This window comes from Somniosus microcephalus, chromosome 4, assembly GCF_052327205.1.
Source record: "Somniosus microcephalus isolate GS21.2 chromosome 4, FLI_Smic_1.0, whole genome shotgun sequence".
NCBI lineage: Eukaryota > Metazoa > Chordata > Chondrichthyes > Squaliformes > Somniosidae > Somniosus > Somniosus microcephalus.
In genome coordinates, this window is record NC_140990.1 from 180,650,622 (window position 1) to 180,794,800 (window position 144,179).

Here is a 144,179-nt window from a genome sequence, read left to right on the forward strand (position 1 = left end):
GGCCTCGTGCCCGAGCCTGTTGCCGCAACTGCCGTAGCGGAAACGCCATTACCTGTGGCCGGGCTCGGGCCCGAGGAACCCGACAAACCTGCTCTGCCGGAGGGAGCGGACGAGGAGGCCCCTGCAGACATGGTGGTCTCCCTCGCTCCCTCCGCGCTAAAAAGAAGGCGCGACCCCCTGGAAGAGGAGGAGGACCGGGAGGAGGAAGGTCCCTCCGGGCAGGGGGAGTTGTCGCCCGCCGCGGTTACTGCGCCGCCCCCCCCCCTGCTGTCACCATCACCAGCGATCGGCAGGGGTCGCCTGTCCCTCGCCCAATGCGATCCGGACATCTCCCAGGGGCTGCTCGACCTGGTAGAGGTTTTAATTCAAAACACCCCATACGCTGGGTCAGAGTTTGGTGGCGGGGAGGAGGATGGCCCCCTGGCTGCGTCTCTGGTGCCGGACGTACTGGAGGAGCTGGGAATTGTTCTCTCCCCGGTTTCTCCGGTCGTTCCGGCGTCTGTGGCGGAGGGGAGCACTGAACCGCCGCCGTCTTCTGGCCCAGCACTCCTAGAGGAGCCCAGGGAGGAATCCTCTGCCGCCGATCCTGGGGGTGGGATCCGGGCGGAGGCGGGGCTGGCTGGTGCGGCTGAGCCGTTCGCTGCGCACTGCTCGGCGGACGGGTCGGCTGCTGGTGACGACCCCCTGGAGGAGGATGGGGACTCGGTGATGGGCACGGAGGACGATTCGGACTCCAGCGCCGACGAGGCGATGGATGACCTCGTGCCCCTTGCCGAGTCTCCCCTCATTCCCGTAAGGGAACTCCGGGATTTTATGGCCACGTGCCTGGGTCGGTGCAATAAGGTCCGGCTGACCCTCGACAGGTGGTCGGAGCTGGCGCTGCTCATCGTATCCGTCCGCGCCGCCGTTAAGATCATGGGCGCGGATGAGGGTGTGAACCCACTCGAGCTGCATCGGCTCAGAACGTTTCTCACTGGGCTGCTGAGGAAGTGGCGGCTGACCAGCGGCTGCGCTTCCTCCCCCTGTTAGGTGTAGGTAGAGGTTGCACTATGCTTCTGACATGAAGATAACCATAGCCAGCCTCAACATCAACGGCAGCAGGGAGGCGCGCCGCAGATTCAATAACTTCTCGGTCCTTCGGGATGGGAAGTATGCGGTGTGCTTCCTGCAAGAAACGCACACTGTTCCGGGAGACGAAGCCACGTGGCTCCTGGAGTGGCAAGGAGGGGTCAGCATGAGTCACCTCTCCAACAATTCCAGCGGGGTGGCTATCTTGCTGGCCCCGCATTTTCAGCCGGAGATCTTGGGGGTCAAGGAGCACGTGCCGGGCCGCTTGCTCCAGGTCACTGTTCGCCTGGGGGGCGTGCCGCTCCATCTAGTGAACGTGTATGCCCCTCAGACCGGTGCGCAGCAAGTGCGCTTCTTCGAAGAAGTGTCCGCTCTTTTGGGCTCCGTCGACGTGGGCGAGTGCGTCATCCTCGGGGGGGATTTTAACTGCACCCTCGAGGCGAGGGACCGTTCGGGTCCCCCGCGAAGCCCGGCGGCGATGGAGAAGTTGAGGGACCTGGTCGGGTTCTTCGACTTGGTGGACGTCTGGCGAAATCTCCACCCCGACTCCAGCGCCTTCACTAGCGTGAGGTCTGGGGGAGGGAGGTCCAGAATCGACCGCCTCTACATTGCCCGGGCGTACGTCTCCTGCGTTCCGGTGGCTTCCATGCGGCCGGTGCCGTGCACGGACCACCAACTGGTGTGGGCGGAGCTCGCTCCGCTGCGCGCGCGGGCGGCGGGGGGGCCGCGTACTGGCATTTTAACAACCTGCTGCTGGAGGACGCATGGTTCCGGGATTCGTTTCGTCGGTTCTGGGCCGACTGGAGAAGGAAGCGGGGGGGCTTCCCCTCCTTGAGACTATGGTGGGATGTGGGCAAGGCTCACATCCGTCTCTTCTGTCAGGAGTACGCGAAGGGGTCGACCAAGAGGCGGGAGGCCCGGGTCGGGCGGTTGGAGAAGGAGGTGCTCGACCTGGAGTCCCGTCTCAGTCAGGTCGTCGAGGACCCGGCCCTGCGGAAGGTGTACGAAGAGAAGAAGGGCGCGCTGAAGGACCTGCAGCTCGTCGGGTCCCGAGGCGCGTACGTGAGTTCGCGGATCCAGCTCCTGCGGGACCTGGACCGCGGCTCCCCCTTCTTCTACTCACTGGAAAAAAGACGGGGGGTCCGGAAGCAGCTCTTGGGGCTACTGGCCGACGACGGATCTCTGGTCTCAGATCCGGAGGGAATCAGCGCGGAGACCCGCGCCTACTACGGGGCTCTGTTCTCTCTGGATCCGTCCAGCGAGGATGCGCGCAGAGTTTTGTGGGAGGACCTGCCGAAGGTCAGCCCGGAGGGCGCCGAAAAATTGGACGATCCGCTAAGCCTGGCAGAGCTGACCGGCGCCCTCCGCCAGCTCTCTAGGGGAAAGTCCCTGGGGCTGGACGGGCTGACCGTGGAGTTCCACAGGGCGTTCTGGGACGTTTTGGGGGGCGACTACGTGCGGGTCCTGGGGGAAAGTTTGGCGACCGGGGAGATGCCCCTCTCTTGGCGCAGGGCGGTCATTGTCCTGCTGCCTAAGAAGGGCGATCTCCGCCTCCTTAAGAACTGGCGCCCAGTCTCCCTCCTCAGCACGGATTATAAAATCTTTGCCAGGGCCATGTTTGCTCGCCTTGGCACCGTGCTGGCCCACATGATACACCCCGACCAGTCCTACACGGTCCCGGGCCGGACCATCCACGATAACATCCATCTGGTCCGGGACCTGGTCCACCACTCCCAGAGGGCTGGTCTGTCGGTCACCTTCCTTTCCCTGGATCAGGAGAAGGCGTTCGACAGGGTGGATCACGAGTATCTCTTCGGGACTCTGCGCGCATTCGGGTTCGGGACGCATTTCGTCGCCCGGATCCGACTTCTGTACGCCGCCGCGGAGTGTCTGATTAAAGTTAACGGGTCTTTGATGGCGCCCCTTCGCTTCGGGAGGGGGGTGCGTCAGGGATGCCCCATGTCCGGTCAGTTATACGCCGTTTGCGTAGAGCCATTCCTGCGCCTCTTGCGGAAGAGGTTGACGGGACTGGCTCTGCAAGGGCCGGGCGTGGAGGTGGTCCTCTCGGCTTACGCCGATGACGTGCTCCTCACAGTCACGGATCCCGCTGACTTGCGGAGGATGCGAGAATGCCAGCAGATTTACTCGGACGCATCCTCCGCCAAGATCAACTGGGAGAAATGTTCCGGACTCCTGGTGGGTCAGTGGCGGGTGGACTCCCTGCCGGAGGAGTTCAGGCCTTTCGCCTGGAGCACCACGCACCTCCTCTATTTGGGATTCTACCTTAGCCCTGCCGAGGACGCCTGGCCGGCGAACTGGCAAGAGCTGGAGGCCAAAGTCACCGCTCGCCTAGGACGCTGGACAGGACTGCTCCGAGTGTTGTCCTACAGGGGTCGAGCGCTGGTCATAAACCAGCTGGTGGCCGCCATGTTGTGGTACCGGTTGGTCACTTTGATCCCTCCCCCTGCGTTTGTCGCCAAGATGCAGAAGAAGCTCAACGACTTCTTCTGGGACAAAAGGAAGCACTGGGTCTCTGCCGCGGTTCTGTGTCTCCCGCTTAGGGAGGGCGGTCAGGCGCTGGTGTGCCTTCGCACCCAAGCTGCGACTTTCCGTCTTCAGACGCTGCAGATATACCTGTACGTCGAGAATCCTCAGAGATGGTGTGCGCTGGCGACGTTTTTCTTCCGCCAGCTGCACGGCCTCAATTACGACACGCAGCTCCTGTTTGCGAAAGTGGGCGGCAGGCATGCCGGCCTGCGGGAGCTGCCTGTCTTCTACCAGGAACTACTATGGGTTTGGAACTACGTCGCTTCCAGGCGGAGCTCTCCCCCGTCAGGAGCGGCGGCTCTCCTTCGGGAGCCGCTGCTCAGGAATCCGCACCTCCACGAACGCGGGTTCGGGCGGCTGGCGGAGGGCAGGGCTGTGCCTGGCAAGGTGACCAGAGTCGGGGATCTGCTCGATGGCGGAGGAGCGGGCTGGATGGCGCCGGAGGAGCTGGCACGGCGCCTGTCCTGGGCCAACGTCCGGCTCGCGGTTGAAGCCATCGAATCGGTGAAAGCGGCACTGGGCCCCGACTCCACTAGGTGTATCGAGGCGGCTCAAGCACGTGGGGCGATCCCGTCCGAGCTTACCCCCGTTCGGACGGAATTCCACATCGGCGCCCAGCCCCGAAACTCCCCTCGGGAACCGGCGCCTCAAAAATTGAGCCGTCTCGAGGAAATACCCTCCGTGCCTTTTCATTCCGCGCGGAGGGGTTTCCTGTATGGGCTGCTCCTGCACACTCTCCACTTTGCCATCTTCGTCTACCGTCCGGACACGCCTTGGCGTGGCGTCTTGCTGACTGGCAGTGGCGGAGGTCCCCAATGGAGGGCTCTCTACGCGGGAGTCCTCCCTTGTTCCATCGGGGACTTGGCCTGGAGGGTGTTGCACGGAGCGGTCCCGTGCAATAAGGTTTTAAGTAGGTTCACGGACTCCCAGGCCGCCTGCATTTTTTGCGGCCTGGTGGAGTCCGTGTTTCACGTTTATATGGAATGTGAGAGGTTGCAGCCCTTCTTTCACTACTTGAAGGGGCTGCTCCTCGATTTTTGGTTGCACTTCAGTCCCACGCTCTTGATCTACGGTCACCCGGTGCGGAGGGGAGCGGATAGGTTGGAGGACCTCCTTGTAGGGCCTGCTCCTGGGCCTGGCTAAAAGAGCCATCAATTGGTCCAGGCAGTGGGCGGTCGAGGGGGTCGTCCAGCCAGATTGCCTGCCTCTCTTCCGCGGCCATGTTCGCGCCCGGGTGGCCCTGGAGGTGGAGCACGCGGTGTCCGCCGGTGCGCTTGAGTATTTCCGCGAACGGTGGGCGCCGCGGGGACTGGAGTGCATCATCAACCCGGAAAACCAAATTTTAATTTGATTTGTTAAGTTTTAGTTGAACTTTTGTTTACAGTCCAATTTGTTTTTTTTTGGGTACAAACAAAAGAGTTACTCTCTGTTCAAGTAAATACCTGTTTTATTGTTCTCCTGCAGTTTGAGTATTATTGATACCTGGACACTACCCTGGCGATGGGCAGGTTCGAACTCACCTGCAGTACTGCATCACCTCACGGGGATCTTTTCCCTGAAGAGAAGCTTCTTGGAGGTCGAAGTCAGAACGGCGGGCGTCGACCGCGGGCAACCGCCCAGGGATCCATCGGAGAGTTGCAGGGGAGGCTGTGGAGAGCTGGGCCTGGCTCCCCAGTCGAGGTGTTCCAGCAAGTCGTGCTGGTAGCAGGTAGTGCGCTGACCCTTCCGGACTGCGGCGGGCTCAGGCTCGATCGAGCGGCTCTGCAAAGGGGCCGTGCAGCGTCGTCGGGAGGAAGAGAGAGAGGGTGGAGCACACAGGGCGCGGTCGGTGCTCAAGAACCGGACAGCGTGGAGAGGATAGAACGAGGGGAAGGAAAAGTGATACGCGCCGAAGCCGCGGATCGCCGCCATTACCCTGTAGAACGCTAGGAGCAGCGTGGCAGCAAGGGGAAGAAGGAAAAGCGCGGGAGGCGCCATTTTATTCCATTGGGGAAGAAGGAAAAGCGCGGGAGGCGCCATTTTAAATCACTCAAGATGCCGAAGAGTGGCAGTATCACTGCTTTCGACAACGAGGTAGAAGACTGGACCACGTATGTGGAAAGAATTGAAGTGTACTGCGAGGCAAATGAGGTGGCCGATGGAAAGAAGGCGTCGGTATTTTTAAATTTGATGGGCGCGAGAACGTACGGCCTATTCCGGAATTTAATTACCCCAGCTAAACCAATGGAGAAAAGTTTTGAAGAGATTGTTAATACCTTACAGGAACACCTAAACCCTACACCGCTGCTGATAGCAGAAAGATTCAAGTTCCATAAAAGAAACCAGCACAAAGATGAGAGAAATGCTGACTATCTTACGGAACTACGCAAGTTATCGAAGCACTGCCAGTTCGGAGCAGGACTGGCAGACACCTTGCGGGATAAGTTTGTCTGCGGGCTCCAGAGTGAAGGAACCCAGAAACGACTACTTTCGGAAAAGGACCTGACGCTAGAACAGGCTTTCAGCATGGCAGTATCCTACGAAGCAGCAGCACGGGGAGCTGCGGAAATACAACAGAAACCACAGGAATACAGCGCTAACGAAATGGCATATGGAGCAGAAAAGTGCTATCGCTGTGGCAGAACAACCCATGATCAGATGGACTGCTGGTTTAAGGACAAAGTATGCAGGCAATGTGGGAAAATGGGACATATAGCAAGAGTCTGCAGGTCGGGAAAGAAAACCAACACTACAAGAACTACTAAGGAAAAGTACAAGAAAGTAAAAAAAATGACAGACAGTAGTTTGGAAGATCAGGAGAATGATAATGACTCCGGGAGCAGGAGACTAAGTTGTCTAAAGTTACACAACGTGATCGCAAAGGGGGATCACCGAACCATTTGGGTCACCCTCATGATAGCAGGGTCCCCAGTAAAGATGGAATTGGACACAGGATCAGCCCTAACTGTCATGAATCGACGAGACTATGAGCGGCTATTCTCACACATACCCTTGAAGGACACGTCCATTGTATTGAAGACATACACGGGGCAAAAAGTCTACCCCAGAGGAAAAATAAGGGTGCCAGTTGAATACAACGGCAAGGAAACACAGAAACTGTATCTATATACTACCAGATGGAGGACCACCATTATTGGGACGTGAATGGATCCGAAAAATACAATTGGATTGGCATTCCATTCAGGCGCTAACTGTGACTGATAAAAAGGATGATGACGTCACACCTGGACGACTGTCAAAAATTCTAACTGACGCGAAAGAGGTGTTCCAACAAGGACTTGTGACTCTAAAAGGAGTAACGGCAACGATAAAAATCGAAGATAACGCAAACCCAAAATTTTTTAAGGCCATACCGGTACCTTACGCGATCCGCCCAGCCGTTGAAACAGAGCTGGAGAGTCTGGAGCGTTCGGGTGTGCTGTCCAAGGTGGACTGGAGCGAGTGGGCCACACCCATCGTTCCTGTAATGAAGAAATCATTGAGCAGCACCCCTGGGGAACCGAAGAAGGTTCGCATCTGTGGGGACTTCAAGGTAACTGTGAACCCAGTCCTGCACACAGTACAATATCCACTTCCACGGATAGAAGATATTTTCGCCTCACTATCTGGAGGGAAACGCTTTACAAAGATTGATCTGGCCCAAGCGTATCTACAAATGGAGGTGGAAGAAGCATCTAGGAAATACCTCACGATAAACACTCACAAAGGCCTTTACCAGTACAATCGACTGGTATTCGGGGTAGCATCAGCCCCGGCTATTTGGCAGAGGGCGATGGAACAAGTCCTGCAAGGGATCCCGGGGACCCAGTGTTATTTGGACGACATCCTGGTTACGGGCGAAAATGACAGTGAACACCTTGCCAACCTGGAGCAGGTGCTCACGAGATTACAGGAATATGGGCTATGAGCCAACCGCCCCAAATGCGAGTTCTTCAGGAGACAAATCTCATATTGTGGCCACATGATTGATGAGGAAGGGTTGCATAAGTTGCCGGACAAGATTGAGGCTGTAGTCAAGGCTCCAGCACCGGAAAAATGTGTTGCAACTGAGGTTGTTCCTCGGGTTGGTGAACTACTACCATAAGCTCTTGCCGAATTTATCTACAATTCTGCACCCACTGAACGCCCTACTGCAAACTGGAGTAACATGGAAATGGAGTGATGAGTGTAAGCGTGCCTTTCAGAAATGTAAATGCCTAACCACTTCAAAAGAAGTATTGGCCCACTACAATCCAACACTACCGATTCGGTTAGCATGTGATGCGTCTCCCTACGGCATCGGAGCGGTGCTGTCACACAAATTCCCTGACAGTTCAGAGAGGCCAATAGCCTTTGCGTCGCGCTCGTTAACCTCAGCCGAGCGTAACTACGCCCAGATTGACAGGGAGGCCCTCAGCCTGGTGTAGGGGGTGAAGATTTTCAATCACTATCTGCACGGGCAGAAATTCACCCTACTGACTGATCATCAGCCCCTGGTCTCCATTTTTAACCCAAAGAAGGGCGTTCCGGTGATGACGGCGCAACGGCTGCAAAGATGGTCACTTTTTCTAGGGGCACATTAGTACGACATAGAGTACAAGGGTACGAAACAGCATGGAAACGCTGATGGGCTGTCGCGCCTACCGTTGCCTACGGTAGAGGAAGCACCTGCAGTGGACCCTGTTGAGATATTCCATGCGACCATAGTCGAATGTCTACCTGTTACAAACTCAAGTATAGAGAAGGAAACCCGAAATGACCCGACACTCTCTCGGGTCTATGATTTGACGGTGAAGGGATGGCCAGCACATGGCGACTCACTGTTGCCAGCATTCTCGCCAAGGAGAGAACAACTGTCAGTGTGCCGGGGGACCTTGATGTGTGGATCCCGAGTGGTAATTCCACCCAAGTGAGAGATAGAGTGCTCAATGAGCTTCATGAGGGTCATCTGGGAGGGGTAAAAATGAAGAGCCTAGCCAGGGCGTTTGTGTGGTGGCCGGGAATCGATAAAGAAATCGAGGATATGACCAAGAGATGCACAGGATGCCAGAAGGTCCAAAACGCTCCACCACAGGCCCCGCTACATCCATGGGAGTAGCCCTCATCTCCATGGCAACGGGTACACATTGATTTTGCTGGTCCATTTATGGACTCAATGTTCCTAATCGCTGTGGACGCCCATTCGAAATGGCCAGAGGTCATCAAAATGTCCTCCACCACCACGGAGAAAACTATTGCAGTCCTACGGACCATCTTCGCCAGGAATGGCTTGCCAGAACAGATTTGCTCCGACAATGGACCACAGTTTGTGTCAGAGGATTTCCAGAGGTTTCTGAGGAATAATGGGGTGAAGCATTACACATCTGCCCCATATCATCCAGCCACAAATGGATTGGCTGAGAGGTTTGTTCAGACCTTTAAAAAGGCCATAAAGGCAATGCATAATGACGACATACCACTACAACACAAGGTGGATAATTTCTTGTTTGCTTACCGGAATGCGACACATGCAGTCACCAACCAAGCTCCAGCCATAATGTTCTTCAACCGAAGGCTAAGATGTCGCCTGGATTTGCTCAAACCAAACATAAGACGAGATGTTGAGGATAAGCAATTCCAGCACATAAATGAGAAGCCAACCAGGAGCTTCAAGATAGGGCAACCAGTCTTGGCCCGCGACTACCGAACAGAAAAATGGCAGCCAGGAACGATATGCACACAGCAGGGACCACTAATGTACACAGTGGACATTGGAGAGAGCATCGTGAGACGCCATGCTGACCAGATTCTAGAGTCACAGGAACAAGCCAAACCCATACCACGAGCAGGTGCACCTGGTAATCAACCCGAAGTACAGATTGCGTCTACCTCAGAAGCAGTGGTATTGGAAGCTGACGAACCAACCAATGACAATGAGCCAGAATCAACTCCGCCGCAAGAACAGGATACTCGAGAAAGGCGCTATCCAGTCAGGATCAGGAAGCCTCCTCAAAGACTGAACTTATAAATGATTATTTCAGTTGATGTTTATAGTACAGAGAAAATTGTAATTGTAATTAGTTATTATTTAGTTGTTAAATGAATGTTATGTACTGTTTATCTAAAAGGGGAGGAATTGTGTATGTGCCTTTAAGAGAAGAACTGATTCTATACTGCAGTACCGGCAGTGACCACCCCTGTATATAAAGCCATAGCAGGCTTCTGTATTTCAGTCTTAAGTTACCCTCTGTTCAAGTAAATACCTGTTTTATTGTTCTCCTGCAGTCCGTGTATTATTGATACCCGGACACTACAGATAGGGGCTTTGATGAAAAGGCTTGCAATCTGCAGAAAGCAAAATCTGTGCTGACAATGAACTCAGCAACAGCATCTGCCTTAGTAAAGTGACCAGGTGTCAGGTGGGAGTTTTTATTGTGCTTTCCATACTGTGCACTAATGAGCTGGATCAATGGTCACTGGACTTGCGCCTCAGGTTCACAGATGTGGTTCCCAAGCTGCGTGATTCCCGTGCTCATCCAGGGAAATTTGAAAAGCCGGGTTAAAAAGATGTTTAAGGGTCTGACAAGTACCTAATAATCATCTAAATTAGCTCGGCCGCCTCTGCCGTTTGGGTCGCTGCCGCGCTGGCAAACACACCCGAGGGAAAGGCGCGTGGGGGGCGGGATGACTGCGGGTTCCCGACCCGCTCCAAGGTTTTCAAATTTCCCTCCCGACCCGCCTCCAATCCCGCCCGCACAGACACCAGAAAATTCCAGCCAATATGTCTATTTTGGAGAAAACCAGGTTGATTCTTACTAATGGTTTATTACAAAAGTGTTTAAACTGTTTTCATATATTAAGGCAAGAATCTTATAATCAGTATTTAATTATCCTTGACATTCAAATATTTATTTGACGTTGATTTTTAAGCAATATTGATGAGAACATTCCAAGACTTGACTAAAAGATCAGAAACTCCAAACTCAAGATATTTATAAAGTACAATTCGTATTCTGGGCTGTAGTGTCAGCTGTGGCTCAGTTGATAGCACACTCGCCTCTGAGTCTAGAAGGTTGTGGGTTCAAGTTCCACTCCAGGGACTTGTACACATCAAGCTTGGCTGACACTCCAGTGCAGTGCTGAGGGAGTGCTGCACTGTCAGAGGTGCCGCCTTTTGGATGAGGTGTTAAACCAAGGCCCCATCTGCCCTCTCAGGTGGACGTAAAAGATCCCATGGCACTATTTCGAAGAAGTTCTCCCCGGTCTCCTGGCCACTATTTATCCCTCAACCAACATCACTAAACAGATTATCTGGTCATTATCACATTGCTGTTTGTGGGAGCTTGCTGTGCGCAAATTGGCAGTCGCGTTTCCCACATTACAACAGTGACGACACTTCAAAAGTACTTCATTGGCTGTAAAGCGCTTTGAAATGTCTGGTGGTCGTGAAAGGTGCCATATAAATGCAAGTCTTTCTTAATGTTGATCCATTAGCTGTGTGTGAATATCGTCTTGTTCTAATCCCCCATCATATAGAAGGCATTTCCCCTAAGAAGTGGGAGGTGTATCAGTACGAGGTCTGACTGCAAAACAGGGCTCATTATCACTGAGAAAGACATCGCTGCACAGAAATTTTGTTTTTCTAGCTTAAAATAATGAGCCCAGTGTTTTATTCCTTCCATTGCAACCCATTTGGTTTGTGATTTGACAAATGTACCTCGTCACCTCCAGGCATGAGGAGAGTTAAATTGATTTTGCCAGTCCACTTAAAAAAAAATTCTCCGCATTGGACATTGTATACATTTTAAAATCAAGATGTTAGATCATTCTGATTCCTCCTTTTGTGCTGATTTTAACCCTTACTTTAAATTTCAAATCTTAATTCCCAAAAGGGAAAGGCAATAAACTCAGCTAATTTGAAAATAAAACGTAGAAAGAGAAAAGCTGTGAAGAATGGAGACAGATACACAAGCAGGTTTGTCAGCATCCTGAAACGCCGGGGGTGAAATTTGCCTCCTTTGTGCCCGCCATTAGCTTCTCCGGGGGGGCGCGAAGGACTTATTGCCCGGCGGGGGCGCTAATAGCGCCTGCCGTGATATTCGGCAGGGTGCTACTGAGGCTGCCGCGTGTGATGTCAGCGACGGCCTTGCGGGTCGCAAGCTGGGCCACACACCGCTGGCGGGGCACAAATTAAAGGGGCAGTCCGGCTGCGCCCCGCGCTGACTTCTTTTATTTTGCCCAACCTCCAAATCGGCCTCTCTTGGTGGCTCTTGGCATGGTCCATGGCCACCACGCACCGTCCAACACCGTGTCTCGGTGCCGGGCTGTGGCCACGGCACCACGCTGCCCTGGTGGGCTAGTGGAGGTCATCAAACGGCCTGCAGAGTGTGCAGCGGCCCTCCCCTTTAACGGAAGGGGAGGGGCGCTGAAACGTGTCAGCGCTACGCGGACTGACCGCGTAGTGCTCTGGCACTACCACACTTTGCACCCCACGCACTGCCCCGAGAGGAAGTGGAGCGCCCGAGATAGCGCTCTGTTTCCTTACTGGGGCGGTAAGCCCAATTTAGCGGCCGGGGCTAAATGTGAGGCGCTAAGTCGGTTACAGCCTCCAAACAGGGCGTAACCGAATTTCGCCCCCAAAGTCTTTTGTCTGTTCCCCTTTCTCTTTCAGATGCTGATAGATCTGCTGGCCTAGAAATTCAGTTGTGCCACTTTTGGGGCGCTAAAGTCGGGCGGTCGCTAAAGTTAGCGCCCGCCGGAAAGTGTAGGCCACTTCGCCGAAATTCAGTAGATTTGGCCAAGGAGTTTGGGCGAGCACTGAAACTGGCGTTGCACTCCTATCTTTAGGCGCTAAGCCGGCGGTGCGGACTGATAACGCCGAGGCCGGGCGCAGCGCAGGTGCGGTCATGTTTTGATTGACAGCAGACACCCTGACGCCGGCCAGCTCTTAAAGGGGGAAGGGTCGACTTTGTCTGCTGCCACGCCCTGGATAGTGGAGCCCTGCAGCTAGGCCTCAACACTGCTGGTGGACCCAAATAGCGCCTGAAGCCATGCAGAAGGCCCGTGAACGAGCGCAGCGCTTCTCAGAGCCTGCTTTGTGGGTGCTGCTTAAGGGTTTGGAAAAGAGAAGAGAGATCTTGTGCCCGGACAGTGGCAAGAAGGCTCCCAGGAGGCAGTTCAGGAGAGCCTGGAGGGAAATCGCCCACAGGGTGTCAGCCACCAGCGATGTCCCCAGGACTGGTGACCAATGCCACAAGAAGTACAACGACCTCACTCGGTTGGTCAAGGTGAGTAGCCTTTCCAGTGTCCTCCTCATCCTTGCATGTGCACCTCACATTATGGGCAAAGGGACCTCAAAGGCCTAATGGCCATCCCTCCTCCCGCAGCTATGGCACTGGCATGATCATCAATAGCACTTTCTGCACTTTACACACTGGCCAAGCTATTCCACCATGGGAGGCAGTGCACACAACAACAGGGCACCACACTGTACTTAGAGGCCGTCCTTTCTCTTGCAGGCCAAGCTGGCCCAGAATATGAAGAGCTGGAATGTCACCGGGGGAGGCCGTGCCCAGTTCCAGGAGCTCAGTGAGCTGGAGCAGCGCGTGGCTCGACTCATGCGTGGCCGGGTGGTTGGCCCCGTTGCTATTGGTGATGCGGACCCTGTGCTGGGCCCCAATGGTAAGGACATGACCGTTTGGACCTCTCTCGTTCCCCTTGCGCTTCAGATCTACATCTTTTGCCACTGTCCGACCAATGCGCATAATGCCACCACTCATGCCTCCCTCGCTGACGCCCTGTCCTCACTCTAAAGCTACTCTTGTGCCTTCCTGCTTTCAGCTGGTGAGGAGGAGGTCCATGAAGCTGAGAGTGCCAGTCCCTCGGAAGAGGAGGACGACGAGGACCAAGAGGAAGGCGGCACATCGGGGGAACCCTCATCCGCGCCAGGGGATGGCAATGGAGGGGAGACGTCTTGCCTGGAGGAGAGCCAGGGGGAAGTGTTGCAGGGGGGTGTAGCTCCTGGGCCCAGTGGCGTCCAGGCACGCGGGAAGGGTCGGGCAGCACGGCTGCCTTCTCCCCAGAGGGGGGAAGTGTTGCAGGGGAGGGCAGTTGCTGGGCCCAGTGGCGTCCAGGCACGCGGGAAGGGTCGGGCAGCTCGGCGGCCTTCTCCCCAGAGGGAGAGTCCGCCCTCCAGTCCGGAGACGGTCCTCGCCCAGGAGGTGCGCCTCCTTGATGAAATGTCCGCGGCCTCGGAGCGGCGCCACAACGAGTTCATGGGGGTTGTGGGACAGATGCCTCAGGCCATTGAGTCCCTGGCTCATAGTGTGGCCGCTTTCGGGGACTCACAGGCCAGGGGTGTCGACCAACTCGCGGCAGCACAGGCCAGGGGTGTCGACCAACTCGCGGCAGCACAGGACGCGAGTCGCGAGTTCATGAGTGGTGCCGTGCAGACACTGGCTGATCTGATGCGGGCACAGACCAGGGCAGTTCGGGCACTCACTTCTGCCACACTCGCGGTGTCACGGAAGCATCGCCGGGGCACCCGCCGCCCTGCTGCAGCACAGCGGTCTGGCCTCCACCAGATTGCTGTGCTTGCTGCAGTGCCAGCCCGGCCGAGTGCCAGTGTCTCTGGCGACCAGCGAGCGCCTGGCATCAGCCAGCTTGCCCCCATTGCTGCAGCCGCCACTGCCACTCCCCCAGCCAAGGTGCGACGAGCTGATGCAGAGACTGATGCTGCCCAGCCACAGCTGCAGCAGTCAGCAGCCGGCCCCTCCAGGGCCGGACCTCGTCTAGGCCGACCCCCAAGGGCATCTGCCGTCACGCAGTGTGCCCCTCAGGAGCCTTCCCCCAGCCTTGCCACACCCACAGGGCCCAGGTTGAGGCGGAGCAACAGGTTGGGCAGGGGCCGGAGAAGTCTGCACAAGGACTCGCCCTCTCGGCACACCAAGTAGCGTGTGTTGCCAACTTTTTTTTATATGGGGGTGGTTGTGTTCTGGAGAGGGGGGGGCTTATTTTGGGAAGGCCGAGGATGAAGGCAAATGTTATTGACAAGTTTTGTTATTCCTCCCCAGGTTGTGGGAGTGAGATATGTTTTTGACTGTTTTTTGGGGGTCTTGTCTGTTTCTCTGTTTCATGTGGGAAGGGCCCTGAGTTTGTTAAATAAAGCTTTTTATTTATTCAGCTTGTCCAGGTGTCATGTTTCAAGTGGTTGTTGCGTTAACCAGCTGAGGGCTTGCGGAGCGGCTGCATTCAGGTGCGTTCATTGCCACAAGCCATTCCCTGACAGGGGGCCTAGAAGTGCCGTTCAATAAGCCGCCGGCGGACGGCCCTTGGACCTTGTGGCTCCCTCCTGGGCTGGTACTCCTCCTCCTCCTCCTCCTCCTCATGGTCCTCCTGCTCATCCTCCTGAGGTGGTGGTCCAACGTGAGGTGGCAGTGCCTGAGTCCTGCGGATAGCCAGGTTGTGCAGCATGCAGCAAACGACGACGAACTGGGAGACTCTATCCGGCGAATACTGTAGAGATCCGCCGGAACGATCCAGGCAGTGGAACCATTGCTTGAGGACGCCAATCGTTTGCTCTATGATGTTCCTTGTGGCTTGATGGCTTTCGTTGTATGCCTCCTCCACAGGGGTCCTGGGCGCGCGGAGCGGGGTCATGAGCCATGTACACAAAGGGTAGCCCTTGTCCCCAATAAGCCATCCCCTTGGTGGAGGCTGTGCCTCGAACATGTCAGCCACAGTAGTCTGGCGCAGGATAAATGCATCGTGGCTGCTTCCTGGAAAGCGGGCATTGACAGCTAGGATGCGCTGCCTGTGGTCACACACCAGCTGTACATTGAGGGAATGGTAGCCCTTCCGGTTGCGGTAATCCTCGGCATTGTCGATTGGTGCCCGCATAGCCACATGCGTGCAGTCAATGGTGCCCTGCACCATGGGGAAGTCGGCGATCCTGGCAAATCCGACTGCACGCTGCTCCTGCCTCTCTAGGGTCATGGGGAAGGAGATGAATTGGTGTCTCCTTGCGAAAAGGGCATCGGTGACCTGCCGGATGCAGCGATGCACGGCGAACTGGGAGATGTTCGCTATGTCCCCAGCAGCGGCTTGGAAGGAGCCGCTTGCATAAAAGTTCAGAGCCACCGTGACCTTCACTTCCACCGACAGAGAGGTCCTGCACATCAGCTGTGGACGCAGATCTCTGTGAAGCAGCTGGCAGATCTCTGCAACCACCTCCCTTCTGAAGCGCAGCCTCTTAACACAATGCGCGGCAGTCATGGTGAGATAGGACACCTGCTGCCGGTATTCCCTGAGTGGGTAAGGCCTACGTTGCCGACGCCTGATGGCCCCTCTGCGTCTAGGCATGGCTGCCCCTCTCACACAGTGTCTGCGAGCCCTTCGCACATAATGCTGGAACTGAGGGTTGGAACCCCATGCAGCCCCCATAATAAACTTGCAAACAGTGAAATCACAAGAGTCAAATTTCCAAGCTCTGGCCAGAAGCCAAAAATACCTCTCCTATGTTGTCCCAAATCAGTAAGGTCTGTTCCTTGGTCTCTGTACAGAAATCCAAAGCACTGAAGTCATTGCAGCAAAATGGCTGGCCTTTATAGTTCAGTGTAAGTGCCCTTTAATTAGCGCTCCCCGAGGCCCGCAGGGCCTCTGCTGCGTTCCACTTCACAGTTCTTAACAGCGCCACGCCCACATTGGGCGGGCGCCACTGTATTTCCGGTTTGGGGCGCACAAACAGTGTTGCACGACGAAATGACGTCAGAAGCTGCGCGCGCAGCTGAGCGGGCGCAAACACTTTGCGCCGGCGCTAAATGTCAACTGAAGTTGGGCGTAGGCGCAGATCGGCCTGTGCCCGGCCGCTAAGTGCCTAGCGCTGGAAATCTACCCCTCTTATGGCGTTAACGGCTGGCGAACGCAACTGAATTTCTAGGCCGCTGTATCTTACCAGCATTTTCTGTTTTTATTTTTAAATCGAGATGCAGTTACTCATTCGACAGGAGAGAGCCAGAGCAGTTGATCTTTGCTTGATTTGTTGGGTTATCTTCTGTTTAGGCTGATCTGGTAAAGAGGGCTGATTCATCTTTGAACCATGTGAATATTTTAGTCAGTTGATTAATGCTGATGTAAAATCCATTTGGGATGTGGCTCAAGGGATTGGATTGGTGATTATCAATCGAGATCAATCTCTATCTTACTGCCTATATCAATAAAACTGATGGAGGATTTCCAGAGCAGTCTTCATAGCCAGACAAGAGTTCCGTGCAATAAGCAATGCTGTTCAGCTCATTCAGCAGTCTCCTGGGTAAATACGCTGCTCAGTTTGCAGTTCATATGGTTTCACTGCATAATGTACTCTTCAAGCAATCCTGTTTACATGCCTATTATTTCTTACTACATTAATTTGGACAGTAGGCACATGTTATATCTAAAATAAAAACAGAAAATGCTGGAAACACTCAGCAGGTCAGGCAGCATCTGTGGAGAGAGAAACAGAGTTAACATTTCAGGTCGATGACCCTTCGTCAGAACATCTGATGAGTCCTGCTATGAAGTATTTACTTTAGCTGTTTTGGGTGCCCTGGGTTGTAGATGGGATGTAGATTGCTGGGAGCCAGATAATATCGGCCGGGCACAAATTTTAGCGCAGTGCAAATTATCGCCGGCGACCGCAAAATTCGACTCCAGCGCCACTGGAGGTGATTGGAGCGCTAAATCAAGCGCTACACACCTCTCTTCGGGCATTAACATCATGGAACGAGGCGCTACCTCAGAGTGCTACTCAAGCTCAGGCAATGTGTACTCAGACAGACTGGCGCTTTCCAGTTCTTAAAGAGGAGGGTCCATCTTGCTGCACAGCCTCACCCTGATCATTGCAGCGTTTGACCTCAGCCTGCAAGCAGGTAAAAATCTTCAGCAAAGATTCATGATGGCTACTCAGAGGCCCAGGGAGAGAGCTCGCCGGTTTAGCAACCAGGCATTGGTGGCTCTGGTTGGCACTGTGGAACGCCGATGGGCAGTGCTGTTTCCAGAGACTGGCAGGAAGCCATTGCCCCAGGAGTTTACAAGGGTGTGGAGGGAGGTTCCCCAGCACATTTCATCCAGGAGCCTGGTCCAAAGGACTCATACCAGTGCCGCAAGAAATTCAACAACCTCACTCGGGTGGTCAGGGTGAGGACATGCTTGAAAAACCTCTACATCCTACCATCTCAACCTCACTCTGTGCACAGACGGTGTAAATTCCCAAATCCCCAACACTCACCCAACAACTATGCCCATCTAATTAAAGTCACATGCACATCCCACAGCTTGCAGACATTAACGGCTATTCAACTATGGTAGGCACATCTGCCAAACACATGGCTGCATATTCACTCAGACGCTGTCCTTTTTCTTGCAGACCAAGCTTTCACATATTCGGAGGGAGCAACAATGCACAGGAGGAGGACAGGTGGAGTTGCACCCCCTCACACAACTGGAGGAGCGAGTCCACAGACTCATCGCCAGTCATGTCATCGGTGCTGTGGCCGTTGGAGAGGTCGACCCCTTTGGGGACAGCAACGGTATGTTCATCAGCTTTATCTCCTCCCTCATACCACTACCCCTCACAACACCAGCCTTTCCCATTTTCCATATAACTATACTGTCTCCATTCCTTGCTCCCTTCCTGCCCCCCTGCCCTCATGTTAAAGCCACTCTTGTACCTTCCTGCTTTCAGGTAGTGAGCCACCAGCTGACCAGCCTGTCCCTCAGCCTCCCAGTGGCAGCGACGCGGGAGAGGAGGAGGAACACGAAGCCCACGCCTCACCGCCTGTGTTTCCCGAGGGTAAGACATCCGACACTGGGGCTACGCGTTCACTGGAGGGGTGCAGGGGGTTTGGATCTGATGTGAGTGAAGCTCCGGGACCCAGTGGGCTGCAGCATGGGGGTAGGGAAGCTTGGGGGCCATCATCTGGAGGGTGAGTACACGCACGAGTTCTGCTGCACAGGACTCGGATGAGGACCTCGATATAGCGTCGATGAATACTCGGGCAATGAGCATGCACACTGAGCTCAAAGGTGCAATGGCAAGGGTGCCCAACAGCATGGATGCCCTGGCTAGGAGTGAGGAGGAGTCCGCCGCCAGCACTGCTGTAATCTGTACGCAAACCCTTGAGCCCATCCTTGCCTCGTTGCAAAGGATGGTTGAATTACAGGGAGACTGTGGGGATCCAGACCCCATGCCGCATGTAATGGGTGAGGTGGCAGCATCTATTGCAGCACAGGCCGACGCAATGCAATGGCTTAGTGCTGGAATTGAGTCATTGGTTGGTGCCATCCAATGCCAGACTGCTCTCATGCGGTCTCAGATTGAGGTCATGCAAGCGCTGACTGCTGCCATCATCGCTGGGTCGCCCACAGTCCACCAGAGATCTCACGGTGCCACAGCAGGCCAGCAATCTGTGCTCGAACAGATAGCTCCGGATGCTGAAGTACTGCCCCGGGGGAGTAGCAGTGTGTTGGTCGAGCAGGAAGGTGCTGTCCTCTCTCAGGATGACAGCATCCCTGCTGCCACCACTGCCGCTCCACCATTGCACTTGCCACAGCCTGTAACCCAGCCAGCCCAGACTGCTGCCGCCCATGCAGAGTTGGTGCAGTCTGCAGCCGGGCCCTCCAGGCCCAGAGCTGGTTGAGGGCATCCTTCAAGGCCATCTGCAGTCTCTGGATCCAGCATTCAGCAGCTGTCCGCCAGCCTTGCTGCAGCCACTGGGGCCACATTACGGAGGAGCAGTAGGGTGGGAAGGGGGGAAGTGCGAAGGGGAGGGAGATCATTCTCGAAAGGCAAATAACTAAAAATTCTCAAACAAATGGGGGGAATGTTTGTCCCAAAGTTGGATGCTTATGTTAATATATTGTTCACTCTGTTAACGCTTATCTCAATGTGGTAAACCAGTTTTGTTTGTTAATGAATTGTTGTGTTTGTTTGTTATTGGTTGTGCTTAATAAGACACAGTTCGTCAGAAAAATAATTTTTTTTATTGAAACTTGAGAACTTTACTCATTTTACTCATTGGAGCTTTGCTGCATGATGGTTGTAATCATGTGAGGCGTTCACGAACGGCCCTTGCAGAGGCAACATTGAGCGTCTCCCTCCCACATTGTTGCTGATCCTTCGCCGCCGCCGCCTCCTCCTCCTCCTCTTCCTCCTCCTCAGGTGGTACACCAATCCCTAGTGGCAATGGCTGGGTCCTCATAATCACGAGGTTGTGAAGCATGCAGCACAGAACAATGAAAACCGATACTCGATCAGGGGAGTACTGCAGGGCTCCTCCAGAGCGGTCAAGACACCGAATCCTCAGCTTCAAGATGCCGATCGTCTGTTCAATGAGGTTCCTGGTGGCGCTGTGGCTCTCGTTGTATGCGAGCTCAGTAGGTGTGTTGGGGTTACGGATCGATGTCATCAGCCAGGTGCAGTGTGAATAACCCTTGTCCCCAAGAAGCCAGCCACAAAGGTGATGCGGTGTTTGGAACAGGTCTGGGACACCAATCTGGCGCAGGATGAATGCATCGTGGCTGCTGCCAGGATAGCAGGCATTGACGGCGAGGATGTGCTGTCTGTGGTCGCAAACCAACTGGACGTTGAGAGAGTGGAAGCCTTTGCGGTTGTGCAAAACCTCTGCATTTTCATGAGGTGCCCGCAATGCCACATGCATGCAGTCAATGATGCCCTGAACCATGGGGAAGCCCGCTATCCTAGCGAAGCCACATGCGCGTTCACACTGTTTGTCTTGGGTCATGGGGAATGAGATGTACTCCCTTCTTCTTTTGTATAGAGCATTTGTGACCTCCCCGATGCAACAATGGATGGCGAACTGGGAGATATTCGCAATATCCCCTGTTGAAGCCTGGAAAGAGCCGCTGGCGTAGAAATTCAGAGCCACCATCACTTTCATTGCCACTGACAGAGACGTCCTGGTCCTGAGCTGAGGCTGGAGCTCTGGCTGCAGGAGGTGGCAGAGCTGTGACCACCTCCTTGCTAAAGTGGAACCTTCTAAAACACTGCTCCTCGGAAAATTAACATAGGAGAATTGCTCCCGGAATACCCTGGGAGGGTAAGGTCTCCTGTGTAGAGGCCTGTTGGCCCTCCTCCCTCTGGCCATGTTTGCCACTCTCTCTCTGCGCCTCTGCTGCCCCCGAAGGTGAAGCTGGAGGACGATGCCCCGTTAGTACAGCCCCCATTTAATCTTCTAAATATGGTAGTAATAAAGCTGACAGAAATGGGAACCTGAAAATTGTTGCTCAGGAACAAAACTCCTTGTAGGACAGCGTTAAATGTCTCCAGATGCCTCTCTCCCTCTCTCAACCTGCGTATGCCAAATATTTTTCCAAGCGCACGCCTTTTAATAGCGCTCCCCCAGCTCCCAGTCGACTCCCAGTCCCCCTCTACCTGTCGTTCCTAGGGCAGGGGGCGAGAATCAATTTCCGGTCCGGGGTGCTACCGGGGCATTGCGCGCTTTGATGACGTCATGATCTCCGGGCGCAGGAGATCATGGCGGTAGTGTTTAGCACCATCGCAAAGCGCCAGGTCAATTTTGCGGGCGGCGCGAAAATCGCCGCGCTCAGGTGGTAAGTCGTTAGCGCCCCGTTAGCCCCCCCAGAGGTGCTAATGGGAGGCGCTAACCAACTTCATTTTTCCCCCATACTCTTTACAAATAAATACAGGTGACGTCATATTATTTGTCTGAAAAGAAGCAGCTATGGATTAAATCCAACGGTGTTTTTAAGTACATTCATTGTATTTACCATTTACAATGTAAATTGGACATGCACATTGAAAGTGACTTTGTTGGAGTCCAATGCTTCAATATTATTTGTAGGCTTTGCTTCAGGAACCACAGCTAAATGAAAAAGAACTATTTTGCTGAGAGTGATGGTGATTTCTGCTGCAGAACAAATTATTTATTGTCTCATTTAAATGTGTTACTAGCGTGCGCTTGCATCAGGAATCCAAAACTACATGTATGCACTGAGGAACAGATGGCCTCATCCAGTGTAAAAGAAAGACTTGTATTTATATAGCACCTTTCACAACCTCAGGGTGTCCCAAAGCGCTTTACAGCCAATGAAGTACTTTTGAAGTGTGTAGTTACTGTTGTAATGTAGGGAAACACGGCAGCCAATTTGTGCACAGCAAGCTCCCACAACAGCAATGTAATAATGACCAGATAGCCTGTTTTTTAGGTTGAGGGATAAATATTTGCTGGGACACTGAGAGAACTGATCCCAGAGGTGAAATAGTGTTCAAACCCATTGTGCATCCAGTTCCACGTCCTTATGCCTCCTGACACACTCTGAACTCAAGAAAGGCAGTTTGCTGCTGCAGCTTTTACCTGTACTTTGGTTGCAGCTCACCTTCATCCTGGTCCAATCCTCGTTGTAAACAGTCTTGTCCACTTCATCCGTAGAGTTTAGGTGCGTTGCCCTGAATTCATCCCCGACCATACGTAGATGTTTGGCAAACACCGTGTTTCTCTGAGCCTGTGAGGGGCAGGAAGGAAAAAAGACTCACATTTATACAGTGCCTTTCACAACCACAGAACATCACACAGCACTTTACAGCCAATGAAGTACTTTTGAAGTGCAGTCACTGTTGTAATGTAAGAAACGCGCCCAGCAAGGTCCCAAAATCAGCAACGTGATAATGACCAGATAATCTGTTTTAGTGATGTTGGTTGAGGGATAAGTATTGGCTAGATTGGGGAGAATTCCCCTGCTCTTCTTTAAAATAGTGCCATGGGACCGTTTACCTCCCATACGCCCGCTTCTTCAATTTTAGTTTCAAACCTGTTTATCCACGACTTTCTGAAACTTGAAGTACAGGAAACTTTCGTTTAACCGGAGGTTGTATGTCCGGAAACCTCGATCCACCGGCAGAAATCAGGAGCCGTTTTCTATAAGTTTTTTTACTTCTCGTTGCTTTTTTTTCCCCCAGTCAGGCTCTGCAAGGTCTGTAGCTAAGCAACAGCTTCAGCTAGAGATGCTTGCAGCTGCAGCCGACTGGGTTTGTTGATTCACACGGAGCTGAAAACCTCTGTATGCTTCAAAATTAGCTCTGGCTTGTCCGGCAGTTTTGATAGATCGGCAACAGCTCGGTCCCGTCAGTGCTGGATACCAGAAAGTTTCCTGTAGTCCCTTTTTATAAATAGAATATATTCATTTTGCAACTCTGCAATCTCCTTTTTAGAAGTATCTCATTGCTGATCTACAGTCTTATGGGGCAGTTTCTCTTCCCACCTCACCTCAGTGAGCTCACTCCTCACTTTTCTAAATACTGCCCTATTCCAATCTGACATCCTTGTTTGTGTACTAACTTTTCCCCTTTCTAATTGGACCTTAAACTTTATCATATTATGATCACTAGGCCCGAGGTGCTCACCCACATTTAACTCATCTCCCTGATCTATTTCATTACTCATAACTGGATCTGGCAACGCCTCTCCCCTTGTAGGCCTACGAACATTTTAGCAATTGGTGTAAAGAATTTAAAAGGCAGTTCCCTCCCTAGTTTTCAAATGGGAAGAGGGAAATTACAGATAACAGCAGAAAGACCATTAGAAAATAAGGGGAGGGTGTTGTATAGGGTTTTATAACTCTGTAAAAAAAAATGTAACGGCATAGTCTCATGCAAGCTAATAAAATGAATGGTGGCTTGGCATTTAAGCTACCATAAATAAATCATCATTTTATAATATTCTACCAGCATCAACTCCATAATTACACACTATAAATATCGACACTCATTTATGCAGCCAGATTTGTGCTACCAATGTGACAGTCATACATCTAGTGGCAGCACGAAGTAACAGCTACTGATCCCCCACTACATCCTCAGGTGGTGAAAGTCCCTTTCTATTGAAATGCTGCCACCTAGTGCACATCAAGAAAGCAGGCAGCATGCTGCCAGATAGCAGTAATGGAGGCACTTCAGTTTTCCCATGAATAAAGGTAGATGCGCATCACCTTCAGATGGTCAATGCGTGGCCACTGAGACAATGTGGGATTCCCTTTCTACAACACACATGTAATGAGTCTATCTATAATTATCATTTTTTAGTGTCCTTGTTAGACGGCGGGTCAGAGCTATAACAAGGACAGATGTCTCATCAAATTGACCATGATCGTTTCTGGGGAACGTGGAGATGTACTGGGATGCAAATATGCAGCAGATTTCCTGCGGCGAGTGAAGATTAACTCTTCTCCATGTGAAAGTCTCAAGGACAGCATGGATGGGAACAGGAGTTTCACAGGTGGGACAACGAAGATTTGAAGCTTTACCACTGATATTCCCCACTGACGATTGATGCAGAATGGTGAGGAGAGCTATAGCTGCTCCAGTGTTCCTCTTGCGACATTTGGGGGCTTAAATTGGATAAGACCTGAAAACGGGCGAGAGGATTGCAGTATGCGATTAACCCATGCCCATTCATTGTGTTGCCGGCAGCATGGTAAATTGGTGCTGCCTGCTGTTTTAAGTGATTGCTGTATGCAGCCAGCGCTCCCTGCGCTGTTCATTGGCTGCACGCATCAGCAGGAGGCCGATATCGTGAGTTAAAGGCAGCCTGCACCTCTGAAAGGGGAGGTGCATTGTGGTTGCAAGAAGTGGTGGGAGGCCTTTGAAAACTGATTCTGTGCTCTGATACTTTGAGCAATGGCTGAACATGAGAGCGGGCACCAAGGTTTTCAAACAATGCACTGGAGGTCTTGGTGGAAGAGGTGGAATGGGGAGATGTCCCGTATCTGCAGGGGGGGCAGGAGACCCTGCAGACACATGCTCAGGTGGCAGTGGGAAGAGGTAGGTCAATACCAGGAGTGCTGCGCCAAGAATATGGATGCAGTGCAGGAAGAAGTTTAACGATCTCACATAAGCTGTCAAGGTAAGTTCATCTTGAAATGCCATATCCTAACAACTGCACCACTAGCCTCAAGCACTGCTCAATTCACTACACCCCCATCACCCATCTACCAACAATCTCTATCAATTAGTACTCAACCTTTCATTTCATATGCTTTGCCTCACCCTCACGCACTTAGCACTATTGCAAGCCTCATATGCACAACTCACAGCCCACACACACTGACAGCTATTCAACCATAACAGTCACATCACCCAAACATATTGCAGGGCACTCACTGACACACTTCCCTCTTTCTTGCAGGAGAAGGTGGCGCATAACAGCAGGCAGCAGCAAAGAACTGGAGGAGGACAAGTGTGCCTATATTGTTTTAACCCCAGTGGAGGAGGCAGTGCTGGCCATCATGGGAAGAGGCATCACCGAGGCCGTGGCCACTAGCGGGGCTGAAGCAATCGATGATGAGGGTATCTGTATACCTAATTCTCCTTTTCTCATCCCACTTCTCCCTCATCCCTCAATCTCTTCTAACTTAGAAGCTGCAGGTGGTGTACGCATACACTCTTACTTTCTTCTCTCCCCTCACTGCAACCCTTCCCTTGTCCCTTTTTTCATTTCAGATACCCAAGAACTGGAGCCTTCCCAGTCAGTGGAGGAAAAGGGAGAAGGCAGTGAAGATGAAGAAACACCGTCATTCGATCTTACACTTGCAGCCAGCAGCTCAGAGACTGACACTGTGCGTATTTTAGAGGCTAGGATAGCGGAGGGATCGGCATGTGATAGGACACTGGTCAGGGCGGGGGGAAAGGATAGCGCAGGTACCAGCTCGCCGGAGGCTGAGGTTGCACACGAGTTCTGCTGCAGAGGAGTCAGATGAGGACTTCAATGGACAAGGCTACAAATGCTTGGTGTACTGGAAAGCCTGCCAGTAAGCCTGCATTCAATGTCAAGGAGTATGGAGGAGTCCAGCACCAAATTGGTGCAACATGGAATGGGTGGTCACCAATGTTCCTGTTAAGTTGCGCGGCTGCACGGCGCTCTGGAGGTCCCATGCAGGCTGCTTGCTGGCTTCACAATGGAAAAACTGCGCGTGTGCCGAAATTCGAATGGGCTGCGCACCTGGTTAAAGGGGCCGCGCACCCAGAAAAAAATTAGAGGTAACATTGGTGGTCACCTTCATCAGCACACCTGAGGAACGCACCATGATGCAAAGTCTGATAGCTAATGTCACAGCTTCTATTGCAGCGCAAGCATCTTCCATCATAGGTCTGAGTGCTGCATGGAACTCAGACTGCTGCCATCATGGCTCTGGATACCACTGTTCAAAGGGAATTCCAGGGCCTCACAGCAATCCATCAATTTGCACTCCCACAGATCCATAGGATTGCTGAGGCGCCGCCCCGAAAGACTGGCAGTGGCTCCATGGAGCACGAACCTGCTGTCCTCTCTCAGGATAACAGCATTCCTGCTCCCACCCCTGCCACTCTGCCTGTGCCCTTGCTGTTGCCTATCAGCCAGCCAGCCCAGACTGCTGAAGCCCAGGCCGAGATGGTGCAGCCTGAAGCCGGGCCTTCTATGCTCAGAGCTGCTCGATGTTGCCCTCCAAGGCCAACTGCAGTCTCCTCAGTTGGGGGTCAGCAGCCTTCCACCACCCTTGCTGCAGGCACTGGGGAAGCACCTCGTAGGAGCACTAGGTGAGGCAAAGGCACACGGAAGACAGACACTAATGGAATGCACAAGGGTGATTAGTTTATTTTTGTGTGCATTATTTCATGATTGAATTTATAACATTTGATTGGAATGTGTATTTCTGGTGGATTTTATTTTTGCGTTGATGGAAAGAGGACGATGTGATGGTCAGTGATAGAGGAAAGGTAAGGAGTGTGGGACCGTTGGTGAATGGGGAGGTATGGTTGAGGTTACTCGTATCCCTTATGAATTATTTGATCACGTAGAGCCTGGGCCGAAAGGGGCTGTCTACATTGTAATCTCCAATCCGCTTCCTGTTCCTCCACTTCCTCTTCCTCGTGTTCCTGCTCCTCAGCTTCTCGCCCGATAGGTGTTGGCAAGGGCTCAAAATGGCCAGATTGTGCAGCATGCAGCATACTACCACAAATCTTGATACCCACTCAGCTGAGTACTGCAGGGCTCCTCCAGAGCGGTCCAGACAGTGGAAGCGTTGCTTGAGGACGATGGTGTGCTCCACAATGTTCCTGGTGGCAGCACGGGTCTCATTGTAGGCCTGCTGTGAGCATGGATTCTGAACTGGAGCCATAAGCCATGTCATGAGTGGATAATCCTTGTTGCCCAGTAGACAGCCTTTGACTTCCTGTGATGGTTCAAATACAAGTGGCACAGAGGACTGCTGCAGAATGAAGGAATCGTGATTAACTGCCAGGGTAGCGGGCACTCACCTGCATGATGCGTTGCCTGTGGTCGCACGCCAGCTGCACATTGAGGGAGTGGAATCCCTTTCGGTTCACATCAGGTGCATGCAAGGCAATGTGTGCAAGGCAATGACATCCTGCACCACAGAAGCCTGCAATCTGTACAAACCCTCATGCTCGCTCCGCCTGCTTGTCTCTGGCAAGAGGGAATGAAATTAAACTGTCTCTCTGTGTATAGAGAGCCGCAGTGATGTCCCTTATGCAGCAGTGCACTGCAGTCTACGCGATGTTGCTTATCTCTCCAGCAGCAGTTTGGAAGGAGCCAGACACATAGATGTTAAGAGTCACGGTCACCTTGACGGCCACAGGCAATGCTGTCCTTGCCCTGCTTTGAGGTTGCAGTTGTGACTGCAGCAGTTGGCAGATTTCAGTCACAAGCTCTTTAGTGAAGCAAAGACGTCTCGCGCATCGGTTGTCACTGAAGTTTAGGTTAGAGAATTGCTCCCTGCTTCTTCTTTCGGATGGTAGTAGCAAAACAAATCAAATGTCAATATCGAAGTCAGATATCCAGGCCAAAACGTGGATATCTTGTAGGCTGCCTGTGAATTTCCTCTGAGGGCAGTGCTCAATGATGTTCTCCAGGGTCTGATTAGGAGCTCCAGTCACATGATCGGGATGCTTTAATTACTCCCTAAAGACCCTCCTCCTCTACTAGAAACTTGTCCTGCTCTGCGTGGCCTCTCTTCATTTTTCTAGTTACGTTCAATTCCCAGAGGAAGCTGGACCAGGCCACCTATGTCTGGCAGCAACTTGTTTCAGCACAAGCTTTTAAATTAACAAAAATATTACTTCAGCACCAGCCAGACCACTCCCTGTAGACTGTTCAAACTTTAGCCAAGTATAGGAAAGCTCTAAATATATGTACAATTGCACCAGCAGTCAGAAGAAATATTCCAGCAACTAACCTTTAAGTAGTTCATGGTCCCTTTAAGTAGCACTGGTAGGGGGGCCTTCATTCCGTTTAATGTCGTGTTCAGCTGGAGCGTTGTGTTTGAAATTGGCAGCACTGGCCTCAAGTCAGTGTTGCTTACTGATTGACGTCATAATTTGCCTGCTCTGCATGCTGCCGGCAGTTGTTAGGTGTGCACAGACAAACCCCTTTACCAAGATGGCGCCGGCGCACTTCCCATCGGAAGTGTGCACACGCTACTTGGACACCATTTTGAGCGTTAGGAGGCCGGATAGCACCTAGAAAGCAGGCGCTACACAGCCCAATTTCTCCCTCTTGATGTTTGGCTCAAGTGTTAGAAACTCGTCATTCTGCTAGTCATTATATTGCAGAGAACAGATTAGCCACAGAGCTCCTTTATGTTGCTGAGAGCGACTTTTATTACCTAGAATTACATAGATTTTACAGCACAGAAACAGGCCATTTGGCCCAATTGGTGTGTTGGCATTGATGGACACAAGCCTTCCCCCACCCTTCATCTCACCTCACAGCCAATTAAGTTGCCTGGATGAGTGCAGCTCCAACACCACTCAAGAAGCTCGACACCATCCAGGACAAAGCAGCCCGTTTAATTGTTGTGGTTGTTGGAGGTCAATCATCTCAGCCCCATAACATCACTGCAGGAGTTCGTCGGGGCAGTGTCCTAGGCCCAAACATCTGTAGCTGCTTCATCAATGACCTTCCCTCCATAGCTGCTTCATCAATGACCTTCCCTCCATCATAAGGTCAGAAGTGGGGATGTTCGCTGATGACTGCAAAATGTTTAGTTCCATTCGTAACTCCTCAGAAATGAAGCAGTCCATGCCCACATGCAACAAGACTTGGACAACATTCAGGCTTGGGCTGATAAGTGGCAAATAACATTCGTGCCACACAAGTGCCAGGCAATGACTAGCTCCAACAAGCGAGAGTCTAACCACCTCACCTTGACATTCAACAGCATTACCATCGCTGAATCCCCCACCATCAACATTCTGGGAGTCACCATTGACCAGAAACTTCACTGGACCAGCCACATAAATACTGTGGCAGCAAGAGCAGGTCAGAGGCTGGGTATTCTGCAGCGAGTGTCTCACCTCCTGACTCCCCAAAGCCTTTCCACCATCTACAAGGCACAAGTCAGGAGTGTGATGGAATACTCTCCACTTGCCTGGATGAGTGCAGCTCCAACAACACTCAAGAAGCTCGACACCATCCAGGACAAAGCAGCCCGTTTAATTGGCACCCCATCCACCACCTTAAACATTCACTTGCTCCACTACCAGCGCACTGTGGCTGCAGTGTGTACCATCTACAAGATGCACTGCAGCAACTCGCCAAGACTTCTTCGACAGCATCTCCCAAACCCACGACCTCTACCTACCAAGGGCAGCAGGCGCATGGGAACACCACCACCTGCAAGTTCATCTCCAAGTTACACACCATCCTGACTTGGAACTTTATCGCCGTTGGGTCAAAATCCTGGAACTCCCTCCCTAACAGCACTGTGGGAGTACCTTCACCACACGGACTGCAGTGGTTCAAGGTGGAGGCTCACCACCACCTTCTCAAGGGCAATTAGGGATGGACAATAAATGCTGGCCTTCCCAGCAACACTCACATCCCGGAATGAATAAAAAAACATATCCTATTCCTTTCTCCCTCATGTGCTTATCTAGCTTCCCCTTAAGTGCATCAACATTATTTGCCTCAACCTCTCCATGTGGTAGTGAATTCCACATTCTAATCACTCGCTGGGTAAACAAGGTTCTCCTACATTCTCTGTTGGAGACTATCTTATTTTTATGGCCGTTAGTTTTTGTCTCCCCACAAGTGGAAACATCTACCCTATCAAACCCATTCTTAATTTTAAAAACTTCTATTAGATCACCTCTGAGCCTTCTCCTTTCTAAAGAACCCCAGCCTGTTCAGCCTTTCCTAATAAGTATAATCTTTCAAAGTTTCATCAAGTTTGCTGATGTTTATGGGTCTGGACTGAGTCGAGGAGTTTTATACGCAGGGCAACAATATTCTATTCCTGGACAGCTATCATCTTTGGAGAATTCTGAAGTTGAGGTTGGCTAGTTGGGTTAAGGTTTCCAGATGAGTTCACTTAAAATGCTGCTGGCTTTTTCACTGTCACTTGTTCCAGTGTAAAACCTGATGCAATTGGCAAGCCATAGTTATAATGGGGTAAAGAACGAAGGAACTGGATTGTGAACTTCGATGTTATCAAATATTGTAGCTTTTTATTTTAAAAAAATTAACGTACAAACTGCTTTATAAATAGTTGGTGATTTATATTGTATTAAGGGTCAGAATAACATGGCGCTCTGTGCATTACACAGTGCACAGAGAACCTTTGTGCTTTTGGACCTACACAAACATGGACCTGAATTGTTTCTCAGGAGCAGCAGTTCTCGATGTGAACATTGATGGTGAGCTCTATAGTCAGTTCCAAGATGATAAAGAGATGAGATCAGAAGTGACAACTGAGCAAGAACACAAGACATGAGGAGATTCATTACGTCTCCATGTGGAGATGTTGTAACTTAGAAGAAAACGTGAGAATAGGCGAACAGTCTCATGTATAACAAAATGTACTAAAATCAGGAGAAACAAAGGGTTTAAAATGTTATGGAGTCCTAAAGTAGCCTGGGAACATGTGAGCACTGGTATTCAAAGGGAAGACCAGATTGTCTAGAGATATTCCAGGGAGCACATTTCAATCGTATTTTTTTTTTTTTTTTTTTTAAACACACCTGCCTACACAATGCTTTGCTTTAAATGTATTGCAACCTCAAATATCTCAAGGCTGGCCAGCAACAGCCAAAGGTGGTCTGCTACAAACGAGTGCGATCCATCTAAAATAAAACTCCAATTAATAAAGCACTGTAAATATTAGATTCTACAATATAAAGTTGCATATAATATGCCTTGATTTATACAATGAAAGTATAAAATACTTAGCGTTTGACAATTGTACAGGCCAGATTTTCCCTGTTAAGTAGATTTCAGCAGTCCAGTTGCAGCTCTTTCTGATCCAGAGTGGGCAGGTGTTTGTGCAGCTTTAGTGTAACTGTTCCAAGCTCACCTTCCCTCTGTAATCAAGGCTGTGTGAATTAGGTTGCTCAGTTAATCTGCACCAGTCTTCACCCTCTTAATTCAGATTATCTCAAAACATTGTTTTCCTAGGTCATATCTGGGTTAAGGGGGAACTGGATGGGCAAAGGATTGAACCTATTTCGGAATGGGCCAGGGAGGATTTGTTGGGAAATAGTTCTCAACTCAAAAGCCTGTGCATCACAGTCAAATGCTGCAAAATTGAACAATGACAACTGTAATGAACTTTGACCCAAGGGAATGTAATCTAATGCTTGGGCATTGGTATTTAACTCGATGAATAACGATATCAATATGGACTGGATATGGTAACCAAATCTCAAACTCTTTATAAATTATTAGGCACAAAAGACTGGAAGGCTCTGGTAAACCCAGAGTGGGCACTTGGGGGTCAGCTTTCATTGGTCACTATAGGCATTACCAACCTAATTAAATCAGTACTCAGCAGGTAGTGTCTCAGATCCTAATACTGTGCAGGGTAGGTTGACATTTGTAAAATATGTCCTTTGTATCTTTACAACCTACAGGTTGTAATTGAGTTAACTAGCACTAAAGACTTTTAACTTCTTAACAATCCCCATTGGGGCTAGGTTTTCCACAGGAATGATATCGAACTGGCAAAGAAGGGTTTTCCTACAGGAAATGTACTTCCTTTTGGCAGCGTGTACCCCAGCAGTAATGTTCTACTGTTTGTATAATCACTCTCAAGAGGAGTCTTACAGCAGGAGCCCAAGAGAGGAGACATCAAGCTGCTTCTACACCTGTGCTGAGTTTCCTCGAGCTCCTTCTTATACCCCTTAACAGGACAAGCTCTGATGAAATTCACCACCCCAGCTCGAACCCTCCCGGTTTCCCAGTAGAAGCATAAGGGGAAGTTTCTTGCTACTTTGAGAAGTGGTGTACTGTTTGTCCGTCCACTCTCCCAGTCGGAACCGCTATGGGAAGATGACCTCATTTGCTCAGCATAAGCCCTGTCAGGGAAATTGTGCCTTTGACACACTTGCTTTCTCAGCACCAGAAAGCTGCATGAAGATGACGTACTGTAACGGGGCCAAAAAGGAACTTGGGAAAATATAAATTTAATGAAGTGGTGTAAAATGTAGATAAGACCTTCTGCAAAGAGTGAGTTTGACTCTCTGATGCCCATCAAAAGTTGTGTCTGGATAACTTTGATCACATCACTGTTGAGGTAATCCCGCGACAGCACAGGCCCATCATGTTCAGTACACGATCTTCCAGTGTGTCGGCTGCTCGCAGTCCTTCTCTTGGTCACCACAGAACCTGTTGTAAGTGGTTTTGGGTTCGAAGCCAAGAATCTCCCGCTCCTCATGGATACGGAATGAGAATGTTGACACTGACGTTCCTATGAAGTATCTGCAAGAAAAGCAAAAGATTATGTGGTACTGTACTTACTAAATCAGAGCACACAGATTTAAAATAACTGGCAGAAGAACCAGAGAGGAGATAAGGAGCGAGTTGTTACAATCTGGAATGCGCTGCCTGAAAGGGTGGTGGAAGCAGATTCAATAGTAATTTTTAAAAGGAAATTGGATAAATATTTGAAAAAGAAAAATTTGCAGGCCTATAGGACTAATAGGATAGCTAGTTCAAAGAGTCGCCACAGGCATGATGGGCCGAATGGCCGCCTCCTGTGCTGCAAGATTCTATAGTGAGTACTTAATAACGATATATAATTGTAATTAAAGGATGTTCTTTTACTTGGGTTCCCCTTAACTGCTTTGTCCTAGGTATCTCTAATGTAATTTACGTTTGTTTGCTCATTTTTCTCCCTTCTTTCCCAGCACATTCCTTTTCCTTGTCTCTCTTTCTGGTGCCTGAGATACATGAAGCACTCAGCTGCGACTGAGAGCCCCAGGACCTGATTCTGGCCAATAGACAGCACACGTCACAAGCCAATCAGCCCCAGGGATATTTTCAGTGGAATATTATTCTGGTGGGGCTTCCCACTGGCAATGCGTGGATGGAAATACTCCACTAACACACGGGGAAGGGCTACAGTGTAAGATTTTTGAAGCCACTTTTTTTTTGTGGCCACCTCTGTATCAGGTCATCTTACCTGCAGTATCGTGGGAGCACACCCTCTCTTTCCCCACCTACGCTCCAAAAAAACCTCTATAACCGTAGCAGCCATTGTGCAAGCCAAATGGGCAGCTAGTTTCCCACCTCCATCCTGTATATGGACTGGGGTTTCTGTGACATAAGGAAATGCTCATAAATTGCTTTTTTTCCAATGGTAGAGATGAAGCTGTACTGAATGTGCCATTCTCATGTGTAATTATACTTAGAGAATTCAACTAAAATATTTAAAAATCAATGCAGACTATTCAGGATCCCAATAAAACTACCGCACTCTTTCCTCTGAGTCAGAAGGTTGTGGGTTCAAGTCCCACTCCAGAGACTTGAGCACGAAATTTAGGCTGACACTCCAGTGCAGTACTGAGGAAATGCTGCACTGTCAGAGGTGCCATCTTTTGGATGAGACGTTAAACCGAGGCCTCGCCTGTCCTCTCAGCTGGACATAAAAGATTTCATGGCACTATTCGAAGAACAGGGGAGTTCTGCCAGGTGTCCTGGCCAATATTTATCCTTCAATCAACATCACTAAAACAGATTACCTGGTCATTTATCTCTCTGCTGTTTGTGGGACCTGGCTATATGCAAATTGGCTGCCGCGTTTCCTACATTACAACAATGACTACAGTTGAAAAATACTTCATTGGCTGTGAAGTGTTTTGAAACGTCTAGAGGATGTGAAAGGTGCTGTTTAAATGAGGTTCTTTCTTTATTATTTAGACCTCACAGCTTCCCTGATGGCAGAGTAGGTAGATGCACAACCTGAGGTGATACTGAGCCAGTCAGAGCAGGCAGAGCCCTGACTTGTGCTGAGTTAGCAGGTTCCAGTTGGGTAGCTCGTGCCGAGCCAGTGTTAAGTCTATCTGACCCCTTGCTTCTACCTGGCGTGAGCACAGATCCACTGGTCAATGATTGCGACTCCCCCATCTCTGTATAGTTGTAGCTCCTTCTGGGTCGGTTCAAATCGAAGCATCATAGGGAGAAGGCTCTTCAACTCCTTCAGCTCTAAAAGAATAAAGATGTTAAACTTAGTTACATCCAGCTCTAATGGAATGGGAGAAACAGACTGCACACCTTCACCTGTTATTCACCTTCCCTTTTCATTAGGCAATATTAATTTCCTTACATTTCAAGCTGTCTTCATTTTTACAACTTACAAACTTTATCAGCACCCTGATTAATGCATTTTGAGCTAGTCACTCCCTTATAAAGAAAATGTTTGCTTGTTCGTTCTTATCTGTCCTTCTCCCTCAATGATACCACTCTCTTGCCCCAAGTGTCAGGACTAACTGAACAAATGTAGCTTGGATCCTTTTTTTGTTTACAGATTATATCCAAGTGCGGAGTTGTAAACTGGTGTTTCAGCCTCAATACTATCAAACCCTGGCTTGACACAGGGCTCCTCGTTTCCAACAAACCCTCTCGTTGATCATTAGCATCTGCTCTTCACCTTGACCTTCACGATCGCTGCTCTGAAATGGTCAGCAAGAGGTGAAAAACTTCAGCCCAGCTGGTTTTTTAAAAGAGATTTAGGGGTCCAGGTACAGAAATGACTACAAAAAATAATGAAAAAAGCGAATGGAATGTTAGTCTTTATCTCGAGGGCTGGAAATACAAAGGGGTGGAAGTTATGTTGCAGTTATATAAAGCTCTGACCCCATCTGGAGCACTGCGTTCAGTTCCGGACATCGCACCTCAGGAAGGATGTACAGTATTGGCCTTGGAGGGGGTGCTGCGCAGATTCACCAGAATGATACCGGGGCTAAAAGGGTTAAATTATGAGGACAGCTTGCGTAGACTAGGCTTGTATTCCCTTGAATATAGAAGATTAAAGGGTTATTTAATGAGGTGTTTAAGATGATTAAAGGATTTGATAGGGTAGAGAGAGAGAAACTATTTCCTTTGATGGGGCGTCCAGTAAGGGTTAGGCCGGTCAGGGGTGATGTCAGGAAGCACTAGGCTATGTCAATTGAAAGTTTCAAAACTGAGATTGATAGATTTTTGTTAGGTAAGGGTATTAAGGGTTACAGAACCAAGGCAGGTAAATAGAGTTCAGATACAAATCAGCCATAATTTAATTGAATGGTGGAACAGGCCCGAGGGGCTGAATGGCCTCCTCTTGTTCCTATGTAAAACGTCACCCCAGCTGTTTTTTTAAATCTCTCCTCCCTGAAGGGCATGAAGTTGAGATTGTCAATTTGGCACAGGAAGGGATTAAAGCTGTATCCCATCACTGTGTGGGCCAACATGCAAGTGCTCTAATGTGCTGGGTGAATTCAAAACAAAAATGAGAAACGTGCACAAAATGAGTGCAAGTAACTGTGGTGAGGAAAGATAGTGTATCTTTGACCTTGTCGATGTCACTGTTGGTGCTCGCCACCTGCAGCCTGGAGCACTTTGATCAGGGAGTGCCTGACCGGTGATAAACGGAGCCCACCGGGATTATTACCGTCCTCTGTAGCGTCTGTTGCTACAAACACTTTATCCAATTTCAGCTCTTTCATGAGGCTGTGAATCTTCTTGGCTGTTCCCTTGATGCTGGGGACATCCTTTCTGTGACCCCAGATAAAGTCCTTTCTCCTCAGGTGCACGCCCAAGTACGGGCCACCCCTGGCAGTGCCCAACTTCACCTGCAGCATAAGAGATTAAAAAGCTCAGGGTCAGATACGGTGGTGCGTATCCCAGCGCTCATAACAAAGTGCAGGACAGTCGATACATGGACCATATAAGGTCATTTTCTCTGGTTCATAATCACACTGCCCTGAAAAAAGATTTGCATTTATATAGCGCCTTTCACGACTTCAGGATGTCCCAAAGCGCTTTACAGCCAATGAAGCACTTTTGTAACGTAGTCACCGTTGTAATTTAGAAAACGCGGCAGCCAATTTGCGTGCAGCAAAGTCCCACAAACAGCAATGAAATAAATGACCAGATCATCTGTTTTTAGGTGTTGGTTGAGGAATAAGTAGTGACCAGGATACAGGGAAGAACTCCCTGCTCTTCTTCGAATAGTACCGTGGGATCTGAAGACTTTCATCCCATTGATCCCAGAGGTGAAAAGGATAGTGTTCAAACCCATTGTGCATCCAGTTCTACGTCTTTGTGCCTCCTGACACACTCTGAACTCAAGAAAGGCAGTTTGCTGCTGCAGCTTTTACCTGTACTTTGGTTGCAGCTCACCTTCATCCTGGTCCAATCCTCGTTGTAAACAGTCTTGTCCACTTCATCCGTAGAGTTTAGGTGCGTTGCCCTGAATTCATCCCCGACCATACGTAGATGTTTGGCAAACACCATGCTTCTCCGAGCCTGAGGGGCAGGAAGGAAAAAAGACAGACAGACTCATATTTAAACAGTGTCTTTCACAACCTCAGCATGTCCCAAAGTGCTTTACAGCCAATGAAGTACTTTTGAAGTGTGGTCACTGTTGTAATGTAGGAAACACGGCAGCCAATTTATGCACAGCAAGCTCCCACAAACAGCAACGTGATAAGGGGGTGTTGGGGTGCACAACATAATTGACTGCTCAGCCAAACAGAAGATGGACTTGCTGGTTACAAGTTTAAATTTTTTTTTAAATTGCTGGTGGATTTCTGAGCGCAGAAATGGTAACAAAAAAAACAAATAATGTAGTGTCCAGATTTGAGGTATAATCTGAAAATGTCCAAGGCACTGGGGGGTGGGCGGACCATGGACCACAGGCCTGAGAAAACCATATAGAAACATCATCGACATCTTGTATTTATATAGCGCCTTTAACATAGTAAAACATCCCCAGGCACTTCACAGGATTGTTATCAAACAAAATCTGACACCGAGCCCCATAAGGAGATGTTAGGACAGCTTGGTCAAAGAGGTAGGTTTTAAGGAGCATCTTAAAGGTGGAGAGGTTTAGGGAGGGAATTCCAGAGCTAAGGGCTTAGACGGCTGAAGGCACGGGGATGCACAAGAGGCCAGAATTGGAGAAACGCAGAGATCTCAGAGGATTGTAGGGCTGGAGAAGATTGTTATAGTGATCATGTGTTTGAGTAATGCTGTTTCCGTATGATTCAAAGAGCTTCAAGTGATAGGTGAGGTAGAAGGTATGCTAGGGGAAGGGTTTCAACTGTACTATGTAGAAGTCAGATCCCCAAATTGCATCTACAGCAATACAATACTCACGTCCCAGTAACTTTTGCCTGCATAATGGTCATGAAGGAGGTTTTCTGCTCTGTCCAACATTACAGACCTAGAACATAACCAAAAATACAAAATGTTTCATGTACTTGCCTCAACAAGAGCCCTCTGCCAGTGGTTTTCCCTCCTCACTTTTCAAAAAAAAATCATCACCAGGAATTACTACTATGGGGTATCTGTATGCATGGTGACTGCCTGCCCGCCCCTCCTCATCCCAATTCCTTTGTCTGCCTTTGAGTTCCTGATTTTGGGTTGTTCAATGGGTGCCCCACTCATCTTTCCACCCACATTCATTCCTATTAACTCATTGCAGTTTGTGGGATCTTGCTGTGCTCATATGAGCTGCCTTGTTTCCTACATTACAACAGTGACTACATCTCAAAGCACTTCATTGGTTATAAAGCACATTCGGACATCCCGAGGTCATGAAAGGCACTGTAGAAATGCAAGCACTTTCTTATTTCTTTACCAAATCCCCATATGCTACAGAAAGTTGTAAAAAGGGGTGAGTGTTTTACTGGAAGAAGCTAAGCACCCACATTCCTTGGTACTTAACCAACACTCAAGTGTCCCTTTAATGTGGTCAGGTGGACAACGATTTATTTTACTGTTTAAGAGTCCTCTTGTACTGGTATGAAAAAAGCATGGAGGGTTTTTAAAAAAAAAAATTGACAAATTACCCAAATGTAAAAATAAATATATTTTGTATTCCCTCAGTTCTGGTCACTCACTCACTGTGCTGTGGTGTTTTTCAGAAGAACTGATACCATGATGGAAGCCGAACCTTGCACTGACACACAGGCAACACTAAGGCCTCTCGTCTCCTCGTAACCCCAAAACCAACTCCTGTTACAAAAAACACAAATGCAAATTGAGGTTAGTGGCACAATTTAAGGTCACAAAGTCCTCTACTTCCTCTCGTTTCACAGCTGCTGATCTTTGTCTCAGTATAGATTTATTTGGAGTGACTGGTTGCGCATTTTACAGCTGAGAAAGAAAGAAGGGAGACTTATACAGTGCCTTTCAGGATGTCCCAAAGTACTTTGGAAGTGTAGTCACTGTTGTAATGTAGGAATTGTGGCAGCCCATTTGCACACAACAAGGTCCTCCAAACAGCAATGTGCTAATGATCAGATAATTGGTTTTTAATGTTGGTTGAGGGTTAAATATTGGCCAGGGCACTGGGGAGAACTCCCCTGCTCTTCTTCAAAATAGTGCCATGGGATCTTTTACGGCCACCTGACAGGGCCTCGGTTTAACGTCTCATCTGAAAGAGAGCACCTCCAACGGTGCAGCACTGGAGCGTCAGCCTGGAGTTTTGTGTTCAAGTCCCAGGAGTAGGACTTCAACCCACAACATTCTGACTCAGAGGCGATAGTGCTACCACTGAGCCAAGACTGACAGCTTAACCCAATACTGTCTTTGCCCATCATCTGCGAATATGTGCTTTCATTAGGGAATGCTGCAAGAATGGGAACTCATGTTTATTTATCCCTTCCCTAATATTACCGCTAATGCCCCGATGAGATCATTTAACTCAGCACAGACTAGAGATCAAACTTGGGATCGACCTGGTCTGTATATTGTTGATGAAAACACTTATTTTGATGCTGAACCCTCAGTAATGTATGTTACAATCTAGACGGTCTTCACACACTTCTTGTACCTAGGTCAGCCGTGGCTCAGTGGGTAGCACTCTCACCTCGGAATCAGAAGGTTGTGGGTTCAAGTCCTACTCCAGAAACTTGAGCACAAAATCTAAGCCGACACTCCAGTGCAGTACCGAGGGAGTGCTGCACAGTTGGAGGTGCTCTCTTTCAGATGAGACATTAAACCAAGGCCCCTCTCTCAGGTGGATGTAAAAGATCCCATGGCACTATTTCTAAGAAGAGCAGGGGCGTTCTCCTCGGTGTCCTGGCCAATATTTATCCCTCAACCAACATCACTAAAAACAGATTATCTGATCATCAGCACATTGCTGTTTGTGGAACCTTGTTGTGTGCAAATGGGCTGTCACAATTACAACAGTGACTACGCTTCAAAAGTACTTCAGTACAAAGAACTACTGCCACAGGCAAGCCCACACTCCCTATAAACTGAAAAGTGTGCAAAACAATCTGGGTAGGAGCGAATCTTGGATACACACTAAACGCTTCATCTGCTAATAAACTCACTGATCATAATGTAAGATGCCTTGTATCTCCCGTCTCTGACAGTTGGGACAAATAACACTGACTGACTGTATAACTTGGGTTATAAACTACGAATCAGGTTTACTGAGTAAAATCAGCAGAAGCATGAGCGAGTGCAGCAGATTTCACTAGGTTACAAAATGTTACTTAAATTTCCAGCCCCTGTTCCAAAAGAAGTGCATCTCAAAGTCCTTGAGGTTCTCTGTAATAACACTTAACTTGGACCAGATAGAAAATTTAAAGACATTAAATTGCAATTTCAGGCAACAGTTATACTCGAATTCTGCTCAAACTGCAAAGGGATATCAAGGTGTCTTTCACGCTTGAGTACAGTTCTCCCTCACAATAGGGTTAAAAAGCAGCAAGCTGCTTTCCCAGAAACCTCTTCTAACCTTCCACCCATTTCAGGACAAGGCCAAGCTGTGATAGTCTTGCTTGCAGAATTCCTGGCGGTGTAAGAAAAGGGTTAATCGGACTGTCCTGAAGTATGTTAATGTTACACTGCTATTGGTTTCTCTTTATATTGTAATAATATTAACCTTTAGCCTTTGCCTGTTAAGCAGGGAAGGTTAAGTCAATTTAAAGTACCACTGGGCTATTGATTCATGGCTGATCTTAAAGAAATGGCCAGTTTAGTCACTTCAGTAATCCTAATTAAAAGACATGCCAGTGCATACTGATTCATATATTTTAGAGAACTTTAATCAGTTGATGACAAGTGCAGGAAAAAACAGTTCTGCAAAGTCTGAGTTGACTGGTACAAAGTGATACTGAATCAAAGACAGACTTATAATTAAAAGTTTAACTTGGTGGAATAGCAATTATATGCAACAAGAATTAAACTATCGATAAGATAACAAAGCAGGGGAGTTGTACCGATAAAAATAACTCCTTAAATTTAAAGTTATTGGTATGGGGTGAGTCAATTAAACTTTCCTTATATGGAGTTGTATTTTAACTTTTATATAATTATGTAATGCAGAATTGAATGGATTGCCAGGTGGAGGAAGTGAGAGAAATGTATAAAAACTGGCTTTGTAAGAGCTCAGAACTGTAACACATTTGGATCCCCAACCAACCATCCTTGGGTCTGGTTGCAAGTATTACTTTTTAGGAGTATGTTTATGTACTATTTGCTGTTTACTTAATAAATCAGTGATACCTGATATTCAATGTACAAGAACCGCATTTATTTGAGGAGTAAATTATAAATAAGAACCCGTTCTCCAACAGTGGGGCAAACATTGCCATTGATTAGCTCCATCTGCTTCTCACAACCAGGTGAATAATTAAGTGTTTGTCACTTATGTGGACTTGGCAATCAATGCCCGTTAAATCATTTACCTGGACAGATATGACTCGTCTCTTTGATTTTTAAGTGAGCTTAATGTGACAACAAAGGAAAACAACAAATTAAAGTTGTCCAGGTACTAGAATTCAAAAAAAGGAATATTAAAAATAAAGCATTTTATATAAGAAACAAGACAGGTCTGATCAAACGTATTGTGCTCCTCCTCCAATAGAGTAGCTGAGTGGACATGACTTGCATCTTTTCCCTTCATCATTTTAGTGTTTGCCGGTTTTTTGTACATTTCCAAAAGGGAACTGAATAAATACTTGGAGGAGAAATTTGCAGGACTATGGGGAAAGAGCAGGGGAGCGGGACTAACTGGATCGGTCTTTCAAAGAGTCGGCACAGGCACGATGGGCCGAATGGATTCCTTCTGTGCTGTATCATTCTATAAGCCCGGCCAGAAAAAAAATCAGACTCCAAGGTTGCAATGTAACAATAACTCCTGCCTTCGTTAATATTAAGGAAAAAAATGAAGAACAAACACAATATTGGGTTTCAATAAGAGCCACAAATAAGCCTTCCAAATACCTGTAAAAGCCCTGTTTGTCATTCCTGTAGCTGAGATCCTCGATGCAAAGCCGCTCATCCACCTTTTCTTCCCAGTGGCCCTCTGTCCAACCTTCTGCATATCCTTGCAGAACATAGACTTGCTGTATGAATGGACCCCCAGACTCTGAGTGAGCAAGAGAGAGAGCGATTAGCAAAGAGAGATCCATCCTGTAAAGGGAGCAGAGCTGAACCAACGCTGCGTCATTCAAGCAAGAATGCACAGCCTGAAAGGGTGGTGGAAACAGATTCAATAGCAACTTTCAAAAGGGAATTGGATAAATACATGAAAAGAAAAAAATTGCTGGACTATTGAGGAAAGAGCGGGGGAGTGGGACTAATTGGATAGCTCTTTCAAAGAGCCAGCACAGGCACGATGGGCCGAATGGCCTCCTTTTGTGCTGTAAGATTCTTTGATTCAAAAAGAACCACTCACTGTATTGGAGTTAAAGATTGGTTTTATTGCAATGAATTAGCCAATGAAAAAGCAGCTGTAGAACTCTTGCTACTTGTGGGCTAGGGATTTTCTGAAAACACTTCTGGTCCATGTTGAAAGAGGGATTTATATTTGTACTGACTACTCCCAGGATCAGCTAACGTACAGGTAGTGGTCTAGTGAGGGGCAAGACCGGTCCCAACTCTTATCTCAACAACTGCTTGCTTCTTTATAACACCATTAATGTAGGAAAACATTCCAGGGTGCTTTATAGAAGGACAATTTTTTTAAAAAGGAACAGATGTTGAGCCATCGTGGGAGAGGTGACTGAAAGCTTTGTTGAAAAGATGGGTTGCAGGAGGCTTTTAACGGTGGGGAGAGAAGTCAAGAGGAGGAGTTTAGGGAAGGAGTACCAGGGAGTGCAGCGGCTAAATGAGCTTCCACTGATGGTGCAGGTAAGCAGAGGAGGAATGAACAGTAGACCAGTGTCGGACCACTGAAGAGTGGGAGAGGTTGCAACGGTGGGGTGTGATGATGCCTGGAGAGATCTGATGATGAGGAGGAGTTTCAATTCAATGTGTTGGGTGACAGGTAGCCTATGCAGATCAGAAAGGATGCGAGTGATTTGTGAGTGGGATTTGAATGCAGGACAGGATACAGGAAGATGAGTTTTGAAGTTCACTAAGGTAGGGAGACTTTGGAGGAAGTCAAATCTGGACGTGGCTAAAGCATGGATAAGGATTGCAATGGCACAGGGGCTGGGCGATGGATGGAAACTCAGCTCTGGGTCGAACAGGACCCAAGGTTTGTATGGAAAGATCAGCCCGTGAGGGATTGCGTAGGATTCAGAGTTTATGACGGGCTGAAAATGCTATGTAGCGAGGAGGAAGTTTGATGGGTTGAATGAGCTTTTCATTTCATGTTTTAAGTTTTTTTTAGGGGGGGGGGGGGGGGGGAGGAGAGAAAGAGAAGCCATGTCCCATGAATCGTTGGTACCAGAGTGAAGACTTAGTTAATATATTTTTCCAGTCAGCTAGACTTTGTAACTGTTGACAGAGAATATTTTTTTTTACTTGTTCCTGGGATGTGGGCATCACTGGCAAGGCCAGCATTTATTGCCCACCCCTAATTGCCTTTGAGAAGGTGGTGGTGAGCCACCTTCTTGAACCACTGCAGTCCGTGTGGTGAAGGTACTCCCACAGTGCTGTTAGGGAAGGAGTTCCAGGATTTTGACCCAGCGACGATGAAGGAATGGCAATATATTACCAAGTCAGGTTGGTGTGACTTGGGGGGGGGGAACTTGGAGGTGGTGGTGTTCCCATGCGCCTGCTGCCCTTGTCCTTCTAGGTGGTGGACGTTGCAGGTTTTGGAGGTGCTGTTGAAGAAGACCTGGCGAGCTGCTGCAGTGCATCTTGTAGATGGTACACACTGCAGCCACGGTGCGCTGGTGGTGGAGGGAGTGAATGTTTAAGGTGGTGGATGAGATGCCAATCAAACGGGCTTCTTTGTCCTGTATGGTATCGAGCTTCTTGAGTGTTGTTGGAGCTGCACTCATCCAGGCAAGTGGAAAGTATTCCCTCACACTCCTGACTTGTGCCTTGTAGATGGTGGAAAGGCTTTGGGGAGTCAGGAGGTGAGACACTTGCTGCAGAATACCAAGCCTCTGACCTGCTCTTGTAGCCACAATATTTATGTGGCTGGTCCAGTTAAGTTTCTGGTCAATGGTGACCCGTGACCGCCCCCCCCCCCCCCAGGATGTTGATGGTGGGGGATTCGGCGATGGTAATGCCGTTGAATGTCAAGGGACGGTGATTAGACTCTCCTGGAGAGAGTCATTGCCTGGCATTTGTGTGGCGCGAGTGTTACTCGCCACTTATCAGCCCAAGCCTGAATATCGTCCAGGTCTTGCTGCATGCGGGCATGGACTGCTTCATTATTTGAGAATAGATAGCACAAAAGCAGGCCATTCAGCCCAACTAGTCTGTGCTGGTGTTTATACTCCACACGAGTCTCCTCCCATTCCATCTGCCTCATCTCAGCCTTTCAGTGTATTTTTCTATTCCCTTTTCTCTCATGTACTCATTTAGCTTCCTATTGAAAGCATATTCAGCATAAACAGACTATTTATTTCAAACATTAGCCCACTAGTTGTTATGCTCTGGAATGCACTCCCTGAAAGGGTGGTGGAAGTAGATTCAATAGGAACTTTCAAAAGGAAATTGGATATATATTGAATAGGAAGCTATTTTCAGGGCTATGGGGAAAGAGCAGGGTTGTGGGACTAATTGGATCGCTCTTTCAAAGAGCCAGCACTGGCACGAATGGCCTCCTTCTGTGCTACATGATTCTATGAATTTGTTCTGTGGCAAGGCTGTATTTATTACCCATCCCTAGTTCCCCTGAGGTGGTCCTCCTCACTAGCTGAATGACATCAGAGGGCATCAAATTTCAACCACACAGATTGGAGTCACGTCTAGGCCAGAGCAGGTAAGGGAAGCAGGTTCCCTTACCTGAACGACATGAATGAACCTACTGAGTTTTTATGAAAATCTTGCGTTTTTTTCCTTTACTGCCCACGATTTGCCAGATTTACTGAATTCCATTTTATAAGTTGCCATTATGGGATTTAAACTCTCAAACTCTGGTTGCCAATCCAGTACCATAGACACTACATATTTGCACCACTTCTAGTTTTGTCAAGAATTTTAATATTCCCCAATCAAGGTGCTTTAAAGTATTCTAATTTGGACTGCACCTACAAGTTATTGCGTATTGAATAAAACATTAAACAGCCCAAAACTAATTTGGAAGGTCTCGTTAAAGTGAGATTAGGTTCCTTTTATATTTGTCCCAGACTTAGCAGGCAATCAGAATTTCCCATGGCAGGTTAAGGTTAAAGGTACCTGCAATGAACTGCTCATATTCAATGATGGGGATGTTCTTGTTTAAGCTGGGCACGTCAAAAAATGCAGCCCATGGGATGCGAACTTGTTCAAGACCTTTGCTCTGCCAGTGGTAGAGATGCCCCCAGGGAGGAAGGACTAGCACCCAGACTTCACTCTTTAACAGTGTCTTCATCAAGGATGCCATACGGAGATAGACATCTCGCCGAAGATTAAATCCCTCAGGTGGATTCACATCATATAATAAATACCTAAAGACAGAGAAAATATTTGTGTGACATCCTGCACTTTATGTCCTTTTTACGACAGAGTCTTCTGCGGTGCTCCCCTGATATTGGTTGTATTTCTCAATTGCATGAAGAAAGATATGCACATTTTCAAAAGATCTTTCTCCAAAGAATGAAGTTGACATGGTAGATTATTATACTGTCAGAGGCGTCGTCTTTTGGATGAGACATTAAACTGAGGCCCCGTCTGCCTTCTCAGTTGTCGTAAAAGATCCCACGGCACTATTTCGAAGAAGAGCAGGGGAGTTCTCCCTGGTGCCCTGGCCAATATTTATCCCTCAATCAACATCACAAAAAAAAAGATTTTCTGGTCATTTATTGCATTGCTGTTACAAATTGGTTGTCACGTTTCCTACATCACAACACGTGACTACACTTCAAAATTACTTCATTTGTTGTAAAGCGCTTTGGGATGTCCTGAGGTCATGAAAAGCGTTGTATAAATAAAAGTCTTCCTTTCTTACACAGCAAGAGTTTCTGCTTAAAAAATATGGTTAATTTGGATTGTATAGGTGGGAGTCAACCCATTGACAGGAGCAAAGGACAGAGGGAGGGAAAAAGAAAGTGAATTAATGATAAAACTACCAGTTTGGGAGGGGAAGATTAAAACGAAAAGCATGAAAAGTATGTACTGAGTTACACAAAGAGAGAACGTGGAAGAGAATTGGTTTTTGATTGAAGTCATGGATGCTTTCGCTAAATTGATTGTTGGTTAAGATTGGTCTGTGCTGACACCTGGATACAAAACAGTGGAGAGACAGGTACCAAATATTGCGACCCCTCTTGGAGTTGGATCGTGGCAGGTAACGGAGTTAATGGTTGGGTGGGGAGGGATAATTGGGACCAACCATAGTATGGTGGGATCATGGGAGGTTATAAATCAGCCCCCATTTTTTAAAAGTTATACCTTGTTTTCATATTTCCATTCTAAATTCCTGTGTCCGCATTTATAACAGAAAAAAGTGTCCCTGTAGGTTTGTCGTGCTGTAATTACACCTTCCTGCTAGCGGCGGCATTAAATCATTGGAACCACAGTGTGACAAGTTTTCACAGGCCATTCCAATTATAAATATAAAAAAGCAAAATACTGCGGATACTGGAAATCTGAAATAACAGAAAATGCTGGAAATACTCAGCAGGCCAGGCAGCATCCGTGGAGAGAGAAACAGAGTTAACGTTTCAGGTCTGGGACCCTTCATCAGAACTCTGTTTCTCTCTCCACGAATGCTGCCTGGCCTGCTGAGTATTTCCAGCATTTTCTGTTATTTCCAATTATAAATACACTTAAATACAGGCTCTGAGAATGGAAAAACTGAGAGACAGTGCCTGCGTCTTTACAACTTTTAATAGATTATAGCTTGCGCCCCCTGTTATTTTCTGTATGTGACCTCCCCGCTGGAGCTTTCGTGCTCCTGGTCCTGTTATTGTGGCCGCCGTGCAGTGTGATTGTCCCCTCCTCCGCCCGTTACCTGCGCTGTTGGGCTGCGAACACGGCGCTGGCGGCGGTCTGGCCCGGGCTGAAGGCTTCGCCGTCCCCCGCAAGCTGAGCAGCACCAGGCGGCCCGAGGCCCAGGAGACAGAGGAGCCAGAGTCGGCGGAAGGAAAAGTGCGGCGTCGGTACCGCCATGACGGTGGGTGGTTGAGAGGGGGCTGGGGTGCTGCGCCGCGAATCCCCGTCCCCCGCCCCGCCGGAAGCGGAAGTGCGTGCGGTGTGTCGCTGTAACAGGTCCCCTCTGTGGCGCAGTACGGGCTCGGGCGATGGCAGGAACTGCACTCAAGCGGCTGATGGCCGAGTACAAGCGTGAGTAGTGAGGGCGCCGACTGTACAATGAGGCCGCGGCTAGATAAGGCTGGGCCGGGCCCAGGGGGCGGAAAGGCCGCAGTATCGGATCGGCGAGATATTGAGGCAGGGCCGCGATTCCCGGCCCTTCAAGTGTTGGACACCCGATGTCCAGGGGAGCCGAGTGACAGGGCAGCACGACTGGAAATAAATACCTATTTTTTTTAAAGAAAGTTCAGAAATGTGGAAGTGGTCGCCCACTCCAATAAATGGAGGCTCTTCTCTCTCTCCCCCCTCCCCCGTGTCAGGCCCCGAGAGAAATCCGAGCTCACTGACCCAGAGAGAGAGAGCTGAGGGGCACGGAATTGTCAGCGGTTTGAGAGAGGCAAACTGCTCGATTGTTACCTGCAAAAGATGAGATTGATCCCTAGAGCGAGGAAAAGAGCGATTCGTGTCTTGGATTTAATTAGTTGGAGTAATAACATTGCAGTTATTACCTCTGACTCGCGCTTATGTGAAAAAATAAATTGGCAAGAAACTATCAGTGGCCTTGGTTACTAAGCATACATCGCAGTTTTGATTTGCAAACTGCCAGTTAACCCTAAGCTCACCTTAGTAAGGGCAGAGATCTGACACACACCCATTTATATAGCACTTTCAAGACCCCAGGATGTCCCAAATACAGACATATGGGGATAAAATCCAGTTGATTGCTTTTATTGTTTTGTAGGCGAGCACGTCAGCCAGCTTGCACACTGCAAGGTCCCATAAACAGCAGATGGGATAAATGACCAGTTAATCTGTTTTTGGTGGTGTTGGTTCGGGGATGAATTTTGGCCAGGACACCGGAAGAATTCTCGGCTCTTTGAATAGAGCTAAGGGGTTTTCTTGCGTCCACCTGACCAGAGAGATGGGGCCTCAGTGTAATGCCTCCCTTAGTACTGCAGTGGATCACCAATCGAGATTATGTGCTCAGGTCTTGGAGTGGGACTTGAATTTATAACATTCTGACTCTGGTAAGAATGCTACCACTGAGCCAAGACTGATGCATACTGCTAAACACTGTTTAATGCCAGAGAATATTCCAGTACAGTTACAGGCTTGATTAACATCAGCAGGACTACAAATCTCAATTTAGAGTGATAGGGGCATGACTGCAGCTGTTTTCCATGGTCTCATAAAAATGTAGCCTCTCTATGCAAAGTAGCACAGTAACAAGCCTACGACTATTAATTCTACAAGAACGAAAGACTTGCATTTAAAAAGTGCCTTTAAAGATCTCGGGGCCTACCAAAGCGTTTTACAGCCAATGAGGTACTTTTGAAATGTCGTCACTGTTGTAGAAACCACAGCAGCCAATTTGCTCTCAGCAGTGTGATAAACATAGAAAAATAGGAGTAGGAGTAGGCCATTCGGCCCTTCGAGCCTGCTCCGCCATTCAATATGATCATGGCTGATCCTCTATCTCAGACAATGACCAGATAATCTGTTTGTCATGTTGGTTGAGGGATAAATATTGTCCAGGACACCAGGGTTAACTCCCCTGCTCTTCTTCAAAATAGTGCCATTGGAACTTTTATATTCACCTGAGGGGGCAGACGGGGCCTTGGCTTAATGTCTCATCCAAAAGACAGCACATCCGGCAGTACAGCACTCCCTCAGTACTGGCACTGGAATGCCATAGAGTCATAACGGCACAGAAGGAGGCCATTTGGCCCATCGAGTCCGTGCCGGCTCTCTGTAGAGCAATCCAGTCAGTCCCATTCCTCTGCTCCATCCCGTAGCCCTGCAAGTTTATTTCCCTCAAGTGCCTATCCAGTCTCCCCTTGAAAACACTTCCACCACTTCTGTCGGCAGCGAATTCCAGGTCATCACCACTCGCTGCGTAAAAAAGTTTTTCCTCACAGCCCCCCTGTATCTCTTGCCCAAAACCTTAAATCTGTGTCCCCTAGTCCTTGTACCATCAACTAGTGGGAACAGCCTTTCCCTGTCTAGCCTATCCAAACCCGTCCTAATCTTGTACACCTCTATCAAATCACCCCTCAACCTCCCTTGCTCTAATGAAAACAAATCGAGCTTCTCCAGCCTGTTCTAGCAGCTAAGATCCCCCATCCCTGGAACCATTCTGGTAAATCTCCTCTGCACCCTCTCAAGTGCCTTCACATCCTTCCTAAAGTGTGGTGACCAGAACTGGACGCAATACTCCAGTTGTGGCCTAACCAGCGCTTTATAGAGGTTCAGCATAACTTCTCTACTTTTGTACTCAATACCTCTATTTATGAAGCCCAAGATCCCGTATGCTTTGCTAACCACTCTCTCAATATGTCCCGCCACCTTCAGGGACCTATGCACATTAACTCCCAGGTCCCTCTGTCCCTGCACAGTCTTTAAAACTGTGCCATTAAGTGTATATTGCCTCTCCCTGTTCCTTCTGCCAAAATGCATCACCTCACACTTCTCTGTATTAAGTTCCGTCTGCCCATTCTGCTAGCCTTTCTATGTCCTGCTGCAGTCGATTGGTATCATCCTCACTTTTGCCACACCCCCAAGTTTGGTGTCATCGGCAGATTTAGAAATTCTACTCTGTATTCCAATATCCAGGTCATATATCAAAAAAAGCAGTGGCCCCAGCACTGACCCTTGGGGAACACCACTGTCTACCATCCTCCAGTCTGATAAACAGCCATTTACCACAATTCGCTGTTTTCTGTCCTTAAGCCAATTCCTTATCCAAGCTGCCACTGACCCACCTATTCCACGAGCCTCAATTCTGTAAACCAGCCTTCTATGTGGTACTTTGTCAAACGCCTTCTGAAAATCCATGTAGACAACATCCATTGCATTCCCTTCATCGATCCTCCCTGTTACTTCATCCAAAAAATTCAATTAGATTAGTCAAACACGATCTGCCTTTTACAAATCCGTGTTGGCTCTCCTTAATTAGTTTAAACCTCTCCAAGTGCCCGTTAATTTTTTCCTTGATTATTGTTTCTAAAACTTTACCCGCCACTGATGTTAAATGGACCAGCCTGCAGTTACTAGGATTGTCCTTGTACCCTTTCTTGAACAATCAACCTAGATTATGTACTCAAGTCTCTGGATGGGAACTTGAACCCACAACCTTCTGACTCAGAGGTCAGAGAGCTACCTACTGAGACACAGCTAACACCAGAGACAACAGTGTTGGCGTTTGAAGTACCGTGTTCATGTTAGCTGGGAGGAAGGCGGAAAACAATGAGGGTGTGCATGGTACTGATCACGGAGAAAGAAATGTATGTGTGAACATTATTGAGGGTGAGAAATGAGAGAATCTGCTCTGTCAGGCTGCATCCTTTGGTGCTGTTCAAGCTTGGTGTTGCATTTAATGCAGTCATCACAGTTTATTTAGGGATGAATGAGACCACTAGGCCCCCATAATTGCTGCACCTAATTCATCCTCATGGATTGGATGGTGCTTAGAACATAAGAAATAGGAGCAGGAGTAGGCCAATCGGCCCCTCGAGCCTGCTCCACCATTCAATAAGATCATGGCTGATCTGATCCTAACCTCAAATCTTCTATCACTCTGCATCCACCCGAACCCATGTGATCTCCCGGGAGAGGCAAAAAACCAGATAAAGACCCAATGGCCAATTTGGGAGAAAAAAATCTGGGAAATTCCTCTCCGACCCATCTAGGCGATCGAAATTCTTCCAGGAGATCACTCTGTCCCTATATTTTCTACAGTACTTACCTTCTGTAAAGGCGATCTCCACCCCAGCCAGGAACAGGAATAAAACCATCTCCTGAAATCTAACAGAATTAGAACACAGTAGGAGCAGAACAAGGCTACACGGCCCCTGGGCCCACTCCACTACCCACAGGGCCATGACCATTCCGAACCCAGACTCATGTCCAATTTCCTGCCCGCTCCCCGTAACCCTTAATTCCCTTTACTTCTAGGAAACTATCTATTTCTGTTTTAAATTTATTTAATGATGTAGCTTCCACAGCTTTCTGGGGCAGCAAATTCCACAAACCTACCACCCTCTGAGTGAAGAAGTTTCTCCTCATCTCAGTTTTGAATGAGCAGCCCCTTATTTTAAGATTATGCCCCCTAGTTCTAGTTTCACCCATCATTGGGAACATCCTCACCGCATCCACCCGATCAAGCCCCTTCACAATCTTATATGTTTCAATAAGATCGCCTCTCATTCTTCTGAACTCCAATGAGTAGAGTCCCAATCTACTCAACCTCTCCTCATATGACCACCCCCTCATCCCCGGGATTAACCGAGTGAACCTTCTTTGTACTGACTCGAGAGCAAGTATGTCTTTTCTTAAGTATGGACACCAAAACTGTATGCAGTATTCCAGGTGCGGTCTCACCAATACCTTGTACAACTGCAGCAATACCTCCCTGTTTTTATATTCCAACCCCCTAGCAATAAAAGCCAACATTCCATTGGCCTTCTTAATCACTTGCTGCACCTGCATACTAACTTTTTGAGTTTCGTGCACCAGGACCCCCAGATCCCTTTGTACTACAGTACTTTCCAGTTTCTTGCCATTAAGATAATAACTTGCTCTATGATTTTTCCTGCCAAAGTGCATAACCCCTCACTTTCCAGTATTGTATTCCATCTGCCAAATCTCTGCCCACTTACTTAGCCTGTCTATGTCCCTTTGCAGGTTTTTTATGTCCTCCTCACTCACTACTTTCCGTCCCATCTTTGTATCATCTGCAAACTTTGATATGTTACACTCGGTCCCCTCCTCCAAATCGTTAATATAGATTGTAAAGAGTTGGGGACCCAGCACTGACCCCTGCGGAACACCACTAGTTACTGGTTGCCAATCTGAGAACGAACCATTTATCCCAACTCTCTGCTTTCTGTTAGAGAGCCAATCCTCCACCCACGCCAGAATATTACCCCCAATCCCGTGATTCTTTATCTTGAGCAATAATCTTTTGTGTGGCACCTTGTCAAATGCCTTTTGGAAGTCTAAATACACTACGTCCACTGGTTCCCCTTTATCCACCCTGTATGTTACTTCCTCAAAAAACTCAAGCAAATTTGTTAAACATGACTTCCCCTTCATGAAACCATGCTGAGTTTGCCCCATTAAATTATGTTTATCCAAATGTCCCGTTACTGTCTCCTTAATAATGGACTCTAACATTTTACCAACCACAGATGTTAGGCTAACAGGTCTATAGTTTCCAGCCTTCTGCCTACTACCCTTTTTAAATAAGGGTGTTACATTAGCAGTTTTCCAATCTGCCGGGACCTTTGCTGAGTCCAGTGAGTTTTGGAAAATTATTACCAATGCATCCACAATCCCTACCGCTACTTCCCTCAAGACCCTGGGATGCAAGCCATCAGGTCCAGGGGATTTATCCGCCTTGAGTCCCATTATTTTACCAAGTACCACTTCCTTAGTGATTTTAATTGTATTCAGTTCCTCCCCCCCTAGAGCCCCCTGTTTGTCCAGTGTTGGGATATTCTTAGTGTCCTCTACTGTAAAGACTGATACAAAATAATTGTTCAGTGTTTTTGCCATCTCCATGTTTCCCACCATTAATTTCCCGGTCTCATCCTCTAAGGGACCAACATTTACTTTAGCCACCCTTTTTTTCTTTTTATATAACTATAGAAACTTTTACTGTCTGTTTTTATATTTTTTGCTAATTTACTTTCATAATCTATCTTCCCTTTCTTAATCAATTTTTTTGTTATTTTTTGCTGTCTTTTAAAGACTTCCCAATCTTCCATCCTCCCACTAGATTTGGCTACCTTATATGCCCTTGATTTTAGTCGGATACTATCCTTAATTACTTTACTTAGCCACGGATGGCTATCTTTTCTTTTACACCCTTTTTTCCTCAGTGGAATATATTTTTTTTGGAAGTTGTAAAATAACTCCTTAAATGTACACCACTGGTCATGTACCGTCTTACCCTTTAATCTATTTTCCCAGTCCACTCTAATTAATTCCGCTCTCATACCTTCATAGTCTCCTTTATTCAAGCTTAGCACGCTTGTTTGAGATCCAACCTTCTCACCCTCTAATTGAATATGGAACTCAACCATGTTATGGTCACTCATTCCAAGGGGATCCTTTACTAGGACATTTTTAATTAATCCTGTCTCATTACACAGGACCAAATCTAAGGTTGCTTGCCCCCTGGTCGGTTCAGTTACATACTGCTCAAGAAACCCATCCCTAATACACTCAATGAACTCTTCCTCAAGGCTGTGAGTCATTTATTCTTTGCTTGAGCTTCTTGTATCATTATCCTGTCTTTTGGATGAGGCGTTAAACCGAGGCCCCCGTCTTCCCGCTCAGGTGGATGTAAAAGATCCCATGGCACTATTTCGAAGAAGAGCAGGGGAGTTCTCCCCGGTGTCCTGGCCAATGTTTATCCCTCAACCAACATCACTGAAACAGCTTATCTGCTCATTGCTGTTTGTGGCAGCTTGCTGTGCACAAATTGGCTGCCGCATTTCCTACATTACAACAGTGACTACACTTCAAAAAGTACTTCATTGGCTGTAAAGGGCTTTGGGATGTCCGGTGGTCGTGACAGGCGCTATAGGAATGCAAGTCTGTCTGTCTTCCATGAGAAGCACTCGGCTGAATTGCTGCCACTCGTGTTTTCTGTTGTATATTGGGAAGTAATTTTCACATCTTTCAGTATAAGGCCTTTTGTATTGTGTGAGGATCTAGCCACTGACAGATTAATTGTGGAGTATGTGTGAGATGTTGCGTGAACAAATAAAATTGTTCCTTGCAGAATTCACTGAGATTTGCCAAGAGTTGAAGTCGAGACTTCTCCCAAGAGTTTTTTTGAGATTGTTTTATGCTGTAAGCAAATCAGCTCCACAGCTTTTAACATGAAGTGATGCTTTAGTCTGTTATAAGTGCTTCAGTTAAGAACTAGTCTCAAATTTTAATTATTAAAATTTGTTCCAACTGCATGGAATTATATCAGTATTAGTTTGGAGATGATTAAAACAGAATAACGTATGTAAAATATTAAACAAAAACAGAAAATGCTGGAAATACTCAGCAGGTCAGGCAGCATCTGTGGAGAGAGTTATAGAGTTATACAGCACAGAAAGAGGCCCTTTGGCCCATCGTGTCCGCACCGGCCATCAAGCCCTGTCTATTCTAATCCCATTTTCCAGCACTTGGTCCGTAGCCTTGTATGCTATGGCGTTTCAAGTGCTCATCTAAATGCTTCTTGAATGTTGTGAGGGTTCCTGCCTCTACCAACCTTTCAGGCAGTGAGTTCCAGATTCCAACCACCCTCTGGGTGAAAAAGTGTTTCCTCAAATCCCCTCTAAACCTCCTGCCCCTTACCTTGAAACTATGCTCCCTGGTTATTGACCCCTCTACTAAGGGGAAAAGTTCCTTTCTATCTACCCTATCTATGCCCCTCATAACTTTGTACACCTCAATCAGGTCCCCCCTCAGCCTTCTCTGCTCTAAGGAAAACAACCCCAGCCTGTCCAGTCTCTCCTCATAGCTGAAGCGCTCCAGCCCAGGTAACATCCTGGTGAATCTCCCCTGCACCCTCTCCAATGCAATCACATCCCTCCTGTAGTGTGGCGACCAGAACTGCACATAGTATTCCAGCTGTGGCCTAACCAGCGTTTTGTACAGCTCCATCATAACCTCCCTGCTCTTATATTCTATGCCTCGGCTAATGAAGGCAAGTATCCCATATGCCTTTTTAACCACCTTATCCACCTGTTCTGCTGCCTTTAGGGATCTATGTACATGCACACCAAGGTCCCTCTGATCCTCTGTCTTTCTTAGGGTCCTACCATTCATTGTGTTATTCCCTTGCCTTGTTAGTCCCTCCAAAATGCGTCACCTCACACTTTTCAAGATTCAATTCCATTTGCCACTATTCTGCCCATCTAACCAACCCATCTATATCGTCCTGTAGCCTGAGGCTTCCCTCCTCGCTATTTACCACTCCACCAATTTTCGTATCATCTGCGAACTTACTGATCATACCTCCTACATTCATATCTAAATCATTAATGTACACTACAAACAGCAAGGGACCCAGCACCGATCCCTGCGGTACACCACTGGACACAGGCTTCCAGTCACAAAAACAACCTTTGACCATCACCCTCTGCCTTCGGCCACTAAGCCAGTTTTGGATCCAATGTGGCAAATTGCCCTGGATCCCATGGGCTCTTACCTTCTTGACCAGCCTCCTATGTGGGACTTTGTCAAAAGCCTTACTGAAGTCCATGTAGCCTACATCAACTGCACTACCCTCATCCACACACCTAGTCACCCCCTCGAAAAATTCAATCAAATTGGTTAGACATTATCTCCCCCTGACAAAGCCATGCTGATTATCCTCGATTAATCCTTGCCTCTCCAAGTGGAGACTAATTCTGTCCCTCAGAATTTTTTCCAATAATTTCCCTACCACTGATGTTAGGCTCACTGACCTGTAATTCCCTGGTTTATCCCTACTACCCTTCTTGAATAATGGTACTACGTTAGCTGTTCTCCAGTCCTCTGGCACCTCCCCTGTGGCCAGAGAGGTTCTGAAAATTTGTGTCAGAGCCCCTGCAATCTCCTCCCTTGCCTCACATAGCAGCCTGGGATACATCTCGTCTGGGCCTGGGGATTTATCCACTTTTAAGCCCGCTAAAACCGCTAGTACGTCCTCCCTCTCAATACTAATTTTTTCAAGTATATCACAATCCCCCTGCCTGATTTCTATGCCTACATCGTCCTTCTCCACAGTGAACACAGATGCAAAATGTTCATTTAAAACCTCACGAACATCATCCGGCTCTACACACAGATTGCCACTTTGGTCCCTAATGGGCCCTACTCTATCCCTGGTTATCCTCTTGCCCTTAATATACTTATATAAAACACCTTGGGATTTTCCTTTATTTTGCCCGCCAGTGATTTTTCATGCCCCCTCTTTGCTCTCCTAATTGCTTTTTTAAGTACCCCCCTGCACTTTCTATACTCCTCTAGGGCTTCCACTGTTTTTAGTCCTTTGTATCTGCCAAAAGCCTCCCTTTTTTCCCTAATCCATTCTTGTATATCCCTTGACATCCAGGGTTCCCTGGGCTAGTTGGTCCCACCCTTGACCTTTACGGGAACATGTTGAGGTTGTACTCTATTTCCTTTCTGAAAGACTCCCACTGCTCTGATGTGGATTTTCCTACAAGTAGCTGATCCCAGTCCACTTTGGCCAGATCCTGCCTTATCATATTAAAATCGGCCTTCCCCCAATTTAGAACCTTTATTTCCGGTCCATCTTTTTCCTTTTCCATGACTACCTTAAATCTCACCGAATTATGGTCACCGTCACCAAAATACACTTTAAGAATTCCGCACCCTCTAAGCCTTTCACACTCTGACTATCCTAGTTAATATTGGGGAAGTTGAAATCCCCTACTATTATTACCCTATTATTTCTACACTTCTCTGAGATTTGCCTACATATCTGTTCCTCTATCTTCCCCCTGACTGTTTGGGGGCCTATAGTACACTCCCAGCAAAGTGCTTGCCCCTTTTTGTTTTTAAGTTCTACCCATATGGCCTCATTAGAGGAACCTGCTAAGATATCATCCCTCCTTACAGCAGTAATTGACTCCTTTGATTAATATTGCGACACCCCCTTCTGTCTCGCCTGAAGATTCTATACCCTGGAATATTGAGCTGCCAGTTCTGCCCCTCCCTCAACCACGTCTCTGTGATAGCAACGATATCATACTCCCATGTGTTCATCAACACCTTCAATTCATCTGCCTTACTCGCAAGACTCCTTGCATTAAAATAAATGCCATCCAGCCTTGCCATACTCCCTTGTGCCGTTGCATATTTGCTCTGCCTTCCAGGCTGACTTGTTTTTTCCTCTATATTTGGCTGTGCACCACCCCCTACTATAGCTCCACTCCGTATCCCATAGAAACATAGAAGATAGGAGCAGGAGTAGGCCATTCGGCCCCTCGAGCCTGCTCCGCCATTCAATGCGAGCATGGCTGATCATCCAAATTCAGTACCCGGTCCCTGCTTTCTCCCCATACCCCTTGATCCCTTTAGCCTTAAGAAATATATCCAACTCCTTCTTGAATATATTTAATGTATTGGCCTCTACTGCCTTCTGTGGTAGAGAATTCCACAGGTTCACCACTCTCTGGGTGAAGAAATTCCTCCTCATTTCTGTCCTAAATGGCCTACCCCTTATCCTTAGACTGTGACCCCTGGTTCTGGACTCCCTGACCATCGGGAACATCCTTCCTGCATCTAGTCTGTCCAGTCCTGTCAGAATTTTATAAGTTTCAATGAGATCCCCTCTCATTCTTCTAAACTCCAGCGAGTACAAGCCCAATCGACCCAATCTCTCCTCATACATCATTCCTGCCATCCCAGGTATCAGCCTGGTGAATCTTCGCTGAACTCCTTCCATGGCAAGAACATCCTTCCTCAGATAAGGCGACCAAAACTGCACACAGTACTCAAGATGTGGTCTCACCAAGGCCCTGTACAACTGCAGCAAGACATCCTTGTTCCTGTACTCAAACCCTCTCGCTACGAAGGCCAACATGCCATTTGCCGCCTTAACCGCCTGCTGCACCTGCATGCTTACCTTCAGCGACTGGTGCACAAGGACACCCAGGTCTCGTTGCACTTCCACTTCTCCCAATCTATTGCCATTCAGATAATAATCTGCCTTCCTGTTTTTGCCACCAAAGTGGATAACCTCGCATTTATCCACGTTATATTGCATCTGCCATGCTTTTGCCCAATCACCCAACCTGTCCAAATCATCCTGGAGTTTCTCGGCATCCTCCTCACAGCACACACGCCCAACCAGCTTTGTGTCGTCTGCAAATTTGGAGATATTACATCTAGTTCCCTTGCCTAGATCATTAATATATATTGTGAATAGCTGGGGCCCAAGGACCGATCCCTGCGGTACCCCACTAGTCACTGCTTGTCACTCGGAAAAAGACTCGTTTATTCCGACTCTTTGCTTTCTGTCTGCCAACCAGTTCTCTATCCAAGTCAATACCTTGCCCCCAATCCCATGTGCCTTAACTTTACACGCTAATCTCTTTTATGCGGGACCTTATCAAAAGCCTTCTGAAAGTCCAAATACACCACATCCATTGGTTCTCCCTTATCTATTTTACCAGTTACATCCTCAAAAAATTCCAGTAGATTAGTCAAGCACGATTTATCTTTGTAAATCCATGTTGACTTTGTCCGATCCTGTCACTGTTTTCCAAGTGCTCTGCTATTACATCTTTTATAATGGACTCTAGCATTTTCCCCACTACCGATGTCAGGCTTACCGGTCTGTAATTCCCCGTTTTCTCTCTACCACCTTTTTGAATAGTGGGGTAACATTAGCTACCCTCCAATCCATGGGTACTGTTCCAGATTCCATCGAATGCTGGAAGATGATCAGCAATGCATCAACTATTTCTAGGGCCACTTCCTTAAGTACCCTAGGATGTAGATTATCAGGCCCTGGGGCTTTATTGGCCTTCAATCCCATCAATTTCCCTAACACCATTTCCCTACAAATACTGATTTCTTTCAGTTCCTCCCTTTCATCAGACCCTATGTTCCCCGACATCTCTGGGAGGTTATTTGTGTCCTCCTTTGTGAAGACAGAACCAAAATATGTATTTAATTGGTCTGCCATTTCTTTGTTCCCCATTATAAATTCCCCTGATTCTGACTGCAAGGGACCTGCGTTTGACTTCACCAATCTTTTGCTCTTCACAATATCTATAAAAGCTTTTACAGTCAGTTTTTATGTTCCCTGCAAGCTTACTGTCATATTCTATTTTCCCTTTCTTAATTAATCCCTTTGTCCTCCTTTGTTGAATCCTAAACTGCTCCCAATCCTCAGGTTTACTGCTTTTTCTGGCCAATTTATATGTCCTCTCCTTGGATCTTATGCTATCCCTAATTTCCCTTGTTAGCCACGGTTGAGTCACCTTTTTTGTTTTATTTTTATGCCAAACTGGAATGAACAAATTCTGTAGTTCATCCATGCGGTCTTTGAATGTTTGCCATTGCCTATCCACCGTCAACCCTTTGAGTGACACTCCCCAATCAATCCTACCCAACTCGCACCTCAGACCATCGTAGTTTCCTTTATTTAAATTTAGGACCCTAGTCTCTGAGTCGACTACTTCATTCTCCATCTTAATGAAGAATTCTATCATATCATGATCGCTCCGACCCAAGGGGCCTCGTACAACAAGATTGCTAATTAATCCTTTCTCGTTACATAATACCCAGTTTAAGATGGCCTGATCTCTGGTTGGTTCCTCGACATATTGGTCCAGGAAACCATCCCTTAAACACTCCAGGAATTCCTCCTCCGCACTGTTGTTACTAATTTGGTTAGCCCAATCTATATGTAGATTAAAGTCACCCACGATGACTGCTGTGCCCTTATTGCATGCTTCTCTAATTTCCCTTTTAATGCCGTCCCCAACCTCCGCATTACTGTTTGGAGGTCTATATACCACTCCCACTAACGTTTTCTGCCCCTTGGTATTTCTCAGTTCTACCCATACAGATTCCATACAGAGCTAGAAACATAGAAGATAGGAGCAGGAGTAGGCCATTCGATGAGATCATGGCTGATCATCCAAATTCAGTACCCTGTCCCTGCTTTCTCCCCATATCCCTTGATCCCCTTAGCCTTAAGAAATATATCCAACTCCTTCTTGAATATATCCAACTCCATCCCCCTGCCAAGTTAGTTTAACCCCCCCCCCCCCCCCCCCCCCAAACAGTACTAGCAGACCTCCCTGCAAGGATGTTGGTTCCGTTCCAACAGAGTTAACTGTTGGGACCCTGGACGATGGGAAGGGAGGAAGTAAAAGGGCAGATGTTGCATCTCCTGCACTTGCACGGGAAGGGGAGTGGGTGTTGGGGTGATAGAGGAATGGACCAGGGTGTCGTGGCAGGAATGGTCCCTTCGGAATGCTGAAAGGAGAGGGGAAGATGTGTTTGGTGGTGGGATCATGCTGGAGGTGGCGGAAATGGCAGAGGATGATCCATTGAATGTGGAGGCTGGTGGGGTGGGGGCTGAGGACAAGGGGAACACTATTGTGGTTCTAGGAGGGAGGGGAAGGGGTGAGAGCAAAAGTATGGGAAATGGAACGGACACAGTCGAGGGCCCTGTCAACCATGGTGGAGGGGTATCCTCAGTTGAGGAAAAAGGAAGACATATCGGAAACGCTGGTATGGAAGGTGGCATCATCGGAACAGCTGCAGTGGAGACGGAGAAACTGGGAGAATGAAATAGCGTCCTTACAGGAAGCGGGGTGGGAGGAAGTGTAGTCAAGGTAGCTTTGGGAGTCAGTGGGCTTATAGTGGATGTTTGTTGATGGCCTATCCCCAGAAATAGACAGAGAAGTTGAGGAAGGGAAGGGAAGATTCGGAGAGGAACCATGTGAGGGTGAGAGAAGGGTGAAAATTGGAAGCGAATTTGGTGACATTTTTCAGTTCGGGGCGAGAGCAGGAATTGGCACCGATATAGTCATCAATGTACCGGAAAAAGAGGTGAGGGAGGGGACCTGAATAGGAATGGAACAAAGAATGTTCCGCATATCCTAGGAAAAGGCAGGCATAGCCAGGACCCATACGGGTTCCCATCGCCTTTACATGGTGAGTAATGATGGGGTGATGTCATTGTGGTGTGACAAGTTTACATAGGCAATTTCTATTTTAAATGTGGCTGTAGAAATTTATAATGGGAGTGCAATAATACAAGATTATTCATATTTTCATTTTCAATGTGTAAAAACAATTAGAGGGAACTTTTGGGTGGTGTTCCCATTTGCCTGCTGCCCTTGTCCTTCTAGGTGGAAGAGGTTGTGGGTTTGGGAGGTGCCGCCGAAGAAGCCTTGGCGAGTTGCTGCTGTGCATCTTGTCGATGGTACACACATGGTGCGCCGGTGGTGGAGAGACTGCATGTTTAAAGTGGTGGATGGGCTGCCAAACAGGCGGGCTGCTTTGTCCTGGATGGTGTCTAGCTTCTTGTGTTGTTGGAGCTGCACTCATCCAGGCAAGTGGAGAGTATTCCATCACACTCCTGACTTGTGCCTTGTAGATGGTGGAAAGGCTTTCGGGAGTCAGGAGGTGAGACGCTCGCCGCAGAATACCCAGCCGCTGACCTGCTCTTGTAGCTACAGTATTTATGTGGCTGGTCCAGTTCAGTTTCTGGCCAATGGTGACCCCCAAGATATTGATGGTGGGGGACTTGATAACGGTAATGCCATTGAATGTCAAGGGGCGGTGGTTAGTCTCTCTCTTGTTGGAGACTGTCATTTCCTGACACTTGTGTGGCGCAAATGTTACCTGTCACTTATCAGCCCAAGCCTGAATGCTGTCCAGGTCTTGCTGCATGCGGGCACAGAGCGGGATTAAATGGAGTGGACTTGAACAGGGTGCTTTGGGTGGGAATTTGGAAAGAGTGGGAATTCGGAGAAGCGTGGGAAGGAGTTGCTGCTTTTTGCCTACACTACTTGTAGTGCTTTGTGTTACAGGTAGATATTTAATTGCAGTATCCTTAACTTAATCTAGATCAAGTAAGCAGTCAGGAAACTACACTGCAAACTAAGTTACCTCATTACAAATTTAATTACATTTATTAAATAAAACAAGGTCATATAGGGATGGCAGTGTGCCGCAACTGCAGCATGTGGGAGTTTGTGGAGAACATTGTGATCCCGGACAACCACATTTGCAGTAAGTGCCTGCATCTTGAGGAACTTCAGCTCAAGAGTTTTTGAGCTGGAGTCTGAGGTGCAGACATTGCGGGACTTTGATCCAGGAGGCAGTCTGGTAGTGGTACAGGTCTGGTTAGTGGTCAGGGACAGGAGGGTCTGACTGCAACTCATGGAGGTAAGGGGACCCCAGGTGCAGTGCTGGAGGAGCCTCAGCCTTTGCCCTTGTCCAACAGGTATGAGGTTCTTGCTGCCTATGTGGATGAGGGAAAAGCCTGCAGGATGGATGAGCAAGCAATGGGCAGGAGGCCATTCAAGTGGGGGAGTGAAAGGGAATGTAGTTGAGGTAGGGGACAATATAGTCGGGGATAGATACTGTTCTTTGCAGACGCGACCTAGAGTTCCGAAGGTTATGTTGCCTGCCCGGTGCCAGGGTTAAAGACATCTCACGGCTGGAGAAGAGCTTGGGACTTGGGATGAGAGGGGGAGGATCCAGTTGTCGTGGTCCACGTAGGAACCAGCGACAGGTAGAACTAGGAATGAGGTTCTGCCTAGGGAGTTTGAGGAACTAGGATCCAAATTAAAAAGCAGAACCTCAAAGGTAGTAATCTCTGGATTGTTACCTGAGACACGCGCAAATTGGCATAGGGACAAACAGATTAGAGGTTTAAATGCGTGGCTCAAAGAGTGGTGTGGGAGGAAGGGGTTTCGGTTCATGGGGCACTGGCACCAGTACTGGGGAAAGAGGGAGCTGTTCTGTTGGGATGGGCTCCACTTAAACCGGCTGGGACCAGTGTCCTGGCGAACTGAATAACTAAGGCAGTAGACAGGGCTTTAAACTAATGAAAGTGGGGGGGGGGTGGGAGGATTCAGGAAAGAGTAAATTTAAAAGCAGCGAGAGAAATGTCAAGGCTCTAGAGAAGAGTCGCGTTTTGGGTAAAAATAAGCAGTGTGGGTCAGGAAGGGACAGAGAAAGTAAGTGGGCAGAGATTTGGCAGATGGAATACAGTACTGGAAAGTGAGGTTATGCACTTTGGCAGGAAAAATCATAGAGCAAGTTATTATCTTAATGGCAAGAAACTGGAAAGTACTGTAGTACAAAGGGATCTGGGGGTCCTGGTGCACGAAACTCAAAAAGTTAGTATGCAGGTGCAGCAAGTGATCAAGAAGGCCAATGGAATGTTGGCTTTTATTGCTAGGGGGATAGAATATAAAAATAGGGAGGTATTGCTGCAGTTGTACAAGGTATTGGTGAGACTGCACCTGGAATACTGCATACAGTTTTGGTGTCCATACTTAAGAAAAGACATACTTGCTCTCGAGTCAGTACAAAGAAGGTTCACTCGGTTAATCCCGGGGATGAGGGGGTGGTCATATGAGGAGAGGTTGAGTAGATTGGGACTCTACTCATTGGAGTTCAGAAGAATGAGAGGCGATGTTACTGAAACATATAAGATTGTGAAGGGGCTTGATCGGGTGGATGTGGTGAGGATGTTCCCAATGATGGGTGAAACTAGAACTAGGGGGCATAATCTTAGAATAAGGGGCTGCCCTTTCAAAACTGAGATGAGGAGAAACTTCTTCACTCAGCGGGTAGTAGGTCTGTGGAATTTGCTGCCCCAGAAAGCTGTGGAAGCTACATCATTAAATAAATTTAAAACAGAAATAGACAGTTTCTTAGAAGTAAAGGGAATTCGGGGTTACGGGGAGCGGGCAGGAAATTGGACATGAGTCTATGTTCGGAACGGTCATGGCCCTGTGGGTAGCGGAGCGGGCCGAGGGGCCGTGTAGCCTGGTCCTGCTCCTACTTCTTGTGATGTGTTAGATTTCAGGAGATGGTTCTATTCCTGTTCCTGGCTGGGGTGGAGATCACCTTTTACAGAAAGTAAGTACTGTAGAAAATATAGGGACAGTGATCTCCTGGACGAGTTTCGATCGCCTAGATGGGTCGGAGAGGAATTTCCAAGATTTTTTTTCTCCCAAATTGGCCGTTGGGTTTTTTATCTGGTTTTTCGCCTCTCCCAGGAGATCACATGGGTTCGGGAGGGATGTAGAGTGATAGTAGATTTGAGGTTAGGATCAGATCAGCCATGATCTTATTGAATGGTGGAGCAGGCTCGAGGGGTCGATTGGCCTACTCCTGCTCCTATTTCTTATGTTCTTATGTAAAGGTAATGGCATCAGTGACTAAGGTGACAGCAGGGAAAAATAGAAATAAGTCAAAGCTAAAGGCACTATATCTGAATGTGTGAAGCATTCGCAACAAAATAGATGAAATAATAGTGCAGATAGAAATGAACAGGTTTGATCTAATAGCCATAACGGAGACGTGGATACAAAGTGACCAAGGTTGGCAACTAAATATTCCAGGATACTTAACTTTTAGAAGAGATGGGAAAAATGGAAAAGGAGGAGGGGTAGTCCTGATAAAAGAAGGGATAAAGACAGTAGAGAGAAAGGATCTTAGCTCTGAAAATCAAGAAGTAGAATCCGTTTGGATTGAAATAAGAAACCACAAGGGGCAGAAAACATTGGTGGGAGTTGTTTATAGGTCCCCAAATAGTAGTTGTAATGTAGGGCAGATTATAAATCAGGAAATTAGAGGTGCATGTAACAAGGGTAATACAGTAATTGGGGACTTTAATCGACATGTAGACTGGGCAAACCAAATTTGCAGTAATAGTGTGGAGGACAAATTCATGGAATGTATGCAAGATAGTTTTCTAGATCAGTATGTTGAGGAATCAACTAGGGAACAGGCTATTTTAGATCTAGTATTGTGCAATGAGAAAAGGTTAATTAATAACCTTGTAGAAAAGGGGCCTTTAGGGAAGAGTGACTATAATATGATAAAATTTTATATTGAGTTTGAAAGTGATTTAGTTAAATCCGAAACTAGGGTCTTAAATCTAAACAAAGCAAACTACGTAGGTATGAGGGGCGAGTTGGCTAAGGTAGATTGGGAAACTACATTAAAAGGTATGACGGTAGACAAGCAATGGCTAGCACTTAAAGAATTAATACATAATTTACAACAAATATACATTCCTTTAAGGCACAGAAACCCCACAGGAAAAGTAGTCCAACCGTGGCTAACAAGAGAAGTTAAAGATAGCATTAGATCACAGGAAGAGGCTTATAATGTTGCCAAAAAGAGTAGTAAGCCTGAGGATTTTAGAATTCAGCAAAGGAGGACCAAGAAATTGATGAAGAAAAGGAAAATAGAATGAGAGTAAATTAGTGAGAGATGTAAAAACTGACTGTAAAAGCTTCTAAAGGTATGTAAAAAGGAAAAGATTAGCAAAAATAAATGTGGGTCCCTTACAGGCTGAGACAGGAGAAATTATAATGGGGACTAAGGAAATGGCACTGAAATTAAACAAATACTTTGTCTGTCTTCACGGAAGAAGACGCAAAAAACTTCCCTTAAATAGTGGAGAGCCAAGGGTCTAGTGAGAATGAGGAACTGAAAGATATTAGTAAAAAAATATTGGAGAAATTAATGGGACTGAAAGCCGATAATCCCCTGGACCTGATGGCCGACATCGTAGGGTTTTGAAAGAGGTGGCTATAGATAGTGGATGCATTGGTTGTCATTTTCCAAAATTCCGTAGATTCTAGAACGGTTCCTGCAGATTGGAAGGTAGCAAATGTAACCCCACTATTTAAGAAAGGAGGGAGAGAGAAAATGGGGAACTACAGACCAGTTAGCCTGACATCAGTAGTAGAGAAAATGCTAGAATCTATTATTAAGGATGTGGTAACAGGGCACTTAGAAAATAATAATAGGATTGGGCAGCGTCAACACGGATTTATGAAAGGGAAATCATGTTTGACAAATCTGTTAGAATTTTTTGAGGTTGTAACTAGCAGAATACGTAAGTGGGGAACCAATGGATATGGTGTATTTGGATTTTCAGAAGGCATTCGATAAGGTGCCGCACAAGAGGTTATTAAACAAAATTAGGGCTCATGGGATTGGGGTTAATATATTAGCATAGATTGAGGATTGGTTAACTGACAGAAAACAGAGAGTAGGAATAAATGGGTCATTTTCGGGTTGGCAGGCTGTAACTGGTGGGGTACCTCAAAGATCAGTGCTTGGGCCTTAGCTATTCACAATCTACATTAATGATTTGGATGAGGGGACCAAATGTAAAATATCCAAGTTTGCTGATGATACAAAGCTGGGTGCGAATGTAAGTTGTGAGGAGGATGTAAGGAGGCTTCAAGGGGATATAGACAGGCTAAGTGAGTGGGCAAGAACATGGCAAATGGAATATAATGTGGAGAAATGTGAAGTTATCCACTTTGGCAGAAAAATAGAAAAGCAAAGTTTTTTTAAATGGTGAGAGATTGGGAAATGTTGGTGTTCAGAGGGACCTGGGTGTCCTTGCATGCGAATCACTGAAAGTTAACATGCAGGTACAGCAAGCAATTAGGAAAGCAAATGGTATGTTGGCCTTTATTACAAGAGGATTTGAGTATAAGAGTAAAGGGCCTAGAAATTCAGTGGGCTGCGCCACCAGTTAGCGCCCAAAGAGGGCACTTAGTGGCTTTAGCGCCACTGGCCACACCTCCCGCGATATTTAGCGGGGCGCTAATGGCGGTGTTAGCCTGTAGCGCTGCGACGCCACCGATGACGTCATCGGTGTGCGCAGCGCCCCGCTCCTGCCCCGATCACCATATTTGGTCGCGCCCGCCTCTTTAACGCCGGTCGCAAATCGCGACCGGTTCACAGGGCCTACCTGTGGCGGTAGTGGCGCAAGTTAAGGTGGAGGTGCGGGGCGGCCGCCTGCCAGCACCTCCGTCCCCGGCCTCCTAAACCCCCCCCCCCGCGGCACTGCCGGCTGTTTCCCCAGAGCCCGGCACTTCTCCTTGGTGCCGGACTCATTTGCCAGCACTCACGAGCGGGGATCGCGCTGTTGCAGGCACCTCCCCCTTAACAGTGGGAGGAAGGCCTGCAGTACCGCAGCGTGCCGTGCCGCAGCGTGTGGCGCTGTGGCCCTTAGCGCGGCGATATTCAGTGTGAGCGCCCCAAGCGGGGAGCCTCGAGTAGCGGCCCGCTTCCGTTTGGGGCGCTGAAACTGAATATCGGGATGGCGCAAGTGGCTCTGCTCGCAGCGGTAATTCCGGCGCCCAGGCGAGCTTGGCGCCCCAAACGGGGCCCAACTGAATTTCTAGGCCAAGATGTCTTCCTGCAATTATATAGGGCCCTGGTGAGACCACACCTGGAGTGTTGTGTACAGTTTTGGTCTCCTTACCTCGGGAAAGAAAGAAAAAGACTTGCATTTATATAGTGCCTTTCACGACCACCGGACGTCTCAAAGCGCTTTACTGCCAATGAAGTACTTTTGAAGTGTAGTCACTGTTGTAATATGGGAAACGCGGCAGCCAATTTGCGCACAGCAAGCTCCCACAAACAGCAGTGTGATAATGACCAGATAATCTGTTTTGTTGGTTGAGGGATAAATATTGACCAGGACACCGGGGATAACTCCCCTGCTCTTCTTCGAAATAGTGCCATGGGATCTTTTATGTCCACCTGAGAGCAGATGGGGCCTTGTTTTAAGGTCTCATCTGAAAGACGACACCTCTGACAGTGCAGCACTCCCGCAGCACTCCCACAGCACTGTACTGGAGTGTCAGCCCAGCTTTATGCTCAAGTCCCTGGAGTGGGACTTGAACCCACGATCTTCTGACTCTGAGGCGAGTGTGCTACCCACTGAGCCACAGCTAACACTAAAGGATATATTTGCCATAGAGGCAGTGCAACGAAGGTTCACCAGACTGGTTCCTGGGATAGGGGGGATTGTCCTATGAGGAGAGGTTGAGTAGACCAGGCCTATATTCTCTAGAGTTTAGAAGAATGAGAAGTGATCTCATTGAAACATATAAAATTCTTACAGGGCTTGACAGGGTAGTTGCAGGGACGATGTTTCCCCTGGCTGGGGAGTCCAGAACCAGGGATCACAGTCTCAGAATAAGGGGTCGGCCATTTAGGACTGAGATGAGGAGAAATTTCTTCACTCAGAGGGTGGTGAATCTTTGGAATTCTCTACCCGAGAGAGCTGTGGAGGCCCAGTCGTTGAGTATATTCAAGACAGAGATCGATAGATTTTTGAATATTAAGGGAATCAAGGGATATGGGGATAGTGCAGGAAAGTGGAGATGAGGTAGAAGATCAACCAGGATCTTATTGAATGGCGGAGCAGGCTCGAAGGGCCAAATGGCCTACACCTGCTCCTATTTCTTATGTTCTTATGCTTCATTATCTGAGGATTTGCGAATGGAACTGAACACTGTGCAATCATCAGCGAACATCTCTACTTCTGACATGATGGCGGGAATGTCATTGATGAAGCAGCTGAAGATGGTTGGGCCTAGGGCACTGCCCTGATGAACTCCTGCAGCGATGTTCTGGGACTAAGGTGATTTGCCCCTTTTTTTCACCATTGGAGAATGGTGCCGTTGATTGCTAGTTAGGCTGGATTTGTACTGAATGCTTTGGGAACTCGAGCCAGTAGCAGGAGGCCTCTTGGGGGGGTCTCGCCCCTCGAGGCTCCAGTGTGCTCCATAGTTATCTGGTCACTTTTGGTATGATTGCAGCCAAAACCACTTTGCATCAATACAGACGTGGCAGTGTGTTGGGGCCTCATCTATTCACTGTATTTATTATCGACTTTGATGACGGAATAGAGAGCCACACATCCAAGTTTGCCGATGACACAAAGATAGGCGGCACTGTAAGTGTGTAGATGGAAGCATAAAATTACAAAGATATTAACAGATTATGTGAATGGGCAAAACTGGCAAATGGATTTCAATGTAGGCAAGTGTGAGGGCATCCACTTTGGACCTAAGAAGGATAGAGCAGGGTACTTTCTAAATGATGGAAAGCTAAAAACAGTGGAGGCCGAAGAGACTTGGGGGTCCAGCTACATAGATCATTAAATTGTCATGAACAGCTACAAAAAATAATCAAAAAGGCTAATGGAATGCTGGCCATTATATATAGAGGACCAGAGTACAAGGGGTAGAAGTTATGCTGCAGTTATCCAAAAACCCTGGTTAGACCACACCTGGAGTACTGTGAGCAGTTCTGGGTATCGCACCGTAGGAAGGATATACTGGCCTTGGAGGGAGTGCAGCGTAAGTTTACCAGAATGATACCCGGACTTCAAGGGTTAAGTTACGAGGAGAGATTGTGATTTGATCAAAGTTTTCAAGATATTAAGGGGAACTGATAGGGTAGAGAGAGAGAAACTATTTCCGCTGGTTGGGGAGTATAGAACAAAGGGATATAGCCTAAAAGTTAGAGCCAGGTCTTTCAGGAGTGAAGTTAGGAAACACTTCTACACACAAAGGGTGGTAGAAGTTTGGAACTCTCTTCTGCAAATGGCAGTTGTTGCTAGATCAATTGTTAATTTAAAATCTGAGACTGATAGTCTTTTGTTAACCAAAGGTATTAAGGGATATGGGCCAAAGGCGGGTCTATGGAGTTAGGTCACAGATTAGCCATGATCTCATTGAATGGCGGAACAGACTTGAGGGCTCAATGGCTTACTCCTGTTCCTATGTAATTGGAGCCTTAGAAATCCATGTTCATACTTGTGCAGCTAGCCCACTGCAGTCCTGTGAGAGTTTACGTTGTAGTAATTGAATCATTAACAATCGGTAGAGTACAAAGAATCACATGACTAGATTGTGGGTCAGTTTGTGTGAAGGGTGAAACGAGAAGTGGGAAATCCTATTGGGTGGAATTCTTGTAGTAATGGCTTTCTGTCACCAGAGGGTGCTGCTGTGCTTTGTTATCGTGGTTTATGCAACTGATGTAAATCATCTTTACATGAAACTAGCAACCTGGTTTATTTCAATTTTACGCAAGGAAATGTATTGTACTAACATATAAGCCTAACTAACCTCCTCATACACTGCCACTAATTGTGTACTGCACCACATTGAGTTCAAAGTGCTCATCCTTGTTTACAAATCCCTCTGCTCCTGAACTCCTTCAGCCTTACCTTTCCTGTGCCCTACAGTCTGCTGCCCCTGGCCTTCTGTGCTTTTCCCCCTCCCTCTGCGCCACCATCAATGCCAGGGCTTTCAGCTGTCTCGGCCTTACTCTAGGCAAATCCCTCTGGAAGCCTTTCTACTCTTTTCCTCACCTGTAAAAGCTTCTTGGAAACCTATTGTTCTGATCATGCTTCTAGTCGCCTCTCATACTACTGCTCAGCATCTATTGTTCCCCAATTGTGTAGTTCCTCAGGGCGTTTGTTAAAGGCCTGATCTCAGTACAAGTTCCATGTGGTTTTTCACTGACCATGCAGTATCACCCTCCTCTTGTGTTGCATTTGTAAACTGAGACATGACCAGCCAACTGGAATTGGGGTAAGTAGTTAGTGTCAGTATCTGGTCCCCAGTTTTAATTGGTGACTGCTAATCTTGGGAATAAGAAAGAAAGACTTGCATTTATATAGCACCCTTCACAACTTCAGGATGCCCCAAAGCACTTTACAGCCAATGAAGAACTTTTGAAGTGTAGTCACTGTTGTAAGGTTGGCAACGCGGCAGCCAATTTATGCACAGCAAGCTCCCACAAACAGCAATGTGATAATGACCAGATAATCTGTTATTTTAGTGATCTTGATTGAGGGATAAATATTGGCCAGGACACCAGGGATAACTCCCCTGCTCCTCTCCAATATAGTGCCATGGGATCTTTTACATCCACCTGAGAGAGCAGGTGGGACCTTGGTTTAACATCTCATCAGAAAGAGGGTACCTCTAGCCAATTTACTGCTTTAACAAAAATATTTTGGGGGGGAGAGAGAGACAAGGGGATGGGGTTAAATTATTCATAATGGTTGCTACTGTCTTTTATTTGTAATATTCCTTTTCTAGATGGACCCTGATTGTGAAACACATTCTCTAAGCTGACAATAACTTAACCTTTTTAATTGAGTGCCTATTAAAGGAATGTCCCTATATAGGATTAATTCAAAGCACGCTGCCTAGCCTTTTTTTTAAAAAAAGGGAACGGAATACCTCCTTGGTTCCACGAGGTGCCACGGTACCGATCCAAATTGCTAAACTTCATACGTGAGCCTGAACGCTGAATATAGGTGGATGTTCAACTGTGTGGGGCATCACAGCGAAGTATGATATTGTCTCCACCTGACATCCATGTTGGATTGCCATGTGCTTGTAACAAAGTGGTAAAGAACAGCTTCAACAAATACAGTCCTGCTTTGGTGATTGTTGTATAATTAAGCCACACTTTGGCTACTTAGATGGTACAGCAAGGCAAGGGCCAACCTTCACCCCTCAGGTATATAATGGTTCACACTTCCAGGAAGGAACAGGGATCATGGCTGACCCCATGCTGTTAACAATGACTTGAATTAAAGTGTTCCCCATTCCACCCTGGGTGAGATCGGGTATCTCGGCACAGACCTGGGATTTGGTCTCCAGCCCTTCTGAACTACATAACCCATTGGCCCACCATGTATTGCATTTACTCGCCATAAGTGTTGTGCTTTTTCAAATGAACACTTGAGGCTATGGCAGCAGTATGACCTTATTTGATGCTGCAAGTAAAGCTCAGTGATAGCACTCTTGCCACCGAGTCAGCGGGTTGTGGGTTCAAGTCCCACTCCAGAGACTTGAGCACAAAATCTAGGCTGACGCTTTCAGCACAGTACCGAAGGGATGCTGCATTGTCAGAGGTGCTGTCTTTCGGATGAGATGTTAAGGTGAGACCCCACATACCTGTTTGGGTGGGTGTAAAAGACGTCATGGCACTATGTTGTGAAGAGTAGGGACTTTCCCTGGTGTCCTGGCCAACATTTCTGCCCCAAGTCAAACCACCAAAGACATTAACTTGGTGAGCACAAATTCGCTACCACATTTGCTTGCATAACAAGAGTGACTACCCTTCCAAAAGGAGTCCATTAGTTGTAAAGTACTTCACAATGTCCTGAAGAGTGACAAAGTATGATATAAGTTCTTTCTTTCTTTGATTGAGAATAGACTTTAACACATCTACGCAGAGAAAATTTGGAGACTAGTTGCAACAATGTGAACGAGCCGAGGATTGCGTATTTTAACGATGAGATTTTTAAAAAAACTCTCAATGTTGGAAACCTCAACTAAGAACAGAAATTATTTGAAATGAAAAACAGACCTTGTTCCAACCTTGTTTCCTTCGTCATGTGCAATATTGAAACTGATCCTACCCCACCTAATTTAATTTATTGGAATTATTTCTATGCAAATGAGAAAGAAGGAAAGAACTTGCATTTAACCAGTGCCTTTACAATCAATGAAGTACTTTTGGAATGTAGTCACTATTGTAATGTGGGAAACGCAGCAGCCAATTTGCGCACAGCAAGCTCCCACAAACAGCAATGTGATAATGACCAGATCATCTGTTTTTAGGTGTTGGTTGAGATATAAATATTGGCCAGGACACCAGGGAGAACTCCCCTGCTCCTCTTCAAAATAGTGCCGTGGGATCTTTTATGCCCACCTGAGAGGGCAGACGGGGCCTCCCTTCATTTAATGTCTCATCCACAGGATGGCTTCTTGGACAGTGCAGCAAGCACTGCACTAGAGTTTCAGCCTAGATTATAGGCTCAAGTCCCTGGAGTTGGACCTGAACCCACAACCTTTCTGACTCAGAAGGCCGGAAAATAAATGAGCTACAGGTAGCTCATGACAGGGTGTTAAAAGTAACATCCCCAAAAAATTGCCAAGTTCAGGCATGTGTTATTTTAGTCTTCCGCTTATGTAGTGTTTAATTAGACACGGATTTGGAGTACCCAACTAATGTTTCACCCTTAGGCTTTGAAGTAAGCAGTGATTGTCTCTTCTTTTGGTGCCATGTTTCCTTTTGAGAGTACAGTAGACTTTTGCACAAAAGCTTGTCGTGGTTGGAGTGATTTACAGAACTGTAACTTTATAAAGAAAGATTAGACCCAAACAATTCCAAACTATGAAAATGTTCTAAATATCATACATGAGAATTCAATACCATATCTCATTGTTTAACTAGTTCCTTTGCGGCTGGGGCATTATATGACTCTACTGTCATGGCAGAGGTCCCTGACTAAACTGGGACTAGACAAGGCCACTCACTTTCTCCCACAGTAGCAGTTCACCTGAGCTGCCTGTACTTAGCAAACATTTAATGTGCGGTTCCACAATTTGAGATTAGAGTTTGATTTCAACTCCCACGCTGCTGGCTCAGCTATTATACCGACTGCACGGATAAAGTTTCTTGTACACTGCGAGCGCTGACTGACTGCTTTTTTGGAACTCCTGAGAGCCAGACGGGCTCCGATTGTCAAAGCCTGCTCAGAATCCTGTTGTACTGGGCACTGCGATGATGCTTTCTGAAATGTGGCTGTGGAAAATGCTTGCCGGTGGCTGGTAATATATCACCAATGATGGGGCCACTTAGGAAAAAAACACAAAGAAGGGTTTAATACAGGGATTACAGCTACATGTACACAAAACAAGATTGTAACCAGTATGGGGTCATTTTTCCAGCAGGTTTACAATCAGTTACTAAACCTATCTCCATTTCAGTGGGTTTGCAATCTCAACCTGCAAGAAACTCGACTGCTGTGTGTGCGCGCACATGTGTGCTGGAGTGTGCATGTGTGCACGCGCACATATATCCCTGTGACATTACTCATGGTGAGTCAGAGGAGATGCTTGACTTAGCCATTGCTTTTCAATTTATCTCGTCTGCTTCTTGCTATTTTCTCAAATAAATAAAAAAATTAACATTTTGCTGGGAGCATTATTGACTAAACTGGTAGAACGAGTTCTTTGAGCTTTTTAGCCTTGTTGAAGAATTGTCAATTTAAAAATTTTACATACAGCATAGCCTTCATTCCCTGGTCTATATAAAGTATGTACATTCAAAACCCAGTCTCTGCAGCATGGGCTGTAGCTTCAGTGACCCAGACATTTTCTAACTCTACAAATCTGTCCCGACTCATTAGAATCCTTATTGTGGCAGCTGTTTGGAGGAGTGAAGTTTTGGATTGGCTACTACTCCACAGGCTGGGAGCTGTTTACAAACTTGTTTTGGCTTCTTTGATCGTGTGGTTAGATTGAGTTAGATTTAGATTGATTGAAAGGACTGCTGTGTGCCAGTTTAATCCAATAACACACTCTACTGTGAATCCAGCTGTTTGAGGGAAACTATTATTATAATCTAGAACTGGAGGGTGAGTGAGTCAAGCAAAACTCAACGTGTTGCCCTGGACAGTCCTTGCAAAGGGTTCAGGCACATTGTAACTGTCTACTCCTCTCCGGTGTGTATTCAAGAATATATCATCAAAAATTCCTCATCTATTTTTCACGAACGATGTGTACTTCACTCCCATCAACAGGAAACTCCATTCTACTCCCCTTCCCCATGTGACTAATGATAACATAATGGGCCAAATTTTGCTGGCGTGGGACATCTCTTGGCGTGCTGCGTTAGTTATATTTTTTTCCTGCACCTTTCGACACAAAGACATTTTGTGCTGTAACTTTAATTTTGCCGGGAATTTAAATTCAGTTAATTAAATAAATCTGGAATAAAAAGCTAGTATCAGTAATGGTGACCATGAAACTATTGATTGTCGTAAAAACCCATCTGGTTCACTAATGTCCTTTAGGGAAGGAAATCTGTGGTCCTTACCTGGTCTGGCCTATATGTGACTCCAGACCCACAGCAATGTGGTTGACTCTGAAATGGCCTAGCAAGCCACTCAGTTGTAACTAACCGCTACGTAACAAAATAATAAGAATGAAACCAGACGGACCACCCGGCATCGACCTCGGCACCGGCTACGAACATGGCAACGGCACACCCAGCCCAGTCGACCCTGCAAAGTCCTCCTCACCAACATCTGGGGACTTGTGCCAAAATTGGGAGAGCTGTCCCACAGACTAGTCAAGCAACAGCCTGACATAGTCATACTCACAGAATCATACCTTTCAGTCAATGTCCCAAACTCCTCCATCATCATCCTTGGGCATGTCCTGTCCGACCGGCAGGACAGACCCACCAGGGGTGGTGGCACAGTGGTATACAGTAGGGAAGGAGTGGCCCTGGGAGTCTTAACACCTACCGCCCCCCCTCAGCTGATGAATCAGTACTCCTCCATGTTGAACACCACTTGGAAGAAGCACTGAGAGTAGCAAGGGCACAGAATGTACTCTGGGTGGGGAACTTCAATGTCCATCACCAAGAGTGGCTCGGTAGCACTACTACTGACCAAGCTGGCCGAGTTCTGAAGGACATAACTGCCAGTCTGGGCCTGGGTCAGGTGGTGAGTGAACCAACACGAGGGAAAAATCTACTTGACCTCGTCCTCACCAATCTACCTGTCACAGATGCATCTGTCCATGACAGCATTGGCAGCAGTGACCACCGCACAGTCCTTGTGGAGACGAAGTCCTGTCTTCACACTGAGAACACCCTCCATCGTGTTGTGTGGCACTACCACCGTGCTAAATGGGATAGATTCAGAACAGATCTGGCAGCTCAAAACTGGGCATCCACGAGGCACTTTGGGTCATCAGCAGCAGCAGAATTGTATTCCACTGCAATCTATAACCTCATGGCCCGGCATATCCCTCACTCTACCATTAACACCAAGCCAGGGGACCAACTCTGGTTCAACAACGAGTGTAGAAGAGCATGCCAGGAGCAGCACCAAGTGTACCTAAAAATGAGGTGCCAACCTGGGGAAGCCGCAACACAGGACTACATGCATGCCAAAAAGCGGAAGCAGCATGCTACAGACAGGGCTAAGTGATCCTACAATCAACGGATCAGATCTAAGCTCTGTAGTCCTGCCACATCCAGTCGTGAATGGTGGTGGACCATTAAACAACTAACGGGAGGAGGAGGCTCCTTGAATATCCGCATCCTCAATGATGGTGGAGCCCAGCACGTGAGTGCAAAAGACAAGGCTGAAGCATTTGCAACCAACTTCAGCCAGAAGTGCCGAGTGGATGATCCATATTGGCCTACTCCCGAGGTCCCCACCATCACAGAAGCCAGTCTTCAGTCAATTCGATTCACTCCACGTGGTATCAAGAAACGGCTGAGCGCACTGGATACAGCAAAGGCTATCGTGCTGAAGACTTGTGCTCCAGAACTAGCCGCCTCTAGCCAAGCTGTTCCAGTACAGTTACAACACTGGCATCTATCCGACAATGTGGAAAGCTGCCCAGGTATGTCCTGTCAACAAAAAGCAAGACAAATCCAACCCGGCCAATTACCGTCCCATCAGTCTACTCTCAATCATCAACAAAGTGATGGAAGGTGTCATCGACAGTGCTATCAAGTGGCACTTACTCACCAATAACCTGCTCACCGATGCCCAGTTTGGGTTCTGCCAAGATCACTCCGCTCCCGACCTCATTACAGCCTTGGTCCAAACATGGACAAAGGAGCTGAATTCCAGAGGTGAGGTGAGAGTGACTGCCCTTGACATCAAGGCAGCATTTGACCGAGTGTGGCATCAAGGAACCCTAGTAAAACTGAAGCCAGTGGGAATCAGGGGGAAACCGCTCCACTGGCTAGAGTCATGCCTAGCACAAAGGAAGATGGTTGTGGTGGTTGAAGGTCAATCATCACAGCCCCAGGACATCGCTGCAGGAGTTCCTCAGGGCAGTGTCCTAGGCCCAACCATCTTCAGCTACTTCATTAATGACCGTCCCTCCAACTTAAGGTCAGAAATGGGGATGTTCGCTGATGACTGCACAGTGTTCAGCGCCATTCACAACGCCACAGATAATGAAGCAGTCCATGCCCGCATGCAACAAGACCTGGACGACGTTGAGGCTTGGGCTGATCGGTGGCAGGTAACATTCGTGCCACAGACGTGTCAGGCAATGACTATCTTCAACAAGCGAGAGTCTAACCACCTCCCCTTGACATTCAATGGCATTACCATTGCCGAATCCCCCTCTATCAACATCATGGGGGGTCACCATTAACCAGAAACTAAACTGCACCAGCCACATAAATACTGTGGCAACAAGAGCAGGTCAGAGGCTAGGTATTCTGCGGCGAGTGTCTCGCCTCCTGACTCGCCAAAGTCTTTCCACCATCTACAAGGCACAAGTAAGGAGTGTGATGGAATACTCTCCACTTGCCTGGATGAGTGCAGCTCCAACAACACTCGAGAAGCTCGACACCATCCAGGACATAGCAGCCTGCTTGATTGGCACCCCATCCATCACCTTAAACATTCACACCCTCCACCACCGGCGTACCGTGGCTGCAGTGTGTACCATCTACAAGATGCACTGCAGCAACTCGCCAAGGCTTCTTCGACAGCACCTCCCAAACCTGTGACCTCTACCACCTAGAAGGACAAGGGCAGCAGGCGCATGGAAACACCACCACCTCCAAGTTCCCCTCCAAGTCACACACCATCCTGACTTAGAAGTATATCGCCGATCCTTCATCGTCGCTGGGTCAAAATCCTGGAACTCCCTCCCTAACAGCACTATGGGAGTACCATCACCACACGGACTGCAGCGGTTCAAGAAGGCGGCTCACCACCACCGTCTCAAGGGTAATTAGGGATGAGCAATAAATGCTGGCATTGCCAGCGACGCCCAGATCCCATAAACAAATAATAATAAAAAATTTGCTGGAAGTGCGAGTTGATAACGGTGCGGCGAGGGCAATGGGGCATCTAGGACCTTAGTGAACGACTGGACCAACTGTCTATATCCTTACCCAATGAAATTTAAAAATTGAGAAAGAAATAGGAATGACTGAGAAGGAATTGGGGTGAATTAGAGTCAAATCAGGGACAGAGAGGGAAATATTGGTTAAAGAGAGACAGAAAGGAAAAGTAAGAAAAAAAAATTAACGTATAATTTAAAAAACCTCGGACCAATTTACTACCTGTAGGAATGAGACTCCACGGTTTCAGTTGTTCCCTTTCTGGACCAGGGAGATTGAGTGGCATTACAGGAACATATAAATCTCGCCAGTAAAAGGGTCCTTGCATCGTTAAGTACTAGCCCTAACTTTCTGCGGCGAGTTTAATTCCTATTTACAGTGCAAATGCAGCATGTCCTTGAAACTCACAGGGAGGTTGAGGGCGAGCTGCCGTTTGCACGAGGCTAACGACGGAGCAGTCGGTGCAAATCGTCCAGCGCTTGTGGCAAATCTCAACTCACGCCGTACCTCTTCCTCGCCACAGATTGCTGGATTAGTTACACACTAATAATGCCGTACGCATTTACCTCGCCATTATTTTCCCACCAAATTCTGGGCTACGGTGCACTTCCCCCCCCCCCGGTGTGCTGGGTAAGTTGTCTGCTCATACAGAATTGCTGGCAGTAGTCTGTATGTCCAGGGGTCTTTATCATTTAATTTGTGTGCAAGTTCCATTGCTCACCACCATTCCAATCACAATTTTCTGATCTTCCCAGACCATGTTAACTGTGTGGCCTGGCAGGCAGATGAACACCAGCTCGAAATAAGCTGCCAGGAAAGATGGGTTGGATAACGGTGATATCATCCCTCCCAATGGAAAGGCACCCTGTTTCTGTACAAGTTATTCAGCAGGTATCGGTTGTGAAGTGCTTTGGGATGTTCTGAGGCCATGAAAGGTGTGATAGAGATGCCTGTCTCTTTATAAAATAGCTTTTGATTGCAAAGCAAGTAGAAACCACTTGCTTTTTTTTCCTGGTATCATAAGCTTACGTGCTGGGTGACACATTTAGGGTTCAGAAACCATTACATTGATTTGATAAATTTGGTTTCCACTTCTAAGGGTACGAGAGGTACATCCGAGGCAGCATGCTCCCAGTTTGTCAGTTATCATCGAATCATACAGCAAAAAAGGCTATTTGGCCCACTGTGCCTGTGCCAGCTCTTTGAAAAAGCTGTCCAGTTAGTCCCACTTGCACTCCTCTGTCTTGTCACTGCAGTCCAGCACTTGTGGAGGTGCTTCTAATGGAGCTTCATGATCCATTACAAATGTTCACATATAATACTACCACAGGGAGTAGTTGAGGCAAATGGTATAGATGTATTTAAAGGGAGGCCAGATAAGCATATGAGGGAGAAGGAAATAAGGGGTTATGCTGATAGAGTTAGATGAGGAAGGATGGGAGGAGGCTCGAATGACACATAAATGCCGGAAAGGACTGGTTGGGTCAAATAGCCTGTTACTGTGCTGTATATTCTATCTAATTCTATGTTATACAAGAGTAACAGTGCGGATGCTAATTCAGCTTTAATACTATCCATACAGTTAGTGAAGGGCCACATCATTTGTTACTTCTATACCCGAGGAAGAACTGCAAGTTAAAAGCACTTGTAAAAAAAAATATAGCAAAACGTACTGCATTCCCTCTTGCTACTGCTTGTTACTTTTAACACACCTACATAAGAACATAAGAATTAGGAGCAGGAGTAGGCCATACGGCTCCTCGAGTTTGCTCCGCCATTCAATAAGATCATGGCTCATCTTCGACCTCAACTCCACTGTCCTGTCCTATCCCCATATCCCTTAATTCCTCTGGAGTCCAAAAATCTATCGATCTTTGCCTTGAATATACTCAACAATTCAGCATCCACAGCACTTTGGGGCAAAGAATTCCAAAGATTCACAACCCTCTGAATGAAGAAATTCCAGCCCCTTATCCTGAAACTATGCCCCCTAGTTCTAGACTCTTTAGCCAGGGGAAACAAACTCTCACCATCTACCCTGTCAATCCCCCTCAGAATCTTATATGTTTCAATGAGATCACCTCTCATTCTATAAGGCCCAATCTACTTAATCTCTCCTCATAGGACAACCCTCTCATCCCAGGGATCAATCTGGTGAACCTTTTTTACACCAAATTGCACCTAAGGCAAGTATTATCCTTCCTCGGATAAGGAGACCAAAACTGTGCACAGTACTCCAGGTGTGGTCTCACCAGAGCCCTGTGCAATTGCAGTAAGACTTCCTTACTCTTGTACTCCAGCCCCCTAGCAATAAAGGCCAACATGCCATTTGCTTTCCTAATTGTTTGCTGTACTTGCATGCTAAGTCTGTGTTTCTGGTACTGGGACACCCAAATATCTCTGAACACCAACATTTAATAGTTTCTCACCATTTAAAAAAATTCTGTGTTTCTATTCTTCCTACCAAAGCGAATAGCCTCACATTTCCTCATGTTATACTCCATCTGCCACCTTATTGCCCACTCACTTAACCTGTCTATATCTCTTTGCAGGCTCTTTGCGTCCTCCTCACTTCTTCCTTTTCCACCTAGCTTTGTATTGTCAGCAAACTTGGATACGCTGCACTCGGTCCCTTCATCTAACTCATTAATATAGACTGTAAATAGCTGAGGCCCAAGCACTGATCCTTGCGGCACCCCACTAGTTACAGCCTGCCAATCTGAAAATGACCCATTTATCCCTACTCTCTGTTTTCTGTCTGTTAACCAATCCTTTATCAATGCTAATACCTTACTCCCAACCCCATGTGCCCTTAGCTTTCTTAACAACCTTTTATGTGTCACCTTATCGAATGCCTTTATCTTTATCTACCGTGCTAGTTACATCCTCATAAAACTCTAATAAATTTGTCAAGCATGATTTACCTGTTCTGCAATTTGTAGTATAAATCACAATCTGATTGTGTTTTTTCTGAGGTCCAGGTCATGAGAGGGCTCATATCATGTCCAGTAAGCTGAATACGGGTTCCCTGTTCAGACCCTGGACAACATTATAATACCAGATAATGTGCATGTAAGGTTACATTTTGGTTTTCAAGGAGTGGCCCATGACCTTGAGCAGGAGCGGCCCGTGACCTTGAGCAGAAGAGAAGTATCTGGTAGAACCCTAAAACGAAACCCCTGCCTCGTGTGTCTCTCAATCCCCAGCTTCAATGCAAACAAGTTCCGTTCCACAAGTCTCTGCTCATCGTCATGCCTCAGTCTTGCATCTTCTTTGAACTCTCATTGCATCAGTTCTGTTTGAAGGTAATGTGTCCAGGAGCATGCACTGTATTTGTGGTTTTGGCAATGATATTTACAGCATTAAGATAATCTAAGATTTTTTAGTTTTGTTGACGTTACTTTCAGTAAATTATCAGCTATCGTATCAAATCCTTTTTCTTTATTGATAACGGACGGCAATTCACTCTGCATTCTTATATTTATTAATATTCTGCAATTCCTTAGTCTAACCACTTTTTTTTTCTAGGCCCATTTGGAAACCACCAATCTCGCCAAACAGGTTATCTGTGTTGCTTAGTGTTATTGGCAAGCGTTGTAACACTACTAAAACTGCTCTTTCCAGTATCATTTATAAAGGAAAGACTAGCATTTCTGTAGCGCCTGTCATGGTCTCTGGATGTCTCGAGATGCTTTACAGCCAATGAAGTATTTTTGAAGTGTAGGCAATGTTGTAATGTAGGAAACGTGGCAGCCAATTTACACAAAGCAAGATCCCATAAAGCAATGTGACAATGACCAGATAATCTGTTTTAGTGATGTTGGTTGAGAGATAAATATTGGCCAGGACACCAGGGAGAACTCCCCTGCTCCTCTTCGAATAGTGCCATGGGATCTTTTATGTCCACCTGAGAGGGAAGATGGGGCCTCGGTTTAATGTCTCATCCGAAAGCTGGGACCTCTGACAATGCAGCACTCCCTCTGCACTGCTGGATTTTATGCTCAAGTCACTAGAGTGGGACTTGAACCCACAACCTTCTGAGTTGAGAGTGTTATCAGTGAGCCACAGCTAGTTACTCAACTTATGAATTGCAGAGACCCATAAACAGACCCCAGCAGAACTTCACTAGTCATTGCTCCCTAGGTTGAACTTTTTCCATTCATCCCCTCTTGCTTTTTGTTACGAAGATGGTTTCAAGTCAACTGGTTAATGTGCCATTAATTCCGTGAGCCTCCATCGTCTTGAAAAATCTTACGTGCTGAACTTTGTCAGATGTCTTCTGAAGAATCCAAATGGATGATATCCTACATAGCCTTTGTGCATTCATGTAGTTAGTAACTTAAATAATTCAATTCGACCTTTTGAGGTGTGATTTTTAAAACCATGCTCTTTGTACTCTAGCTGAACACTCTTACCATCTCTTGAAATACTCTTGAGCACACTTCTTACTGTCGCTTGATGCATTCATGCCTCACTCCGTACCTGAATATTATGTTTCCTCTGATCCTCAGGTGCACCTTCAATGCTGAAGGAGTTTACGGAAATGTTATTCACAGAATCATCCAATTCCTTGAGCATTCTAGTGTGTCTAAGTGCCCCGTAGACACTTAAAACCTTGACATTTCTTCTATACATGCTTTACTGACCTCCACATACACTGTAGATTCCTGAGGCAATTTGAATGGATCTGGAGTTTATCCACCGTCATTGTTTCTGAAGACTGATGTGAAGAATTAATTTACCATGCCTGCCATTTCCAGATCATAATATTTCTGCTCAATTTCCCCCCCTTGTCTAATTAGACATTTAAACAGCTTATTTGATCCCTCTCATTGGTACCTATAAACAACTTACTATTTTTAAAAAAAGGAAACCACTTTTTTGGGGGTTGTAAATGTTTGTGCTCATCAAGATTAAAAGTATCTATTTGGGAGTGGATCACTTTTTTCCTTTTTATTGCTTTGTGTCTAATCAGGTATTTCATGGGCCAGATGCAGAATTAAGCTTCCTCTCCTCTCTTCCATAAGAACATCTCCCCTCCAGCCTCCGAATGACAAGCCTTTACTACACCATTCTGTTACACACTTTTATTTTTTTTTAAAGTGTACAACCGTACTAACATTTCAGTCCTTGGCCAACCCACAAGCCACGTATCTCACTCCTGAGTTTTGTTTTATAATGGCTTGTCTAGCTGTATTCTGACCTTTAATCACCTGTACCATTTTTCCACCAGTTGAAATTAGGTTTATTAGGAAATGAACCAACTTGTGATGTAGAATCATAGAATCATACAGCACAGAAGCAGGTAATTCGGCCCATCGTGTCTGTGCTGGCTCTTTGAAAGAGCTATCCATTGTCCCACTCCCCTGCTCTTTCCCCATAGCCCTGCAATTTTTTCCTTTTCAATTATATATCCAATTCTCTTTCAAAAGTTGCTATTGAATCTGTTTCCACCACCGTTTCAGGCATCGAATTCAAGATCGTAACAACTCGCTACGAAAAAAAAAAAAAAAATCTCCTGATCTCCCCCCTGGCTTTGCCAATTATCTTAAATTCGTCTCCTCTGGTTACTGGCCCTCCTGCCAGTGGAAACAGTTTCTCCTTATTTACTCTATCAAATCCTTTCATAATTCTGAACATCTCTTCAATCTCCCCTTAACCTTCTCTGCTCTAAGGAGAATAATTCCAGCTTCTCTAGTCTCTCCATGTAACTGAAGTCCTCCATCCCTGGCATCACTGGGGGGGGCAAAACACCAAGGACCCTCAGGATTACAGATTCACTTGTCCTCCTCACGCAGTTCTGAGGTCTCTTGTCCTTTCAGCTAGTTGGGTCAGGTATGCCTCTTTTGGGTGTTGATAATTTATATCGATGTGAGGGATATTGTTTGGGAGTGGAATACGTGTCTACCTTTTGCACCCAGTGTCAGCACGAGGCTAAGACAATTGTACAGGAAACTTTGGTTTATCCGGAGGTTAACTGTCCGGAATGCTCAATCCACCGGCAAAATTCAGGAGTCGGTTCAGTAAGTTTTTTTTCTTTTCGTTGCTTTTTTTCACCAGTCAGGCTCTGCAAGGTCTAGCTAAAGCTGTTGCTTAGCTACAGAGACGCTTGCAAGCTACGGCCGACTGTTTAGAAGCTGTCGGGTTTGTTGCTATGTTTTAACATTAGCGCTGGTTTGTCCGGCAGTTTTGATGGGACGGCAACAGCTCGGTCCCGTCGGTGCCGGATATCACAAAGTTTCCTGTAGCATGAGCTAGTTGCAGAGCACATTCCCCCTCTATATTCTCTCCAATAATTATACTTTACTGTGTCATTACAATGCTGCTGTGACGATTCTATTTCTATCCATATGGCTTCTTAGCGTAATTAATTTAGTGTAGATTAATGGACTGCTCTGTGCCTTGGACGTGCCCACCAGGAGTTGGATTGAGATTGACTAAACTCATTTAGCTTTAGGATTTTGCATCAGGTTTGTTTGATTCAATCTTGGCTCCTATAGGTGAAAGGACAGTGTTATAAGACACTGCACCACTCTGCTGTTCTGGGTGATACAATCCTGATGTCACTCGGGGCTTGTGGGCTTGAAGTACATTTTAGACCTAGTTTCAGCAGACTTTAAAATCTGTGATTTGCCACAAGGAAGCGCACACGTTGGCAACCCCACCACTCTGAAACTTCATAAAGCTGCTATTGCTTGTCCAATGAGGAGAAACCCCTTAAACCAGATTTTAGGAGTTATAGAGAGCCTTTTATCTTGGGGTTCATGAATTGCGTGTTTTACATCGATTCTCTGAAGTCCATTATGTGGAGGAGGGGGGTATCCAATAAATTCTGTGGAAGTATTTTACCTTGCCCACAGGCAAAACGGTGGTCCCTCACTTTCTTAAGCACATTAACTAGGCTAACTCTCCAGTATATTACCACAGGAGGTGCCAGCCTTCTTGGGTGACATGAAGCTGAAATTCTGTCTGCCTCTTCCCATGGTTTGGGTGGATGTTAATGGCATGATTTAAAGTAGAAAGAAAGAACTTGCATTTCTATAGCACCTTTCACAATCTCCGGACGTCCGAGAGCGCTTTACAGCCAAGAAATATTTTTGACATGTAGGCTCTGTTGTAATGTAGCAGGGAGTTCCCCCAGTACCCTGGCAGACATCCCTCCTTCAACCAATGCCAGCATCATTTATCCCACGGCTGTTAGTGGGAGGATGTTGACACAGGATGGCCGCTGCATTAGCCCACATAACAGTTGAAGAGTAGTTTGTTGTGTGCATGAAACATTTGATGTGATGAGACGCTGTATAAATGCAGGGTGTTTTTTCAAAATTCCCCCTGATTTTATAGAACTTCAGAGACTGGATAAAAATCAGCGGTTAAAAAAAACGCAGCCGCAGTCTTGCGTGTTTGTGCGGCTGGTGTTAACGGGCATTGCAGAGAGCAGGTAATATGTTACAAGCAGGCAGCTGACTATAGCATACCATGGGAACCTGCTGCTTGCCTTGTATTTTAAACAAAGCATCCATTCTTTCCTTTTACTCTGCAAGTTTTGTGATTAAAGCATAAATCATAATATTGTTTGGAAGTTTTGGGGGTCCGGTGATTCTCTGTGTAATCCGCCTTTGTTTTGTTCATGTGCAGAATTGACACTAAATCCTCCAGAAGGAATTGTTGCAGGTAAGCAATGCCGCATTGTTTAATTTTCAATAACCCCCCGCCCCCTCCCCACCCTCCATATGTCTGCAGACAGTTGCTGATGATTGAAGGTCAATCATCACAACCCCAGGACATCGCTGCAGGAGTTCCTCAGGGCAGTGTCCTAGGCCCAACCATCTACAGCTGCTTCATCAATGACCTTCCCTCCAACATAAAGTCAGAAATGGGGATGTTCGCTGATGACTGCAGTGTTCAGTGCCATTCACAACTCCTCAGATAATGAAGCAGTCCATGCCCGCATGCAACAAGACCTGGACGACGTTCAGGCTTGGGCTGTTAAGTGGCAGGTAACATTCGCGCCACAGAAGTGCCAGGCAATGACTCTCTCCAACAAGCGAGAGTCTAACCACCACCCCTTGACATTCAATGGCATTCCCATTGCCAAATCCCCCACTATCCACTTCCTGGGGGTCACCATTGACCAGAAACTTAACTGGACCAGCCACATAAATACTGTGGCAACAAGAGCAGGTCAGAGACTAGGTATTCTGCAGCGAGTGTCTCACCTCCTGACTCCCCAAAGCCTTTCTACCATCTACAAGGCACAAGTAAGGAGTGTGATGGAATACTCTCCACTTGCCTGGATGAGTGCAGCTCCAACAACACTCAAGAAGCTCGACACCATCAAGGACAAAGCAGCCCGCTTGATTGGCACCTCATCCACCACCTTAAACATTCACTCCCTCCACCACCGGCACACCGTGGCTGCAGTGTGTACCATCTACAAGATGCACTGCAGCAACTCGCCAAGGCTTCTTCGGCAGCACCTCCCAAACCCGCGACTTCTTCCACCTAGAAGGACATGGGCAGCAGGCGCATGGAAACACCAGCACCTCCAAGTTCCTCTCCAAGTCACACACCATCCTGACTTAGAAGTATATCGCCGATCCTTCATCGTTGCTGGGTCAAAATCCTGGAACTCCCTCCCTAACAGCACTGTGGGAGTACCTTCATCACACACACTGCAGTGGTTCAAGAAGGCGGCTCACCACCACCTTCTCGAGGGTAATTAGGGATGGGCAATAAATGCTGGCCTTGCCAGCGATGCCCACATCCCATAAACGAATAAAAAAAATTGTACATGTACTTTCCCAAAACAAATTGCTATTTACATGTTGCTAATCACCAGGTACTTACCTACAACCTGATGCATCTTGTATTTTGCTTTGTTGTGTATCCTGACAGGGAGTCATAGCCAAGTGTAGTCTTCAGATGAAGCATGTTAGAGGCTGGGGGTAATTGGATCAGGGTGCACAGGTACAAATTCTATCCTTATTTTTTTATATTTCCATCATAAATTCCTACGTCCCCATTTATAGTGGGAACTACCCATATAAACCTGTCACGCTGTAATCGCACCTTCCTGTTTGCGGTGCCACTGCTGCATCTCCATTGGAACATAATGCTGCATCATGCAGGAGTAGGCCATTCAGCCCCTTGAACCCCTTCAATTAGATCATGGCTGATTGTATCTTAACTTCATTTACCTGCCTTGGTTCCCTATCCCTGAATACCCTTGCTTAACAAAAATCTGCCAATCTCAGTTTTAGCATTTTCAATTGACCCCCCGCCTCAATTGCTTTTTGGGGGAGAGAGTTCCAGATTCCCACTGCCCTTTGTGTGAAGAAGTGCTTCCTGACATCACTCCTGAACTGCCTGGCTCTAATTTTAAGGTTATTCTCCCCTTGTACTGGACTCCCCCACCAGAGGAAATAGTTTCTCTCTAACTACCCTATCATCTTTTAATCATCTTAAACACCTCAAGTAGGTCACCCCTTAATCTTCTATACTCAAGGGAATACTCAAAGGAATGGAACAAGAGTGTAATTGGAAAAAGTTGATGGAAAGATTTTTAAATGTATTAATAGACATAGATAATCAAGGCCACTTGTTTACAGTTTTTGCAAAATAATGAACAGTCATATAATTCGATTTCCACTAAACACTAGTTGGAATGCCAGGTGATAAGAACATAGTTTGATTTGTTCTGTCATCTTATGTCGGTGACCCTGTTGATGCATTGTGTGTCTAATGGCAAACCCCGTTCTAAAAAGCATATCTTCCGATCGTCCCGAGTAGCACCACAAGAGATCCTTATGTTTCAAACTGAGGTTTCAAGTTATTTGATCCGTTCCATTGTGGCAGGGCAGTGATTGTCTTTCAGCAAATTTTAGGTTTGTGTCCAAGTGATTCTATTTTCTGCCATTCACAGGTCCCATCAATGAGGAGAACTTCTTCGAATGGGAGGCCTTAATCATGTAAGATTGAAAGCTTTATAGTATGTTTCCCCCCACCCCATTGTTCAAAGTAGCTTGTTGGATTTGGAAAAGCATGCTAGTGAACAATAACGAGCTCCCATGATGCCCTTCAGAAACGACTGGGACTAGCAACCACAGTCACGCATCGCAGCAACTGCCCTTGTTGGACACCTGTCAGCAAAGGAGCAAAATCTGATGTGTTGGTCTGTGGTCAGAGAGATGAAGATTAACATGAGCCGGGTAATGTTGCAATCCTGCCGTGTTTGCAACCGCATAAAATTCGTTCACTGAATATTTACTGTTCCATAGTGCTCATTAACACGCAAGCAGCATGTAAACAAATTGATGCATTGTTATTTCTATTCTGTGCAACAGTGCTGTCTACTAGGTGGCACATAACATGACAAGCAAACCATAAAGAAAACAATTTCAGATGCAGTGCCAAGTAGGAGGCACGATGGATTACAAATCCGGACTGAACCCTCCCTTGGTTCAACCCACACAATCCTGGGATAAGCATCACCTCCCGCCCTCCTGCTAGTTTCATCCCATACAAACCTGGGATAAATATCACCTCCCGCTCTCCTGCTAGTTTATCCCACACAAACCTGGGATAAAAAATCACCTCCCACTCGAACCCTGAATATCTGTCTATGGTGCTTTAAGGGTGATTAAACATTCGTAATTCAAAGGAGGAATCTTCATTGGGATGCTTTCAGAAAAGAGAAGCCATTTTGAAAGTTGGTGCATTATCTGTATGGTATTGGGTTTCTGCCTTGTATTGCCTTCAGTGCTTTGACTCACCACCTCAAGTCATCTTCGGTTTTGTACTTGGTTTCTGCTGGCTGTTGGAATCCTCTGCTAAGAAACCTTGTGTATATACAGAGATTTAGTACGTTGGATGGAAGAACTATAATGGATTCTATATGGGCATTTGATGTGACTTAGAGGGAGACTGAGCTAAGTTTATAGAATACAGTAGAAAAGTTGAGGGAAAAAATTCTGTGTACTGTATGTGGCTTAAAAATTGGAACGGGCCTATTAACTCACTTAATGCAGCAGTTTCAGCTAACAAGTCCATACAGTAAAGAATGTAATGTAAAAATTGGCAGAGCTGGCCAGATGGCATGCTGCGTGCTTTAAGCAAAGCCAATTTCCTAACCAGTGAAGTGGCTGTGATATTGGAAGGCTCAGTGCGATTCCGATGAGCAAGCAACTAGTTTGCCAGGCAATGGTTGCCAATCTTTGTGCTATGGCAACATTTAATTAAATAATAGCAGAATAAACAGAACATATAAATTAAACAAAACCAATTAGACTGTGGTTTCTGAGTAAAATTTGGCAATGGGTGGGGACTGTATTTAGTATATTGAGCTTTAGCTACTGAGTAATTGAAGAGAATTATCCTTGGATTTGAGTCTTTATTAGGGTGGGGAATGCCATTGTTCCAGTGCTATGCTTTCCAGTGTGATGAAATGCTCTGCACTTGCCTGGATGAGTGCAGCTCCAACAACACCCAAGAAGCTTGACACCATCCAGGACAAAGCAGCCCGCTTGATTGGCACCCCATCCACCACCTTAAACATTCACTCCCTCCACCACCGGCGTACTGTGGCTGCAGTGTGTACCATCTACAAGATACACTGCAGCAACTTGCCAAGGCATCTTCGGATGCTCCTCCCAAATCCGCGACCTCGACCACCTAGAAGGGCATGGGCAAGGGCAGCAGGCGCATGGGAACCCCACCACCTCCAAGTTCCTCTCCAAGTCACACACCATCCTGACTTAGAAGTATATCGCTGTTCCTTCATCGTCGCTGGGTCAAAATCCTGGAACTCCCTACCTAACAGCACTGGGAGTACCTTCATCACACAGACTGCAGCGGTTCAAGAAGGCGGCTCACCACCACCTTCTCAAGGGCAATTAGGGATGGGCAATAAATGCTGGCCTTGCCAATGATGCCCACATCCCATAAACGAATATATATAAAAAAAATTAGTCCCACTCCCCTGCTCTTTCCCCATAGACCTGCAAATTTTTCCCATACACATTCCCTTTTGAAGGTTACTATTGAATCTGGTTCCACCACCTTTTCAGGCAGTACATTCCAGATAATCATAACATTAAAAAAATCTCCACATCTCCTCTCTTTCTCCCCCCCCCCCCCCCCCCCCCCCCAGTTCTTTTGCCAATTATCTTAGATCTGTTTCCTCTGGTAGCCGACCCTCCTGCCAGTGGAAACAGTTTCTCCCTATCTACGCTATCAAAACCCCATATAATTTTGAACATTGTGTTAAGGAATTGAGTAGAAGGAGTACCGTGTGGATGGGAAGAGTGTTCACAAGGACACTAACCAGGGAGAGCTTGGAGAGTTCTGGCTTGTGCTCTGCAATCGCAGCCTGTAGGAACTGGATTGAGGTTGCCTAAGCTCACTTTATATAGGATCCTTAAGGGACTTCCATCAGTCTGGGCAGGGCTCCAGTACAGGTCCTACAGGAAAAGAAAGACTTGCAGTTATATAGCATCTCTCACAACCGCCGGACAATCGTAAGTGTTTTACAGCCAATTAAATACTTTTTGAAGTGTAGTCACTGTTGTAGTGAACACGGCAGCCAATTTGTGCACAGCAAGGTCCCACAAACTGCTATGTGATAATGACCAGATAAATGTTTTGTTGTGATGTTGGTTGAGGGATAAATATTGGCTACGGCACCGGGGACAAGCCCAAGCTCCTCTTCAAGGTAGTGCCACAGGATCTTTTATGTCTACCTGAGAGGACAGACGGGGCCTCGGCTTAACGTGTCATCGGAAAGATGGCACCTTCGAATTTTGTACTCGAGTCTCTGGAGTGGGATTTGAACCCACGATCTTCTGACTCGGAGGTGAGCGTGTTACGCACTGAGCCACGGCTGACACTTGTAAAGTGTGCTAACCCTTTTCACCGTCCAGCCCCCAACTCAGAACGGCACTCATTTATTAGGCTTGTTGCAAATTAACCAACATTGACTTTAAAAATACTTTTAGCGGAGACACCCAATTTTGAATCAGACCATGTGGTGCCTACCTTTTTGTTTGGACATTTTTCCCATGCAGTTGACTAATAAAAGCACATCTACTTGCAGACACAGCTAATGAGAATTCAAAGAAGTACCCTTCTGATGTGAATCTAAATTAAAAAGTTAGACCTGATTGGGAATTAATTGGTGTCCATATTGAGACTGATCTTTAAGAAAGCTATGGTTTTGCCTGCATGTCTAGGGTGGGGTACATGGTGCTGAAATAAGTCCCAAATTGCTGTTGCCTGGCTTATGGGGTAGTCCCTTACAATTTTGTGCGTTTCAGCTTCAGGTTAGACTCCACAGAACAGAGTCGGGAGCAGTGCAAGTAAGCTTACAGTAAGTGTGACTAGAGGCAATAGTTTGGCGTGTTAGAAAACTATTCTGCAAGTCTGTGCACTGTCCATTTAACTTGCAGTTGGGATAAATGGGATTAGATTGGGTTAGTGGTTTCTTGTACTTGTCCCAAAGGCAAAGATTTTTTTTTAATCATTTATTTCCAGTCTTCAAGAAATGGAGTTAATTGGCATGTGATCCTTCAGAGCAGAGTGGCAGCTTTATTGCAAGTGGGATGGACGGACACTTGGGAAGTGTAGTTGTCTTAACAGGGTCTGACTAAGCCAGAAATCTTGATATTTGTTATTACACATCTCCAGTCCCCTTCCCCACTGAATCCCATTGTCAGACCTTCTGCATGGCTAATTTACAGTGATGTCTGCATGTCTACTTACTGTATTTCAGCTACATTTAAAGTAATATCCACAACCTCCTCATCTCTTTCTTGTGGGAAAGGGAGGGGAATATTTACTAATGTTGCTCCAATGTAGTATGCACAAAGCAAATTGAACTCGTGGAATTCCCCAGGTATTTTGCTCATGTTTGAGACTGTCGTTTGCTGATATCGCCCAACTGTGTTTATACAAACGTAAAAGAGAAGGGTTAAGATGAATTTGAAAGGGTACTTATCCCTTCTACAACCTCCTCAAGGGCTGTTCCCTCATTCCATGACTTTTGCTAACACCTAGGTTCAATTGGGCCAATAACTACACTCTCTGAAGAATCCAGAACCTGATTTTAAAGCGGTCTTTGTTACCATTCTAATAATTTTCCACTTTAAATGTCTCAGACTGAAAGTCCACTGGCCAAAGATTACAATACAAGCTGTAGCTTGTTGGTGCAACTATCTTACATTTCCTACACTACAACAGTGACTACACTTCAAAAAGTACTTCATTGGCTGTAAAGCACTTTGGGACGTCCGGTGGTCGTGAAAGGCGCTATATAAATGCAAGTCTTTCTTTATTGAAATTGAGCACCCACTGCAGCTATCCAGAGCCCAAAGGAGACTGATGGCCAGATGGAAAATAATTATTTTTGGATTAAAAAGGTGAAGAGAGAGAAAGAAGAAAGTAAGATGTAGAAGCTAACAGGAAAATGAATAAGGACAAAGTTATGGCTTACATTTGATGTTTTTAACATAGCAAAGTACAGTACCAAATGACGATTAGACCTAGAGTAAAGAGGACAATTGGGGGGAAGTGGAATTAATTGAAGAGTTAAATTTTAAAGAGGCTTTTGAAGCTTGGGAGAGACTTGGTAAGATGGAGGGCTTTGGGAAATGAATTAGATTCTGAGGGCAAAATGGCTGAAAATGGTGAGATGGTTAGCAAGGACAGTGGTGATGGGCGGGCATGACGATGTTGGAGGATATGAGCCATTCTAGTAAATCTCCTCTGCACCCTCCAAGGCCTTGACATCCTTCCTAAAGTGTGCTGCCCAGAATTGGCCACACTATTCCAGCTGAGGTAGAACCAGTGATTTTATAAATTACCTCTGCTCGAAGATTGCTTACATAGAAATACGTAGATTGTACAGCACAGAAACAGGCCATTCGGCCCAACTGGTCCATGCTGGTGTTTATGCTCCACACGAGCCTCCTCCCACCCCTCTTCATCTAACCCTTATCAGCATAACCTTCTATTCCTTTCTCCCTCGTGTGTTTTAGCTAGCTTTCCCTTAAATGTGTCTATGCTATTCGCCTCAACTGCTACATATGATGGTAATTTCCACATTCTAACCACTCTCTGGGTAAAGAAGTTTCTCCTGAATTCCTTATTGGATTTATCAGTGACTATCTTATATTTATGGCCCCTAGTTTCGGACTCCCCACAAGTGGAAACATTTTATCCGCGTCTACCTTATCAAACCCTTTACTAATCTTGAAAATCTCTATCCAGTCACCTTGAGCCTTCTCTTTCCTAGAGAAAAGAGCCCCAGCCTGTTCAGTCTTTCCTGATAGGTATAACCTCTTAGTTCTGGTATTATCCTTGTAAATCTTTTTTGTACCTTCTCCAGTGCCTTTATATCTTTTTTATAATATGGAGACCAAAACTGTTCACAGTGCTCAAAGTGTGGTCTAACCAAGGTCCTGTATAAGCTTAACATAAGTTCTCCACTTTTCAATTCTATCCCTCTAGAAATGAACCCCAGTGGTTTGTTTGCATTTTTTATGGCTTTATTAATCTGTGTCACCACGTTTAGTGATTTGTGTATCCGTCTCCCCAGATCCCTTTGCCAGTGTTCCCGTTAAGCCGCGGGGCTGCGCAGCTGTCTGGAGGTCCTGCGCAGGCCTCTTGCCGGCTTTACAATAGGAAAAACCGCGCATGCGTGGTTATTTGAATCGGCCGTGCAGCCCGTTAAGGGGGCTGCGCACCCAAAAACAATTAAAGGGAACATTGCCCTTTGCTCTTCTACCCCATTTAGGCTCTTTTAATGGGGTTGAGTGGTGGGTAAGTGGTGCGTGCGGTTTAACCATATCCGGGTGGTGATTAGGCTTGATGCTCTTTTCTTGTCCTTGTTTCGCACGCTTCGATGTAGTCCAGGTGACTGTTCTGAACAGTTCCAGACCTGCTGCCAACACTGTGTGCTGTCGTCAGAGCCTCAATTATGTGGCACACCTTCAGTGGTCAGCTCAGAACCGCTAATTGTGAATGTGCAATGGGCGTTTCTTTTTTTTAAAGTATTGTATTTGTTGGCTTGTATCGTACAAAAAATAATTATCAAAAACAATTATTTGAAAGCGAGAGAGGTGCTTTTAACTTAAAAAGCCTTGAAATTAGAGCTTTTAAAGCTGTTTTTCTGTTGCCTGTAAGCTGGAGTGGGTGGAGAATGAAGCCTTATCTGAGGTGACTGGGTGGAACAGAAATGCATTTAATGAGGGAGTGCGTTTGGGTTCCTAAGCAAGAAGGGGTTTCAAAGGCTCTGGCTGGGCTTGTCAAGACCGAAGCTGACATTTTAATGGAAACTTTATTCCACAGTGACAGTAACTCGAGATGTTTGAAGTGTGGGTGTGGGGGCGGTGGTTGGCGTGTGGGGGAGGCGCTTCTGCAGTGGGTGAGCTCTGGATAGACCCCATTCAGAGTAGTTCTGTTCTGGGCACTGTACCCCAGCAAGAATATATTGGCCTTGGAGGGAGTGCAACACAGATTCACCAGAATTATACAGAACCTAAAAGGGTTCAATTATGCGGGCAGGTTGCATGGACTAGAGTATAGAAGTTGAAGGGATGATCTACTTGAGGTGTTTAAGATGATTAAAAGATTTGATAGGATAGAAACTATTTCCTCTGATGGGGGGGGGTGGGGGGAGTCCAGAACAAGAGGGCAAAACCTTAAAATTAGAGTCCGGCTGTTCAGTGGTGATGTCAGGAATCATAGAATCAGAAGCACTTTTTCCACAGAAAGGGCTGTGGAAATCTGGAGCTCTTCCCCCCCACCCCCCCCCCCCCCCCCACCCCCGAAAAAAAGCGGTTGACAATTTCAAAACTGAGATTGATTGATTTTTGTTAGGTAAGGTATTAAGGGTTGTGGAACCAAGGTAGGTAGATGGAGTTAAGATACAGATCAGCCATGATCTAATTGAATGGTGAAACAGGCTCGAGGGGTTGACGGGCCTACTCCTGGTCTTATGGGTGCAAGGGTATGAGGAATGGCATGCTTACATTGGGTACATTGTTGTAAGGGTTTGCAGGTATTGTGCTCCTTGACTGCACGGTAGAGTGTGTGTGTGGTGATTTCACAACCTCAGGATGTGCTCAGAAATACTTCAGAGCCATTGAACTCTTATATTGTATCTGCTGTGGCTCAGTAGGTAGCACTCTCGCCTTGGAGTCATCACGTCAGAGACTCTAGCACAAAATCTAGGCTGACATTCCAGTGCAGTGATAAGGCACTGTTGGAGGCGCCGTCTTTCAGATGAGACATCTGCTCTCTGAGGTGGATGTAAAAGATCCCATCACTATTTTGAAGAAGAGCAGGGGAGTTCTCTGGCCAATGTTTATCCCTCAATCAACACCTAAAAACAGATTATCTGGCCATTATCACAGTGCTGTTTGTGGGACCTTGCTGTGCACAATTTGGTTGCTTTGTTTCCTACATTACAACAGTGACTACATTACAAAAGTACTTAATTGGCTGTAAAGCACTTTGGGACATCCTGAGGTTATGAAAGGCACTATGTAAATACAAGACTTCCTTTATTTCCTTTAGATAATTATGACAGCTAATTTTCACAGAGTAAGGTTCCACAAATACCAATAACCAGATAATCTGTTTTGGTGACGTTGGATGAGGAATAAATGATTGCCAGGAGGACTCCCCTGATGCCCTTTCAATAATGCGGTGGGATCTTTAACATCCACCTGAGAGGGCAGACGAGATCTCAGTGCAATGTCTCATCCGAAAGACGGCACCTCTACAGTGAAGTGCTCCCTCAGTACTGCACTGGAGTGCCAGCATTAGAGTGCCATTGAGTATGCTACCCCTGAGCCAAGGATTAGGTGATCACAGCCACTACAGAAATGGCAGTGCCTGTTCTTGAAACCTATTCAGTGACTCCATACTGGAAAATGTGTGTTGGTTGTAGACAGGACAACTATCCCCACAGTTGAACAGTTAGGTGACTCTCTCTGTTTAGCTCGCACAAGGAGAATGGTTGCAGTATGGAATATGTCATCAGGGGAGCAGGAAGAAACATAAACAAAAACCTGCCTGGCTTTGGGATGTGTTGCTACATTAAAAGCGCTATATAAATGCAAGTTGTTGTTGTTGGCTTTGGCAGCACATTACCAAGACTCCTCTGCTTTTCTTAACATTTTATACCTACAAAATTGCTCTTTTTTAGGGCATAATTATGGGTGTCGTTTTCCCATGACAGAAAATTACAGTTAGTCCTGTTGATTGGAGGACTTGTGGTGCGTTTGTGTCCCTCAGTCATCTATCCTACCCACTGCCTCCCAGTTCACTGATTTAAGTTTTCAAAGTGTTCTCAATAATCTCATAGAATAGCACACCTTTTAAAAGGGAGCTGAATCAAGAAGGGTTGAAAGACAAAGAGATATTAGTGCACTACTTCACTGACTTAACAGGCAGGAGAAGGGCCATGGTGTTCTTGAAGTAGTGGTGAAAGGTGGCATGGGTCCCTGGATTGAATGGGCTCGATGGGCTGAATGGCCTATTCTTGCTTCTGACTTTCTACTCTTGTGTTCCGATGAGATGAGAAGAAACTAAAGATGGTCTTGCTCTATTAAAAATTAAGCAATTGTAGTTGAGGGCCCAGCAGCTTTAAATAATGGTGGCGGTGGCGGAGGAATGGACGTGATCCCTGTGTATGATTCATGAGCCACAATTCAGACTCCCTGTTCTGTTCTTTAGGGGCCCAGAGGACACCTGTTTTGAAGGTGGAGTGTTTCCAGCTATCCTCAGTTTCCCGCACGATTATCCACTGAGTCCACCAAAAATGCGTTTCACTGGAGAGATGTTTCACCCAAATGGTAAGTGATAGTTTTGGTACAGTCCCGGTGGTTCTCGTTTATTAGCAGGAAGAGTTTGTTGGACACTTGCTTGTGCGAGAATCTATTGTTAATTTGCTCAGTGTGCGTTATGAACGTTAACATATACAGTGCACATGCTGCCTTCTGTACTTGACCATTGATTTGTTGCTACAGTTTACCCAGATGGGAGGGTTTGCATCTCAATCCTCCACGCTCCGGGCGATGATCCCATGGGATATGAGAGCAGTGCAGAGCGATGGAGTCCTGTTCAGAGCGTCGAGAAGATTCTTCTGTCAGTCGTGAGCATGCTAGCAGGTAAAGTTCAGAGTGGATTCTGCTATTGACCATGATCAGAGTGGAGGGCTGGGGGTGTTTCCAGATGATTGACACTATTTTGTGTTTATAATCGAGGCCTGGACTTGTAATCTGGGCTCAGCATTGGATTCAGGTGCCTTGTGTTTCAGTGGAACTACCCAGTTTATAGTGTGGAACAACTCCACTGGAGCAGGAGTCATTGAAACAATGTGCCCCTCTGCCCACACACCAAGCCTGTCCAAATGAAGTTAAAACACAGTTTTTATTGAAAAAGAAAGAAAAAGAGCATTGTTGTAATCATCATAGAATCATATAGCAGAGGAGGATGCCATTCGGCCCATCGAGCCTGTGCTGGCTCTCTGAAAGAGCTATCCAATTAGTCTCATTGTCCTGCCATTTTGCCATAGCCCTGCATTTTTTTCCTTTTTAAGTAGAGATCAATTGTCTTTACAAAGTTACTATTGAATCTGCTTCCACCACCCTTTTTCAGGTGGAGCATTCCAGATCATTATAACTCGATGCATAAAAAAAAAATTCTCATCTCCCCTCGGGTTCTTTTGCCAATTATTTTAAATCTGTCACTGTTGTTATATCTAGGCAAATGCTAGTTTGCACACAGCAAAGTCCTACAAACAGCAAATGAGTGAGTAATTTACCCTCTGGTTACCGACCCTCCTGCCAGTGGAAATAGTTTCTCCCTACAAAACACAGATTACCTAAATTACTCACTCATTTGCTGTTTGTAGGACTTTTCTGTGTGCAAACTAGCATTTGCCTAGATGAAAACAGTGACTGCACTTCAAATATATGAATTATATTTTTAAACAAATTGAATTGAGAACAAAGTGCACTCCACAAGACATATCTTCTAATGATAGCCTTTTATAAATTTGTTCTTGATATGGGCATCGCTAGCAAGACCAGCATTTATTGCCCATCCCTAGTTGCCCTTGAGAAGGTGGTGGTGAACCGCTGCAGTCCCTGTAGTGAAGGTACTCCCACAGTGCCATTAGGGAGGGAGTTCCAGGATTTTGACCCAGCAATATATGCCCAAGTCAGGATGGTGGATCGGCAATATACTTCTATGCCAGGACGGTGTGTGACTTGGAGGGGAACTTGCAGGTGGTGGTGTTCCAATGCGCCTGCTGCCCTTGTCCTAGGTGGTGGCAGTCACAGGTTTGGGAGGTGCTGCTGAAGAAGCCTTGGCGAGCTGCTCCAGTGCATCTAGTAAGGAGTGTGATGGAATACTCTTCACTTGCCTGGATGAGTGCAACTCCAGCAACACTGAAGAAACTCGCGCAGCAGAAGGTTCCAGGCGGCCATGTCACGGCGGTTTGTCGCTAACCTGTCGGCGCTGATCAATTCCGGAGCCAGAGGCTGGTCAGGCCGCGGCGGCGGTTTCGACCTGTATGTCCAACACCACCAGGCAAAACGCCAGTTCTCCATTAAGCTGGACGATTCGTCAGAAGAAGCTGTTTTGCGGTACAGTTACATCGGAAATAAAATGGTTGATCTGAACAGCACAACAGTGCCAAGTGTGTTCAGGGGACGAGGAGTTGGCGTGCGGCTAGCACAGGCTGCCTTGAATTTTGTGGCAGAGGAGGACCTCAAGGCGCACATCAGCTGCTGGTTTATAAGGAAATACGTGACGGAGAATCCAAGGCCTCAGTACAGGGAACGGATAGTGAACTGACAGCACAGATCATCGGTCTCCTTCACTTTGGTTTGGAACAAATGTCTCCAATTTAGCATTATACGGGGAAAAAAAAAAGAAAAAAATCACCCTTTTATGGTTTAAATGATTTTGATCACACATTAAATGGATTATCATTTTCAGATAGGAATGTATATGTGTCCACTAATGACACTGTAGTTAATGCGTATAGCAGAGTTGCATGTAAGAGGAAGCTGGATAAACACGCAAGGAACAAAAGAATAGAAGGGTATGGATGGGGTTAGATGAAGAGGGGTGGGAGGAAGCTCGTGTGGAGCATAAACACTGGCATAGACCTGTTGGGCCGAATGGCCTGTTTCTGTGCTGTACATTCTATGCAATTAAGCTCGACACCATCCAGGACAAAGCAGCCCGCTTGATTGGCACCCCATCCACCACCTTAAATATTCACTCCCTCCACCACCGGCGTACTGTGGCTGCAGTGTGTACCATCTACAAGATGCACTGCAGCAACTCGCCAAGGCTTCTTCGGCAGCACCTCCCAAAACCGTGACCTCTACCACCTAGAAGGACAAGGGCAGCAGGCGCATGGAAACACCGCCACCTCCAAGTTCCCCTCCAAGTCACACCTCACCCTGACATAGAAGTATATCGCCGATCCTTCATTGTCGCTGGGTCAAAATCCTGGAACTCCCTACCTAACAGCACTGTGGGAGTACCTTCACCGCAAGGACTGCAGCGGTTCAAGAAGACGGCCCACCATCACCTTCTCAAGGGCAATTAGGGATGGGTAATAAATGCTGGCATTGCCAGCGACCCCCACGTCCCGTAAACGAATAAAAAAAATGGTCCACGGTGCGCCAGTGTTGGGCGTGTATGTTTATGGTGACGTTAAGGTAGCCTGTGCAATGTAATATGTGTGCGCGTAACTCAAAGGGGTTCCAGCCCTCCAAAACACCTGAAAAGAGTAACCTCCTGGGACTCAGTAAGGGAAGGTCATTTGGCTTGGGTTGGGAAACCGGTGAAGATGATAAACTGACTGGATGACGGGGAGAGTGAACCCCATGGGATACCAGAATGAGGCTAGGGGGGGTGGGAGGAGAAGCGGAACCCGGTGTGAGCAGGTGGCTATGGGGACAGAAGGAAGGGGGAAGGGATTTTAAATGTTTGATTTTAAAAATTGAAGACTAAAATAAAATAAATTGGGGGGGAAAAAAACTGACCCAAAGGTCCCAAAACACCCGAAAACAGGTTGAAAAGGGAAATGGTAGATGGACCTGGATCACACCGCCACCTAGTGCGCGAAGGCCTGCAGTTACAATATAAAAAGCAAATGGCCTAATCCTGTTATAAAATATTGACATAAAAAGCATGACACAAAAATTGTGGCACAGGAAGTCATAGGCCTAGAAATTCAGTTGGTAGCGCCAGCCGCTAGTGCCTTAAGAGGGCGATAAGTGGGGCCCGAAGCGGCTAGCGCCCGGGCGCAGCGCGATCTGTGCCTCTCGCGAACTTGAGTGAAGATTTAGCGGCGGCGCAAAACCGCAACGCCCGCTCAGCTGCGCGTGCAGATCCTGACGGCATTTCATGGTGCAACGCCCTTGGTGCGCCCCGAACCGGAACTTCAGTGGCGCCCCCCTTTCCGCCTGGCGCTCCCAGCGACTGGTTGAGTGGAACGGTTCCCAGTCGCTGTGGGGCTGGGGGGGGGGCGCTATTTAAAGGGGGCTCTTCCTGCATTCTTTGTGGTAGCCATTTTGAACCACTCCTGTGTGAGAGAGAGAGAGATTTGCAGAGAGACAAAGGGAGAGAGCTTTCTGCTTTGATTCAGCGCTAGCACAGGTACTTCTGGCTTCAGCCCAGAGCTTTGCAGTTGGATTGATTTTTCAGTGCCATAGCCTGGAGTGGCCACATATAATGGGGGCTGCAATGGGTGGAAACGTTGGGTTCCTCCATTGCATTGAAAGGGCTCAGAGACGCCGAGAGAGAGTGCCAATCATGGCCAGACGGAGGAGGGCCAACGGGCGTCGGCACAGGAAGCCTTACCCTCCATGGGTATACCGCCAGCACTTCTCCTACCTCAACATGTCTGAGGAGCAGTGCATTCGGAGGCTTCGATTCAGAAGGGAGGTGGTCACTGAGATCTGCCACCTGCTTCAGAGAGATCTGCAGCCTCAGCTGAGGAGCAGGACGTCTCTGTCGATGGCAGTGAAGGTGACAGTGGCTCGCAACTTTTATGCCACCGGCTCCTTCCAATCCGCTACTGGGGACATTGCCAATGTCTCCCAGTTCGCGGTGCATTGCTGCATCCAGCAGGTCACGAATGCCCTCTTCAAAAGGAGACGTCAGTACATTTCCTTCCCCATGACCCTGGACAAGCAGCAAGAGCGTGCATTGGGATTTGCAAGAATAGCGGGCTTCCCCATGGTCCAGGGCGCCATTGACTGCACACGTGTGGCTTTGCGGGCGCCTCTAGAGAATGCCAAGGATTACCGCAACCAGAAGGGGTTCCATTCGTTGAACATGCAGTTGGTGTGTGACCACAGGCAGCTGATACTAGCTGTCAATGCCCGCTTTGCAGGCAGCAGCCACGACACCTTCATCCTGCGCCAGACTTCTGTGGCAGACATTTTCAAAGCCCCGGCTCACCCAGGAGGCTGGCTTCTCGGGGACAAGGGCTATCCTTTGTGCACCTGGCTGATGACCCCGCTCCGTGCGCCCACCACCCCTGCTGAAGAGCGATACAATGACAGCCATCAATCGACTAGGAATATCATTGAGCACACAATCGGCGTGCTAAAGCAACGGTTCCGCTGTCTGGACCATTCCGGGGGGGCCCTACAGTACTCGCCTGAGCGAGTCTCCCATTTCGTTGCAGTGTGCTGCATGCTGCACAACCTGGCTATCTTCAGGACTCCGCCACTGCCAGCAGACATTGGAGGACCACCAGAGGAGGAGGAGGAGGAGCACCAAGACGGGAGGGAGGCGCAAAGTGCAAGGGCCGTCCATCAGCGGCTTATTGCAAGTCGGTTCTAGGCCCCCCTCTCAGGGAATGGCTTGTGCCATTGAATGAACATGAATGGACCCGCTCCACAAACCCTGAGCCGGTCAAGGCAACAAATAGTTCAAAGTGCAAACATGCACAATCCGAATAAAGACAATTATTTATTTAACAAACTCTGTGCCCTTCTCGCATGAGAAACAAATACAGAGAAACCCCCCAAAAAACAGTCAGACACATAACTGGCTCTCTCAACCTGGAGACAATGAACAAAAGAGTTAAACAAAAATGACCATGATCCTCGGCCTTCACAAAAAAAACCACAACATTTTGCCAGACCTCCTTTTTGGCCTGCGAGGGTGATCTGCCTCGCTTGCGAGATTGGCCCCTTCCCGCCCTGCAGCTCCTCCGCAATGGGACCCCAGTGGCTGCAGCAAGGCTGGGGGAAGGCTGCTGAGGGTCAGATAGTGAGTTGGCAGATGCCCTTGGGGGATGGCCTGGACCAGCTCTGGGCCTGGAGGGCCCGGCTGCTGACTGCTCCAACTCTGCTTGGGCGGCAGCAGTCTGTCCTACGGGTGGTGGCAGCTGCAGTGGAGGAGTGACAGTGTTGGCAGCAGGAATGCTGCTAACCTGACAGAGCACAGGCACTCCCTGGTCGGACGAGACACTGGCACTCGCACAGGGCAACACTGAAGCATGCGCAGCAATCTGCTGAAGCACAGACTGCTGGCCTGCTGCGGCGAGGGCCCCGGCGAATCCTGGCCGATCCAGCGAGGGTGGCAGCAGTTAGTGCTCGTGTGGCCCTGATCTGTGTCTGCATCAGACCAGCCAGTGACTGCATGGCATGACTAAGCACTTGGCTGGAAGCCGCGTGTGCTGCACCGAAGTCATGCAGACTCCTTGCCTGTGCTGCACCGACGTCCTGCTGACTCCTTGCCTGTGCTGCCCCGAATTCCTGTACACTCCTTGCCAGTGACTCTGTGGAGTCAGGCATCCTTGCCACTGCAGCCATGAGCTCAGTGTGCCTGCGCCCGCCTGGGCGCCCATTTCACCAAGGAGCCGCACCTCCTCTGTGCTCACTGTAGCAGGACTGGAGGCCACACTCTCCCTCCGGGGAGAAGGCCGCCGAGCTTCCCTGCCCCCCCCCCCCCACGTTGCTGCAGCCCGCTGGGCCCCGGAGCTTCACCCTCCTCAGACCCTGCTCCCCTCCAGGGAAGACGTGTCCCCATCATGGCCATGGGCTGCCTCGGCTGAGGGTGGCACTGATATTCCGGCTTCCTCTTCCTCCTCACCTTCCGATTCACTCACAGTGCCAGCTTGAGGGCCCGCCTCCTCACCTGGCAAATCAGCATCTGAAAGCAGGGAGGCACAAGAGTTGCTTTAGTGTGAGGACAGGGCGGCAGCGAGGGAGGCATGAGTGCTGTAATGCACTGCATTGGTTTGATGGTGGCAAAGGATGCTGGTGTGAAGCACAAGTGGAAAGAGAGGTCAAAAAGGTGATGACCTTACCATTGCTGTCTAGAATGGGGTCGGCATCTCCAGTGGTGACGGGGCCAATCAGCCGGCCTGCCATAACCCGTTCCACTCGCTGCTCCAGATCGCTGAGGTCTTTAAGTTCAGGATGGCCTCCCCCAGTCCGTTGCTGCTGCCTCCTATTGTGGGCCAGCTTGCCCTGCAAGAGAAAGGACGGGCTCTGAGTACAGTGTCAAGCCCTGATCTTGGCTGTACTGCCTCCCATGGTCGAATAGCCCTGACAGTGTCAAGCCCTGATCTTGGCTGCACTGCCTCCCATGGTCGAATAGCCACGACAGTGTGTAAAGTGGTGAATGTGCATGTGATTTTCATGAGAGTCTCATAGGTGTTGGATGAGGGCTGGGCATTGGGGCTTTCAGGACCCTTTGGCCATAAAGTGAGGTGCACATGTAGGGATGAAGAGGATACTGGAAAAGGGTACTCGCCCTGACAACCCGAGTGAGGTCGTTGAACTTCTTCCTGCATTGCGTTGGGGTCCTAGGGACCATGCTGCTGGAGGTCACTCTGTGTGCCACCTCCCTCCAAGCTTTTCGATATTCGTTGGGCAGCGGCCTCCTGCCACTGTCAGGAAAGAGGATAGGTCGCCTGCGCTCCACTGCGCCAAACAGAACCTTCAGGGCCCCCTCACTGAAGCGCTGTGCTCGCTCCCTGGCCTTCTCCATGGTCGTAGGCGTGACGATGTCGCAGCAGGTCTGTCCAGGCCTAGAATCAGAGCTCCAATGTGCAGGGCGTGGCTGCAAGCCAAATCGACCCTCCCCCTTTAAGAGGTGACCGGCGCCAGCGTGTCTGCCTGCAATCGCTAACTGGCGGCACCTGCGCTGCGCCCGCCCTCGGTGGTAGCGCCTCGGCTCGCCGGCTTAGCGCCTTAGGATAGTCGTGCACCTCTTGGGGCAATGCAACTCAATTTCGCTGAAGGTGGCGCTAAGTTGCGCCGGGCGCTAAATTTAGCGCACGCTCAACTGTAGCACCCCAAAACGTGGCAATACTGAATTTCTAGGCCATAGAGTTATACAGCACAGAAAGAGGCCCTCCGGCCCATCATGTCCCCGCCGCCATCAAGCCCTGTCTATTCTAATCCCATTTTCCAGCACTTGGTCCGTAGCCTTGTATGCTATGGCGTTTCAACTGCTCCTCTAAATGCTTCTTGAATGTTGTGAGGGTTCCTGCCTCTACCACCCTTTCAGGCAGTGAGTTCCAGATTCCAACTACCCTCTAGGTGAAAAAGTTTTTTCTCAAATCCCCTCTAAACCTCCTGCCCCTTACCTTGAAACTATGCCCCCTGGTTATTGACCCCTCTACTAAGGGGAAAAGTTCCTTTCTATCTACCCTATCTATGCCCCTCATAATTTTGTACACCTCAATCAGGTCCCCCCTCAGCCTTCTCTGCTCTAAGGAAAACAACCTCAGCCTGTCCAGTCTCTCTTCATAGCTGAAGCACTCCAGCCCAGGTAACATCCTGGTGAATCTCCTCTGCACCCTCTCCAATGCAATCACATCCTTCCTACAGTGTGGCGACCAGAACTGCACACAGTATTCCAGCTGTGGCCGAACTAGCATTTTATACAGCTCCATCATAACCTCCCTGTTCTTATATTCAATGCCTCGGCTAATGAAGGCAAGTATCCCATATGCCTTTTTAACCACCTTATCTACCTGTCCTGCTGCCTTTAGGGATCTATGTACATGCACACCAAGGATCCTCTGTCCTTCCTAGGGTTCTACCATTCATTGTGTATTCCCTTGCCTTGTTAGTCCTCCCAAAATGCATCACCTCACACTTTTCAGGGTTCAATTCCATTTGCCACTGTTCTGCCCATCTAACCAACCCATCTATATCGTCCTGTAGCCTGAGGCGTCCCTCCTCGCTATTTACCACTCCACCAATTTTCGTGTCCTCTGCGAACTTACTGATCATACCTCCTACATTCATATCTGAATCATTAATGTACACTACAAACAGCAAAGGACCCAGCACCGATCCCTGCAGTACACCACTGGACACAGGCTTCCAGTCACAAAAACAGCCTTCATCCATCACCCTCTGCCTCCTGCCACTAAGCCAATTTTGGATCCAATGTGCCAAATTGCCCTGGATCCCATGGGCTCTTGCCTTCTTGACCAGTCTCCCATGTGGGACTTTGTCAAAAGCCTTACTGAAGTCCATGTAGACTACATCAACTGCACTATCCTCATCCACACACCTAGTCACCCCCTCGAAAATTTCAATCAAATTGGTTAGACATGATCTCCCCCTGACAAAGCCATGCTGACTATCCTCGATTAATCCTTGCCTCTCCAAGTGGAGACTAATTCTGTCCCTCAGAATTTTTTCCAATAATTTCCCTACCACTGATGTTAGGCTCACTGGCCTGTAATTCCCTGGTTTAACCCTACTACTCTTCTTGAATAATGGTACTACATTAGCTGTCCTCCAGTCCTCTGGCACCTCCCCTGTGGCCAGAGAGGTTCTGAAAATTTGTGTCAGAACCCCTGCAATCTCCTCCCTTGCCTCACACAGCAGCCTGGGATACATCTCGTCTGGGCCTGGGGATTTATCCACTTTTAAGCCCGCTAGAACCGCTAGTACGTCCTCCCTCTTAATTTGTTCAAGTATATCACAATCCCCCTGCCTGATTTCTATGCCTACATCGTCCTTCTCCATAGTGAACACAGATGCAAAATATTCATTTAAAACCTCACGTACATCATCCGGCTTTACACACAGATTGCCACTTTGGTCCCTAATGGGCCCTACTCTTTCCCTGGTTACCCTCTTGCCCTTAATATATACTTATAAAACACCTTGGGATTTTCCTTTATTTTGCCTGCCAGTGATTTTTCATGCCCCCCTTCGCTCTCCTAATTTCTTTTTTAAGTACCCCCTGCACTTTCTATACTCCTCTAGGGCTTCTACTGTTTTTAGTCCTTTGTACCTGCCAAAAGCCTCCCTTTGCTTCCTAATCCATTCTTGTATATCCCTTGACATCCAGGGTTCCCTGGGCTTGTTGGCCCCACCCTTGACCTTTACGGGAGCATGTTGCCGGTGTACTCTCCTTTCTGAAAGACTCCCACTGCTCTGATGTGGATTTTCCTACAAGTAGCTGATCCCAGTCCACTTTGGCCAGATCCTGCCTTATCATATTAAAATCGGCCTTCCCCCCCAATTTAGAGCCTTTATTTCCGGTCCATCTTGGTCCTTTTCCGTGACTACCTTAAATCTCACCAAATTATGGTCACTGTCACCAAAATGCTCTCCTACTGACACTTCTACCACTTGCCCGGCTACATTCCCTAGAATTAGGTCCAGTATCGCCCCCTCTCTTGTAGGACTTTCTACATACTGGCTCAAAAAGCTCTCCTGGATGCACTTTAGGAATTCCGCACCCTCCAAGCCTTTCACACTCTGACTATCCCAGTTAATATTGGGGAAGTTGAAATCCCCTACTATTATTACCCTATTATTTCTATACTTCTCTGAGATTTGCCTACATATCTGTTCCTCTATCTCTCCCTGACTGTTTGGGGGCCTATAGTACACTCCCAGCAAAGTGCTTGCCCCCTTTTTGTTTTTAAGTTCTACCCATGTGGCCTCATTCGAGGAACCTGCTAAGATATCGTCCCTCCTTACAGCAGTCATTGACTCCTTGATTAATATTGCGACATCCCCGCCTCTTTTACACCTTCTTCTGTCTCGTCTGAAGATTCTATACCCCGGAGTGAGGTTAATGTGGGCAGGAAGTGTGTGTTATGCACAAGAATTAATACAGAAAGTGTTGAATGTTGTTGCTGAATGGATTGGGCCTTACCTGTAGCCTGCTGGCACAGTGTGGAGGTAGCAAGGCTCTAGGAAGAAGATAAATGAGAAGGATGATGTTGAGAATGTAGAGGTGGGGAAGGAGGAAACAAACGAAGGACGCTGGTTCAAAATAAACAAACGCAGATGAACAGGGCCCGGGTGGGGGGAAAAATGTGGGAATGAGAACTGGCTGTGCTGCAGAGAGAGAAATAAAAGACCACAGAATGTGCCAGTTGGAAATAAATGTGGAAAGTTACTTGAGGGAGAATAAAATAACTGAAGGTGGTAAGGTTCAGAGGATGAAAGGAAGAGTGACAGAAACTGAAGGAGGAATCAACAGGTGACTGAAAACCTTGGTTTATGAGCTTCAAATGCATCACATCAAAACATACACGTGCATGCATGAACATAGTAATTACTAGGTCTGTGGAGTCAACCATGCCCTTGGTTTAATTGTGTTTCTGTTTGCATTCCTACTTCATGCTAATTTATAATCTTCCCAGATGTCTTCTATCTCGAGTTATCGGTGTCTTCAACAGTGTTGCAAATCAGCAGTACAAGAGCAGCACAACCATATCCTGTCTACACCAGCATTTTGAACTATTAATTCATAAAATATAAAACAAGGAGGCAGAAATTTCGATCCCTACGGATGTGTACGCGCTGTGCACTCACCCGTAGGGCCAACGGAAACGCCGGTTTTAGGCATGCGCTGGAAACCGGTATTTCCGATCTGTCAAGAAAGCTCTTGACAGATCCTCCGCCTGCCCGGGAGCAGGGCCTCTGCGGGTGGAGAGTTCCGTTTTTGGAGACCCTCCGCCCGCAGAAAACGCTTACATTTCTTGCGCCTGGTAAAAGAGTTGAAAAAAAGCTCCAAAAGAAAATTCCACTTAATTATCATTTAAAAATACTTTAAAGAAAGGTAAGTTTATTTTTAGCCCTGTTAAAAACTTTAATTATTTTTTTCAAAAAATAAAATTTTTGTTTAAAATACTTAATTTACTGTAATTTAGTCATTTTAAAAATGTGTTTTTTATTTATTTAAAGTTTTACTGTATTTTGGGGGTGATCTCTATTCATATATTTGACAGGTCTTCCTGTCAAATGTATGAAGGGAGATTCCCTTCTCTGATTGGCTCTCCATGGCCCATGTGATCCCAGGGACGCTGCGAACCGCCTGCGCCTCTGGAATACGTGGACCCTGCACACCGGCAGTTTGGAGAGGCCCAGCAACGGAACTCTGCGCCTCCTGGGAGCCCTCCAGTCCAGGTGCAGATTTTTCCAGATCGCAGCCCTCCGCGCGTGGGAGGCCTGCGAACAGAATTTCTGGGCCAATGTCGAACAGTAAAAAGGAAACATTTGCACGGAGCAGGAATGCAGCAAAGCTGAGGGAGGGTTCGGCTTCTTGGCTGTACCACCATCTGGCTCTATCTGTAACAGCTTTGACTGCTCTTTTCCATACTCCTGTCCGAATTTGATAAAGCTTTGTTCCCAAATTTGGGCTTCTTGTGTCATTTAACAGTCTGCTCTAGAATCATAGTATCTTACAGCACAGACGGAGGGCATTTGTCCCATCGTGTCTGTGCCGGCTCTTTCAAAGAGCTATCCAATTAGTCCTGCTCTTTCCCTATAGCCCTGCAAATGTTTCTTTTTCAGGTGAATATCCAATTCTCTTTTGAAAGTTACTATTGAGTCTGCCTCCACCACCCTTTTAGGCAGTGCATTCCAAATCATAACCACTCACTGTGTCAAAAATGTCTTCTCATCACCAATATTCCCTGTAATTTTTTGGGGGCCTTTAATGGGCTGTGTGGCCCATTCAAAAGTCTGTACATGCGCGGTTTAAAATTTTTTCATGCCGCTCACTGGCTGCACAGGAGCACTGCGTGATTGTGCAGCTTAAAGGGAACATTGCTCATCACTCTTCCACCGCCACCCCCCCCCCCCCCCCCCCCCCCAAAAGGTTTATTTGCCAATCACCTTATATCTGTGTCCTCTGGTTACCAACCCTCCTGCCAGTGGAAACAGAGCCTGCCTATCTACTCTATCAAAATACTTCCTAATTTTGAATACATCTCATAAATTAAATTAAATCGCCCCATAGCCTTACCCGCTCTTAGGAGAACAATCCCAGCTTCTCTCATCTCTCCACATAACTGAAGTCCCTCATCCCTGGTATAATTCTAGTAAATCTCCTCTGCACCCTCTCCAAGGCCTTACCATCCTTCTTATAGTGTGGTGCCCAGAATTGGACACAATACTCCAGCTGGGGCCTAACCAGTGATTTATAACATTTTAGGAAAACTTCCTTGCTTTTGTACTCTCTGCTTCTATTTATAAAGCCATGGTTCCAGATCTTTAGTTGCTGTAATTTTATTTACTCTTAATGTTGCTTTCTCACATTCTTTCTACAGAGCCCAACGATGAAAGTGGGGCCAATGTGGACGCCTCGAAGATGTGGCGGGACGATCGGGGACAGTTCTACAAAATCGCCCAGCAAACCGTGCGAAAATCCCTTGGACTGTGATCAGAGAGCCTTACAATTGTCTGGGGATCGCCTGCAATATTTAACGGTTCTTTGCACAATGCAGTTTGTCTCCTGCTTTTCATATCCAAGGATAAAGTTAGGATCGTCCCATTTTTCCAGCTGGTATTAGGACAGACCACTTATTGGCCTCCCGTTAAAACTTCCCGGAGCGTAGATTGGCTTTCGTGCTTGGAGTTGCGCTGTTAACATTTTCCATTTCAGACGCAAATAGAGGTTGAACTTACTTTGAAGAAATAGCTGAAGGGCTAAAATAACTGCCCCACAAGACACTTCAACTGTTTCTCAGTGAGTTTTGTTTCTCTTAAGTGTTGCTGTAAATGGAACTGGGTGTGGCGTTTCTACTGGACTGATGTATGCAGTTTCCAAAGGCCTCGCATCTTAATCCTGGGGACAGTGATGGGAGGCTCTCTGTCCTACCATTTGATTCATCTTTGTTGAATGCAGACAGATTCAGAGACGCAGGCATGAATTGGAAATTTTTCTTCTCTTGTACAGACTTGCCTTTACAGTACACAATGGAGCAGGGTACTTTCAGCAAGTTTTCCTTGCTCGTTAAAGACACTCGGTGTTTTGTAGAGATGAGGGAAGCATGGTTTGACATTAGCAGCATAGGGGATGTCATTTATTAGGTGATTAGTGTACCCCTCCTGTCCCTATCCAACATTTACATTTGTTCTAGTTGCAGCATGCTGATGTTTTCTAGGATAGACGGCCCTTTTAGAGGAGCAAAACATTAGGTTTGTGCAAGAAGCCTTTAGACATTAAAAAATAAAAATTCAGCATTTACACTGCATGAAGAAGCAAATATCTGGTGAAAATCCCTCCTACCCCCAACCATGGACAACGCAACAGCATTTCAAGTGTGTTAACTATGCTGATACAAGTAATTCCAGCTTCCTGCCAACATATCAGTCACTGATGATGGGGGCATTTGCCTTCCCTTAGCTCTTTGAGGACTGATTTTGGTGTGTGTGTAACTTTCAAAGTTTCATTTCTGTAGCGTAACTTTTGAGATGGCTGCTGAATACTGAGATCTGGAATTAAGAAAGCCTGAAAGATGAATCGAGTGTTCTTTGAATAAAATCAAGTACTTGTTACGCTTCCACAGTTCTCTCACAGTTTTCAGCGTTGTCTTCCCTCCAGTGTGTCTGCCCTCTCCTCCTGGCTCCTCACTTCTCCCCCTCTCCTCGTTTTGTCCTCCAACCCTCAGAAGAAAATTCATCAGCATGGTTATCAGCCCTCCTCTACAACAACACCGTGCACTTATATAACACTTTTACCGTAGTAAAACGTCCCAAGGCACTTCGTAGTAGTGTTATCAGGCAAAATGTGATACCAAGCCACATGAGCTATTCGGACAGGAGAGAGGTGGGTTTTAAGGAAGGTCTTAAAGGAGGAGAGGTTTGGGGAGGGAATTCCAGAGCTTAGGACCTAGACAGCTGAAGGCACGGCCGCCAATGATGGGGTGAAGGAAGCCGGCGATGTGCAGGAGGCCAGATTTTAGGCCTGTGCTTCAGGTCCAATTGACAATTATCTCTCTTCCCCACTTCCTCCGTCCAAAAAGTAAGCAGCATGCTTGTCTGACTCTTGGTTGATGTTGAAGTAGTTTTATTGCCTGACCTTGAATAATGCTGGTTGTAATCTGAAGCCTCACTAACTGGACAGAATGTCTTGCTGTCAGTCCAAGCCCACACTGCAGCAAAACATCTGTTGCTTTACAGTTTGTAGTGAGGTTTCTTTGTGGCCTTCCCTTCCACAGGATATAACAGGTCACTAAACACTTGTCGATGTTTTTTCTGTCCGTTACGTGACATGTATGTTGGCATTTTACGGTTTGCAATTCTTTCAATAAGAAGCAGCCTACGTTAATCGAAAGAGGGAGTAACTACTTCATCATAACACTGGGACTTTGGAGGTACTAGGAAACAAAACAAAATAACATCTGTAAACGTGCTGCCACTGTGTCCATACCCGAGGGACAGTCAGTCTGGTGGAACAGCCTCCAGACAGTGGCCAGTGGTGACACTAGCCATGGGTTATTTAAAGTGCTAGTGGCTAGTAGGATTGGGCCCACCATCCTATTCCTAATCTGACTCCAGCACAAACTGTACAAAATTACATACAATTTACAGCGCAGAATCGGGCCATTCGGCCTGTGCTGGTGTTTATGCTCCTCACGAGCTTCCTCCCACCTTACTTCATCTCACCCTGTCAGCCTATCCTTGTATTCTTTTCTCCCTCATGACTTATGTAGCTTCTCCTTAAATGCATCTATGCTAATCCCCTCAACTACTCCATGTGGTAGCAAGTTCCACATTCTCACCACTCTGGATAAAGAAATTTCTCTTGAATTCCATATTGGATTTATTAGTGACTTAGACACTTGGAAAAATGTCACATTGGTGCTCTGAGACATGTTCTTCTAAAGTTGGGCTTCAGACACATTGTTGGGGCAGAGTAGAAGGTGGTTTGCTCTGCAACTTGGCTGCACCTCTCCCATGGAGATTGATGCTGATACTTGGTGCCTCAAATGCATAGGTGTTCTATTCTCCCGGCAGTAACATCCCTCTCCTTGATGGCGCAAAATATCACGGCAATAATCATTTTTTTCCTGACGGTGCTGCCAATTTAAACATTTGCTTGTGTCAGCCTCAAAGTAAAACTTTTCAGGCGATATATGGGTTTATTCAGTAGAGCTGTTGAACAGTAATGAACGTGCCAGTGATACACTATTTGGGGAGTGAAGTATCAGACAATAATCAGTCCTACAGTTCCAGTATCTGAAGCAGTTAGAATGACATTGCTGCTTACAGCTACACATCAACAATGCCACTAAGTAGAGCAGCTGGACTGGCAGTAACGCATGCAGCTTGTATACACAATGCCGGTAGCAACAGGTTAATGGAGCAGGCAAGAAGGCTTCTAAATCCGTAGATGCACTGCAATAAAGCTTTTTGTAGACATGGGTAGATGGGACAATATTGCTAATTAAGGTTTACTGAAACACCCCATGTGTTAGATGTTTGAGTATATATTTTAATTTCCATAGTTCTGTGCTTGATCCCGTTCTATACTGCAGTAAAATGTTTTTGAGGTTGAGCGAAGTGCAAACTCGGTAGATCTAGGCAAAATATATTCTGGGACCTATATTTTTAAATTCGGGCCGAATGGAGGAAGTAAGAAATCACGTCTGTGCCAGCTGTCTTTTTATATAGGGAAATGGTGGGCCCTTTTCAGTGGAATTCCACGTGTTCAATAGTCCACAATACACAACAGTGCATTATTTTATTAGTAATTTGACAATCTCGCTTCACGAACACAAGGAATATGTGGTGTGTGAAATGGAATATGATACTGGTGCATTACCTCTGATGCTGAAAATTGGACCGGTAGTTACAGGATTCCAACATCAGCTCTCCATTGTAGCTGACCGAGACTCCATGCTTGATGAGTAATGTAAGGGGAGCTGTGTGTGTTAGTCCAATCGCCAGTAATCAGGGACTCCACTGATGGGAGCCAGCATGAGCCAGTGCAGTGATATGCAAACAGTTCATAGGAATAGAGTAGACCAATTAGCCCCTCGAGCATATTCCATTGAATTACAGCATGGCTGATCTGTATCTTAACTCCACTTACCCATATTGGTTCCACATCCCTTAATACCCTTACAAACAAAAATCTCTCATCTCAGTTTTTAAATTTTCAATTGACCTAGCCTCATCAATTTTTTGGAGTTCATAATCACAGCCACAGTAAAACCCATAAGGAGGTGTTGTGAATGGTGGTTGTGACTCCTGTTAAAATGGTATGTTGCTATACCAGTGAAAGTGAATTTTATTACAATATCCTGTCATTTAATTTTTAATTAAATTAAACTGTTCAGGAGCCGCAGGCATTCATTGAAGCAACTATTTTGATTGTAGTAGCTATCCTAGTGTTTCACTACACAGGCAGGATTTTGTAATAAAATTCACTTTCACTGGTATACCGTCATACCATTTTAACAGGAGTCATGTTCCCCATTCACCACCTTATGGCATTTACTGTGGATGCTTATGGCAAATCTTAGTTACTTTGTGACGACCAAATAGACTGTAGCCTATAAAATAGTCTAATAAATCTTAACAATGTAGGTTAAATTCTACTACCAACGGTAATTAGATTGAATCTGCATTGCTAAAATGGAGAACGTACAGTTTATTGTATTACATCGAATTCACAGCACCGAAACAGGCCATTCGGTATTTATGCTCCACACGAGCCTTCTCCCACCTTATTTCATTTCGCTCTATTAACATATCCTTCTATTCCTTTTGCCCTCATGTACTGATCTAGCATCCCCTTAGATGAATTTCTGCTATTCGCTTCAACCACTCCATGTGGTAGCGAGTTCCACATTCTCACCACTCTGGTGCTGATTTGAAATGTTGTAAAATCTGTCCAGTGCCAGTGTGCCTGAGTAGCGAGTTAAGTGTTTGATGAGACATGTCTATGACTACATTTCTGTTGCGATTCAGTAGCATGACGGAACCAACGCAGTGTAAAATCTTGAATGCTCTGTTGTAACTGGTGAATTCTATAACTAGTACACTTTACAATTTTGCCTAGTTTTATTCAAAACTAGAATTGAACAAATTTCAGGTGAATTTTGCACTGCCGATGAATTCTCTGTGCTCTCTAACTCTCTGTGGAAACATTTGAGACAGAAAATTTGTTAAAAACACAGTCCTGGGATTCGAAAGGAATCAGGATGTTTTGAGGGAAATGCAGTGTCATCCGTGATTGTACAGATGAGATGCATTACATTAGTTAATGGTTATTTATAGCAGAGTAAGGGAATCTAATGGCAATCCTGTAAGATTAGACTGCTCTGCACTACCTCTGTCCTGTGTCTTGGGGCTACTTAATGCCTACGCAAAGTATAAAGCATGGAATGCTTTATTCCCAGTGCTATTACTCAACAACACCTTGCATTTATGCAGCGTCTTTAGCATAGAAGAAAAAAGTCTCTAGGAGCATAAGGAAAAAATGAATACAGAGCCAAAGAAGGGGCTATTGGGAGGGCAACCAAAAATTAGTCAGTGTTGGGTTTTAAGGGCGGTCTTAAAGGAGGAGAGGTGGTTCAGTTGGAGCCATAATTTACTCATCCCATAAAAACTGCAGATTGGGATGCTTTTACCTCGTATCAACCTCTTGGCTGGTTTCAAATCTACCTAACAGCAAAAGGTTTATTTTTCTTCTGTGTAAAAATGTATACTATATATAAATATATAAAATAAATTTCTAGGTGTTTCATGCAGAGGGTGGCTTGATGAGTTTTTGTGTGTCTCTTCAGTTTATTTTGTCAGGAGACTGCCTTCAATAGTGTCTTCCTGCTGGGCTGAGAGAGCATCTCTTTCCCCAGTGGCCTGTACCATGTCTCAAATTCTAAGCTTAGATTTGACCCGATTCTCATTTTGGAAAAGTCTGTTAATTAACGCAGTTTGACCAGTCCATTGTGCAGCTGGATTGAACTTCTCAAGGCATCTGAAGATACATGATTAACTCAGGTTTCCTGCAAGGGAGGACTTCAGTATGTGGCTATCCAGGTGGCTGTTTTGACAACTGCAGGGAAGGAATAATTACTCAAAACTTATTATTCCTAAAAGGTGAGCATTTTCTAGGCTACTCTAACCCCTTTTTGCTGATTCCTCATTAGCAAGTGAAGTGCCAAGCTTTTGAAGGAGCAACACTTGAGCGTTCAGTTTCATTCATAGTTGAACCTTTAATTCAACTTGAGGCTGAGTTAGCATCAGTCATAGGGTAAGGTTCCATTAGTGTGAAAACTACATCCCGTGGAATACTTTAGATACAGTAGTCTTTATTCTTTAGATAAAGGCTACACAATAAGGCTAAAGGATTCCTCGGATTTGTATCTAGAGGCATAAGAGTACTCACAAAACAAGGAAGTAAAGATAAACTTGTACAAGAACATAGGCTGTAGTTGGAATATTGCGTACAGTTTTGGGCACCCCAGTACAACTGGTGAGCCTGTAACACAAAGGTACAAATTTAAGATAATTATAGAATGAATTAAAGAGGAGCTTAGAAAAAAAAAATCTTTATACAGTGGTTAAAATGTTGAATTCTCTGTTGGCAACCACTATTGAAGGAGGGACAATTTAAAAGCGAATTAGATAGTTGCATGAAAAATAAATATTAACAGCTGTGGGGTGTGAGCAAGAGAATGGGATTAGACTAGCTGGATTAACTTTCACTAGTGTGAAAACTACATGGAATCCATAAATTTATTTTAAATAAATCCTTCATAAATGGGTGAATCTCAAAGTCAAGACCACCGCACCCCCCCACACCCAGTTGGTGGCCTTTTTAGACCAATCACAAAGATGACAAATTTGCAGGCTTTAAAATTGCAAATGCTACAAACATTAAAAATCAGTTGTGTCTTATATAATGAAAGTGGCTTTGTAATCAGTGTGATGTCATATGGGCCAATCATATGACAGCTCCCTAATGGAACATTGGTTTTCAAACTTTTCTATTTGGCGGGCCCCCAACAACTATTGAGACCCTCAGGATGACCTCCTGTCCTATCTTCCGAAAAGCAGTGACAGCTCCCGCAAAGGAAACAGAAATAACGTTCTGGTCAGTCAACAAATACAGAAACCTACAGGAACCCCTTTCAGACTCCTGAAGACACCCCGATTTGAAAACCTGTGCTTTGAAGAAGCAAATACCCCAAACTAAATTTTTAATTTAAAAGTAAATCTTAGTCGTTCACGGGATGTGGGCATCGCTGGCAAGGCCAGTATTTATTGCCCATCCCTAATTGCCCTCAAAGGCGGGGGTGAGCCGCCGCCTTGACAACTGAGTGGCTTTCAGACGGCAGTTAAGAGTCAACCACATTGCTGTGGGTCTGGAGTCACATATAGGCTAGGCCGGGTAAAGACGGCAGATTTCTTCCCTAAAGGACATTAGTGAATTCATTTTTACGACAATCCGGTAGTTTCATGGTCACCACTACTGATACAGTTCCAGATTTATTTAATGAATTTAAATTCTCCAGCTGCCGTGGTGGGATTTGAACTCGCGTCTCGCGGATCATTAGTCCAGACCTCTGGATTACTAGCACAGTGTCACTATACTACCGTACCCATTAAATGGAAGGTAGAAAACCTGTTTGGTAAATCCACAGCTCTCAGTATTGTAATTCTATTAAATATAGATTACAACAGTGACTACACTTAAAAAGTACGTCATTGGCTGCAAAGCGCTTTGTGACTTTCTGAGGTTGTGAAAGGTGCTATATAAATGCAAGTTCTTAGAAAGTAGCTCCTGGTTTGACATACTGACATGTCATAGCACAATCACTCTACAACTCTGGTAGTTAACCTGGGGCATCTGCAATCAGTTGGCCTTTCTAAATGTTATCCTTGTATAAATAGTACAGCTAATGGGTACCACTAGCTAAAAGGTGAGGAAAAATGTACAGTATGATGAGTTAATTACTGCATGACATTGTACAGGTATGAGTCAATCGTGTCATTGGCACACAACAGTTCTTCTGTTTTTAGGTTGCAATAATAACAATTTGGTGTGAATCTTTATTCTAGCATTCTTTATTGGGCAAGTCTGAGAGAATTTACACCACCAGATTAATAAGGCTATGTCTGGAAAGAAGGATAATTCTTAAAAGGGTCGAAGAGCCTGAACACTACAATTGTGTTGTCTTGCTGAAAACGAGGGGGTCAGACAAAGTTTGTCAGTCCAAGAGACAATGTATGATTTAGGGATTCAACTTTAAATTAAGCCTATTTTAATGCAACTTTGGTAATATTTTCACAGGGATAAATTTTTGTTGCACATTAATATGTTGCACAATTTACTATACAGTGCAATACTGTATTTGCATTTCCAAATAGGGAAAGGACTGTGACAGTAGCTTGATGCCAGTGCAGTCTACAATAGATTATAACTCTCACTCTCTACTGTGTCCTAGAGTCACCATGATGAAAATATACTCTTGAAACCACAGTACCTGACTGAAAACAAAAAAAAGTGCACAATTTATTCTTATTTCTTCTTTTGACGAATGCTGCTAGACTTGTACATTCATAGTGAACAATCATTATGCACCCCACTTAGAGGGAGTAGCATTTACTAGTTTATAATTCTGAACTTATATATTCATAAATAATGGAAGCACCAATTTACAGGAATAACTAACTCATTATTTAGTGTTACCGGTGAGACAATTGCTAAAAAAAACACTTGAAGGGTTAGTTGTTGGTAGCAATCTTACTTCTGTCAGAAAGTTGTGGGTTCATGTCCCACGCAAGAGACTTGAGCAAATAAACCAGGCTGACACTCCCAATCAGCTGTACAGTCATGTGATGCTGTCTTTTAGATAGGTGGACATAAAAGATCCACGGCACTATTTTGAAGAAGAGCATTATCTGGTCATATAAATGCAAGCAAGCACTTTCTCTAAGGGTGAGAATGACCTTGCAGGGGTCAGTGTAATGGCGGGCAAAATAAGGCTTGTGGGCCATATCCAGCCCGCCAATGGATTCTATGGAGCTCGCCAACTGATTTTTTAAAATTTGTTTATGGGATGTGGGCGTCACTGGCAAGGCCAGCATTTATGGCCCATCCCTAATTGCATTTGAGAAGGTGGTGGTGAGCCGCATTCTTGAACCGCTCCAGTCTGTGGTGAAGGTACTCCCACAGTGCTGTTAGGGAGGGAGTTCCAGGATTTTGACCCAGCGACGATGAAGGATCAGCGATATACTTCTAAGTCAGGATGGCATGTGACTTGGAGGTGATGGTGTTTCCATGTGCCTGCTGCCCTTGTCCTAGGTGGAAGAGGTCACGGGTTTCGGAGGTGTTGCCAGAGAAGCCTTGGCGAGTTGCTGCAGTGCATCTTGTAGACGGTACGCAGTGCATCTTGTAGACGGTACACATTGCAACCACGGTACACCGGTGGTGGAGGGAGTGAATGTTTAAGGTGGTGGATGGGGTGCCAATCAAGTGGGCTGCTTTGTCCTGGATGGTGTCAAGCTTCTTGAGTGTTGCTGGAGCTGCACTCATCCAGGCAAGTGGAGAGTATTCCATCACACTACTTACTTGTGCCTTGTAGATGATGGAAAGGCCTTGAGGAGTCAGGAGGTGAGACACTCGCCGCAGAATACCTAGCCTCTGACCTCTTGTTGCCACAGTATTTTTGTGGCTGGTCTTTTTGGTTAATGGTGACCCACCAGGATATTGATAGTGGGGAATTCGGTGATGGTAATGCCGTTGAATGTCATGGGGAGGTGGTTAGACTCTCACTTGTTGGAGATAGTCATTGCCTGGCACTTCTGTGGTGTGAATGTTACCTGCCACTTATCAGCCCAAGCTTGAACGTCATCCCGGTCTAGTTGCATACGGGCATGGACTGCTTCATTATCTGTGGAGTTGTGAATGGCACTGAACACTGCAGTCATCAGCGAACATCCCCATTTCTGACCTTATGTTGGAGGGAAGGTCATTAATGAAGCAGCTGAAGATGGTTGGGCCTAGGACACTGCCCTGAGGAACTCCTGCAGTGATGTCCTGGGGCTGTGATGATTGACCTCCAACCACCACAACCATCTTTGTGCAAGTATGGCAGTATTCAGAATACAATGTGAATCAGCATTTTGAGAGTAAACATGCATTCAAATATAAAAACTTGTCTGCCGAAGAAAAAACAAAGAAGGCTGATGACATGTTTTTTCATATGCAAAAGGAGCAAAGTTTTTTCACAAAACTATCAGTAGCGGAGGATGGAATTACGAGAACGAGCTACGTGATTGCACACACAATCAACTAGAACAGCAAACCGCTCTCTGTAGGAGAATTTATAAAGGAATGTATGATTGAAACTGCTGCAATCTTGTGCCCAGACAAGAAAAGCAGTTCGAGAATATTTGCTTGTTGAGGCGAACTATTGTGAGACGTGTCGCACTCATCTCTGAGAACCTAGACTTGCAGTTGAAAAGTGAGGTAAACAGTTTCTCATGTTTTGCATTGGCACTCGCTGAGAGTTGTGATGCCAAAGACACAGCCTAGTTGTGTATTTTCCTTTGAGGTATCACCGAAAATTTTGAGCTCACAAAAGAATTGGCATCAGTGCAGTCAATGAAAGATATGACAACAGGAAGAGATTTATTGGAGGCTGTAAATCAGTGCATGTCAAAATTAGGAGTGGAGTGGAGAAAATTGACGAGTGTGATCACTGATGGAAGCCCAAATCTGACAGGCAAACCTGTTGGATTACTGAAGAGAATGCAAGTCCAAGTCAGAGAAACAAATCCAGAACAGATAATTATTTTTCTACATTGCATTATTCATCAAGAGGTCCTTTGTAAAAGTGTTCTAAAACTAACCATTGTCATGGACACAGTGACAAAAGTGGTCAACTACATTCGAGCAGAAGGATTAAACCACAGGCAACTGTGTAACTCTGCTTGAGGAATTCGAGCTCACGCATGTTCTGTATCATACCAACGTAATGGCTTATTTTGGGTAAAGCTTTGAAAAGAGTGTGGGAACTGAGAGTCGAGATTTGTTGTTTTTTAAAATGAAAGAAAAAGATTTGCATTTTCCACATTTGAATGAAGTGGATTGATTGGCTCTCTGATTTTACATCCGCTGTTGATACCATGGGCCACAGGAACGAACGAAATTTAAGACTGCAAGGGAAGGGGCTTTTTGCTCATGATTTGCATTTTCAGTGTCAAGTCATTCATAACGAAGTTACTCCTTTTCTCCCGTCAGATAGAAAGCAAGCAGTTCAGATATTTTCCCACTTCGCAACAGATTACTGTTTGCGATCAAAAGCTGAAAAAGTACATGTCGTCACTACTCGGCTTGCAAGCCGAATTTTCATGCCGATTCCAGGATTTAAAAATGATCGAAAATGACCTGTCTTTGGTATCCTCACCGTTCACACTTGATGTTGACAACGCTTCATGTGACCTCCAACTCGAGCTTATCCACCTGCAATGTGACTCATCGCTTGTGGAGCAATTCAAGTCGGTGCTGTTTCCTGGCTTTCCACCTCTCAATGAACAGAGCTTTCCAAAGACCAAGGCTTATGCCCGGAAGATGCTTGTGCTGTTTGGATCAACATACATGTGCGAGCAGACATTTTCTGTGATGAAACTCAATAAATCAAGAACATAGATCTTCGATGAGCACCTTGCAGCAATGCTCCGCATTGCAACAACGGAGATGATGCCTGACTTCAATTCTCTGGTTAACGCACATCAGAGGCTTCATTTTTCCCATTGAGTGAGTTTTTTTGTTCTTCTTTAACCCAATTTTCAATATACAAGTGTAAGACTACATTTTTGAGTTATGCAATCGCTTCTATACACACTACTCAAAAAAAAAAAAAAAAAAAATCAGGACAAAATTATTTTTTGAAATAAAATTCAAATATTTTATAGTAGATGTTTGTTAGTATATGATTTGTTTATCTATCATTGTTAAAATGATATCTTCTGAAAGTTTCTAACTGCTTAAAGATTTTCTTTTTTTTAACACGTTTACAGCAGTTGTCGAGTAACCAGTTTTACAGTTTTAATGATGGCATAATAATATCAATGGCTAAGACGTTTTGGGTAAACCTGTGTCACGTTCGTTAGCATGTTAATAAGTGTTATTTTTTAATTAAGTGTGGAAATGACATGACGGGTTCTTTATATTATAAATGTCATAACAAATTTTAATGGTAGCTGTTGTTAACACAATTCATTTTACGTGTGTGGCCCTCAACAGCCCACCAAAACTTGTTAAGTGGCCCTCCAGCCCAAATAATTGCCCACCCCTGGGCTAGTGGGAAGTCCATTAGCAATCCCACTAACTGACTTTCTAGGTTGAGTGGTGGTGTAGGAGTCAATGCCTGTAAATATCTGGCCTGAATGGGAGGCCGCAGGCTTTGCTATTTATGTGGTGTATCTCACAAGGGTGTAGAATTGAGAAAAGCTTATTTCAATCAACCAATACATATTTAGTTCATGTCACTTGAGTTGACTTTTTACAAAAAATATATTTTAATCTTTACTCTTTATCCCTGTACTTTCTGCTACATCAGGAATTGATACGACGTCATTTTGTATGCTTTCACTGAGCATCTGCTGCACTAACTGGTAGTCTATGACCTAAGGAGGCAACTATAAGAGTGAAGAAGTTACATTTAGCTTGTAGCTTCTTCCGGTTACCATGTGCTGTCAATCCTCTCCATTCACATTATTGACTCCTTTTATTAAAAATTTAGATCATGCCTCCACTTAATCTTTTCTCCAGTCTACAAAGCCTCAGTTTACTGTTATTGGAGATTGTGCTAGGTGATGCGCTATCAATTACTCATAAAAGACGGAGAGTTAGGAGAGTAACTAAAGGCTTTTATTAGCAAAGAACAGAGCATGCCTCTCGTGGTTGACTGGGTTCCAAGAAGGCAGGGGGCTGCAGGGCAATCACCTTTGTACCTGGGCCTGTGGGTGGAGCCAGGGGCGGAGCCAGCAGAGACATGCTGAGGCATGCCTAGGTACAACAGTGTGCAACAACAACAACAACAACAGTGAACAACAATAACAGTGGTTTACCACATTCACCCCTTGTTTAAAATTGAGTCCGGCGGGGTGAAGTGTACTAAAGGTTCGTGTAAGTAAGTCTATCAGGTGGCCTTGTATGCCGTCCTGATTGTCGTGGTGGCGGCGGTGATGGTGCAGCATCCAACGTTGAATCTGGCGTCTCATTGAGTGGTTGGGTGGTCAATGACGGGTCCTGGGGCTGCGGCATGCCGTCTAGCGGGGTTGGGTTGTGGGTAGTGGTGGATGGCAATGGTAGTGTTTCAGGGGCACCCAAAGGTGCGAGATCTCGTGTGGGGGCTGTGTCCTCCCGCCCGTCCGGGTACGCTACGTAAGCGTACTGGGGGTAGGCGTGGGTAGTGGTGGGTGGCGAGGGAGGTGTTTCGGGAGCACCCGAAGGTGCGAGGTCTCGTATGGAGACTGTGTCCTCCCGCCCGTCCGGGTACACCACGTAAGCATACTGAGGGTTGGCATGGAGGAGGCTCACCCTCTCGACCAGGGGGTCCGTCTTATGGGACCTCACGTGCTTCCGCAGTAGGACGGGTCCTGGAGAAGTCAGCCATGTCGGTAACGAGATCCCCGATGTGGACTTCCTGGGGAAGGAGAACATTCTCTCGTGAGGGGTAGCATTGGTGGCTGTACAGAGCAGTGACCGAATGGAATGGAGCGCCGCAGGGAGGACTTCCTGCCAGCGAGAGGTCAGAAGGCCCTTTGATTTCAAGTTTAAAAGGACTGCCTTCCAGACCGTCGCATTCTCCCTTTCCACCTGGCCATTCCCCCGGGGGTTGTAGCTGGTGGTCCTGCTTGTAGCGATACCTCTCGAGAGCAGGTACTGCCGGAGTTCGTCGCTCATAAAGGATGAGCCCCTGTCGCTATGAATATAGCTAGGGAAACCGAACAAGGCGAAGAGGTCATTCAGACATTTAATGACCGTGATACTGGTCATGTCTGAGCAAGGGATGGCAAACGGGAAACGGGAGTACTCATCAATTATGTTGAGGAAGTACACATTGCGGTCGGAGGAGGGGAGGGGCCCTTTAAAACCGACGCTCAGCCGTTCAAAGGGGCGCGTGGCTTTGATCAGACTTGCTCTGTCTGGCCTATAAAAATGCGGTTTGCACTCGGCACAGATTTGGCAGTTCCTGGTCATGGTCCTGACCTCCTCGATGGAGTAGGGCAGGTTACGGGATTTGATGAAGTGAAAAAACCTGGTGACCCCCGGGTGGCAGAGGTCGTTGTGGAGGGTCTTCAGTCTATCTACCTGCGCGTTGGCGCATGTACCACGTGATAGGGCATCTGGGGGCTCATTGAGTTTCCCGGGCTGGTACAAGATATCGTAATTGTAGGTGGAGAGTTCGATTCTCCACCTCAAGATCTTGTCGTTCTTGATTTTGCCCCTCTGCTTATTATTAAACATAAAAGCTACTGAACGCTGGTCAGTGAGCAGGGTAAATCGTTTTCCGGCCAGATAATGCCTCCAATGTCGCACAGCTTCCACAATGGCCTGGGCCTCCTTTTCGACAGAGGAGTGTCGAATCTCGGGGCCCTGGAGGGTCCTTGAGAAAAAGGCCGCGGGTCTCCCCGCCTGGTTAAGGGTTGCAGCTAGGGCAAAGTCGGATGCGCCGCTCTCCACTTGGAAAGGGATGGACTCATCCACTGCGTGCATTGTGGCCTTCGCAATATCTCCTTTTATGAGAGTGAAGGCTGCACAGGCCTCTGCTGTCAGGGGGAAGGAGGTGGACTTGATGAGGGGTCTGGCTTTGTCCGCATAGTTGGGCACCCACTGAGCATAGTACGAGAAAAACCCTAGGCATCTCTTCAGTGCTTTTTGGCAGTGGGGGAGGGGGAGCTCCATAAGGGGGCACATCCTGTCTGGGTCGGGGCCGATGACTCCGTTCTCCACTACACAGCCAAGAATGGCAAGGCGCTTGGTACGAAACATACATTTGTCCTTGTTGTATGTTAGGTTCAGCCGCTGGGCCATACGGAGGAATTTCTCTAGATTAACATCATGGTCCTGCTGGTCGCGGCCGCAGATGGTGACATTGTCTAGATAGGGGAAAGTGGCCTGGAGCGCGTTCTGGTCAACCATCCGGTCCATCTCCCGTTGGAAGACTGGAACCCCGTTGGTGACGCCGAAGGGAACTCTGAGGAGGTGGTAGAGACGACCGTCAGCTTCAAAAGCTGTGTACCGACGGTCCTCAGCCCTGATGGGGAGCTGGTGGTACGCCGACTTCAGATCAATCGTCGAGAACACCCGGTATTGTGCTATCTGATTGACCATGTCAGATATGCGGGGGAGTGGGTATGCATCTAGCTGGGTGTAGCGATTGATCGTCTGGCTGTAGTCAATAACTAGGCGCTGTTTTTCGCCAGTCTTCACTACCACCACTTGTGCTCGCCATGGGCTGGTGCTACTTTCAATAATCCCTTCCTTCAGTAGTCTTGCTACCTCGGATTTAATGAAGCTCCTATCCCCGGCACTGTAACGCCTGCTTTTGGTAGCAATGGGCTTACAGTCGCGGGTGAGGTTAGCGAACAAGGGGGGGGGGACTTTAAGGGTGGAGAGGCTGCAAATGGTGCGCGGCGGGCGATTTAAAAGCTGCTGGCTGCAGACTGTGAGTGGGGGGAGGGGTCCGTCGTACGCTAATGTGACACTTTTAAGGTGGCACTGAAAATCCAACCCCAGTAGAACGGCAGCGCAAAGATGGGGCAGGACCAGGAGTTTAAAATTTTTGTATTCTGTGCCCCTTACTGAAAGGGTCACTACACAGTAGCCACCGACGTCCGCTGACTGGACTTTGGAAGACAAAGAGATCCGATGTCGCGTCGGCAGGACCGGGAGAGAGTAACTGCGCACCGTGTCGGGGTGGATAAAGCTCTCTGTGCTCCCGCTGTCAAAAAGGCAGGTAGTGGCGCGGCCGTTTACCGTAATGTCCATCATTGACCTGGACAGTTGATGAGGGAGAGATTGGTCCAGCGTCACAGAGGCCAGCGTATGGTCGAGCGAGTCGATGTGGTCGTCAGATGAGGCGGTGGTTGAGTCCGGGTCCCCCGTGGTTGAAGTTGGAGACGTCCGAGATGGCGGACAAAATGGCGGCGCCCATGGTCCCAATCCCCACGCGGCTGGGGGAGCCCAAGATGGCGGACAAGATGGCTGCCCCCACGGTTCGCACGCGGCGCTGCTGGCGTTAGCGGTTTTACCTTTGCAGGCGCTGACATAGTGTCCTTTCTTCCCGCAGCCGGAGCAGGTAGCGTTTCTCGCCGGGCAGGGTGCTCTGGGGTGTTTTGCCTGGCCACAAAAATAACATTTCTGTGCCTTGGACATCGCAGCAGCAATTGAAGGTGGCGGTCCCATGACCCAAGGTTGTGGCGTCCACGTTGCGGAGCGGTTAGGGGAGAAGGCGTCCATATTCCTGTGGGCCGCGTCGAGCGAGAGCGCGAGGGACACTGCCTTTCTCAGGTCCATTTCTCCCTTTTCCAACAGTCTCTGCCGGGAGTAGTCGGACCTTAGACCCGCAACGAAAGCATCTCGGATCAGTCCCTCCGTGTGTGCTGTGGCTGATACTTCTTTGCAATCGCAGTCTCGGCCGAGTATCCGTAGTGCCCGTAGGAAGGCCTCCACCGATTCCCCGGGCTGCTGTCTGCGGGATCTTAAGAGATGCCTGGCATAGACCGTATTTACCGGGCGTGCGTATTGCCCTTTTAGCAGATCGATAGCCGCCGCGTAGGTCGTCGCGTCCTGGATTATTGTATAAACTTGGTGGCTCACCTTTGAGGCCAGGATTTCCAACTTGTTTTCGTCCAGGGTCACAGTTGAGGCTTGCAGGTAGGCCTCGAAGCAACGCAGCCAATGCGTGAATTTGGTAGCCGAACCCGCTTCTTGGGGGTCTAGGTCCAGGCATGTTGGTCTGAGGGCTCGCAGCAGCTCCTGCTGCTCAGCGTTTGGTGCAGCAGCCTGCTGCTCAGCGTTTGGTGCAGCAGCCTGCTGCTCAGCGTTTGTTGTCGACATTTTGTTTTTGCTAATAAAATTGATGCGCTATCAATTACTCATAAAAGACGGAGAGTTAGGAGAGTAACTAAAGGCTTTTATTAGCAAAGAACAGAGCATGCCTCTCGTGGTTGACTGGGTTCCAAGAAGGCAGGGGGCTGCAGGGCAATCACCTTTGTACCTGGGCCTGTGGGTGGAGCCAGGGGCGGAGCCAGCAGAGACATGCTGAGGCATGCCTAGGTACAACAGTGTGCAACAACAACAACAACAGTGAACAACAATAACAGTGGTTTACCACACTAGGTACCTGCAAATAGCGACACTATTCCCTGGCCCTAACTGTTAGAAATTAAAGTTATTAATTCCAAACTTTTAGTCGGCTGGAGAGCATTCACTGTAATTTCTCGAATTAGTTTGGGTCCTCTGTAAAGAGTGAAAGCCCATTTATAAAGCTCAAAAGCTGAAGAGAGGAAGTTATATGTGGACAGACTCCCAGATTAAATATTATTTCACATCCAGAATGCCATGGACTCTATGCAGGCCATTATGCACATGTATGTACAGGGTGAGCTGTAAAACATCAACACCAACAATAACTTGCATTTATATAGCTCCTTCAATGTAGTAAAATGTCCCAAGGCGTGTCACAGGAGCGTTATCAGACAAGATATGACACTGAGCCAAGGAAGATGACATTAGGACAGGTGAACAAAAGCTTTGTCCAAAAGCTAAGTTTTAAGGAGCGTCTTAAAAGGAGATAATTCTAGAGCTTACAGCCCAGACAGAATTGTCTGAATACGAGACACTAAACTTTAGAGAAATTTGTTGTATCTAACTTTCAGGGAATGCCACTTATTCAGCAGTTCACCTGGTCAAAATTGGGAGCACATCCTACTTTACCACAGAACTAAAAATTTACCATTTTCCCCTTCTAGGAAAATAGGTACAGGAGTAGGCCGTTCAGCCTCTCGAGCCTATTCTGCCATTCATAAGAACATAAGAAATAGGAGCAGGAGTAGGCCATTTGGCCCTTCGAGCCTGCTCTGCCATTCAATAAGATCATGGCTGATCTTCTACTTCAACTCCACTTTCCTGCACTATCCCCATATCCCTTGATTCCTTAATATTCAAAAATCTATCAATCTCTGTCTTGAATATACTCAATGACTGAGCCTCCACAGCTCTCTCGGGTAGAGAATTCCAAAGATTCACCACCCTCTGAGTGAAGAAATTTCTCCTCATCTCAGTCCTAAATGGCCGACCCCTTATTCTGAGACTGTGACCCCTGGTTCTAGACTCCCCACCCAGGGGAAACATCCTCCCTGCATCTACCCTGTCAAACCCTGTAAGAATTTTGTATGTTTCAATGAGATCACCTCTCATTCTTCTAAACTCTAGAGAGTATAGGCCTAGTCTACTCAATCTGTCCTCATAGGACAATCCCCCCCCCCCCCCCATCCCAGGCACCAGTCTGGTGAACCTTAGTTGCTCTCCCTCTATGGCAAGTATATCCTTTTTACTTTTTTAGTGCTGAGTTCACCTCTGATTCCTAGTATTAATACTCCTTCCTTGCATGTCATGGGCCAAAAGAGGCAAGGATTGCTCTGCTTATTCCACTTGTCTCCTGAGTCTGTCAGCCGTGGTTCAGTGGGTAGCACTCTCGCATCTGAGTCAGAAGGTTGTGGGTTCAAGTCCCACTTCAGAGACTTGGGCCCTAAATCTCGGCTGACACTCTAGTGCAGTACTGAAGGAGTGCTGCACAGTCAGAGGGCGCCATCTTTTAGTTGAGTCGTTATACCAAGGCCTTATCTGTCCTCTCAGGTAGATGTAAAGAATTGCATGGCACTATTTTGAAAAAGAGCAGGGAAGTTCTCCCCAGTGTCCCGTCCAATATTTATTCATCAACCAACATCACTAAAAAAACAGATTATCTGGTCATTGTCACATTGCTGTTTGTGGGAGCTTGCTGTGCGCAAATTGGCTGCTGCGCTTTCAACATTATAACTTCAAAAGTACTTTATTGGCTGTAAAGTGCTCTGGGACTTCCTGTGGTCATGGAAGGCACTCAAGTGTCAGTCTAGCTCTGCTCAATCCTCTGGAGTGGGACTTGAACCTACAACTTCCTGAATCAGAGGCAAGAGTGCTACCAACTGAGCCACCAGCAAAGCAATGGGGGTTTGGTTAAGACATATCCAAACTAACCTAATCCATTGTGAATTCCAAACCTGCTTTCATGCATTCAGAACAGACTAGAGAAAAAATTATTCTCATTTTGGAATTTGTCTGTGGCCACTTTGATTATCCCAAGAAACACTGTAAGTTGTCAAGTGAACTGCTTGAAATAATTTTCAGGACGATTCATGCCCTCTTTGTGATTATTAGTGGAAAGTCCATTTCAAATGATGCAGCAGCACTTAATCGTAGTCTGTTTAAGCACTTTACATTTGATTGGATTAGGCTGTATTGTGAACTGCCAGTGCAATTTAGCTGTAGGGGGTGTTAGTACTGACAAAAGCAAAGCTATCACAACTTCAGAAAATAACCCAAGGTACATCATCACAAAACAAATCCTGGCACGATGAGGGCGGATTAGAGAAGTGAGCTTGTTTTACCAAACACTAGCAAACTTCAATTAGCACATGAGTCATTGTAAGGAGGGCTGCATATAGTGACACCACTATTACCAGCCAGAATGGAGATGACTGGGTAATTCCCCCATCAATCACGCCTGCAGACTGCACTGCCGAAAGTGACTGGGATTGATTTTATGCACATAATTTATATTATGTGACTATCCTTCACTCACTGCAATTCAGTCATTAATATTTTAGGTGCCAAAAGCCAGGCTGGGATATGAATAACAAACGGTGCTGAGTGCTGGACTTTAATTTTTGGAGTTAAGAGAAATAATCCTGCTGTACTTGGGCAACTCTGTGTGCTGTAGTTTTGGAAGGATGTCAAGGCCTTAGAGAGGGTGCAGAGATTTACTAGCACTGTACCAGGGATGCGGACTTCAGTTACGTGGAAAGACTAGAGAAGCTGGGGTTGTTCTCCTTGGAACAGAAAAGGTTATAGGGAGATTTAATAGAGGTGTTCAAAATCATGAAGGGTTTTGATAAAGTAAGGAGAAACTGATTCCACTGGCAGAAAGGTGAGTAACCAGAGGACACAGATTTAAGATAATTGGCAAAAGAACCAGAAGCGAGAGGAGGAGAATTTTTTTTATGAGTTGTTGCGATCTGGAATGCTCTGCCTGAAAGGGCGGTGGAAGCAGATTCAATAATAACTTTCAAAAGGGAATTGGACGAATACTTGAAAAGGAAAAATTTGCAGGGCACTGGGGAAAGAGCAGGGGGATTGGGACTAATTGGATAGCTCTTTCAAAGAGCCAGCAGTGACAGGATGGGCCGAATGGTTCTATGTAATTTCAGTCATGAGTTCGGAGACTCAAATTCCGCCCCCGTCTCCAACCCATTGGCTGACACAGTGGTATCAATATTCACTCTTTTTTTTAAGATTTGTTGTATTGTAAACTGTATATTGTAATGAAGCAAATGACATGTATACATTTCTGGTTATCCATAACAACCGTTTGGCCATTTTTACAGTACTGTAATTGCAATCCAGTTTGCATTCTATTAGCTTCTTGCCAAACTTGATATAATGGTTAAAACTGATGAAAGAATAGAACAGTTAAGTGAATAAAATTACTTGGCAAGATCATTGATCATTTAACAGTTTTGCTCTGTAGTTTTACAAATAAATGAAATGGGAAGGTTTGCAGTATATATAATATAGTTCACACTTTAGTGGTCCAGAGGAAGGTGCGACATGCCAACCCTTCAGGATTGTCTTTGCGTCTCCAGGAATTAAAGATTAATCTCCCAAACACAAGTGAGCAACTCCGGGTGAAAAAAATCGGAGGGGCATTAAAAGAAATTGTGGTTTTTTTTCATTTCTTTGAGCATTTTTGGTAATTAGTTGTAAAAGTATTGGAGGTGGGCTGTTTGACTGGGCTGGGGAGTTGAAAGTCACATGATGAAACCTCCAGGACTATGTGCTGCCAGAGTTGGCAGCCCTACCTAGAGGTTGCCTGGCTGCCTTTTCATCCATTCATCTGGGACCCTGGCTGCCAACGCAGGCAGTATGTTCAGTGATGATTAGGTATGGGGGGTGAACAAATAGGACCCCAGCCACAGTGATAATGGGATGGACAGATTTGAAAGAGAGGGGAGACAGTACCAGAGGAAAGGGAACTGTTAACAATATCACCTAGCATGTGGAGCCAGTAAGGGATGTTGGATGGTCAGCAGTTTAGTGGGAATAGGGTCAAGAGAGCAAGATGAGCTTGGAGAGGGCAAGAGGAGAGATAGGAGAGAAACTAGAGGAAGATGCGAGTTTAGGGCAAGGGGGGAACCTTAGGGGTAGCTTGGCCCAGTGGGCTAGTGAAAGGGGTGGAATAGCTGTTGATATAGGGCGTGTTCAGTAATACAGCTAGGATGTAGAGCTGGGCCCTGATTTACATTCAATGGTAAGAACTCCTTAACGTTTACAACTAAAGATTTTATTGTGTCCCTCAAAGTGATATTCATTCGAAACGCGATGAACTGCCTTTAGTGTCCTTTCTGTAGGGCTATGGACAGGCTGTTATAGACGTCTGAAACACAGTCTTATCTTGGATCCCCATTTTAGCACAGATGTACATTAAACACAAAAACATAGGGGCTCTAATGCTCATAGTGTCATAAAGGAAATCATTGAAGCTCTTCCTCCTCCCACCCTCCTCCCACGCAATTTAAAGAACCCTGATACTTCTAGTGTGCTAATACCCTCTTCCTAGACCTTGATGTAATTTAAAGACATAATAAGATTTGATTCTTCTGGATTGCGTGCCTCATCTGTTTCTTCTTTACAATATCAAATAGTTTGATGTTCCTTACACTGAAGTAAGGGAAATCCGACACTTCCAACATGACAGTTGATACCTGCACCTGCAATATATCTGCATTCAGCACAGTATCAGTAGTTAAGATCTGGGCGATTAAAAGCAGGGTGCGTTACTAAGTGTCCTGCCTCACTCCCTCTCTGCCCAGCTCCCTGGGAAAGTGTGGGCCTCCGTGTGGAGGAGAAAGATTCATATTTGTAATTGACTTTCACACAAACCACGCCAGAAGCAGTTAAGCCCATGATGGTACTTAGACCGAGGCCTTTCATCTCAAGCTAAAATCCACGTGAAAATTACAGGAGAAAGGAAAAACTGCTTCATGCTAAAATCACAAAGCAATGACCTGAGCTTTTGATCTGGGCATTTTCAAAATACACGGCTTCAAAGATTTTGCTGTCATTTAGCATTTGGTACAGCTCCCAGTACACATGGTATCAAATAAATAGTTCAAAACAGATGTTTTCACTTGAATTTTCCCTTCTCATGTTCCCTTTGTACCATAAATTCTGATGTATAAATTGTACCTTAATTTGAAGGGCTACTGTTTCAGTTGAAACTCTCATTCTTTACGCCCTCCAAGAATTGAAACAAGTTGCAATTTATAATTTTGACTTTATACTAATTCTTTATATTTGAATTGTGCCCATTTTGAGGGCACTGGGTGACACAGTGCACTACAACTGACCCTCCAGGGGTCAACTTCCAATCCAACCTTAACAACATGACCACCTCCCCTTCTGACCACGGGCAAAATGCGAGCAACTTTAGGAGGAGATTTACCAGAATGGTAACAGAGCTGAGGGACGTTAGTTATGTGGAGAGCCTAGAGAAGCTGGGTTTGTTCGCCTTGGAGCAGAGAAGGTTAAGGGGAGATTTAACAGAGGTGTTCAAAATTTCAAGGGGGTTTTAATAGAGCACATAGGGAGAAATTGTTTCCACTGGCAGGAGGGTCAGTAACCAAAGAACAGAAGTTTAAAATAATTAGCAAAAAATCAAGGATAACTAGAAAAAAATTTCCGCAGTGTATTGTTATGATCTGAAATGCACTGCCTGAAAGGGTAGTGGAAGCAAATTCAACAATAACTTTCAAAAGGGAATTGGATATATACTTGAAAAGGAAAAAAATTGCAGAGCTATGTCCGCAGTAGTTACAGTTTGTAAAGAACCATGGGTTGTGCCTGCGTGTGGATTAAGTTAAATACAGGCTCCATGTTCTTGTACTCTGAGACTCTCCTGGTCATAGATTTGTAACTTGTTGCTCAGCACACAGGAGTGATTCATAGTACTACGCACTCGGACATAAAGATCTGTCATGTAGACTGAGCTGCGCTCCCTTACTGACCTCTCCTAATTGATATAGAATGAGCTGGGTAGCAGGGATACTTTACATGTAACTCATAAATTGGATGGCCTTACGAAGCAAGGGTTAACGTCTAATTGCATCACCTGCACAGGTTTCTCTCCCCGCGCTCCTCCCCCAGCCCGGGGCCATGACAGGGGTTGAAGAGCAGGAAATTGGAAGTGTTGGAAGTGGAAACCAGCAGAGCCTCAACAAGATGGATGGATCAAGAGTTCAAAGAGTAAACATGAAAATTGGGCTTCACAGCCACCACCCCCCCCCAGCCAGTCACAGTGAAGGTAATACTTTTTAGCAGTACTGTTTGACAGATGAGTAGGTCAATTTGGAGAATGTCTGCCTTTATTCGTTGCTTGCGTTATTAAAATTATTCAGGTGAAGTGTTGATTGAAGTGTTGCCATTAACACAATGCCACACACTATGGGTATTAAAAGTAGCTGGATAAAGAACGAAAGTAATAGTACAAAGAAAGAAGAAGAAAAACTTGCATTTATATAGCGCCTTTCACGACCACCAGACGTCCCAAAGCACTTTAAAGCCAATGAAGTACTTTTGAAGTGTAGTCACACTTGTAATGTAGGAAACGTGGCAGCCAATTTGCGCCCAGCAAGTTCCCACAAACAGCAATGTAATAATGACCAGATAATCTGTTTTAGTGATGTTGATTGAGGGATAAATATTGGCCAGGGCACCGGGGATAACTCCCCTGCTGTTCTTCGAAATAGTGCCAAAGGATCTTTTACGCCCACCTGAGAGAGCAGACAGGGCCTTGGTTTAACGTCTCATCCGAAAGACGGCACCTCCGACAGTGCAGCACTCCCCTGGGAGTGTCAGCCTAGATTTTTGCGCTCAAGTCCCCGGAGTGGGACTTGAACCCACATCCTACTGACTCGGAGGCAAGGGTGCTACCCACTGAGCCACAGCTGACACATACAAGCTGAATATCTAGCTTGATATTAGGGAGGAGCAGGAGAATGATCCTCTTTGGGGAAGGGAGAGGGATTTGGGATCACTTTGGGGTCGAGGTGGTTCAAGATGGCATGCCCTAGGAGATTTGGCAATCTGATACCTGAACCAGGCAGGTGTGCAGTACTCCAGGTGATGACTGGCCAGCCAGGCTCACTAAAGGTACCTGGAGGAGTAGAGCTGTCACTGAGGGATGGGATTCCTCTAATTCTGGCCTCTTGCGCATCCCCGATTTCCTTAGCCCTGCCATTGGCGGCTTTGCCTTGCACTGCCTAGGCCCTAAGCTCTGGAATTCCCTCCCTAAACCTCTCCACCTCTCTACCTCTTTCCTCTCCTTTAAGATGCTCCTTAAAACCTACCTCTTTGACCAAACTTTTGGTCACTTGTCCTAATATCTCTTCATGTGGCTCGGTGTCAAATGTTTGTGTGATTACACTCCTGTGAAGCGCCTTGAGATTTTTTACTACCTTATATATAAGTGCAAGTTGTTGTGGTTGGCTGCAAGTAACTCTGCAAGCCAATGCCCTAAATGGGTAGGGTGGTCCTATTACTGAAGCTTGCCAGTGCTCTATTTGGTAAACTGCGTGGGTTTAGCCAGTTAAACTCAACAGTACCTGGCACAAATTTGCTTAGTTCCTTAGTCTTGGATCTGTCGACCTGCTCCTATCATTTCCAACATTACAACAGTGACCACACTTCAAAAGTACTTCATTGGCTGTAAAACGCTTTTGGACGTCCTGAGGTCATGAAGGTGCTATATAAATGCAAGCCTTTTTTCTTTCTGTCCTCTCTGGATTTAGGCAAGTGGCGTGTGTTCCTATGAGGAGAGAGGATGCATTCTGTATTAGGCAAACGCAGATTTTATAAGTGTAGATTTCTCAACAGTTATTTCGGAGAGTCTTAAAACATGGTAATGGGTTTCTATGTGTGTCAGGCAGCTGCTTAACCAAATCAAACGTTCCAACTAAAAAGTCATGCTTCATTGTTGCTCAAATCTCAGGCTGTTGTTATGATCCAGACCTAGATAGGATTTGCAGGAAGCGTTTATGGATCTAAAATATTATAGAACTGGAAAAAGCCAATCAGCCGGCGAAAAGACCAAGTATGCCTTGCACTGTTTTGGATACTTGCGTTGTTTACTCTCCCAAGGAAGGCGAATTGCGACAGGTAAGACTTTCAAGAAGAAGAAAAAGCTCGGTGAAACTTCTCCCTAACCCCTGAAGGTAATAGGTGGCAGAATCCAAAAATGTCCATCAAGCCTGCCCCACACCTATGATGGCTGGAACATCATTATTGACATCCTCCCACCCTGCCCCCACACACACAACCACTCTGTAGCCATGTCATCTCCTGGGAGAGGCCAAATAAAGGGCAAGAAATAAATGTGGACATTTTTTGTCAGGATATGAGGTCTAATTGTATTGTAAAGGTCAAGGCACTAACAGGTCTTTGGAAAACAGATCACGCATGAACACCTGCTTACCCACATTCTACGCACTAGTTAGGAATACATAGGACGGCTCTGAAGCACTTTTGGGGGAGAGTAGTCAGCACAACAGAAATAATCTCCCAATAATCTCTGTTGCTTCTTCAGTTTGTCACAGCCTCCTTGCACAGCTTTATTCCCTCCTTATTCAGAGTGGTCTTTTTCCCCAGCACCAACACCCCCCCCAAAGCCTTTAATACACACGCACCAAATGTGCTGCCTCCTTGAGGACCAGCTGCTTCTCCCTTCCCTTTCATTCATCTGCTACAATAGGGTCTTTCTGGTTTAAATACAGAAATCATTTTTAAGACTGTAAAAGGAGGAGCTGTATATCTGCAAGTGCCTGCAATAGAGGGAATTATACATACTGGAGCAAAGAGATAAAACGATCATGCAATTTTGTGCCATTGAATAGAGGGTGTTTGTTCACCCCCGGCTAGAACACATTCCAGCAGGATAATGACCCAGAATCTAAGTTGTTTCTTGTAAGAGATTCCTAAATAAGCAGAAGATTAGTGCTTTTTGAAGAGCCCAACTAGTCTCTTGGATTTAAACCCAATATGTCGGTTTTGGTATATTTAAAAGGCTCTGGGAATGGGCTCCCAAGTTCTTAGATTTAAAACCAATGCAGAAAGGTAGTGACACTATCTAAAAGACCCCAATCCCTGAATTTAAAGAAAATTGACTTTGTAAACTGTAGTGTATGTGCCTTTAAGAGCCCCATGTGTACTGTAATGCCGGTAATGGCCACTCGGGCTATATAAGCCTGAGTATTGTGTTGTATCCGTTAGTTCCCCTCCAGACTTTGTTTAGTAAACACCTATCAAACCAACTCCTGTCTTCAGTGTCTCTATCAACACACAGATACAACAGTGGCGACGAAGTGGAAACGGACTTACCTACAATTCGGCAGCACCTCAAGGACATCGATTCCTCTGGCGTCCAGAAGAATCAAGAAGTGAAAGAAGCTGTTGTTTCACCAGCTGGCCAAGCTGGTGGCAGGTACTGCGGTAATCCTTCCTGGGCGTCAGGCTGGGGCTCCAGCGGCTGGCTCTACAGCTGGGCCAAGCAGCGAAAGCGGAGGCAAGCAGTAACAGACGGGGAGGGAGCACTCGGGAGGCGGCCGCGGCTGCAAGCAGGTCGGCGTTCAGACCTAGAGAGAGAGTCCGGCAGGAACGAGTCTCCAACTGTAAATAAATAAATAAATAAAAAAGAACGGAAACCGTGGGAAACAGCGTTGTCATCGGCAGCAGCGGCGGGAAAGCGCGGGAAGCGCCATATCTTTTCTGCAGAAAAGAAAGAAAAGCGTGGGAAGCGCCATATCTTTTCTAAGATGCCTAATTCTGGCAATATTGATGCTTTTGATAATGAGATAGAGGATTGGACCACATATGTGGAAAGAGTGGAGGTATATTGCACCGCAAATGGAATAGAAGATGAAAAAAAAGCTTCAGTACTTCTAAATCTAATGGGCGCAAAGACATACAAGCTGTTACGAAACTTAATCACTCCAGCTGAACCGATGGACAAGAATTTTAAGGAGATTGTTGATACCCTACACTGCCAATTCAAGGCAGGACTGGCAGACTCTCTACGAGACAAATTCGTCTGCGGTCTCCTAAGTGTAGGAACACAAAAAAGGCTATTTTCTGAGAAAGATTTAACACTGGACAAGGCTTTCAGTGCAAGAGGAGCTGCAGAGATACAGCAAAAGCCACAGGACTTCGGCACCCATGAAATGACACGGGGTTTCGAGAGATGTTATCGCTGCGGCAGATCCACCCATGACCAGAGGGACTGCTGGTTCAAGGACAAAGCATGCAGGCAATGCGGAAAGATGGGACACATTACATGTGTATGCCGATCTGGAAACAAAAAATCCACTAACAGGAAAAAAATCAATAAGGAAAAGCACAGAAAGGTACAAATGATGACGGACAGTAGCTCCGAAGACCAGAAGAGTGATAGCGACTCTGGGAACAAGAGACTAAGCTCTCTCAAATTACATAATATAATTGCCAAAGAAGATTACCAGACCATTTGGGTTACCCTCACAATAGCAGGGTCCCCAGTTAAAATGGCGCTAGATACAGGATCAGCTCTGACCGTCATAAATCGACGGGATTGCGAGCGGCTATTTCCGCATATACCTTTAAAAGACACAGCCATTATCTTGAAAACATATACGGGGCAGAAAGTATACCCCAAAGGAAAAATAAGGGTGCCTGTTGTATACAACGGCAAGGAAATACAGAAGTTGTATTTATACGTTCTACAAGATGGTGGTCCACCGCTGTTGGGACGTGAATGGATCAGGAAAATACGTTTAGATTGGCACTCCATTCAGGCACTGACGGTGACCAGTAAGGAAATAAATGATGATGACATCATACCTGAATGATTAAAAGACATCTTGGCCAACGCCAAGGAAATGTTTCAAGAGAAACTAGGAACCTTGAAAGGCATCACCGCCTCAATAAAAGTGGAAGATGCAGCAATTCCCAAGTTTTTTAAGGCAAGACCGGTGCCATACGCAATTCGTCCAGCAGTTGAGGCAGAGCTGGAGAATTTGGAAAAGGCAGGCGTATTATCTAAAATAGATTGGAGTGAGTGGGCAACACCCATCGTCCCAGTCATGAAGAAAGCATTGAATAATGATAAATCTGTAGAACAGAGAAAAATTCGCATCTGTGGAGACTTCAAGGTGACTGTAAACCCGGTCCTTCACACGGTACAGTATCCTCTTCCGAGGATAGAAGATATTTTCGCCTCACTATCCGGAGGGAAACGTTTCACCAAAATTGACTTGGCACAGGCATATCTACAGATGGAGGTTGAAGAGGCCTCTAAAAAATATCTCACGATAAATACACACAAAGGTCTGTACCAGTACAATCGACTGGTTTTCGGAGTATCATCCGCTCCAGCTATCTGGCAAAGAGCTATGGAGCAAGTCCTCCAAGGGATTCCGGGGACTCAATGCTACCTAGATGACATCCTTGTAACAGGAGAAAACGACAATGAGCACCTTGCCAATTTGGAGCAGGTGCTCACTAGGCTGAGAGAACGGGGCCTACGAGCAAATTGCCCCAAGTGCGAATTTTTCCAAAATCAAATATCATATTGTGGCCACATAATTAATAAGGAAGGGTTGCATAAGTCACCTGAAAAAATTGAAGCGGTCATAAAAGCCCCAGCACCTGAAAATGTTTCACAATTAAGGTCGTTCCTGGGATTAATAAATTACTATCATAAATTTTTACCGAACTTATCAACTCTTCTACACCCTCTTAATGAACTGCTACAAACAGGAGTAATTTGGAAATGGAGCGAAGACTGTAAACGTGCCTTCCATAAATGCAAAGACTTAATCACGTCCAAAGAAGTTTTGGCTCGTTACAACCCATCACTGCCAATCAGACTGGCGTGCGATGCATCCCCTTACAGCATAGGAGCAGTATTATCGCATAAATTCCCTGATGGCTCGGAACGGCCGATAGCTTTTGCGTCACGCTCATTGAACTCAGCTGAGCGTAACTATGCCCAAATCGACAGGGAAGCACTCGGCCTGGTATGGGGAGTGAAGAAATTCAACCATTACCTACACGGACAAAAATTTACCTTGTTGACTGACCATCAACCCCTCATCTCCATATTCAACCCTAAATAGGGTGTTCCCATTATGACAGCGCAAAGGCTACAGAGGTGGTCCCTTTTTCTAGGGGCACACCAATACAACATAGAATACAAAGGATCAAAACAGCATGGGAATGCTGACGGTTTATCACGCCTACCTTGGCAATGGTAGAAGAGGCACCTACAGTAGACCCAGTGGAGATGTTCCACTCAACCATAGTGGAATGTCTACCAGTAACAAATTCTGCCATTGAAAAGGAAACGAGAAATGACCCGACTCTCTCACGAGTCTACGACTTAACGGTGAAGGGATGGCCAGCACATGGCGAACCACTGTTGCCAGCATTCTCGCAAAGAAGAGAACAGCTGTCAGTGTGCCGAGGAACCTTGATGTTTGGATCCAGAGTGGTGATTCCACCCAAACTCTAGGATAAAGTGCTAAAGGAGCTTCACGAGGGGCATCTGGGTGGAGTGAAAATGAAGAACCTAGCCAGAGCGTTTGTATGGTGGCCAGGTATCGATGGAGACATCGAAGAAATGACCAAGAGCTGCCTAGGATGCCAGAAGGTCCAAAACGCTCCACCCCAAGCCCCTCTACATCCATGGGAGTGGCCCTCATCTCCCTGGCAAAGGGTACAATTCGACTTTGCTGGTCCATTTATGGACTCAATGTTCTTAATCGCGGTTGATGCACACTCCAAGTGGCTGGAGGTAATCAAGATGTCCTCCACCACCACGGAAAAAACCATCACAGTATTAAGGACCATATTTGCCAGGAATGGGCTGCCGGAACAGATTTGTTCTGATAATGGACCGCAATTTGTGTCCGAAGAATTCAGGACGTTCTTAAAAAAACAATGGGGGTTAAGCACTACACGTCCGCCCCATACCATCCCGCCACCAATGGATTGGCTGAAAGGTTTGTCCAGACCTTCAAGAAGGCCATAAAGGCCATGGGTAATGAAGACATAAAACTTCAGCACAAGGTGGATAAATTCTTGTTCGCATACAGGAATGCAACACATATGGTTACAAACCAAACTCCCGCCATGATGTTCTTCAATAGAAGCCTAAGATGCCAGCTGGATTTGATCAAGCCCAACATCAGAAGGGACGTGGAGAACCGGCAATTTCAAGGCATGAATGAAAGGCCAACTCGAACCTTCCAGATAGGTCAACAAGTTTTGGCCCGGGACTACCGTACCGAGAAATGGCAGCCTGGAACTATCTGCGCACGACTAGGACCGCTGATGTATACCGTGGACATCGGAGAAAGCATAATAAGGCGCCATGCTGACCAAATCATAGAGTCATCCGAAAAGGGACAACCTACACCACAACTCTATACGCCTAACGATGAAGTAGAGATACCTATATCTATCTCCGATCCGGTGATACTGGAACCCGATGAACCCGACACTGGCATTCAAGCCGAATCAGCCTTGCCAAAAGAACCTACTACACCACCAGAAACTACTACACCACCGAGGCGTTATCTGGACCGAGTCAGGAAGCCTCCAGAGAGACTGACTTATAATTAATTAACTGCAGCAATGTATAGATTATTTTTCTTGTAACATGTAATTAATAATTACTTAAAATATTATGTACTGGTTGGCTAAAAGGGGAGGAATTGTTGTGTATGTGCCTTTAAGAGCCCCATGTGTACTTTAATACCGGTAATGGCCACTCGGGCTATATAAGCCTGAGTATTGTGTTGTATCCGTTAGTTCCCCTCCAGACTTTGTTTAGTAAACACCTATCAAACCAACTCCTGTCTTCAGTGTCTCTATCAACACACAGACACAACATAAACCATTTTTGGCAAGGCAAGTGGAATGAAGAGATGAGCGTCTCTTTCATTATCGTGACGTTATGTGAAAGTGTTTGGCCTTGATTTGCATCATATTTACAAACAAAACAATCTTGGAGATGCTGCTCATTGAGAGGTTATAACTATCAGGAAAGACTGAACAGTCTTCTCTCTCTAGAGAAAAGGCTGAAGAGGACCCTGATAGAGGTCTTTAAAATTATGAAAGGATTTGATACGGTAGACGTAGAGAAGATTATTTCCACTTGTAGCGGAGTCCAAAACTGGGGGCCATAAATATAAGATAGTTACTAATAAATTTAATACTAAGGAGAAACTTCTTTACCCAGAGAGTGGTGAGAACTTGCTACCACAAGGAGTAGTTGAGGTGAGTAGTATAGATGCATTTATAAGGGGAAGCTAGATGAGGGAGAAAGGAATAGAGGGATATGATGATAGGGTGAGATGAAGTAAGGTGGGAGGAGGCTCATGTGGAGCATAAACATCAACATAAACCAGTGGGGTCGAATGGCCTGTTTCTGTGCTGTAAATTCTATGTATTTCTGTGTAAACCCAATGTAATGCCTGTGGCATCACTTGAAGACTATGCAGATGGGCACCCAAGCTCTGGATATAAGCCCAATGGAGTGACTCTCACTACCTGGCTGCATTAATGGGGCAACCCTTCTCTTGATTGAACATAAGAAATTAAGAAATAGGAGCAGGAATAGGCCATTTGGCCCCTCGAGCCTGCTCCACCATTCAATAAGATCATGGCTAATCTTCTACCTCAACTCCACTTTCCTGCACTATCCCCATATCCCTTGATTCCCTTAATATCCAAAAATCTATCAATCTCTGTCTTGAATATACTCAACAACTGAGCCTCCACAGGCCTCTGGGATAGAGAATTCCAAAGATTCACCACCCTCGAAGAACTATAGAGCAGTTAAGGTCCTAAAAGACTGCATGAATTATGCTATTTTCTGGAAATTACTTTTTAATTAAGAAACATTCACTTATGGTCAGTTCAGAGTGACCGTGATGAAGAAAATTGAGTATAATGAAGAAGAGAGAACTCAATTGAAAGTTTTCACAGTAGAAATTCATCCCAATTATATGGAATTTATTTTTTCTTGTGGTCATAAATTGATAGATTTTAGATAACTAGTTCCCACTTTGCAATAACACAACTATAAACTGTGCTAGGCAGCCGCAATAACATAAATGGAAATGTACAGAATACAGAGGGAGTCGGGATCCATAGATCACAGAAAGCAAGATTCAAAGTGAGCTAAGAATCTATAAAATTCAGATTGTGCCTAACATCCACTGGTTACACAAATAAGGTGCATTTCTGAATACACAGAGCCTACAGACTAGTCTGACTAAGAGTAACTCTTCCTTTTTCCCCTCTCTGGATGAGTTCACTCCAACAACAACTTGTACTTATATAGAGCCTTTAACGTAGTAAAACATCCCCAGGCGCTTCACAGGAGCGTTATCAAACAAAATTTGACACTAAGCCACGTAACCAAAAGCTTGGTCAAAGAGGTAGGTTTAGGGAGTGAATTCTGGAGCTTAGGGCCTGGGCAGCTGAAGACACAGTCGCCAATGGTGGAGCGATGAAAATCGGGGATGCACAAGAGGCCAGAATCGCAGGAGCGCAGAGATCTTGGAGGTTTGTAGAGCTGGAGGAGGTTACAGAGATAGTGGAGGAATTTTTTAATTGAGGCGTTGCTGGCCCAGGAGCCAATGTAGGTCAGCGAGCACAGTGGTGATGGGTGAACGGGACATGATGCGAGTTAGGATACGGGCAGCAGAGTTTCGGATGAGCTCAAGTTTACGGAAGGTTCAAGGTGGAAGGCCAGCCAGGAGACCATGGGAATACTTGAGTCTAGAGGTAAAAAAGGCAGCAGATGAGCTGAGGCAAGGGCCGAGACGGGTGATGTTACAGATGTGGAAGTAGGCGGTCTTGGTAATGAAGGGGATATGGGGACGGAAACTCAGCTCAGAGTCAAATAGGACGCAGCAGTTGCGAACGGTATAATTGCTATAATTGGTATTTGCCAACTATGCTCGAATCTCTCAATCAACACTTGCTTGATAAGAAAAAGAAATACTTGCATTTATGTAGAGCCTTTCACAACATCAGAACGTCCCAAAGCGCTTTACAGCCAATTAAGTACGTTTGCAGTATAGTCAGGGTTTTTAAAAATTTGTTTATGGGATGTGGGCGTCGCTGGAAAGGCCAGCATTTATTGCCCATCCCTAATTGCCCTTGAGAAGGTGGTGGTGAGCCACCACCTTGAACCGCTGCAGTCCGTGTGGTGATGGTACTCCCATAGTGCTGTTAGGGAGGGAGTTCCAGGATTTTGACCCAGCGACGATGAAGGATCAGCGATATACTTCTAAGTCAGGATGGTGTGTGACTTGGAGGGGAACTTGGAGGTGGTGGTGTTCCCATGAGCCTGTTGCCCTTGTCCTTCTAGGTGGAAGAGGTCACAGGTTTGGGAGGTGCTGCCGAAGAAGCCTTGGCGAGTTGCTGCAGTGCATCTTGTAGATGGTACACACTGCAGCCGCGGTACGCTGGTGGTGGAGGGAGTGAATGGTTAAGGTGGTGGATGGGGTGCCAATCAAGCGGGCTGCTTTGTCCTGGATGGTGTCGAGCTTCTTGAGTGTTGTTGGAGCTGCACTCATCCAGGCAAGTGGAGAGTATTCCATCACACTCCTTAATTATGCCTTGCAGATGGTGGAAAGGCTTTGGGGAGTCAGGAGGTGAGATACTCGCCACAGAATACCTAGCCTCTGACCTGCTCTTGTTACCACAGTATTTATGTGGCTGGTCCAGTTCAGTTTCTGGTCAATGGTGACCCCCAGGATGTTGATAGTGGGGGATTCAGCGATGGTTGTAAGAGGTGGTGTGTGGGTCAGCTTCGCCTCTGACTTATGAGCAGTTCGAATTGCTCCCACTCCCTTGGTTCGAGACCTGGACTTATTTGGGGGTTGTAATGAAATTGCAGCAGACAACTGAATTTGATACAAGAATTTTTTTTATTTGAGAAGGAAAAATACAATACAATAATCTTAACACTCTAATAAAATGGGGAAACACTTCGACATATACGAGGGAAAAATTACAGTAGACAAATACCTCACTCCTCCCAATCCCACCTTACTAGCTAAGTTGGACTCGAAAGGACCAGGGATAATGCTCACCAAACGCAGGAATAGTTTGTAGAGTGGAAAACTTGCAGATCTTCGGTTTCTTCCGAGTTGGTGTCTTGTTGGTCGCGGTGGCCCAGTATTACCTGGTTGGCTTCTGGTAATATTTGGTTGTTGGTTTCGTGGGGCCCTTGGTGCTGCGAGGTGTCCGATGATGTGTTACTTCTTCTTCTTCGAGAGAGAACTGCTTCTGAAACCGCTGAGTTTCGATGGTGTTTTAAACTTGAACAATGGGTCTCTCCTTTCTTCTCGAACTGGTTGAACTGTTTCTGTTGAACTCCTTCTGCTGAACTGTACTTATCGAACTGTTCAAACCCATCGAACTGATTTCTTGTGGAGACAGGTCTTTAGTTTATACTAATTGAGGCCTGCTTATCTGCCCGCCAAATCAGTCTCGGTTCATTGTTAATTTTTGGTGGGCTTATTTGTATTGATTGGTCCCATTCATTTAACTGGTTTCGGGATTGCTTCGAAATGGGTTTAAGTGTGTGAAGTGGTTTTGGATGTCTCTCTGAGTGGTTAAACTGTTGTTCGATTGTCTTCTAATCTTAGATTTCCTGTAAGGCCTTGAAATTCCGTGCAGGTTGGCTGGATGATTTGTTTTATGCATGTTTTTAATGGGTCTTGGATCTTAGGTGAGGCTGGTTTTTCATTGATTCATTGTTTGAATGTAAATTCCTGTTTGAATGTAAATTCCTGGATAGGGGCTGAGTTTTGTTTACTGTTTCTCCCAGGCAGTTTGGCTACCTCGAATATCCCAAACTGTTCCTTTGCAGAGGTCGATCCCACACTCCTGTCCCAGCCTTTTCTACAAGCCCATACATGCCCTTTTGAAATGCCAAGTCTGTGTGTAATCTTTGAATCCTCCTGCTAGGCCCAACCATGCATTTTATCTTCCAGGTTTCTGTTGCAATGGTCCAAAATTGTTTTTAACAGGGGGGTCATTCCGTTTTGCAGTTCTGCTAAATTTTGCGAATCTTACAATCCCCCCTGTGATACTTTATTCGCTAGAGTATCATACTGGGTGAGCAAAATTTCTGATCCCTGAGAGTCAACCTTCCCCTGTATTATATCTATCTAAAACCCAAAAACACACATTCCCCTTTTAGGTGTAGTGTTCAGATATATGTACAAGGTAAGAGAAATTTGGTTACATTCAACATCCAAGCATGGAGGGGTTCCAACACCGCTGCACCACTTGGAAAAATATAAAACATACATAGAAAAAGAAAAACACATG

At 46.6% G+C, this 144,179-nt stretch overlaps 2 protein-coding genes across 7 annotated transcripts; one reads left to right on the forward strand and one right to left on the reverse strand.

The window, feature by feature from the left end:
- Positions 1–30,069: 30,069 nt before the first annotated feature.
- Positions 30,070–46,659, reverse strand: pofut2 (protein O-fucosyltransferase 2). The gene is made up of 9 exons (XM_085985549.1): positions 46,420–46,659; positions 44,664–44,914; positions 41,307–41,451; positions 37,968–38,078; positions 37,218–37,284; positions 36,240–36,365; positions 35,509–35,689; positions 33,941–34,064; positions 30,070–32,339 (listed from the first exon to the last, which is right to left on the reverse strand). Exons 1-9 carry the CDS (start codon positions 46,575–46,577, stop codon positions 32,186–32,188), a joined length of 1,317 nt encoding a protein of 438 aa, XP_085841675.1. The 5' UTR covers positions 46,578–46,659; the 3' UTR covers positions 30,070–32,185.
- ube2g2 (ubiquitin-conjugating enzyme E2G 2 (UBC7 homolog, yeast)) lies at positions 46,499–110,006 on the forward strand. 6 transcript variants are annotated; one of them, XM_085985556.1, is made up of 6 exons: positions 46,499–46,581; positions 84,822–84,857; positions 87,109–87,154; positions 95,922–96,040; positions 96,215–96,355; positions 108,772–110,006. In XM_085985556.1, coding segments are annotated over exons 3-6 (375 nt in total). In that variant the 5' UTR covers positions 46,499–46,581; positions 84,822–84,857; positions 87,109–87,152; the 3' UTR covers positions 108,885–110,006. The 6 variants fall into 6 exon arrangements, with proteins under 6 accessions (XP_085841682.1, XP_085841676.1, XP_085841681.1 ...); XM_085985550.1 differs by lacking the exon at positions 46,499–46,581 and adding an exon at positions 46,668–46,751; XM_085985552.1 differs by lacking the exon at positions 46,499–46,581 and adding an exon at positions 67,757–67,899.
- Positions 110,007–144,179: the final 34,173 nt, after the last annotated feature.

Coding starts and splice junctions, on each gene's coding strand:
- ube2g2 (XM_085985550.1), top strand. CDS start 46,709: ATGGCAGGAACTGCACTCAAGCGGCTGATGGCCGAGTACAAGC. Junction 84,858..87,108: donor TCCAGAAGGAATTGTTGCAG/GTAAGCAATGCC, acceptor TGCCATTCACAG/GTCCCATCAATGAGGAGAAC. Junction 96,356..108,771: donor AGTCGTGAGCATGCTAGCAG/GTAAAGTTCAGA, acceptor TTCTTTCTACAG/AGCCCAACGATGAAAGTGGG.
- pofut2 (XM_085985549.1), bottom strand. CDS start 46,577: ATGGCGGTACCGACGCCGCACTTTTCCTTCCGCCGACTCTGGCTCCTC. Junction 38,079..41,306: donor GACAAACAGGGCTTTTACAG/GTATTTGGAAGG, acceptor TTTTTGTAACAG/GAGTTGGTTTTGGGGTTACG. Junction 37,285..37,967: donor CTGAAAAACACCACAGCACA/GTGAGTGAGTGA, acceptor GTTATGTTCTAG/GTCTGTAATGTTGGACAGAG.